General features: G+C 39.3%; 1 protein-coding gene across 6 annotated transcripts; it reads right to left on the reverse strand.

Moving 5' to 3' along the window:
• Positions 1–274: 274 nt before the first annotated feature.
• On the reverse strand, positions 275–86,436 carry SH3D19 (SH3 domain containing 19). 6 transcript variants are annotated; one of them, XM_074589648.1, is made up of 21 exons: positions 67,227–67,437; positions 67,101–67,140; positions 45,767–45,807; positions 39,314–39,354; positions 38,358–38,400; positions 36,980–37,127; positions 36,541–36,742; positions 34,948–35,937; positions 23,273–23,380; positions 19,755–19,867; positions 17,480–17,538; positions 14,865–15,129; positions 13,478–13,546; positions 12,115–12,187; positions 11,670–11,800; positions 9,241–9,299; positions 7,354–7,541; positions 7,020–7,072; positions 6,325–6,511; positions 5,310–5,407; positions 275–3,942 (listed from the first exon to the last, which is right to left on the reverse strand). In XM_074589648.1, the coding sequence occupies exons 4-21, from the start codon at positions 39,327–39,329 to the stop codon at positions 3,826–3,828; spliced, it is 2,919 nt and encodes a 972-aa protein (XP_074445749.1). In that variant the 5' UTR covers positions 39,330–39,354; positions 45,767–45,807; positions 67,101–67,140; positions 67,227–67,437; the 3' UTR covers positions 275–3,825. The 6 variants fall into 6 exon arrangements, with proteins under 6 accessions (XP_074445749.1, XP_074445750.1, XP_074445746.1 ...); XM_074589649.1 differs by lacking the exons at positions 67,101–67,140; positions 67,227–67,437 and adding exons at positions 53,598–53,951; positions 54,335–54,515; XM_074589645.1 differs by lacking the exons at positions 39,314–39,354; positions 67,227–67,437 and adding an exon at positions 86,299–86,436 and having other exon boundaries at positions 34,948–35,934.
• Positions 86,437–110,207: the final 23,771 nt, after the last annotated feature.

The raw sequence follows: 110,207 nt of genomic DNA on the forward strand, positions 1-110,207 counted from the left end.
GCAGGTGGTTAAGTGTGAAATGTACCCAAGTCTGAAGGCTTGAATAAACTGTGTTTATTCATCAGGATGATGAATAGCCATCAGGATTCTCTGAGGTGTTTGGACTACTTGTAAAGGGATGTGATACTATTGTATTATTGGGGTGGGGTGTTTGGTTTATGGGTTGGTTGGTTTTTTTTCCTGTTGGGTTAAATACGTAAGCCGAATAAGATCCAAAACTGTCATGTCAAGTGGAAAGCTCGGCTCTCCACAGCATAAGACCATAAAAATGCCATTGTGACTTAATTATAAAAATTTTATTGGTTAAATACATTCTTAATTTACAGAGGTACCATAACAAACTTACTGGACTTAACAGATTTATTTAGGACACCATTAATTGTACACAGAACAAAGACGTCCTCCTGAAGATATTTCCAGAGGGTAGGTCAAACAAAATATTTTGATAAATGAGGCTTTTATTATCATACTAATGTATGGGGATATAGCTGAATTTCAAGGTTACAGCTGAAATTTGCTACTATATTGCAGTTAGGATTTGTACTCCACCTCATTCTTGGTTGGTTTTTTTTTTTTTGCAGATTATGTACTGTACACCGTAGGAATTTTATGTTATAATCTGTATGCAGTTTCATGGTGATACTAGGCATCAAGGCTTAAGAAAGTCCCTTCCCGTAAAAGCCAAGCATCTAACTTGCTTCAGTTTTAATAAATCCGCTGTAGTAATGCAAGCAGCCTTTAGGTGGCACTCCTTGCCCTGAATGTAAGGCTTTGCTGCTCTTCCTGCCCTACTTAATAGGGAGGAGATGATTAAAATAAAGCAGAGTGGTTTTCTCTATTGACAGGCACTGACGTTAAACATTCAGTGGAAGTTACAAAAACAACTGGCCCATACACAATTATAAAAACGGGGAAGAAGAAATTGAAAAAAAAATAATAGAAAAAATTCAGTTCTACTTTTGAGACTTGTATCAAAATCTTAGAAAACTGCCAGACAAACAGTAAGTAAACATCATACACTGAAGCCTCATCCACCATGACAGTGCTGCGGTGTGTCTTTGCAGGAGCTGGGTTTCTGTTTGTTGTTGTGGGCTTTGCTGGGTTCTGCTGTGCTCCCCCTGCTGTGCGCACTGGAGGGTCAGGAATTGTGCTGGCACCGGTCATGGTGGAAGAAGCCTGTTTTGATAGGGTGAGCCACTGAAAGTTTATGGTTGAAGTGTCTTGAGTGGGGACTTTGCAGGCATCAGGAGAGCTATCTATATATTTGTTCCCTTGGATTTCTCTAGAGGGAGATGGCTGTTTTATTGGGATAAACAACAAGAACCTTTGGCATCTCCTGGTAGGAAAGCTTGGAGAGTGGGAAGGGTTGGCCTCAGAGGTGGACTTAGGTTATAACCTATGTTTGATTCCACAGGAGTTCCAGAAAGGCTTGTTGGGGATGGTAAAACTGAATGATAGCTGTATAAATTCTCATGTTTCCATCTTTCTAGAACAGCATATAATTTATAATTGTTTTTATGAAGTTAATCCCCTTCATGAAAGTAGAAATCTAGTTCTTGGTTCATTAAAACTTAGTGTGGTCTTCATCCCCCAGTGGCCTGAATGGTGTTGGTGCAGTTTAAATATACAACACTTCACATTCGTGAAGCTTCTAGAGAAGAAAAACGGAGGGCTGACGCCTGTGTCTATATTTGAAGTACTGTGGCATAACAGTGACTACAGAACGAAACAGTGCTGAGGACTTCATGTGTCTGCTGCATGTTCCTTGGACTCGCTTCAGGTGAGCTCCAGTCTGCTACCGAGGCTGGATGCGGCGGACTCCTTCAGTTCAGTTTTGGCTGTAACCTTGTGTCTGCCTGCTGTGATGGTAACCAAAAAGCAGGGCACGGGGAGGGGAGGGCCACCCTCACCAGCTTGCTTAGATGCCAATTTAGATGCACCCCGATCTTTTTGGATATATATTAGATATATTAATATAAGCTTAGATATTAGGAAGAAATTCTTTACTATGAGGGTGGTGAGGCACTGGAACAGGTTGCCCAGAGAAGCTGTGCATGCCCCATCCCTGGAAGTGTTCAAGGCCAGGCTGGATGGGGCTTTGAGCAGCCTGGTCTAGTGGGAGATATCCCTGCCCATGGCAGGGGGCTTGGAACTAGGTGATCTTTAAGGTCCCTTCCAACCCAAACCATTCTATGAATCTATGATCTGTTGCTCTAATACTTGGACCATGTATTGATAAAGTTGTAGGCAGGCACATGACTTATGTCAAAACTATCTCTAAGTCAATCATGACAATTTTAGTTTCCAGTCTCCATCCACCACTCAACTGTTGTCCCTTTTGCAACCTGAACTTCCAAACCCACAAAGAAAAATCTTGTAAGGGTATCTTGATACCTAGTGACCGGCGCCTCTGAAGTAATGACTCATGCTAACAGCTTACTGGTTCCTTTTTGTTACATAGTACAAAAGTAATGGAATACTGTCAGCAATGAAAGAGCCAACTGCAGCATAATTTTTTCTATTCCAGTCTGATGAAGTTAGCAGTTAATCAAGATGCATTTAGCTATTTTGTCAGAAGCCAAGCATTGCAAAAAGGTATTTACTACCAGAGTTTCTTATAATGTGAAGCCACCTCAATCATGTCTGTCTTTAGTTTGTCACTCAAGTGACACTGCTGCTTTTTATTAAATGCCTTTGTTAGAGCTTCTTGAAGTAACCTCTTGCCAGGCGTGTTTTCCTTAAGGCCTCGACAGACCATTTATAATGATGCTCAGTATAGTTGGTATGTGGTAACAAACTGAAAACTAATCCCGTGTCTGCTGAAAGCTAAAACCAAGGCTGTATAATATCCTTCATGTTAAGGACAGGAATGGTGTTACTGAAGTATGTTCCAGTGCTTGAGTGACAAACGAAATGCAGACTGAGTGAAGACTGGCTTTCCACTTACATGAAGGGGGTGGAGGGGCAAATAGTTGGAATAGTGCAGCCACTGCATGGAGGGCATCTGAGAAAGCTCAGTAAATGCTGTCTGTCATAGCTAACTTCAGCTGGGAAAGAAGGGTACGATGGTGCTCAAAAAACAGTAGAAACATCTAAACCTGCATCTGTAAAGGGTGTTGGGGGAAGGGAGGAAGGTCTAAGAAGGTTCATACCGGTTTGAATGTTATTTGTTAAGAGGCAAAATACTTTTGTGACCTTCCTGTATGATCAGCTTGGGCTAAGAACAGAAGAAGACTATACAAGGGTTTGCTTCTGAGTTTTCCCTCTTATCAGTACTAGATTTGATATTTTTCTACTATGAAATATCAGTTATCTTCCTTATCCTCTAAGTCAAAAGAACAAGTGAATTCTACTGGTAATGTGGAAGTTAAGCACTAATGAAACCTGATTATCAAACTTGATCTACCTACTGAGTGCTGCAATTATATCTTAAAAACAATTTTTTAAATTTGGATTTAAAAAAGTTTTTAAAGAAGCCCAAAGAAGCTTACTTTATGCAGACTTTGTACATGATAGATGTAATACCAGATAGTAAACATACTAGAATGCTATTTAAGTTAAAATGGTGTTGCACCACAGTATTTCCCTCATCAGAAGCAGCTAAAAATCCTGCTTGTATTTGCTCTCAGAGCATTCATGAAGCATGACTACATACGCTGTCACAAAAGACTAAAATGTTCTTATTTGACTTCAAGACACTAGTATGACTGTCTAGAAAAAGTAGTGCAAAACATTGATAGTCAAAACACATTGATGTCTTTGCTGTGTCTTTAGGATAGAAAACATTCTCTCCCACATGCAGGGAGTACAAAGAGAGGCAACACTTCATGGTGTTTTTAAAATCTGAACAAAGTTCTTGGGAAATATCCCAGACTTTCCTTGCATCTCTCCACTCATCCAGTCCTCGTCTACAGATTCCAGCTCTGTTATTGTATCACCTGCCTGTAAGAGAAGGAGTAACGTGAGCCAGTACACCGTACCATGCAATGTTAATGCATACATAGCTGATGTTCCTCAGAAGCAATTGTTATCAATCAAATAGAAGAGAAGGAGGATGTGGCCAGTCTCTTCTGGTGGTTACATTTCCTTGAGGTTGTTAGCCAAAACCACCTGAAGCTTCTCTTAAGGTAAATACTTGTCTATGCTGAACAATCACTGCTGTCCAGAAGGAAAAAACCAGCACTGCTGGATAGCTTTCTGTGTTACTTAAGCTCTCCAGGTAGGTAGGTACGCTAGAGAGCTGGCTCACAAGCCCCCTGCCTTTACTTGTTATTTGTGTGTATTTCTCTGCTCCATTATGAGGGTTTCTTTTCTTAAAATGCTTCAAAGCTTCCCCCCCGCCCCCTGCAATTTACTCCCAATGTTTTCCAGCACTTAGAAACTTTCCTCTTTCCTTTAGAAACTTTTCCTTCCAAAAAAGGAAGGCAATCGTCTAAGTAGCTCCATGTGTCTGTTCAAAATAAACTGCAGCTCCTGTGTTTGATCCTTGTTCCTGTTCTCATTGTTCTATGCCACACCCTTCATATCAAGTACTGTCCGGGTCCTGGCCTCTCTTCCCCTTTTCTGATTTAAGGAATCATCTATCCTTTCAGCATTGCAATGCAAGCTGCTAATGCTGAAACTAACTATTTTGCTGGTTTTAGAAGAGAAAACAGTGGGTTCCAGCTGATAAACACAATTTTGGGCCTGCTGTGAAAGTCCGCTGTTTCTCGGAAACTTGCTTTTGAGGACACAGTTACTTAAATCATGACTTTTGAGTCTACAAGGGCATGCTGTTTCTTGTTTGTGCTTCTTAATATTATCTGGACAGCCAGCAAGTATTTAATTTCTCTCCCTTGCTCCCATGGCAACTATGTATTGTGCTGCCACTCTTAGATTTTGCTGCACTAGGTGTCCCTCAGAGGCATTGCTGCTGTAGCGCTGGCACTCTTACTATTATCCTCCTTCTCATTGCTGTCTTTCTAGTTAAAAAAGAGGCTCCCTTGACCATATCAACTGATCAAGAACTGAACATACTGCAAAATAAGGTTTGTTTGCCTGTTATATTTACTGGATCAGAGAAGCTGGAGGAATTCTGCAAGTCCTCACCTCTCTTCAGTGTCTTCAGTGAAGATTTCACCATTATGAAACAGAAGTGGTAAGGGCAAACATTTTTGTAGAGAGACCATTTATCAAATGTGTTAATATCTATGCCTGCATGCTTTGCTCTTTCTTTTACCAAGCCTATTTTCACAGTGGATAAATCCTATTTTTAGCATTCTTTAGGAGCATAAGACCTTTTAGAAAATTGGGCAAAAAGTGGTACTCACTTTGAAGGAAAGCTCATCTTCATTTTCTCCATGAAAATCATAAAGAGCTTTGGCTTTTCCTTTCTTCCCTCCTACAGACTGTGACAGCTCTGCCCTGGCTGCAGAACATCGACAAGGCAGGTTATTTGGATTGTAATGAAATAAATCTGTTTCTGGAGAAGCTTCCTGTCATTCCTGTGTTTTCTCCCCACTGGTATGCTACAGGGTGTCCAGGTTGTTATTACTACTGCTACTTAGGAATAAAAACCTCTACTGCCACCAGTTCATTTTACAGTACTACCACGTTCTCATGGTTCTGCTTCTAAGAGGGCTAAAGTTAAAGTTCACTTACTTGAACTTTCCAGTGGTGATATCTAATAAAAGCTGTCTTTTCCTCTTTGTACTTGAAGATGAAGTGGCACTCGGTGCATGCTATTTGCCAGTTAGGTGGAGTTTATTTCCTGTCAACTTTCACCCATGGTTTTACTTGCAAAAACTATGGGGAAAAAAATGTGATTTTCTGTGTCCTCTGTGAAGGTTTTGACTGTGTTGATTTGGGGACCAAACAGAAGCTTGAGAAGAGCAAGCAGTGCTAATTCCTTGCTTCAGAAAGGGGATTACAATAGTTCTGTGCCAAGACACAGCAGTTATTTACAGCTCTAGTGGCTCTTTGGCTGTGTCGCAGTGTTTCTCTTCAGCTGAGGGAGAACCTGGTTTACACACACACACACATACACCCACACCCCTTTTGTACCCCTAAATTCCTACTAAAGGCAGCTCAATGGGCCTCTTTTGCCTGTGCCCAAACCACACTTTAAACATCCCAGAATCCGTATCACCTTGCAGACTACTTTCTGGCTAGAGCATATTGCCATAATTAGAGAGGGTGGTTCAACATCTAGTTTAGCTTTAGGATATTAAGGACTGTGGTGGTGCATAGCTTCTTAATGCGATGGAATAGTTGGGTTCTCCCAGAACTGTCATGACTGTCACAACCCAAGGAATAATGAATTGCCATCTAGTAGGAGCACTGTACCTGAGCAGGTCTGCACAAAAACTGCTGGGAAAATCCCTTCCTTTTCATTCAGTCTTCCTCTATACCACTCTGAATCTACTTGTTCCAGTATTTGGATGTAGTCTCCCTTTTTAAAGGATAAATCATCTTTGGTTTCTGCTGTAAAATCGTGAAGCGCTTCACACCACTCTGCTGAGTGTCTGTTGTTCTATTCAAGTGAACAGAAGAAATGCATTAATTTTAGATGTGTTAATGGAGCCCATAAGCTGATGGATACCGGTGAAAGCAGCTGTACAGAACACTGGTGTCCTGACTTTCTCTCATACAATAGTGTCACTGCAGATGTAGGCTAGAATGGCATTCCAGCAATTACCACAGGCTCAGACGCATTCCTTTTTATCATTGGTGGCAGGGGACAGGATTAATAAATTCAAAATTAGACCACTGCAGCAATACTTAAAATAGAGCTAATAAGAATTTGCTTAAGCACAAAGGATAAAAACTCATTTATGTTAACTTGCCAGAAGCTGTGAATTCAATCAGTTTAGGCCAACTGTCAGAATTCAAGATGTGCCCATGCAGCACTGTGTGCTGTGGGAGTTGTGTTACATTCAGGTTTCAAGTTGTGCAGCTAATCTGGCATTATAATAGAAAGTCTACGTAAATCTACGAAACTGCTATGTAAATTCCAGCCCTCACCTATAAATTTTTATTACCTGAGGAAGGGAAGAAGAAACCTCCACCTTGTTCTTCAGTGCTGCTCCTGTACCTACATAAGTAAAGGACAACTTAGAAGACCAGTGATGACTATTCAAAATATTAATAATGATAGAGATTTTAGTGATCAAAGTGATTATTAAAATCAAAGTGATTATTAACAATAACTTCTTAAGAAGTCCTACTGTTCCTTTTGATTTTTCTTATCTGTCTTCTCTCCCTTTCTACCTTCTTCCTGCATTCATTGCCCTTTTGCACTTTTCTCCTATAAGCCACCTATCTGCATGTAGTACAAAATCATGTTCTGGAAGATTTTTGCAAAGATATTCATACCTGTTCCAGGCAGATCTTCAATTATTTCCACAAAGTTCAAGGGGAAAATTCCAGATGCACCTCTGAGCTCTCCTTTGGCCCACTCTTCGTTTACATATTCTTTAAGGACAATAGTTTCACCTTCTGAAAAACTGAGCTCATCTTTCTGATCTCCAATATATTCAAATCGTGCTACACATCTTGGGCCTCTGCACAAACAGAAGAGAAATTTACTTTGCTTATTTATTATTATTGTCCACTTAATAATAAGGCAGCGTTGTGCAAAATATGGATTGATATTTTTACTGAAAATGGTGAAAGAATGCACTCAAGCTAAAACAGGTGGAAAAGTGGGGTCTGGCTCTGGGTCTCATCTCTGCTTTCTGAGGAGGATGAGTATGGTGTCTGGAAGAACTGGATGCAACTTCTGCATCGCAATTCCTGGCTGTTACAGTATTTTGCCTGAGACTGTTTCTCTTCCAAACAACAACAAAATATCACTATTTCTGGGCTACCTGTCCCATTTAACATTTTTGCCCGTATCCAACTAACTGTCCTGATATGCTTTTGTTAAGAGTTTGATGGTTTTTTGAGCTAGCATCCAATTTAGATACAGTCAAACATGAGTGGGGCGTGGGTGTTGTGTATTTGTCTCAAATCCCAAATACATGGAGGTTTCATGGGGGGAAGCTAGTTTTTATCTGCTTTGACAAACTTTATTCTGTAAAATCTATGCCAGGCACGAGGAAATAAATTATCTATCAAAGAAACAAACATCAATGCATCTGATAAATTTTACATAATTTGGTATAATACTGAAAAAAACCCCACTTTTTTCCTCACTTAAATACATTTAATAATTTGATGAACTATTACAATAAATTTAATAAATTAAGAAAACTTGTGATTTATCAGAAATACTATGTTAGAATAATGTGGTAATAGGCTTTAATTTTTTCTAAACCATCACAGCGTACAACCAATGTAAGCAGCTTGGTTCCGACCCCTGTCCTCCACTCATATCTTTGCAGATATTTGCAGAAAAGAACTCGCTTTGCAGAACAGAGCTAGCACTTTCTGTTTCTTTCCTAGTGGCAGAAGCAGCTTTTAAAAATAACGTTTCAGTCAAGACAAGTCAAGCTCTATCTGAAGAACAAACTCAATGATTCCATTGATACTAGTTCCTGCCTCTGCCTGAATTTGTTTTAATTGCTGCAATTAATGATTGTGAAATACAATAAATTATCATTGAGTAAAAATGGCATGAAAAGTTGTTCCTTGCCCACAAGTCTTCGTACAAGTTGTTTGCAAATCAGAAATGAAAGCATTTGAAGTACATTTGATAATTTGATCTGGGGAGCTTTAGATGCAGCTGTGTAGTTTTACACTTTAAGGTTAGATAGATTTCTCTACTTAAAGTACAGCTATATTCCGTCCAATTTTATCTTGTTCTTTTAAATGAGTAGGAGCCCTACCAGGTTACACCTTATGAGGATACTGAAAGAAAGTAACAAGGCCAGGAGCAAAGAGAGTGGAAGTACAACCTTGCTGAAGTTAAACAGATCGGTTCACAGTTTCTGTGACCAATTTTCGTGAAAAATTGTGGGAGATGTTCTTCTAATACAGCTCGTAAGAGGAAGGAAAGTGAGTGAAGGGGAATATATCTATATAAACATATATTATAAAACATTTTGAAGCCAAGAAGTGAGTTATTAGGCTTTTTTACCTGAATGAGTCTTGTTAAAACATCATAAACTTTCAGTTTTGACATCTTTATTTTTAAAATATATTTTGGTGAAGAAACTGTTAACCATACTAACCTCAGCACAAATAACACCTGCTTCAAAGTTATCTTTCTTTCTCCTAGTAAATCAAGATGAAAAAGAAAATAAGATTTATCTGACTCACTTAATACATTGTGATGAACAGGGTATTTTTTTCCTGTTGCCTTCTTCTGGAACATCAATCTAATAAGACAACAAAATAAATTAAATCAATTAAATCTTCCACTTCAAACTCATGGCAACATAACTACAATAAATTTGGAACTGGTTAAAATAATCTATTTTTCAGCTAAACATCAACTCCAGTTATGACCTCCATGTGATGCTCTATAGACACCAGCACAGCATGATATATGACGATATTAATGTAGATTTCGGTTTTGTATGCCCAATTTCTCATTTTCCTATCTCATGCAAACAAGGAGCATTATTTAATGTTTTGTTCTATGAAGCTGGTTTACTGTTTCTACTTCTGGCATGACGGATTGACAGAATATGGGACTGGATGCTACTACATGGTGTTGCATTTAGCTCCCAACTTTCAATTAGTAATTGCTTTCTATTATTTACTAGCACAATATATCACAATAGACAAAATTATTGTTTACACATATCCTTTCAGGGCTTTGGTAGCCAGCTGTCCTCCAAACAAAAACACATCTCACAAATCTCACTGGAATTGGAGAAATATAATTTAGAAAATCAATACAGTTATATTAAACAGACAGCATTGAAGTCCTTTATCCTAAGAGGATTTTGATGGTATTTTTGGTGTGCCATGAAGGATGATCTGTGAGATGTATAAGACTACAAGCCGAGAGACCCCGGCGAGGAGCTTTGGGTTACAGCTCACTATCGCATGAGCCAGTTCCCATAAAAATCAACAAGAATGTTTCATTAACTTATGTGAAGGACTGGAGGAAATCATGCTGCCTTTTAGGACAAATAATCTTTGCAGTGCTCTTTCTAGAGGAGCTGGTATCTGTGGTGTTCTGAAGGTTCTATGGGAAGTAATAATTTAGTATTGTTAGGTGTCCAGACATCAAGCTACTACCCAGCTCAATATTGTAAAACAAACTATAGCATATTGTATAGAGACCTTGTATCAAGATCAAATCTGACACGAATAAACAGGAGAAATCACTCAGTAAGTTAGCCTCATCTACTGCGCTCTTTTTCTTTCTTTTTTTTAATTTTTCTGAAACAAAAGATTTTGCATTCACAAGGGTATCCACCTTTTCCAACTAAAATAGAAATCTAAAACACATCTTCCCTAGCTCTTATAAGTTGTATCTGTCTGTATCAATGCCGAATTTGACCCCAAATACTCATTCCATGGCTTTAACATAAAATCTTTTCTCTATTAGCCATCGGTAGAACTTTTAAATTACATTTTTGGTCTGCGTAGAGGCAGCTAATCAATTCAGTTAACAAATCTTTTTCATGAAAGCAAATCAAGTATTGTTCCATTACTACTGCCCCTGAGTTTTTATTCTTCAGCACTTCTCGAATCTTAAAATTCTTCTCCAGTAATGCTATTACAAACCAAAGACACCCTGTGTAACACACACTGATGGTTACCAAATAACTTGGTATTGTCCCTGTAGCAGCAGTGCTCATCTCTGCCAGCTGTCCCAGCTCGACACAGACTGACTGTCTTTAATGCCCAGTCACACACCTTCACTGCATCCTGGTGTCAGTTTAGCATTCCTCTGTGTCCGTATGGCTGGTGTGGATTGCCCAACGGCCATTCCTACTGCCACAGAATGGACTTCAATCTCAGACTCAGGCTTGCCATAGATTTGACCCAGCTTTTGATGCAGTGAACCACGCTGTATCTCCTTTAAAGATGAGGCACTCAATTAATTGCTATTGGGCTGCAAAACAGCACCTGTCTCTTGCCTGCCGTTTAGTGTTAAGTGTCACATTCAGTAACAGGATTGCTTTAAGCTGCTCATTTGCAACAACACAGTCTCCTTGCACTGTGCCAGCACAACCATTTGTGCAGCCACTTAGCAAGCCACTTGGGCAAATTGATCCAGATGGAAAAAAAATATTCTGGGAAGAAAAAAAAAAAAATGTTTTGTTGGGCCCAACTGCTGCTCTGACCAAAGTCACTACATGGCTATAAAAGTGGAGATTCCAGCACAGTTCAAGGGACAAGAACGTGAGAGAAGCTGGGGGGTGGGAGGGAGGCACAAAAAGCAATCATCTTACTCATTGTTGATTCTTACATGCAGCTGTGAAAAACAATCTGCTCTGTAGACCCTAAGAAACTACCCAGGTTAACAAAGAGAATCTGGTAAGGGCCATGATTTTCTCACTTGGCTTCAAATTAACAGCAAAATAATCCCCGTAACACAGATGGGTTGTGCCAAATCAAGCATCTTTCTAATACCATACAAACAAGTTGATACATCTTCTGTGTTACCAAAGGGAAAAGAGATTATCTAAATACATAATGGAGTTAAACATACAGCAGCTATAGTAAAATAGAACCAGAAAACCAATGCAATAGGACCTTATGTAGCAACGTATACAAAGCCTACATACAACTACTTTAACAAAGCTGGCAGGAAATATCCCTGTGCGATTCCCACATTTTCCTCTGTACCACTCGGTATCGATTTTCTCCAGAAGACAAACGGTGTCTCCAGAATGAAGGTCCAAGTCATCAGCATGCTCTGTAAGACAGCATCATTTCGGTTAACGGTAGTTGTCACACTCACTGATTTTCTTTAAGTAAAACCTTCTTAATGTAAATACCACAGACAAAAGCAAAATCAGTTTTCAAAAAGTCTTAATTATACTTGATAAACCAGTGACCTTTAACTAAAAAACTGGCCCAACTATAGCTAAACCCGTGGATTTGAACAATTCTACATGCAGACCTTCCAGGCTGAGGTTCCTCATCATTTTTGAGCTCTAATTCCTAAGAAAATTCCCATTTGAAAATTTTGGAATAAAATATGCTTCCAGAATGTTCACATTTACTTACCTGCAGGAAAATCATGCAGGACTACAGCATGAGGTGCACTTGTGTCAGAAACTTTTGGAGGGCGATTTGAATCCTGACAACAACAAATAAATCCAAGTAGGTTATAAATCACGGAAGATACTAAGAGAGATTCTCTGTTACATACTCTGAAAGTCATTTTCCGACTTTGGTCACCATGTTGTTCTTGGTATCATTGAATCACCTTTGGAGGCAACAGTTGGTGTTGGTCACACGGTTATGGGTCTGAATTCTGTATGCCTTTCGCCAGGGTAAACCACAATGCATTTCACCAAAAATCTATACTTTTGAGCCAGTAAAAGGAAGGGAAGGCATGTAACTTTTCCCAGTATAGACAAAGCCTCAGCTATCTCTGTGGGTCAGAAATATGGAGCATTGATAGCAACCCTTATTGCAAGAGTTGTGGCCAAATTTTGCACTGTTGCTTGGTACTGCAAGCCGCCAGTTACTCTTCCTTGCTCGGAGAAAACACCCCATCCCAACTCTCCCCAGCACACTCAGCAAGAGCAGCACATCTGCTGACTGCCGAGAATTTTAGAGGGGTGAGCAAGCCACTAGGCCTTTGCTTACAGGAAAATAACACCGAGGAGAAATGACAATTTTGTTGTGGGATCTTTATAAAGGGAAATTATTTTCAAAATGCTAAGCTTTCCTCTCTATCCCACCCACTAGGAATCTTTAGACTGTACTGATGACAAGCACTCTCCGTGAATTACATTCAAAGTAATTCATTGCATACAAAAAGCCCAACATGGGAAAAGATAAGGCCAGAATAATACGAATTACAACAGATAACATAGATTGCATAAAAATCTATTTCAGCCATGTAGGTTTCTGATAATAATCAAAAAGGCTGCTCATAGCTATAATTTATACCAGCTATTTAATATTAATATGATCATGCCCTAAAACCAGGTTAGGTCTGTAGAAGCCGAGAGAGGAAAATACTTTGAAGCCCGCACGTCAAAGCCAATTCGCTGATCTATCATGTACAGCACTTCATAAAACTACTCACTTATCTTTTGCCCACGTTTTAGATACTCAGCCAGGGGAGTGATTATCTTCCTACAAGATAGGGGAATGTTACCAGTTTCCTCTCCCTTCTGGCACTCAAAGTAATTACTGGTGCTGTGCTCCATAAGCAGAATGTCCCTGTGCTATAAGGCGAACCACCATTATTGGGTTTTGTTTTGGTGGTTGCTTTGTTTTTATTGAAGAAACAGAAGGATTTAATAAACCACTGTTACATTTCTCAGTGTAGCCTTTAAAGTCTAACGCACTTGATACTTTAATGCAACAGGAATCTTGCTCATTAAATATTTATCAGCAGAAAAAAATGCCTTACCTTACAGGACAGTTCTCCAGGGTTCCTGGGAAGACAATCTTCCTTGACAACTCCATGAGGCACAGGTAGCTTGAACAGAAATAGGAATGGAAGAGTTTGGTTCACTTCTAAGCACCTGAATTCCCACTGCAAGTGAAAATGGTCGACGATGGAACTATTCAAACCACCTACTACAGGGAGCTAATTTAGGAGTCCAGTGGAATAGGACAAGCTCCTTTGTAAGGCATTCAGAACAGGACTGCTGGTGATATGAACCAGCCCTTCAAGAAACCCAGGTGTTGTTATCTGCTTTAAAAGCGTCTTCACCACCTAAGTGGTATCATACCATATGGTATATGATGTTCAGCAACACACTGACACAGAAATGTGTTCATTTGTCATGGAGGGCACTGGGAAAACAACCTCACAGGAAAAATTCATGGACAGTAACACTTGAGGGCAGAGAGTTACTAGTGATCTACTCAAAAACAAACTCATTTACAAAACATGTCACAGGTTTCTTACGTAAACAGGTGTGACTACACCAGACAGGAAGCAACATGCTTCCCTTATCTCAAAGCTGTTCCTACTATCAACTTAGATACATCTTCGTCTCTCTCTCTTGCTCCTCTGCTCCACCAAGGATCTAAATGCAATAGTGAAGATCAAAGAGAAGGCAATGCAAAGTTTCCACATCATGCTGAATGTTGATGTTGTGCATGTTATGGTTGCATGGGTGTGGGAGAACAACAGCACTGGTTCAAGCAGGCACCAGCTCTGATCACTGACCAGTTTCAAGTATCTGGAGAAAGACTCTCTCCTTTTTATCTGCAATCTTGATCCATTTATATTGAATATTCCCTAACAACACATGCAATACCAAAAAGAAACATTTTTATAATTAAAAGTGATGGAATCATTAAGACAAAAATGTAAGCTAAGTGATGTTACATTCCTCACAGCTTGATTAAGCAAGGTAAAGTACTTTTTAATTTCTAATGCCCCCCAATTTTTTAAGCATTTTGACATATACAGGAAAAAACAATATACAAATGCAATTATTTAGCATCATTTTATGTGCTGTAATAGAATTCAGAACTGGTGACTGTAAAACGAACCTCCAAAACCAAAATGCTATGCATTAAAGATAGATAGATAGATATAAATTACATATATACACAAAAATACACACACACATCTATACTTTGCATGTATATATTTCTTTCTCCAGTATTACCTTACAGTACTTATCACTACTTATCTATTAATATTTTCTAAGGAAGATTATGCTGATAGATGCACTTTGAAAGCCACATCATAGTAACTACCTTACTACCTTTTTCACTACTATTTTAATCAGCACTGTTTTATAAACAAACAGTCTCAGATATTCTATCTCAACTCTTACCATGTATTTATTGTAGAGCGGATGACCTGGTTTAGGTCTAGGAGGTAATGCTGGATCTGGATTTTTAAAGACTTGACTTTTTGCTCTCTTAGGTCCCAATCTGAACTTGCTGGGTTTTTTATCAAGAGCGATGTTAGAAGTAGATAGTGAAAGAGCATCCTTCTGGGAGGAGGTCTTGGCTGCAGAGAGTTTTGGTGGAGGTGGCCTTCCAGGAACACCTTTAGGTGGGGGAGGTCGAGCAGGTACAATTTTTCCATCCACAGGCCTAAAAATTGGGCAAACCATCAGAGAAATATGCATATTAATAAGTCCGTTGCCTTGTCCTCCACCACAGCCCTAGCTATAGATTATGCAATAAGGAAACGTGACTCATGATGACCTGGGCTGTAAAGCGTGTGGCATCTGAAGCTCCCTGGGAATAAATGAACTCTTCAGATGCTGGGACTGGATGACCAAGTCCTTAGACAGATCCTTCAACTACATATTTCCAAGTCTGCTCACCACTTTCACTTATGAACAGCCTGCCAGCTTTCTTGGGGGCCCACTACATTAGCAGGATTTCTTTGAGCAATCCACCTTTAGAAATAGCTTTGTTAGAAGCTGCCTCAGGACAGAGTTCTTCCAGTGGAGAGCTTTAGTGAAAGCCCTGAGAAGCTCTGCTGATCTAGCTGGTCTTCAGGAATTAGCCTAGCTCATTCTCTGGGATGCCACTTACCCAAAGTGACTTTTGGGCCTCTGCTGAAACTCATGACATATGACACCACTTTGCACAATGGCATCAATAGCAGAATTTGCCATTTTTATGCAATGGATGTCTACCGCAGAAAGAAAACAGTGGTGAAAATACTCAAGTTTTCTGACAATGCTGAAGGTACTGCACTCTCATTAGCATACCAGTAGTTTAGGAACCAAAATCAGAGATTAGTAAGTGACAGTGGTAATCAAAAAAAAAAATTAAAAAATCTAAAAAATCCCCTTTACTAAGCATTGATAAAATAAAAGCTGCCTATACAGTACACACAAGCCATGATTTTCAGAGTCAAAGAGTGTGGCCAAATCAATAATTTGCTACTTAAAAATCACCTCTGTTATAAACAAGCATTAGGTACATAAAACTTTGGCTTCCTGTTATTAAGAACCCTGGCGCTACCACTATTCCAAAAATACAATATTGTTTGATTGTTATTGGGAAATCTTCAGACAGTTACTGCAAGTTTCTGCTATAATTGTCTCTCTTTTTTTCATATAGTGTAATTTAGCATAATTATTTGCTTGCATGAATTCCTCAAAGGTCTTTAAAAATTATCGACCACAACAAATGTGCATTAGTGGATCTTATCCTTCTGATATATTTCATGAGTGTCATCTACCACTTGAGAAGATATTAGTGCTCTACTAATGTTCCTGAGAAGAGCTCTCTATTACTATTTGAGTATAGATTATTTTTTAAATTTAAAAAAAAAAAATAATTCTACCTCCGTTCAACTTCCACCTCTCCCTTTTCTTGGCCTCATCCTAAACTAAGCATTTTTAATATTGACAAAAGGGGAAAGACTGCATTAAATCTGGAAACAAACCAACCCATATGTTTGTAACGCAACTCAACTAAACAAGAAAGCTCTAACAAGCAAATCAGGGAATTATTACTGCTTACTTAAAAAAAAAATAAAAATAAAAATCCATTTGAGCAGAAGAATGAAAGGACAAAATGTTAACTGCAGTTCCAGAGATCCTTGGGAGAATCAGGAATGCTGTTATGCTAAACAGAATGGGGAAAAGTAACAAGCCCATAGGGGGCAATAATGAGGTGTTTCCTTGTGGGTAAAACCACATTCTTTCCTGTTAACAAATACTTATTATTATTATTGGTAGACTAAGTTTAATAACTGAAAGATTCTCCTGTCCTGACACAACAGAGAAAACTCTTGTGTTTAAACCCACAGATTTAGAGTGCAGATACTGAGACGGCCACAGTGGGCTATCTAGCCAATGCCATATCTCCCTCCAGTTTGTCTCTGGTATTTAGTGGACCTGAATTTAAGGCTGGTACAGCTACTTTTGCCTCTGCAGACCTTCTTTCTTCTTGGTTCAAAAGAATAAAAAAACAAGGTTATCACTGATTCTGCACCTTCACAGGCTTTTTAGGTCTGAAGTGAACCATATAAACTAGCCAGTGTTTCTGGGAAGGTGCTGGCCCAGCATCTGCCCTTTTCAGGGTGGCAGCATCTGCCACCTCCATTCCTTCACCACTCAAACCCAGCCACAAGTGCAAGTACTGTTGATCAAAAGGTCAGCAACATGCAAGAGGGGATGTTCTACGTTCAGCTGTGGGTGGAAAGGTTAAAGATGCAGAAAGGAATGACTGTCATCAGCCACTGTACATTAGCTGAAGAGTCAAACAGCTGTCCTCCTATAATCTCCCTGCTCATACCAATAACATACAAACAAGTTATTAATCAGCTAGCAACTTGGTCCTACCTATTTATTAGTGAGCATGCTACCTACCCAAGCCTACTGAGTTAGGACTAGAGTTGGTAATGTCTACATTGAGACTAACTAGGAAAACTAATTCAGAAACACCATTTCCAAGTGAGTCACTGAAGAATCACACTTACCTTGCGGGTAGTACAGGTTGTAGCTCAGGCACTCCACCCTGTTCTGAAAGATCCAACTCCTACAAAGAGTCAAAAGAAAAAAAGCCGTTTATTTCAGCCCAAGAAACAAAAATGATCTTGTTTAAATGATGCATTTCTTAAATTATATCCTACAGACAGGAAAAACAAGAGTTTCTGGAGGTCTGGGAATAAAGTAATAACTATTAGGGTGTGTTCTAGCATTTTAAAGTCTTGTTGGACATAGAGGGAGAGGTAAATAACCTGTTTGACTACCTGAATCACAGCTTAAATTGTGCACTAAGCATGACCCAGCCCTCGTTTCCTACTACATGGGAGTCAGGGCTTAAGAGCAAAACTCAGGTGGAACCATACAAATGTACACTTTCACTGCCTGTGGGATTCCAACTGTCGCAGTTACATTATCAGTTTTGATTGAACTTTGACAGACGAAAGACTTTGAACAGGCTTCAAGCATAAAACATGACACTGATGCAACTCGCGCAGGATAGCGTCTCTTGCAAATAACATTACCTCTCATTAAAAAAGGTATCTAAGTATGTTTCCTAGAGATCTAACAGATAAACCCCGATGAATCTTGCTCTGGCAGATTAAGGTGTCACTCCTCCCAGTTGCCCATCCTGACCCTGCCAAAGATTACTACCCTGTAGCAGAGTCAGCAGAGCGGAACATGTGCCATGTCTGAAGGGGATGGAGAACAGTAATGGATTAACAAATTACCATCCTTTCTGCCTCCTGCTGTTCGTTGTCATGCCATTGCCAGAGAGTACAGCCAACTCCGCTGAACAAGCACAGCTGCTTGTGGAACAGCATGGTAAATCAGAGTCACAAATCCGGGTTCAAAAGTACCCCCTTTTGAACCAGTAATGTTAAATAGGTCTGAACAGTCTTGTTTGCTTAGAGATACAAGTGCTTGAAACTGGTAAACAATTTATGTGATTTTCCCCACCAAGAAAATGCCTAAGGTTTATTTTGTGACAAAATTTTGACCCCTGATTAAGTCCCCAAATGAATGTTCCTGATTAAATGATCCTGATTAGAAAGAAAACAACCTGCCACTTTCAGATGGGGATGTTATCCTCATACCAAAAATGTTCCTCTTCTGTGTGAAAAGGAAGAAATCTGTGCCAACTGCTGCTTATGGTCAACATTTTTTTACCGTTGCTGGTTAATCACTTCCACTGACAAGCAATGCTAGTTTTAGAAGCACAGAAGTTCATATATTTCCAAAGATAGCATTTAAATGTTTCAGTACATTTGATGCAGTCTTTTTCTTAAAAAAAATCCTCTGAAGCTTACACATGCCTGTCACAAGAATCTGGATGACATTGTAAAAGTTTTGGCGTTGTATTGTATAAAATTTTATTTAACCTCTTGTATCGGAATTTATTTTTTCAGCATTACCCAGAAAAGATGGGACCTCTACAAACAGCCTCTTCAATCATGACATTTAAAAACCCCTTTATCCTATCAGCAGAGGTAGCCACAAAGACATTTGCTGCCAGCTGTCCATCCAGTCAGGGCTTTTGATTTGATCTTTTTGCCTGTGGTTTCTGCAAGATTCTCTGCCCTTCTTGCCATCACAGCACTCAGTATTTGGAAATTCTACTGTCATTTGCTAGTTTATTTTAATTCCCTTTTGTAAATCTTTGTCAAAGGGCAAATAGGATACACAGCTACAATATCTTCCCCTACTATGTGCTCAGTAGTGAGGAGTAGAACCTTACTTTCCAAAATAGATGGTTCTACTCAGACTCTGAGAAGACCAGTACAAAAAAAACTAGAAGGAAAGAGCTGAAGAAAGCAAGCTTCATTCATCTACAGAAAAGCTTCCTCTGCATGGTAATTAGCACAGACATGAAGAGGTACTGTGTGTATGAAGGTAAACAAATACATTTCTAAGGGACTTCAACAATATTTCACTATGTAAATCTCCTTGGACTTTGAACCACTTTGCAGTGCTTTTGAAACTAAATTGTAGAATATCCCAGTTCCAGCTGCTAAATACAAAAAATTGAAGATAGATGTGATCAAAGTTTAGTAAAAATCAACAAAGTGCTTTTCAGAACTGACAGCAGTCTAAATTACCTAATTAAATTAGAGGACGCAATTAAAAGAAAAAAGCCTTATATTTTTGAGAAGTCCTTTTCATGCTTTGGTTCTTCAAATGATTTACTTTACAAATGTTTGAGAGTCACAAGAGATCTGTTAACAAAAGCAGACAAAGTTTTAATACAAGAAAAAAGTTCTAACTTACCACTTTTTTTACTAGGTCAGCACTGTTGGGTTTTCCCACTGTGGTATCAGAGGTGATCCCAATAGGCTTTTCAGCAGGAAGTGGTGGAGGGCTATGTGGGATTTCATTTAAAGCTGTGAAAAAACAAAAATTCCCAAATTAAAGTCTAATTAATAGCTTCTTTACAGGGACCAGCAATAGCTAAGGGAATCCACCTTAGTTTGGGGCAATTTTTTGTGAACAGAACTTCCTTCCTCAAAGCCAGAGCAGCCAATGGGCAGGACCACTTAAAGACTAATGAAGAGAAGAGACATGAAGGGAACAGGAACAACATGAAGGGACCATTGCAACTCTGAGGTTGACTTCAGGAATACTTCCCATCCTGCATAACGGATCTTCACTCGACTCTCAGGACACCAGCAAGTTATTCTAGGGTTTCAGGGTTTCAGCTGCAATACTTGTTGATATAATATTAGATGAGTAGAAGAGTTTCTGCCCCTGGGAATGTTAGACTCATTACTGGATACCCTGAAACACCATCACCATCTCTCAGCCACATTTCTAAACTGGCTCACTTTTTTCAGCTGTCAGCTCCTGGAATATCCTTCAGGCTGGAAAACAGCTGAGAGTTATTTCAAGTAACCCTGAAAGATCAGGAGACTTGGATGGAAGAATCTCCAGAAAGGTAAAGGCAAGAAAAGAAACCATTGCCTGCTACAAAATTCAGGGTGACAGAAAGACAACAGAAATGGAAGCTCCCTGGTAGTCCTCAAGCAGTTAAGCAAATTTAGGACATGGAAGAGGAAACAGTACAGATCTTATTAGGGAAGAGCGATGATTTCCTCAGTCTCAATAAAGAACGCAAAACCCTGCTAATTATATGATATTTGCTTTCAACGTCTCTGCCCTTGAAACCTGGGAAGCACTTGGCCAGGTTTTGCCAGCATATTTACCAATCATTTTGTCTTTATACATTGTAACCCTGCCATCTGTTTTACAATGTATTTGTATACCAAGAAAATTCATTTCATACAAAGAACTTCAGACACTTGAGCTCTTCTGACTTCCAGACAGTCTTGGAGTTATGTAAAAACATGTATAGACAGCCTGGACCTTTATAGACTGATGACAAAAAAAAGGAGAGATTCTATCTAAATGAAAACTTTCAGTTGCTCATTTCATGGAAAGTACTCTCAGCAAAGAAACAAGACATAGAAAGGAGAAGTGTTGTTTGTTTTTAACACCTCAGTTGCATTACTATGATCTCAAACACTGGTGTGATGATTAAAAATGGATCGGTTCAAGGATAAATCCCTTATTCTTTGGAGCAGGCCACAGGTACTGTGTCGGCAGTGACCAAGCATGCGGAAAAAAAAGTTAGTGAAGTTCATCACTCTTCTAAGCTAGTATGATGGATGAAAAGTAAAAACAATACATGACACTAATTGCAAGAGAAATCTTCTCTTATCATACCTTACTGATTTATAAAAAGCACAAGAGATTTATTTATTCACACCACTTCAAATCTTGATATATACACAGATGGCCCAATTTCCTTGCCTTTACTCTTTATAAGACCAAAATTAAAGGAAATAAGGGAAGAAAAAAAAACAACAATCCAAGAACTAGAAGGCAGGTGTTATTTTCAGCGATTTCTAAGTGTAATAACTGAAGTGGAAGCTTAACGCTTCCTTTCTAATCACATCTCCACAAAAATGCTAATACTAAACGAGTGCTTTATTGGAGTTCAAATTCTTAAGCATTCAGCTCTGTCCTCTTTTTGGTAGTGCTGGGTGGGGTGTTTTTTGTTTTATTGAGGTTTTTCTTTTTGGTTTGTGCTGGTTCCTTACAGAATTAATCTCTCTCCCTACCCACAATGTTGAAAGACCCCTTCTTCTGAGATTAAGTGGCCCTCTTACAAGGTAAATCCTACTCTATCCATGTTATACCTTGGCCCAGTTGTACTTTTCTCATTTTTTAACTTTTAACAGCTTACATTTCCACAGCAGCTCCTATCTGACAAAAGGCTGCTCTGCTTTCTTGGAACCTGCTTCTTTTCCTCCACATCCCATTAATCTTCCAGCCACAGCCTCCCGTAAAGCAGTCCTTCACACCCCTCTGACAACTGTAGCCAAGTACAGCATGACCCGCAGTCTCCTGTGGGAAGTTCAGTTACCACTAGAGAGCAGCAAGGGACCAGTTATCTCCAAGTTCAAAAGAGAATCCAGGTCGGGAAAAAAAAAAAAAAAGAAAAAGAAAAAAAAAACATTGTCAGGTCTTTCTTTCTTTTTTTTTTTGTTTAAATGGAAATTACAGTTTCCTTTGTGGAGAAGAATTATGTATTGGGTTCTTTATAGTAGTTCGTAAACGTATTCTTCCAACTGAAAAAAACCTTTTATTTATGATCAGGTATTAACAGAAAGACTTTTTCTCATATCTTCAGTCTTCTCTGCATTTTTAATCATTTCCACTGCATTTCTCACATATGCAGAGGAAAAGAAAACCTGATATTTTTGCACTGGAGGACGAAGAAGGGAACTCGGGAAATAATAAGAGAAAAGTCATCTGGACATCTAGTTGCTACAAGCTGGCTCTACACCTACTCAGGTAGAAAACATGATTTTGAAATATGAGTTTTAAGAACTATCTTATGACATTTCTCCCAAAGCTCTGAGGATAAAACATAAGGCTAAACACAAGCAAGTATGTACTCCAGCATACAAAGATCAACACAAAGACCTTACGGCTCTCTGATAAATTTCCACTCTGAGATACTGTCAGTGTCATTTGTAAAGCTGTAAAGGAGGTGGAAGGGATTAGGGATATGGTAACTGTCAGAAAACTACAGTCAAAACCTTGACACAAAATTGCACACATCAGGTTTTTGCATCCAAGTTCCTGCGTGCCTTTTTTATTCCCTCAACTGCTACCAAAATACTATTGCTTAAATGGCCACAGATTTCAAATTCAACAAGGGTCAAGGGAAATTTTTGATGTAAGCTGTGAAAACTATGCTTACATCCCAACTAAGCTGTGTTTGAAGCAAAGTTTAATACACTAATGTTGTTCCTTTGACAAGCAGAGGCCCTGCTCCCAGAATGCTCGGAAGTAGCATTAAAATATCCTCAGCTGATATCAGAAGTCAATTTGACCAAAGGTACAGCTCAGTGATATGGTTTAGCTGACCAAAGAAGCTTGCTTCTGCTGCAAGGCTCTCCTCCAGGTCTTCTCTGCCAGCACTAAATTCCCCCGACACACACACACAGTTTCACTTCTGATACGCTCCATAAGGTTTGAGGGACATCAAACTTAGCACAAGGGAGGGAGCCAGACAAGGTAGCTGGGAGGCATGGAGAGGGGAACATGACTCCCAGTTATTTCTCCCTCCCACCACAGCCCTTAGGTTGGCTACTCTGTCTTGTCTAACTGTAGCACGGGATTCCTTTGGCAGCTAATACAGTCAGTAAACAGCAACTCAATTAGTAAATAATAAGTCACGGTTAAAATTATTTCTCAGACAATTTGGGAGAAGGACTTACGTTTCCCGGGTTTAGCTGGGATTCGGATCACAGTGGGTTTCCGGGCTAAAGCTGGCTGAGCTGCCTGTTCCTTTGCAGGTTCACTTTTAGTGATGAATTGAAATGGATCTAAAAGGAAGAAAAAAAATCCCAACATACTTAATATTTATTTGCTGAACACAAATCTCACTGGGTATTGCTTTTATTATTGTGGACATTTATACATCACACCCAAGAAAGTCCTAAATATACATATACATATATCAGGGATGATGCAAATAGCATAACTCAGCTCTTTGTAGATAATATGTCTTTTTTGTACATGTGCATTCATAGTTGACTTAACATAAACATGTTCCAGATGCCTTCTGGGATTATATAAACCACTGAACAACATATATATCTTACCAAGCAACGACATTGCTTGGTAATAGCAACCTGAAATCAGGATGGCTTTAGGGAAACGTTTTCAACGCAGTTGCTCTAATATGCAGACATAGTTGTGAACACATTTGCTAAAAAGTTTTAATCAATAAAATCTTGCCAAAGCTAAACAATCAGCACTGCAGCAGATAAAACGCCTACAGAAAGAAAACAAAACAAAGCATTTAAATATTAATGATAACAAAATGTCTTTGCTGTAGAACAACCAATTCCCTGAAATATTCTGCATCATTTCATTGATTATAAACATGGTGTCATGGGGGAGACCGATTCAGACCAAGGACTGGGGGTCGTGCCTGACTTCTGCCTTTGCCTGTACCACTCATTCCTCTACGAGCCTGTCCAATCATTCCATCGGTAAGACAGCAGCAATGTTTTCTATGCTTCATAAACTTAAGCACTGGTCTCTTATTAATAGGCATGGGAACATATGCGCATGTAGAAGGCAGCTGTAAAAACACTTGTACATAAATAAAATTCAAATCAATGGGTTCTTTCTCACGTACACCTTCATGTCAAAGAGCAATACTTCATTTATACCTCTTCTCTGTTGTTAACAACTGCCACCTTTTTCTCTGACGTTACCAAAACCTTGCAGTAAAATGGCAACACTTAACGGTATCGTAAATGTGTAAAGTAGGAAATGGAGAAGCACTCCGGACAATAAATTCTCCATGACACATATTCATAGCCCCAAAAACTGAGTTTGATCTCCTCTGGGGGCCTTTTTAGATGTGTAGCTCAATGAGATGTTATTTATGGAGTGTCAGAGTCTCAGAGAGGAAGCATTCTGGTCATCTCCTCAAATTCTCCAAGACTTTTTATAAAAACATACCCTTTCCCAAAACTACAGCCACACTTTCTGACAAAGTTGGGAGCCCTGTATTTGATAAAATTCTATATTCAAGACTTATAAAAAACAATTTAAAAATTATGTAATATGAACTCACGATTTCTTATAGATAATTTTGGACAGTATAACACAATGCAGTTTATCAACGTGCTAGAAATCTGTGTCTGGGAATATACGTAAGATTTAAGAAAATCCAGAAATATGGTATTTATTTATGAACAACCTCATTTAAAACCTTTTAGCATTTTAATTAAAAAAGCCTTGGCATTTTTAGAGAGGGGAGGAAGACCAAGTACCTCAAGCTCTGTATTTATTTTTTTTCTTAATCAAAAATTTTCTCAGAGAGAGCAAGAAAACACTGTGTAATATTGAGCTGCTGAGTTGCAGTGTAACAGACTGCCCTCCTGCATGCCACAGCTCTCCCAGCCTCTGCTGCCTCTTCTCCTTGCTGGGTGCTTCTCCCCACGGGGGCAGCCCCCTCTGCCCTTGTCCCCAGCTCCCGCTGACAGTGTGTGGCTGCAGCAACAGCAGGGACAACTTGACACAGAGCCCGTGCACGCTCACCCCTGCTCAGATGTCCACCTCCCACTAGCCCCTTGCTTAAGGCTCTCTTCATAGGCATATCCATCACACACAGGTATGCCATGGGGGTTTGTGCCATGGTCTCTCTCAAAGTCAAGACACCTGCCTACAGGCTCCCCAGAAATCTGCCTGGGTACCTTCACGTCACATTTTAATCATGAATCAAAGTACATCAATTCCTTCCATCAGGCTGCTTGTACAACAGCTTTGAGCATATACCTCAGGTAGAAAGGATCATGACAGGTCAACAATTTATCTACAGCTAAAGGTACACGGGCTATAGTTAAAAATAAGCTCTGCTACCACATAGACAGAAGATGGCTCTATCACATTGTGCCCAAAGACACAACGGTTTAGAACATAAGGGTAAAACTAACATCATGTTTAAGTTATGGATTAGCACTAGTCAATAAAAGGTTTAGGTCTCTTCAGTGAAAGCAGTATCAGAGCAGGGATTTTTTTTTTTTTTTTTTTTTAGAGGACTTGAAAACACAGACCACAAGAGGGATGCAAGCATTCTGGCAGTACAGTCGTTACAAGAAACAAAAATCCCACTGTTAGAGCACGCCTGCAGTTATAATTTTCTTTTATTCCATTATTCCTACGTCTGCTAGCTATGCTGCTAACATTTGAATTGCATTTAAAAAAATATTTATCTAATCTTAACTCATATGCTGGCGTTCAGAGTGACTTTAGTGCAGCTGAAAAAAGAAAACCGAAAGCAGGTATCTTTCTCCTCTCTTTCACTTATCTGGCAACTCTATGCCAGATTTGAGGAGTAACTCTGGTGAGGCAGCAGGGCAGCGGGGCCTCAAAGCTGCACTGGCCCATTGGGAAGCTGAAGGCAGAAGGCAAGCAGAGGAAAGGTGGGCAGGGCTAAGTCACAGGCTCCTTGATACAGCAGGACCACAGGGAACACGCCAGCACAGGGAGCACCTCTCAAGGTAAGGTTCTGCAGAGGTTAAGGAAGTTCTGCATGAACAATGAGGAAACAATTTTCCAAAGCCTCCATCTTATAAAAATACAGACATTGTGAGAACAAGTGGAAATGCTCTAAACGGCCAAAATAATCACAGATCTGTGAATTTATGGGAGATTTAAAATTGTACAAAAATTACTGTTTGTCACCTCTTGATCATTACTATGCACAGAAATGGTTTTCTAAACCATTCAACAATTGGCAGAGGTCTCTAAATCAATAAATCTGAGAAGTAATTTTTAAGCCTGAGAAAAGTAATTTCTAAGGCTGAGAAAACCATTCGATGAACCTTAGTTTTCCACTCATTATCTTATGTTCAATTATACTGTTGTCACCTCATAATTAGTTTAAAACTCATTACCTTGTTTGTGTTATTCCATTCCCCAGTGTTGGGTTTGCAGCAGAAATTGCCTGAGTAAATGACTGTGCTTGCTTTGTGCAATGGGATTGACAACATATCAAATTTTTATGTTGTTTAACAACAATTGGGCATCATTTGAGCATAATTCATGGAGATGTGAAAACAGAATTGTTAATATACTCATTTAAGGCTTCTCAGCTCATGGAAATTAATCTGCAAGGCACTTTTCATAACACATATGAACAGACTTCTATCGATTTATATTTTTTTTATTAAACTTTTACAATGATGCTTAAAGCCTGTGTCTTCCTTAGTCTCACTTTTCTACAGCTTCTGTTTCAAAGGTTTATGTGATAACATATATTACTCTGCTTGTTGACAGGAAAGACAAATTAAAGCTGTGCATTCAAATACACTGTATATCATCTCTTTCTTTTACCGTTTTAGGAGAGACAGCTTTTTTCCTCCACTCCCACTTACCATCTTGTTTAAAATAAAAAAATTAGGAGGTTACAGAACAAACAGTAGGTTTTGCCCACATGAGCAGGACAGACAGGTATCTTTCTGAAATATTTATTGGAAGTTCTTAAGTAAGTGGTAGTAAGATGGTAACAGATATCTCAGGAGCAATAAGGGGAAATCTCAAAACAAATTAGGTGTGGAAAGCTAAAAGCACAGAACAGTAGTATCTGCTGTGAAGATGCTCAGTCCTGCAAGAAGTACTCTCAGTACACACCGGAACGATGTAGTACAAAAGGTGTTGACGCTGACATGACAACACTTGCCACTACAAAATTATGCAACTGTGTCTACTTTCAATGTTTAATTAAAAAAACTAAGTCAGCTGTTAAAGGTAAGCCTCACACATTCTCTTCACAAAGAACAGCATTGTTATCAGGGTCTTCCAGGAACAGAGAATAGAGCCAAACCTCATCAACAAATGGTTTTATTAAAACCTAGCCCCATGAAACCACTCTGGTGCTTGTGGAAGAATACTTAACCCACACTTGAGGGAAGATTTTCAACAACAGGCCCCTTCTAGTAATATAGCTGGAGTTTCAATGGAAACCTGACAGATAACATACCAAAGAGGAATGGGGCCCATGCTCAAGAAACACTGTGAAACGCTACAACTAAAAGCCTGATGTTCACTCCGATGTTCTAAATCTCAACCTATTTACAACTATAAATAGACATATTAGATAGGTATCCTAAATTACACCACTGGTGATTTTCCCAATTTCAGTTTTCCCCAGTAATTTTCACAACCAAAATGAATAGTTCACTGTTCTTAGAAAAGGTATTTCTGACCTAGAGAGAATAATACGAACGGCACCACCTTTCTCAAAATATGCCATTTGCAGCTCCCTCTGCATGTAAAATTGCCACGATCATATCTTTTAATATACTGGGAAACTAATTAATTCATTAATTAACTGGATGCAGGCTCTTTCAGGATGTAATCTGTGCATACCCTGAAAGTAAACTCAGGTAAAACTCAGGCTTCTCAGCATTCTCCAACACTAGGAGAGTAGACCAGGTCACCCAAATAAAAGGAATACAGTACTCAGGAATAGACTTGGTATGGCTTCAGACCTAAAATTAGAGCAGAGACGAGCAAATCTGCTATCATAATGTTCTAGGATTTCTTTTTCCCCAGTTTACACAGAAGTTTTTTATGACTAGCCCAGTAATTTTGGTAGAGGCTATGAATGGAGTGTGTGGTCTTGCTTCATTCAAAGATTTATAGTTCATCAGGCCAAGGAGATTTGCTTTACCTGATATGGCACATTTAGTTGAACAGGTACTTGAGCGGAGCGGTAAAAATCTCTTATATGTAAGAACTTTTACATATAAGTAGCTTTTCCAATGTGGTTGCCAAAGCATTAGTTTTATTTCTGCACCAGCTTATGCTGTTTTATCAAAAGCACACAACACTGGAGCAAGCACACGGTAATTTCAGAAAGTTTTACCTTGAGGGTTATCTTTCCTCGCAGAAACATTATGTCCAGATGCCAAAATAGAAATTTCAAACTTCTCACCCATTAACAAGATTTTTTGAAGAGTTGTGCAAAGACTTCAGGACAGGAAGAATTTATCCAACAACATTTATTGCTACTGAGAACAGAGAAAAATGTAGTGAACTACTTGCATAGGTTTCAGGCATTGCTCCCTGTTCACTGCTGACATCTGACGGATCACCACAAAAAGCAAGGCGACTCAAGGCCAGTGATCACTATTTTTGAGGAATGAGTCCAATCCAAAGAATGAATGATGTGTACAGGATACATGTGGAGTTTGCAGACGGAGCCCAGACATCAGTACGGCAAAAGTGCACAAAGTCAAAGAATTATGTAGAGTTTGATATTCTCTGAAAGTACAGGGGGAAAAAAATTCCTGAGAGATGCAACAGAAGATCCAACCTAAAGGTACTTGTTGAAAATGCAAGATTTCCTTAACTGATCAATGAAATACCTCATCCACAGTGTTAGAAAGTTAGAGAGCAGATAAAATAAAATCTACTATCAGAATGGCAAAATTTCTTGGGCTATTGTAACACTTAATGGCAATACAAGCATTTATGGGGTGGAAAACTACAGCGCTACATCGTACCCAGAGACAGATATAAATAGACCTTTTCTGAGCTTTCAGCACGTCTCTCTCAAACTGCAGGAATACGGACACTTAGTATCTGTGTGTATGTAAATGCAAAACCGTTTGGTTCATTGCTAGCTTGTCCATACTAGTAAAGGCAATAGTAATTACACCACTTTTGGCACAAAAGGACTGCTTACACCAGCATGGACTATTATGTGAGAGTTTGGAAGCTATTCCTACATCATTAATCTATTTTACCAGTTAAAGTAAGACTAAGATAGTTCAGATTGAAAGAGCCTTCAGGAGGTCTCTAATCCAACCTCCTGCCTGGAACAGGTCAGCCATGAGGCCATGTTGTTAGAAATTGATTGCATAACTTGGTCTCACTTCAAAATTGGATGCAGGATGGTATTTGGGCATACAGTGGGTGACCAAAAAAACAAAACCCCAAAATTACCCTGGAGATGAAGAAACTCAGCCTTGTCCATTCTTGCCAGGCGAATGAAGGCTTGTTCATAGGCAAGAGATTCAAGTGCGCCAAAACAGGCAAGCTGGAAATCTCCAAACCAGAGGACTGGTGATGGAAAGCAGCAGGGGCATAGAAAAATCTTTTTAATGAAAATGTAAAGGACAAGGGAATTTATAGTGTTGTTTAAAATACCTATCTACCCTCCTGCAAGAATCTCACGTGCTTTCAGCAAAGGAAAAAAAATACTGTTTTATTTATAAACATTTCTTTTAAATAAGCACTTTGTTGTTCTTTGACAATCTTTCTGATCAAAGGATATCTGCATTATAAGCATTATTGTAAAATAAACAGATTTAATCATCACAAAAGACAGTTACTATTAAGAACATTATTACTTGTCTGTTACCACTTAACAGACATCTGTAACAGCATCTATAGACATGGCACTCAAAAGAAAATTCATTCAACATTTGACAGCCTAAAGGGCTCCTCATCTACTATGTAGCCGTGATTTTAAAACCTTGTTTGTTTCCTGAAACTAGATATAAGGCCCTCTCCTGTGACAACAGTGAAGTTACTTCCAAGCTCCTTGAAGACTCCAATTTATGTTTACTAAGCAAACATCTGTAGCACCTGGAGAGTTAATGGATCCTTGTTTCCACTTCTGCTGGAGATTGCCAACCTTGCAGCAAAGCCAACAGGACACTGCACAGCGCCATACCTCCACTGCTCCACCCCACAGTAGCATGTCTTCAGGTAAATCCCTTTTTGTTAGGGCTTTTAGCCAAATAGCAAATTTAAATGGATGTGACAGCTCACTCTGCTCTGGGGATGATACTTTCAGCAGTGAGTAAAAAAAAAAAAAAGGAGACAGGTAACTTTAAAATAAACACAACAAGAGTCACTGGAAGTAACACAGCAGAACCCTAAGAAAAGCTGCATTCTTTTGAAGATGTATCTGGACCAATCTACCAGTTAGAGATATTTTAGTTCTTTTTTTTCTCTTCCTTCCTAAGGAAGCAATTAAAAACAAGCAGCTGCGCAATATCCCCACAGCAGACAAATTTGGAGTTACAAAAGCAGCAGTTTTTCTGAATTGACTACAATGTCACACAAATTCCACCATTCATGCAACAAGAAGGAACAATACATATAAATGGATAGCAGCTCTGGTTTGGTTGGTTTGTTTTTTGGTTTTTTTGCCAAACAGGCAGAAATGAACTTTTATATGGCGATGAAGCCGATAGATAGATAGATAGATAGATAGATAGATAGATAGATAGATAGATAGATAGATAAAACAATTAAGAAATGCAGTAATCATATTACTGTTAGAATTGAAATACATTGATATGATGAAGATATCAAAAGACAGAGCTGTCTCCTGCTGGTAAGGTAAGGATCTCTCTGAACTACTTTTCAAAGCATTTATTTACTTTGAGTTCTGGTGTATCAGGGATAGAACAATCAGTCAATTATACGCTGTTTTAGAGAGAGAGAGAGAGAGAGAGGGAGGAATAACTCACCACACACAAAAAGGGAATGAAAACATTCTAGCAAGATCAATTCCAGGGTTTAATTTAAATGTGTGCTTTAAATGAACTGTTACCTTCTTCTCTTTGTCCAAAACATTCTGAGAACATTTAGCAAGCAGGCACATTACATGCTTTAATGTAGCAATTAATACAAGTTATGGGTAAAATCTTCTGAAGCCATGGAGTTTACACCCAGTTCATCTTGCACTAGGATTTCATTTCCAAGACTTTGTAAAAGTAGAGTAGTGAGAAGAGGGCCCACCTGACAGATTATTGAAACTTCTAACCTTCAGGAACTGCACAAATCCCTGTTATCAGCTATAAGAGAAATGCAAAAATACCCCAGATGATCCAAAATATCACAACTGTCATCAAAGCATTAGCACCTCAAGATCTACAGTTCCAAACAGATGCCATCACATTCTAAATGACTGACTTGAACAGGAGTAATTTCATTAGGATACAAATGGCTTTGAACATTATCTCCAGCCTTTGAGTCCAAAATTACGGCACTTAAAACTGGGATCAGTTTTGGCTGCTGATAAAAGGAGCAGTTCTACAGATTTGTCATTCCTGAAGTCTCCTTCCTGGCACTTCCACTGGGCCAGCATCAGAGACATGAGTTGGACGCAAGGTTCTGCCACAGTTCACCTCTGAATCTCAGCGCTGCTGAGCTTCCAAAGCTCTCACAGAGTTCACCTGCCAAAGCGCATGCTGAAAGCTCTGAAAGGGATCTTAGTACCCAGAGTCCCTGTTTGCACCAGAATGATTCCCCCTCTCCATATAGGTCAGACAAAGGTAAAATCATTAATGTTTGGATAAGGGCAAGTTCAGTCTACTAACATCTGTGCTGGGGGAGATGCTGTCTAACACTGATGAAACACATGGGATTGCCTGAGGTAAACTTGGAAGAAAATCATCCAGCTAGCTTTAGCAGTTAAACACTGACAGTTAAACTGTTGAAACTATAAACTGGTTTGTTGCCACCACTGTTGATCTTAGCGCATAAATAATATGCAAATATCTTTCACTACTGTGGAGATGGTAGCCTTCTGTTAGAGGAAGCTGATGTCTTACGTTAGTCAACTAAATTGCTGTGGAGACTGAATTTGTTTTGCCTGCCTCACCTTTTCACTCAACTGATCACTTCAGCTTCTGCGCCCTCCCCACCATCAGCTGAACACTTCACCTTCTTACTTTTATATCAGGTGTTAGCAGCAGCAGCGATCGATCCATCCAGTTCTATCTACATTAGTCTAAGTACCAGGCACGTTTGTGCTGTATCAGAAAAAAATTAAGTTTTGTGAATGCTGTAATCTGTGATGTAACATTGCTCTTTGACAAACAAGCTGTTGGTGCTTAGTTTCAAACACCCCTGCATAAAAGCCTTCTTCCTTTTCTAGGGTTGCCATAACAACAAGCAGAGCGCTGTCATTTTGCTAAGTAATGACAATGACAAATATGTAAGAAATGCAAAGGTTTGGGGAACTGGGAGCAAGATTAGACCTTCTCTTGCTGCCTTTACAAAACATTTTACTATAGATTCATCTTACAAATCCTAAGTTGTTCCTACGGGAACATGATAAATAGTTAGTGCTCCGTGTTGCCTCATTTTTCAGAAAGCCAGTGTTGTTCTTGCGGATGCTTTGTCAAGACGTAGCATGGCATTATTAATCAAGAGTATAGGATATGATCTTGAGATCATAAATGCCTGCAAAAATGTGGAATGAATCCCAATTTCACAGTGTAATAAAGCGATAATGCTGTCAGACCTTTTTCTCTTTAGTAGTTAAGAAGGGTTGCAGCAAAGATGCCATTTTATTCAATGAATAAAATCATGGACAGGTGACTCAGAAGTCAGGAAACTATTATCTGAACAATACTTCTGTTAACCATGAGAATGGAAAGTGTTTTCTTCTTAATTAAATCAAGAATAACACCTAGGACACCAACCAGAAAGATGAAGACTGACATTCTTACCACTTCATCATGAAAGCTGTTTTTTCAGGTGAGTTTTGTTTGGGATCGCTCAACCTCTGATTTAACAGAATTAATGTTATTTATTTTTTTCTGGTTGGGTGAAAGGCAGTCTTTTAGCATACATAGCCAAAACATAATTTTCCTTTTTATGCACTTTCAAACTGTAAGTATATTTACTGTGGGGGTGGTGAGGCACTGGAACAGGTTGCCCAGAGAAGCTGTGGATGCCCCATCCCTGGAGGTGTCCAAGGCCGGGCTGGATGGGGCTTTGAGCAGCCTGGTCTAGCGGGAGGTGTCCCTGCCCACGGCAGGGGCGGCTGGAACTAGATGATCTTTAAGGTCCCTTCCAACTCAAACCATTCTATGATTCTACTCTCTTTTCTTGCTTAGTACTTAGAAAAGTTACATCTTCCCTTTGTCTGTTGCATCTATTAATCAAAATAAAATGACTGAAACAAGTTTTCCCCTAAATGCATGGAAAACAAGAGCCATCCCTCACACTTCTAAATTTTTTTCTAAAGCCATCACATGCACAGTGGTTGTTTCATGACTCCAGTCTCCACGACTCTGTTCCCAGCCAGACACTGTCAGTCATACACTTCCTTGACATAAGCACAAAATGCCTCTCCGGTCATCCTGTACTCCTCCCTCCTCTCAGGCTCAGTACAGCTTTTGCAGTGTTCTTGGAATCTGTCAGTCCAAGAAAATATGGACTTTTATCCATATTGAGTTAATTACCTCTCCTGCAGGATCTTCTGTTTCTTTATTTCACTGCTTTCATAAGCTCCCAAGATCTGTATGTTCATACATACTAATCTTAACAGTTTAGGGCTTTAAGGGACTTTCTACATCTGCCTTGGGGTTTTTATGCCAATACAGAGGAGAAACAATAACAAATTGGAACTTCATCTAATGATATAATCCACAAACTGAGAAAAATCACATTTGTTAACAAGCACTAATATCGATTTACTGTGACAACTACACAGTACCTATGCTGCTTTTTTAAGAAAGCTAAGGTGTTTAATGATAAATGACGTTAAAAAAAAAAATTAAAAGTCATAGTTAGTCCCTTCTATGACACATCATCTGTTTAAAAGCAGAACTCTCCCTGGATTGCAATGGGGCTGGTAAGCTAAATCAGGACATACTTGAATACTAAGAGGGAAAAACCTATTGCTATAAAATTTAATGACAGACCAACACCCACCTGCGTCTAAAAATACCTAAACCTGCATTAAAAAAAAAAAAGATTGACCTCGAGTGCCTAATGGAATCAAACAAGGTTTATGAAAGTGATGTAGCTGTCGTAATTAATCTGTCCACATGAAATAATTATTTTCACTTATGAGAAAAAATTGAAGTTGCATAACAAGCATATAGATGCATGACAAGGCAAGACACAAAGATAAGGAAAGAGAAAGTAAGCAGGCACTGGCGAGATGGACAGAGTAGCCCAGTATGTCTGATCACAAGTTTCCCTAATCTCAAACAACATTGCTGCTTCTGTAGATGACTAGATTTCCACTACAGAACTTCAGGCACCCAAATAAATTAGTCAGATTAGATGACGAAACATAAGATGTCCCACGTTCCCTAGAGAGAATGGTGATACATTCTGGAGATGACATTTAGCGTATAACATCAAGTCCTTTATCATTATTTCAGTAATCACGTAATAAATTCAGCAGGCAAGTTCTAAGACTTATATAGCCTTGAAACCTCCCAAGTCTCAAAATCCAAGTAATTTCTTGATGATGATCTTGACATAACAGAAAACCAAGAATTTCATATACACACAAACCCTGTCAAGACAAGCAGACGTAATTCACACAGGATCATACACCTGCAAAGAGTAACCACAGTGACAGCTTAAAAAAAAAATTCCTTCTTACCTGCTGCTGCTTCAGAACTGATGCTATCTTTAACTACACAAGCTGGACTTAGGGGCAAAACATCATCATCAAAACTGATGAGATCTCCTTCCACATCTAGTTTATTTTGCAAAGCAGGTGCTGAGGAGTTGGCTGCAGGTGACAATTCCCCCAGAGACTTGAAAGCTTTTTCTTGGGCAGATACAGGAGGCCGTGGGGGAGCAGCAATTGGTTTTAGTGAGGCCAAAGAAAGGGCAGGATTTTCTGCATAACGTGACTTTTTAGGAACAAGAGGCCTTGGAGCAGGAACAGGAAATTTCTTTTGTTCATCGTTGTTCTCTGATCCACTCCTTGCATCAAGAAAATCACTACTACTACTTTTAACAAGGCCAGGTTTTGGCTTCTTTGGCAGTTCAGGTTTGGTTACAACACTGCTCCCAACTACTTCAGGTTGAGGCTGCAATTCCTTGGAAGGTGTTGATTTGCTTTCTGTCCATGCATCCCATTCTCCTGAAATTCTGCTTACCCCTGGCTTTGGAGCAACTACTGGTTTCTTTGCAGTAACAGGTCTTGGGACGAATGAACGAGGGGCAATTTCTGGCTTTTTTGATAATCCTGAGGTATCATTAGTTCCTTGGGATTCAAAAACTTTGATCCTTGAAACAATACTATTTTGGCTCTTTTCTGTACTCATGCTGTCCATCATCAAGTGATTGTCTAGTAAGCTATCATCTAAGAGAGGCGACTGCTGAATTGGAGGTTGCTGCCTTTTTGTGGTAGACTGGTTCACTTCTTCTCCATTGTCTATCTTACTTTCAGTATTATTGACCACAGGTCTGAGATTGCTTCTTGATCTTGGCTTTGGCACAGGACATATCACAGCATTAGGATTTTCTTGGCACCTCTGACCTTCAGAAATTTCAAAGACTATTAAGGGATTCTCATTTTCTGAAGGAGACTTATTCAGGAGAGATGCAGAAGGCCTAGGAGGTTTAAGAGGACTCTGTCCTGCTAACAGAAAAGAAAAGGTTTCAGTTATCTGTTCCAGAACGCTTTAGTTATGTTATTTTTTTGTCAGCCATCAGGATAGTGGTTTTTATTCATAACTTACTGCTGCTTGTGAAACTGCAGTTGTCTTTTTAGAAAGATGAATGAAAAAATATATGAACTCTAGGAAGAAGCTGAAGATTGCCAGAATATGTGGTATCTACACATTGTGAGTTCAAAACTACTTGTTAGCTTGCAGCACAAGGGGCATGCAAGCAACATCTAGACCAAAGAATAGGACACTAACTGCCCCAGCTTGGTTTGCACGCTTTTCATTCTGAACATGGAACACTGCTGCTATTCTGATTGGACATCTGAGCTCCTCTGGCCCCAAAGCAATTGCTATTATGGAGGAATCAAGCAAAACTTTCAAGACTTAATTATAGTCTGACCATGAATGCAGTGATAGTTCTTCAGAACAGAGGAATTTTACAGAAATTTACAGAAGTAATCACTCACATAAATTTAACTGTTATTCATATTAGACACAGCACAGACCAATAATAAAGACCATCTTCAGGAGACAGAGTAAAGTTTTCATCAATGAGAAATCCAAAGCGTCCTCACCTGGATAGCCTGCAGATTCCCAGTGTGTAGGCACACTAGTTTTTACATTACTTCCTGGCAAACGGCCAATTAGTTCCTCTGGAAAGTCAGTTTGTGTTGCAGAAGTAGTGGTATGTCTAGGAGCAGCAGCATTATTGTTATTTGTTGTATTCACTTGCACTTGATTGATTTCTTTTATCACCTGCTCATACGATGGTGGAAGCTGGAAAACAGAGAGGAAAATATTAATGTACATCCAGATATGATCCTTTCAAAAAAAAAAAAAGAAACATACAAATTTAAAAATACTAAATTAACATATGCAGAGGAAAAGAACACTGCCATAGTCTTTTATTCAATGTGATGAAAGTCTAAGCAAGCAAAAAACTCTGTTCCTCTCTAACTTAATGTGCTTTTTACCTTTGTAAATCAAACACACCTCACGTAAATTCACGCTCACCTCAGCTGGAATATGCTCATTTCTCCTCCACTGAGCATGAGATGAAGCAGAAGGGAATCCTAATCCCTGAGGAGTGACAGGGCTTGCACCTGGAAACCAAGAGGATGGCCGGAGGGGTTCAGCAGCAACTATTGTAATTTCAGGACGCCTGGAAATGAAGGCAAAGGGGAATAATTATCTAAAACTTTTTAAAACAGTTCTTTTAAACTATAAAAGACCAAGGTTTTCTCTGCATGGGAAATCAAAATAGTTCAGGTCTTTTTGATTTAACCAACAATGTTTTTCCATGATTTCAAAGTAACTTACTTGACCCTTCTAACAAGCACTTAGGCTTTCACTCAAAGCACCTAATTAAACGCCTAAGCCAAAAAGTAGGTTTATTGGCTCCAGTGAAATAATTTACATGCTTAAAGGACTTAAACACAAGTGTAACTCTATTAAATGGAAGAAGTTTTAGTCTTTCGGGATAATGAGAACTAATCATGTGTTTGCCCTTAGCCTGACACAATCTGAAAACAGTAGGATAGTTAAAACTGCTTCTGGCTGGCTAAATAAAAGCTTGCCTATCCTCAGACCTCTAGGGAAACCTCCCACTGTGCTAAAGTGGGGCAGAGCAAGCCTCACGAGGCCTTTGGGACAGGGCCTATTTGCTTACAGCATCTAGTACAATAGGGACTTCCGTAACAGTTAAGGACCCATAGGTCTACCCCTGTTTTATCACTGTAACAACTGCTTTAGAGCATAAACTGCAGCAATGGCACACGTCCCCAGACCATGGCCCCCAGCATACCCCTGACCAATCTAGAGTCTCACACAAAATGCACCTTGAGAAGTGAGTAGATGAAGCATCTGCTACAGAAGCCTCTGTCTGCTGACAGAAAAAACCTGCAGAAGCGTAACTTCAAAAACTATTGGAAAAATAATCTAAAAAAGAGGGCTACAGTTCCTTCACACCTGAAATAATGGCAGACTCAGTTCACCAGCTATCCAGGTTGGTGACCTCCTTTCTCAATACCCTTTGAGAAACTGGAAGGAGGCCTGAAAAGTGTGCTTATTTTCATTGTGAAGTGATCCTGTAAATAGATGTCAGCAAAGTAAAACAGTTCTGCAGAGGTTTGATGGTTGGCTGCCTTCTTTTTTTGAGGATACATACAAAAGTTGATGAGAAAACTCCTCAAACTCTTAACCTATCCTGTGCTTAAGAATCACAGTACTTGTATTTTATTCCAAAGTTTAATTTATTTTTAAACACACTAAGCATACAGAGAAGGAAAAAACCCCAAAACCTAGAGGAGAAAGCCATAAAAAGTAATACTGTGACACAAGCTAACAAGTTTTACAGTAACACCTAATTGCAATATAAATAACGGCACCATACCTTCTATCCCTCTGCTGTTCGCTATGGCTAGAGGTCCGAGAAGCTATTTAAAGAAAAGAAACAAAAGTTTTGAAGAGGTTAAAATATACTGTCACTGCAATAAAACGAGGACAATAGCAGAGCCCTTACCAATCCACTATCAATGAAATGGAGAACGTACAGCATCTGATCATAAATTCCAGATTTTAAGAGCAGCCAAGTTAAAAAAAAATTATTTGTATTAAATATGAGAAGTTTTTAAAAGGTTTAGAGTGCAGTTTCATAATCAGTTTAAGTCACCCTATGTCCAAGTTACCACCAAGAGAGATGGTCCTTCTTCCTCGACAGACATTCCTGCATTCTGCATTGTGGTCACCCTAGAGTTGAAACTTCATTTTCTTTTTCTTTAGTTAAAGCAATGCATGAATAAAATAAAAAGAAGAGTTAAACATATCTGGCTTTGCTTTTGATGGCTCATTTCTGAGATGTGTTCTTTAATCTTCTTTTTAATGTCTCTTTGTGTTTGTTTTAGAGAAGGGAAAAGTACTAAGGCACAAAATCTAAGAAGCTATTTTACCCTCCTTTATGTAAAAAGAAAGAATTATATGTTACAATGTTACCAGCTAGAAATTTTCTAAGGTTTAATCACTCATAGATTAAACACCAGCAACATTTTTTTTTCAAATCATGTGTTTTAAGTCACATAAAATAAGTAAATCCTGACATCTTCATTTTTCTATTTTTGTCATATTTATATACAAATAATTTTTTCAATGGCCACATTATATTTTCACTATGACTTCTTTAGAGAGAAAAGAAAAATCATCTGAGGGACAATTTTTTGAATTTTTTGCATTGCAAGTGCGATTTAGGAAGTGGTAGAGTTTCATTGTGCAAAAGCTGACAATTATGCTCTTCCTGTGTCATCACAAAGCACACTTGATTCAAGAGCCCAAATAGTGTTGTGTCAGACGTACCTCTTTGACAGGGCATTTTTGATGTGCACTATTCATGAGTGCTAGAGGAAAAAAAGAAGGGGTTACAGAAGAGGAAGAGGAGATGAAGGAGAACAAACCAAGGCTTCAGAGTGCCAGAAACCATGATCAAATGGGTTAGTCACGCAAGGATAGCGCACGTGCCAGTGTTGTAAGAAAACAACCGTAATGTCTTTTCACAATATAGCGCCTTAAAAAACTAAAATAAAAGCAGATTTTATGTCTAGTCTCATGCTGATTTTAACAATGGCTGTTTAGAAGTTTCCTCTGCAGTAAATTAACCATGAAGAATATAACTGAATATGGAAACATCCACTGAATTGCTCAACAATGAGCTACTGTAGGAACGAGGAGAGGGAAGTCAAATCTCTTTGAATGCTTTATGTAGTTTAAAAGCATGGTTTATTTGGGTCTGCACTTTTTCCCCTTCTAAAAATAATGGGTTATGCTGAGGAATTGATACAAAGAACCTGGGATCCCATAATTTATACTCCCACCTACCAAAGAGGTATGGGCAGGCAGGTTGATCCCAGTAAGAGGCACACCTCTAAGTTTCAGGCATGATTGCACATCTCCTAACCCAGTTCTGTAAAAATTGTTTCACAAAAATAAGTAAATAAAAAAATCCCCTACACCTGATCTAGTTGAAGATGTCCCTGCTTACTTCAGGGGGGTTGGACTAGATGACCTTTAAAGGTCCCTTCCAACCCAACACATTCTATGATTCTATGACTTTCTTCTTCAGAGATCTTAACGCTGCGTTGATTTAATACATACATTAAAGATAAAAAGACAAACTGACCTAAAGCAACCAATTCCAAGATTAGTTTTGCATAAAAGAAAGTTTTCATTTGGTAAATGTGTCCAACAAAACTGCTTGGGGTATAGCCAAATTACAATGATAAGGGTATTAGAAATAAAAGCTAATTAATGAGGGATGTAGAACTGAATTATAAATCTGCCAATTTCTTTCATTCTTTCTTCATTTCTAGATAAATTCTACATGCTGCTTTCTCCTGTGAGGCTCTAAATGTACTTGTATTTATGAAAGTTCTTAAAACAAATAAGAAAAACCTAAACAAAGTCTGAAAGAACTTTTTTCTTTCTCAACATAAGCAAGTTAGGTGAGGCATATATATAATCCAGCGAATTCCAAATTTCAAGTAAACAAGTAAACTCACTTGAAAATAATGCATTTAAAATATTTATGTAAAAATAACTAGTAGACACAAATATCTCTCTTCAAAAGGGTTAATGTCTAAGCTATCATATATGTTTTCAGACTGTGCTCAGTCTGTTTGAAAAAAAAAAAAAATAATCTCCCAGGCATTTACAGAATCAAGTTACTTCCACGTACATAAACATTTAATATAAACATTTATTTTTTAAGAACCTTGACAAAGTTCTTCCCTCCCTCAATCAACTGTTCCCCTCTTTTTGTTGTCACATTTTTGTTAAAACCACACTTTTACAACATCTTTAGTTTTGGAAGCTCTTAAAACCACAGTAGGAACACAGGTGAAAGCTACCACATCTTCTGTTCTCACATATTCCTTGGAGTTCCACAAATGCTAGGAAAAAGAAAATATAAACTTTCTAAATAATCCTTGCCTCCAGACCTGCACAGCTTTTATTCCTTTACCATTTCAAAGAAATGAATTTAAATTAAAAACTCTATGAGAGAAGACATGAAATTTTAAAACACAGCACACACCTGATTTAAAAACAAAAGAAAAAAACCCGCAGCCATTTTTCTGGCCTTGTGGTCTTTTGATCCTGTAAGCCTATTCTTCATTCCCTTTGTGGATTGCCTTGAAAAAGCATGCTATTAATTTTTCCCCACAGATTTCAAATTATGGCAGCGTTAAGGTTTTAAAAAAACCTTTCTTCCATCAGGGGAGTCAATAGAAATGTATTTCAGTGCTGGTTTACATACTGACAGCTGAAGACAAGACAGTCGTCGTCTCAACTTCCACACTAAGAAATGCTCAAGGTGAGAATTGTTGACATTTCCAGGACCATATGGTTATTTAAGTGGTATTTAAGTAAAAGGTAAGCAAAGCGGTTAAAGAAGGGGTGGGAGCAGAAAAAGCCAGTGCATAAAATCCACACCTTTTCCTCCTATAACTTTATCGGTCTCAGGGGACAGTCAAAATGTCAAATCAACTCATAACATTGTTACTATTTATTTCCATTAGCGTCAGTGAGGCATCTAAAGGTGTTTAACCTAGTATAGTAGAATTTAAGCAAGTAAAGGATTAATGGTAATACTGTAAATGGAGGACAGATCAGTGACTTATAGATTCATTTTTTGTACATATTTCTTACAAGCACTATTTAGGGGGCCTTATCCAATTATTTTTGAATGTGCAGTGGTAAAGGGTACTCAATTTGTGCTGTATACTTACATTTAGAATGTTTTTCCTCTGCCGTTTCTTCTCTGGGTCCTACTTTTCAAGTGCACTTAATATGCCATTTGTATTTGACACGTACAGATTATGGGGCAGGGGCCACTCAAAGTTATGAGTTCAAGATGCCTATGTAAGTACAACCACCATTATAGCACAAACCCATAAACTGCAATGCTACAGACAAGCTGGTGGCAACGGAATTCTGACGTGCACTTTTGAGCCTGGAAGAGAGTCGGGCTAGAATTTACAGTCTTTCAGGCAATCTTTTAAGGCAATATAGAGGCAACTATGAAGTTCATTCAGGGATCTGCTCAGATACCATCCTGCTGTGAGCACTGAGCACTTACACAATATAGACACTGCGTAATAATATTTGTGTTTCCATTAGCAAATATGTATGAAATACGGAACAGTTTTGTCATTGCAGAGTGTTTTAAAAGCAAGTTTCATTTTGCATTAAAGATTGGTACCATAGCCTCAAATAGCCCAAGCCTTGTAGGAAATCAAACTCCAAATTTTTCTGATGATTTTTATCTATTGTCCCTTCCAGCAGCTGTGAGTTAACACAATCCTGCCAATTAACTATTTCAGTTAATTCATGTTAACTATTATTAATAGGTTTTAAAGTACTAATATTACTTTTTACAACAAGGACACGTGCTAATATTTAAAAATGCAGCTTCTTTCAGTGCTTTTCCAACATGGGGCTGGATGTTTCTTCCATCACTCCTACAAAATATGTAGACTATTAGACTGAGGAGTTATTCTTCTTACTGTATAGCTGCCTAGGAATAATTCATTACATTATCTCAAGGACAGCCTCAAGAGTGGGGAAACACTCCCTCCCTTACCTATAAAATAATATACCAGAAGAGATGACAGAATGGTCCCATGCAAGAGGCCACGCTTGCCGTCTTTGCAATACCAAAGGTGTCACATGGCTGCAGAAGCTTTTCCTCAGGGAACACTGAAATGATCAGGTAATCCTCAAGCCAAAACCAGAAAAAAAAAAAAAAAATCTGATTTCACCCAAGATTTGATTAGACTATTTCAAGGTTCAAACTGATCGGGAATCTTCATGCATCTCTGAAGTAAGAGAGTTGAAGCTTTCCTCCTGAACTATTTCTTGGCAGAAGGGGGAAGTCTTGCTCCTTTTCTTCTCATTCTGTTTCCAGGCACCTCAGGGAAATATTAGGTTGTTTGACATTATAGCTAGGCTGATTTAATGCTTGAATGTAGCTAAAAGAGATGGTGATGACCGATTCCTCTTCCAAACACGGACTTTTGTCCCCTCTTGAACGAACATTAGCACTCATATGACTCCACAGTAAGTGAGTTCAGAATGTTAAGTAAAGAAATAAGCACATTCTGTACAGGTTTTGTCCATTTTATCTCCCTGAACCTGCTCACCTTGGGCTCAGACCACCAGCAGCATAGGGGGAAGGAACATGCAACCCCCAATAGCAGTCTCTATTTCCTGCCTTTGCTTCCCAGCTTCAGTTCTTTACACAACTTCAGGGAGAGAACTGATCAAAAATAACCTAGGAGGGTGACAGGATTCCTCTTCCTACCCACAGCAAGGTCAAATACCCTCTTCACAGCTGACCAAACTGCCTGGTGCCAGAGAGGCTGGCATTGCTGCTGAAAAATAACTGTGTAACTACACCCTTAGAGCAGGCCTGCAGTTTCACTCAAATTTGACAATAATGATTTATGAAGGCACTTCACTCCTTCCCACACCTTTTCTCGGGCTGTATGTTCCTGCCTCTGCACCGTTCCCTGCATTATGCCAGCCCAAATGTTTATGCAGATGGGGAGAGAATGAGGTCACAGAATTGATCTGGTTGTGAAAAAGTGGGAGCCAAAAGAACCTAGGAAGCCCCCAAGCAAAACAAAACAAAAATGAAAAACAAACAAAGCCCACGGCAAAAATTGCAAAACCGCCAAATGGGAAGCCACAGTCTCACTCAGAGTGCATACAAGCTGTTACATATCCCTTCATTCAGCCATATATTTGCTTAGGACAGAATGAGAATGGAACTTTTCCATTTTCCAAGCCACGGGAAAAGCCGGGAAAGCCCAGAACCTGGAATGCAGGTTCTTCCAATGTTTTAGGGCAGCAGACTTCTGTATCCCTGCTCCTTAACGACACCCTACTCTGGAAGAGTGGAGAAGCGAGCGAAAACACTATGCCCCTTTGCCTCACTACTGCAGCACTTGGCTTGACTTCTTTTACTTTCTTTGGCATTATTGTGCATGTTGCTGTCTCTGGCGCCAATGGAAATAGTTTCACTGATTTCAGTGGGAGTTGGATTTAGTGGTGTGTCCTGGCCTGAGACCATCATTAAAAATCCAGGGGTAACTTTTGAAGAGTTGAGATTAAAAAATTACTCCCAGGCATATCCCACGTTCATACACTTGCTTTCTTCGGGCACGTTGGGGTCACTTTTCTGAATTCTATGGAGCTGTCAAACAATTGAAACAAAATGACATCGTCTTTCTATCCAGAGTTGTAGTCAGGGTGGCTGAAAGGAAAATAAACCCTCTTTTTTGGTCACAAGACCGAGAGATCACTGATACAAAGTCATATAAAGCATTGTCCTCAGGTTGGAAAGCTGAAACCCTGCACATACCTATTATGTTTCTTGAAAGTTAGAGATAAACAGCCCACAGAAGCTGTGATTAAGAATTAAAGACAGATTTCTAACTCTGTTAGGTAAATACACTTTCCAGAGAATACCATACTTTTTCCAGATTAATGGCAATGGGAGTTAGGAATTATTCAGGGTCCATTTTCACTTTAGGTCCACCCACAGGTATGGTTACTGGCATACAATGAACTATTGTTTCACATACAATGCCTTGATATGTGCATAGAGATTTTTTTAATAGGTTATCATCTGAATAATTTACATGGTACTTATACTTCATCATAGTTGTTTACATATTAATATTATTAAGAATGATGTTATAACATATGAGCCAGGACTTCTTGACTCCTGGTTATTTTTTACTTGATTGTGCCTCAAAACAAAGTATCATTTGCTAATATATTTTCAAAAACATACATATAAATTGCTTGATGATCTTTTAGACAGTTTCTCAGTTAGATGAGGTACTGGGGCTTAGGCAGTCTGAGTCAACTTCTGACTCCACCACAAAAGGCCCTCTGTGGCCTGGTGCTCTCTGTTTTCCAGTTTCCTATCTATGGTAGCAGCAGCACAGATAAAGTGTTGTATTTTAACTATAGCGTCATGCAGACTTGCTCTGAATAAAGCTTTCATGATCCCCTTTGACCACCTCCAACCTAATCCATACTAATGAGCCCCTGACTAATAGGCCCATGAGAAACAAATCAGTAGTACATACACCAATTTATTTTTCCCCATAGCAGAATCGTAAGGGCTGTTTCATTAATATGAAATAGAAATCATGAACATAAAGGAAATAAAAATGAAAAGTGGAAGAAAAAAACAGCAAAAAATACTTTGGAAGCTGCAGCTAAAAAAATTCTCTGCCTGGAAATATCATGAGCAGGGAAAGGGAAAGAAGAGCTAAACAATTAAATCAGGGAAGAAGAGTTTGGACTTTCATTCAAGATTTATAAACAATTTTTTGTTTTCCACAATGAGCCTGGTGCATGAGTCTAATCCTGTCCCCAGTATAGCCAATGAGCAGTTGCTGCAGATTTCTACTAAAATAGAACCATCTTCTGTTTTGTCAAGTGAACTAAAAATTGAGCATATATAACCCAAGTTCTTCAAAGATGGATCACATCTGTGCACAAATGCATTAGTGCATCAATAAGAAAATGTTAGTAACTGGCAAGAAGGGACAGCTTGTCAGCAAAGCAAAAAGATGGTCTAACGTGAAGCAACAAACAAAGAGTGAGAAAGAAATTACAGCCCCCCAAAAGCCTGATAACTACTTTGTTGTCACATAGAAACATAACCAGTTAATAAAACCAAAGATTTAGCAACCTTACAATACTATGATTCTCAAAAAATAGGAAAAGTAGACTTACATCTCTTGATTGCTGCTCTTATGGACGACAATGGTCCTTGGCTTAATGAAGAAAAAAAAAAAAAAGCACAATGTGGTTAATGTCTCAAAAAGAAAACAACAAAATAACATCATGCAGAAATTCCCCATATATTGTAAAGGGTTTGCCAAGTGCATTTTTCCCCTAGGTTGTTATCTTACAGAAACTTGTCCAAAAGTCCTGGAGCATACAACCATACCCAACCCCTTCTAACGAAAACCAGGTTAAAGCTTAGCTGCAAGATTCTGCAAAGATAGAAAGCCAATTTTTAAAACCATTTTTTCTCTCAATTCTGTGTTGAAGTTCACATTCTGTCTCATTTGACGGGAAAACTTGGAGAAGAGCCCATGTGGGTGTGCGTATTCTCAGATTATAAGCTTTTAATGACCTAACATTCTTGTAAATAAATAAAAACTCACACAGATGAGTAAAAACCTGCAACACCTTTGCTAAATATTTTCAACCATTATTTAACAACTTATCTTCCTTCTCAGTTGACATTGCATTTTTCAGTAATAACTTGGTGGGTGGGGTTAGACAGGAAGACAACGTGACCAAAAATTCGCTGATACGCAAGGACAGAAAAATGTTTCCTTTTGTCAACTCATCTGTTTTCTTGGTAAGACTAAGGTTTCTGATGCCTCTCTTCTGAAGGTCTTATTTAACAGATACGACAGTCCTTACTATTTGTGTGGGTAAAAATCAAAACTAACTTGGGATTATTGTTTTCAGAAAGTGTTGCTAATGGAAAAATATGTTTTTAATAACCTGCCACTTGTGCAAAGCTGCAGAGGAGATTAAAAAAAAACCCACAATACACAACTACTTCAGAAAAGGACATTTTTTGCTCTTTCTTCTTTCTTTTTAAAAAAAAAAACCACAACAGGTAAACAGTACTTGTGGTAAGAAGTCTCTGTTAGTGCTGAATAGTCTTTTTGAAGGTTGAAAACAAATAGACTATATTTGATTTAAATTAATATAATATCTTAATTACAACAGAAAGGCACACTAATCAAGTTTTTTCTGGAAAACTTCCACCACAGTCTTCACCAGCAGTATAACAGCAGGAATGTTAGTACAGGGCAGGCATCAGCATCTTAACACCGCTCTCACTCTGCCCATAGCAGGCGTGCGACACACCAACTCTGTCAGGGCTCAGTTTAGCTCCACGTGCCCTTCCACTGCAATTGCTGATGGCCGCAGTTACTCCAGTGGGATGAAGAACAGGGGGATTTGGAGGAGAGAAGAAAGAAACAGTCAAAAAGGACGTGGATGAAAAATGTCCTCCCTCTACAGTCATTCTGAAAACTAATTAAGACTAGAAATCAATGTGGCTCTGACTGAACTTTTTTCTGAAATAGTTTGGCTAGTCTAGGATAAACAATGCCTATTTTGTCTGCTTTCAGAAACAGTTCAAATGTGTCTTGGCCCCTATCCACACAGCTAGCAAAGCTGCGTTAGAAAACATTTCTATCAGTCATATTTCACTATGCATTCTCAGCAGAAAAAGATTCTGATTTTCCTTCAAAATGCCCCATCATAATACAGCCTTATCTTTAAGAAACCTTTTTAGTTGTATGTTCCTCACATGTGTACCCCAGACTCCTTTTTCTCTTCCTTATAACTCAAGTCTCTTTCTTTTGGATGCTCGTTTTCTAAACTTTATTTTTCTGCTTTCATTGCTGTGAATAACTACTATCTTTAAAGTTTTATTTTAATCATATTTAGTATCAGACAGGAAGGAGACTGAAGTCTGGTAACAGGAATCTGAAATCTTTTGGCGTAGCAAAAACTTTCTATACTCAGAATTCAAGATTTACTTAAGTTTTATAGCAGGAAATTAGGAAATCTACAAAGTATGCATATTCAAGTGTCAGTAAGAACCAAATGGAACAAGTTAAGTTCTTTCTTTTGCTGGCAAGAGTGCTTCGACCCATTGCAATTTGCCTCAGAACCTGATGAGCACTTTCAGATATGAGTAGGTATTTTTGGCTAGAAATCATAGGAGGAGTCATGTAGGCAAAAGTTCAAGTTTTCCATGCAACATGAGGACCAAAAAGGTACAGAAAACAATTTTAAAATCAAAATGCGAAGAACAAAGAAGCAAAACCTTTCACACAACCAGCCTAGCATATATCAAGACCAAGGCAGTTCAAGTATGCAACTACCTGTGTAATTTAGAACCCAGGACAACACGGTTATGTTAGAAAAACTTACGAGCTTACAGGCAAAACAAGCTGTTAGCAGATAGTTTTTCTTTTCCACTTTCCATTAACAGGTCACCCATCAACAAACTTTTGGCAAAGCGCTATGTTTCCTACCCCCAGGAGAGTTTGATTCACATTTAGCTTACATTTATTCAAAAACATGGAAATGGGAGTGGATGTAGAATTCCCCCCCCCCCCCCCGAAGTCCTGTAAAGAACTGCAAATTTCATAACTTTGTTACACACTAAACCCCAGTAATTTAAATAAGATGCTGGTTTTGGGGCAGATTGATTTTGTTATGCTGAGCTAAACCCTCCCCGTTCCACAGGCAACAACTTCTGGTCTCTTGTCCTGTCTTGCAAAGACAGAGTGATAAAGGTTGCTAATATGCTCCTCTGCTCCGCAGTTAATGACACATTTTCTCTCAAGCCATCCAAATAATTAACAATCAAATTGAATTTAATTCTCCTATTTGATGATGTAGGAGCTGCCGCAATTACTTCGCAATGTGGAGTCCCTGCTCTTTCCACCTCCTCCTCCTGTCCATAAGGCACAGCAATGAACCAGAGCACACACAAAATCCCCACAAACACGTGTCAAGGAAAAATGGAGAGGGAAAAAGTTTAATCTGTGGGATCTCTGATCCTGGTCCCAGTGCGACTCCCACGACAGTTACATCAGAACACCTGAGGGGTCAGCATGACAATAACCAGCCCCACCTCCTGTGTTGCCCTGTAATGTATATAAGCAAAGTCCAAACTCATTGCTGGAAGAAAACAGAGCAAACAGCAGGAAGACAGACCTTTCAGCGCATTAAAGACTCTGAGAAACATTAGCTCCAACACCACCCCAGCCATACCTAATATGGAATAAGTAAAGATGCAAACTATTCATCCATCCCATATACGATTTACCGTGCAGGAGTGGACAACCAGAACAACTCCTCTGACATCTGCAGATTTGTCCTAGACCCCTGTGCACTGTTAATTTAAAGCACAAACTTTGTTTCATTTCCAGCTAAGGCAGCAGCTTCATTGAGCTTCACCTGCCAGCCCTTCAAAAAGGGGAACTAACCCACCTCAGTGGGGCCCCCTGCACATGCAAACAAACCCACTCGAATAGGTTCAGATGGGACCCGTAAGCTGCTGTACCTGCTATGCTGAAAGCAGCTGGGTACTTTAAGTCGGCTGTAATATGAAAAGGGTCCCAATGGGTCACCGTTTCTGAAAGATAAAGAACCTGCAGTGGTGTGTTTGAAGATGTTTAAACACTTACTCACTCCTCTTGGCAGGCTTTATTCTGGGTTTCAAGGACAGGTTTTCTAAATATAAACACTTGAGGAAAACACTTCAAAAGCTTATTTGAGGTCTGTGTATTGGGGAAATAAAATTGCCACAAGCTAGACTGGGCAAAGAGCTGTAAACTGTTTAGTGGAATAAGTGCACTTACTGTGCATAAACCACAGTCTCTCCCTCACTGGAGGCTCTGCTCCGACACTTTTACTTGCACTGAGCAGTGTTTCTCTTCAAACACAACTTCAGTGTAGCTATGGTATTTCTCAAAGGCCCACTCCTGCGGGGTGACTCCTGACCCAACGCAGTGACCGTTGCGAGTCTCACTCACCTGAACAGTCCCCACACTACAGAGGAAGGGAGGTGCTGTTCAAGCGGAATAAAGCTCAAATCACACGGGCACCTCTGAGTGAACAGGCAGGGATTTGTCTGTGCCCGGAGCAGGACAGCATTTAAGTCACACGTTAGTCAAGCAAAGACGCCAAGAGGTCCTGACTACCTTTTCACCCACACATCTTTTATCTGATTCAGGAGCAGCAGTGGCTCCAGCCCAGTTGAGGGCAACTCATAGACTGCTCCCACCAGCCGGCTGATGGTGAGCCAGCTGTGCTGCTCAGTACAAACAGGCAGAGGAGTGCTGGGCTTTACCTGCCTCTGGAGGGCACAGGCAGCACTGGCTTGTGACTGCTCCCTCCTGCCTGTGAGCATACCCATTTAGGGGGTCTCCTCTGGCTATCTACAGTCTTCTGCCCTACGGGTTGTGATACTGCTTGGGATACAAAGACATCCCAAGCTACCGTCCTGTCTCAGCATCTCTCCTTCATCCACTTCCACCAGTCTCCTATTGGCTTGCATGGGATTCTCAGCAGGCCCTGAGCAATCCTCCATAACGCCTGCTCCCTTTATCAGAACCAGGACTTTGTCCCTTTATCAGACCAGTTTCTTTGTCTGAACTGATACAGCAATGAATATTCTACAGGAAAACTGATTGCACTTCTTTCATACATCACTCCAGACATACACAAAAGTCAGGGGGGCGGGGGAAGGAAAGAGTGAAAAAGAATGATCACTTGTAAAAAACAAATATACTGAAGCATCTGCTGCAAAGTCTCAAAATTTATCCTTCACATCATGTTATACAAAGCTTTTCTTAAAGTATCAGTCTTTAAGTTCACACACCTTTGTAAAAGCTTTTTAATATATTTTTAATTGTGATGGTTCTCACTCTGTCTTACATGTATACACACACACACAGTAAAAAAAGTTAAGATGTTGCTATTTTTAATGTCTTATGACTGCTTGGAATGTGAGCCAAGAATTTTTAAATAGCTGATGTTGAAATTACTGTAAGGCAAAACACTAGTTTAATAAAAGGCATCATATATTCCTCTCAGTTACTTTAGAATCACGCCGTCTTTGTAAAAGCCAGTGTACTACAGTGTAACATTTTAAAAACTTATTAGAAGACATTATTCCAAACACAGAATGTTTAAAATGCCACCTAAATGATTTCACTGCAGACTGAATTACAGAAAGATGTTAGCAATTTTATAGTTAAATTAAGGGTGGTGCAAAAGATCAGATTTACCACCTTACCCACCCTTACAGCGGGCCAAAGACAGACCTGTTATTTTGACCAAAAAGCTCCCAAAGCTAGGACAGAAGAGTCACAGCTATCTCATATTCATGATGTGGATGCAATAGACAGAACTGTATTAATTCTGTGGATTAAGTGAATCTACACTGAAAATGGATCCACAGTGTTCAGTCTCTTCAACGCCTCCACTGCAGAGGACTCCCAGTCTTCCAGCTGATACGTGTGAATTAGATTACGTGGCACGCAGGCTCCAGGTGCAGTCTCCCCCTTAGCGTGAGAGAAGCCGAGACTGCGCAGCCTGTAGTCCCAGCTTCCCCAGGCTCACTGTTCCCACCAAGAGTTGTGTCGGTGCTGACATTGTCACAAGTCTGCTGGATCAGCCACGTGATTTTGCTAACAACAAACAATCCCATCCCAAACATCCCGATTAGTTTTCAGCCAGCCAGGCTGCTTGCTCCAGCTGGCTGCAGAGCCCCACAAGCACAAGGGTGATGCTGGAGAAGCGGTGGGAACGGACAGCCGGGGAGGCCAGCAGCTGTCCCTGGGGGAAGCAGCTCAGGCTCTGCTCTCAAAAACAAACCTTAAATCCATGACTCTGCAGCTAATCTGACAGCAAATTACCAAATGCTGGCTATGCCTCAGGTCAGCTGTTCTTCTCACCCTTCGTTATCAGTTGGTCCACTCTTTTCTTATTCCCCCACCCCCCAATCATCTGGTCATCCAGATTGGCTCACTGGGACATCAGACAAGCACCAGAAAAAAGCAGCTGGCAGCAGCCTGGCACCACAGTGATCTCTCTGTAAAATGAAGACACTTTCTCATGTTCTCTGCGAAATCATGGGGTATTGTCATGGCTCCGCAAGTACAGAAGGCTAATAAAGATCCAGCCACCTAGAAATCACATGCTCAATAGTACAGATCTGGTCATCTAGGAAATCAGGCTCACCCCGGTACAATTTTACTTCTCTCCTGGGTCCAGCCCCAAAAGCAAGTAATCCTGAACCAGTAATTAAATCCAGTGACAATTCAGTCCTCATCACTATGCTGAGAATGTCTACTTCTCCATCACTTAATGAATGCCACAACTGTGACTTCCCACTGTCTGGACAAGTGAGGATGTAGTTAAGAAGCAGCTAAAATCCAGCTGCTCAGCTAATTAAAACAGCTCACATTGATCTGCATAGGGAAATTCTTTCAGGAATTGCTCTCTAGCTGTTTCTTCAACCACTTATTACATATTCATGTGCTTGTCACTGTCATACTTGGGGATCATATTTTACCTACCAAACCTTCAATTTTAAGGCAGAACACAGGCAGGAAGTCAAAGCAGATCATGGCAGCAGATGATAACATTTCACACTCCAATTCTCACAGCAAACTAGAAGTCCTGAGGTTGCAACAGCTTCCACACTTAATAATGTCCAGCTTAGACCTTGAAGCTGAGACACCTCCCAGATTTTTTGTGAATCAGTCACTCAGCTCGTGTACACCCTGAATTAACTCTTTCCTGATACCCTGCATTAACTCCTTCCTGATCTAGAGCTACAGACATGCTAGCTAGAGTTCCCCTCTCCTTTTCTTTCAGGTAACAACCTGAGCTGAACTGCACCTTGCCCCCAAAGATGACTGTACGAACACACCCATTCCAGAAAGGCAAATCCTCAGCGCGTGATTCAAGTTATTTTCTGTCTTCATTCTATATTGACTGATTTCAGCTCACAATAAAATGTACATTACAAGAACAGAGGGCTCTACTTATTGAAGTTTGGCCCTCCTGGAACAGCTAAGATTCTCCTCTATGCCATCTATCAACATATTTTTACTCACTGTTGCGATAAGCCTGCTAGTATGTTTTGAATAAGATTAATAAATAGTATTTATGCTTTAATAACAATTTAACTTTGGTAGTAAATATTTCTAGCAGTAGCAAGCACCTATAATTTTACTAATAGCATAATTGCAATGTAGCACTGTAAATGTAAATGCAGGTATCAGTGAATTGTCATAGTGATAGTGACAGCATATTTGGGCCCAGCCAGCAATATATTCAGACACAAAAGTAAGGGTTAAAAAAATGAAGGGAAGAACCAGCTCTTTCAGATAAAACAACTCAGTTGTAAACCGCAGCTTCTTCTGATGGAAATTCTTTACCATTAAAGTCTAAGTAGTTTCTGCATTTGCAAATGGCAAAAGATGAGAGTGCCCTACTTCTACCGTCAAACAATACAAAACAAAGCTTGTTCCTGAAGAATGGTTCTTTGGTTCAATTATTTGCAGTAGCATTTCAGTCAGTAAATCAAAGCCCTCTCTAGCAACTGACAGGACATATATCTCTGCTTCATACATCTCTGTACATCAAACACAATCTGGTGGCTGAATGAGGTCCAGAACCTTTATAATTGACATCACAGATGAATAAAACCTGGTTTAATCATGAAGGATGAGCAGGACAAAGGCATAAAGAAAACCTGTTGATCTTGATCAACAGAATTCAAGATATCTTTACAAGGCTTTAACTATTATTAAGTATGGATATTAGATTTTCTTCAAATAGTCTGTGTACTTCATAGAACATATAAGTATAGTGTTAAGGCTATCTTTAAAGTTTTGTAAAGGGGGAAAGTGGTATGTGAATGAAGCATTAATGATTACTAACAAAACAGATAATGCTTTGCTTTACAACAGTGAGTATCTTCAATGCCTACTAAACAGGTTACCTCCAGATCAACAAGGAGAAAAGAAAAGAATAGCTCGAGCGGGAGGAAATCACTCAAAGTAGTCCAAAGATGGGTGTATTTCAGGTGGTCTTTTGAAAACGTAGAGGCTAAGAAGCTTAGGAATAGAAACACAACAGGGCATGGCTCCAGAGAGGACGAGCAGGAACAAATGGGTGTTGACTGCAAGGGCGAGAACTCAGCAGGACCCAGCGGATGCATGAGCTGGAGGTGAGGAATCTGGAGGAAAATGCTCAGGTTCTTGCAAGCATACAGACTTCAAAGACTTCAGAGCAGTAATGAAACCCAGGGAACAAGGTATAGGTGCTTCTTATTTTGCCTAGACCTGCTTGTTTCCTGTGTAAAAAAAAAAAAAAATCTGTGTAAAATATAGGCCCATTTGCTTCACCTATTGCACATCCTTTGAGGAAGACGCTAGTACATGTATGAGTAAGGAGTTCCTGGGGAATCTTTGGGCATCTTAAGGCACCTGGTAGATGGATAATTGAGTCTCACTTCAAAGGGACAGTACCAAATGGCTTCTACACTCAGCAGTTAAGATAGTATCTGGATCCCACCTAGTCAGAGATTAACAGCATACAATTCCAGCTCTGTAATATAAAAGCCAGCCATTTGAGAAGAACATAAAATGCAAAGTTCAACTGCAGCCACAGAAGTGAGATTACAAGAAGTGTTCGAAGCTGGTGTCACCCCAGTGCCAAAAAAAATCAGCTGAGCACCTTTGAGAATTTCAAAGTATGACGATGACCAATGCTGATGATGGCCAACGCTGAGCTCTTTGACAAGTCCCATTCAGTAGGATTTCCATGCTCCTTTAGGCTAATTCAACTTCTTTGTAGGCCATCTGAGTCAAATAAGCATCGTGAAATGTGTTGGAGTTTAAGCTTTAGCTGAGTGAGGAAAAAAAAAAAGGAATTTTCTCATCGTTTTAATTATAGACGTATGTTGAGAGCAAAAACAATTGTTGTGAAGGGACAGTCTATAAAACAGATGTATTAATATATATGCATCAAATATAGTGAAGTCTTAACTCAGCTCTTAAAAACAAAAACCCTTCTACACTGTAAATGTGAACCAGCAGCCAAAACCAATGTGTGTAAGAATATGACAAGGTCTTCCATATAAAGAGACATATGGGCTTCAAAGGGGCCATTTGTATTTATAAATAAAAGAAGATAAATCGTTTAGCAAGCAGCAGAAGGACTCACGCTCAACCCTCCCATGTTAAAGCCTCACAAAAGTAAAACTATCTTCATGTGTGATCACATCTTGTTCCAATGGACTGTTGACTCACCCAGTTACACCCTACAGTATGTGAGGTCCATGAACTTGTAACAGTGGCCCTTACAGAAAGCACAGTGCACAGAAATTGTAAAATTATATCTCATAACCACACCCTTCACTAGACCCGTCTTTCCAGAAAGTGCCCTGCATGCAGCTCAGTCAGAGAAACGGCATCTTTGCCTATACACTCTTCCCTTGCCCTTCCTCCAAAAACACTGAAACACTTCCTTTTCTTCTCTACCACAGATATTGATGGAGCTTTTGGTTACAAAATACAGAAAATGATTCCTCGGAAACTTGCACTACATAACAACAAACCATACATTCATACATCTGTAGGTCTACAATGTTTACCTCCATGTTTAAATATGACCTTAAAGTGCAGTCTTTTTTATTCATTCACAAAGATCCAGCAACTCTGAGACTAAGGTCAACAATTCCCAAAAGATACGCATCAAAGATTATTTTTCAAGTCTTGGAATTTTGCTTCTACAAGAATGTAGGTAGGGTACAGCGTATAGGTAAAGGTAATCTCTTTGTTAGCCCAAGTTGTGGAAAAACGACCAAGTTTTTAGATAGTCAAAATCTTTTCCAAGGGTGAAACAGAAGCATCAACCATCAGAGCTGAACAGATTTTTAAAATCACAACTAAACTTCCAAAACTTGCATCTACCCCAAACACACTGCAAAACCCTGATAGGCGGCCACAGCACTGAATTCACTGTAAGAGCACTCAAACTACCTACCTCAACAACCAAGAGAAGGTCTTTAGCTACTGGGGACACTTCTTTGACTCATCTTTGAGCAAGTCACCATTCAAACATACTACAAGACAGGAAGAACTTCCTCCACCCTCAGTCATACACCCTGGCAGTCTTACGACATCATGGACCTCAAATTATATGGCAAATCAGTAAATAGCGTAGCCCCTAATGGATGGTTATAGCTTGGAAGAAATAATCCCTATCATCACCTTTCCTCACCCAACTAAATTTAGCTTCAGAAAAAACACCTTGTAGAACAGATTGAACCAGACCTTTCCAGAGCAACAGTCCTAAGAAATACCTTGCCAAAACATTTCACAGCCACAGAAATCAATGCCCCTCCCTAGCCTGTAAGAATCCGCAAAACACATGGCTCTTTCATATGCTATGCGCTTCAATCAATGCACCATATGCCATCAGGTAAACTAGGCCAAGGAAATTAAGAGCCACAAAGTATCAGGTTCAGCTCACTGAGGCAACTGAACGAACAGAAAACCCAGGGACCAGAGGGGTTAACCCTTCTCTCGTAATAATCACTTCATCGTTGACCCTTGATTCCAAATCTTAACTAAGACAGGCCTAGAGAATAATATTTCTCTTAAAAAATAAAATCTCCAGTGCAGCTTAAAGGCTCCCAGTTCAGATAACATAACAGGTAATTTCTCTAACCTCCAGTCTCAGCGATGCCCTTAACTCCAAAGGCAGTAAGTTGTTCCTGTCCTTCTTCTCATGTCAGCCAACAACCTTAACCCCCTCTGCCCTTGCTAACATGCCTCTGAGCCTCCAAAACTAATAGTGACCTTTTCCTTAAGACTCCCTAATTGATTAACACAATCTATTTAACTCCAGAACAACAGCATTTTAACTTTATCAAGAAGCTTTGCCAGCTATAAGGAATGACAGCCCCGTCTCTTACACTACAGGACATAGAAAGCATTATTAAAACTAGCAGACACCAAGTTTGAAAGAGTCAAAGTAACATTTCAGCATGCAACATGTTAAACTGTGGCACTGCTTCCCACAAAACACTGTGGGTGCTAAAATGAATTACAAAAAATGAATTAAAAAAAAAAAACTACAGAAAATCCATTGAGGGCTATTAAATACAAAGCATCACCTCTCTCAGAGACCCAGTGCCACACAAATCTGGATGCTGACAGAATGCATGGATACTTTCCAATGCCACTTGTTTCTTTCCTTATCTTCTTCCTTAGGCTTCAACTTCACACATCAGCAAAGACAGAATAAGAATACTGGAATAGGTGGACTTCTGGACTGCTCCACAAAGGCCATTTTTATACCCTCAGTTGTCTTTCAGGATGGAGGGAGGTCCCCTGACTGACAGCTTCACCATTTTTTCCAGTTACTTCAGTTGCTCTAGTAAGATAAATCTTAAGATAAAAGGACAAATCTTGGATTGCTTGCTTTTTAAAGACATGTGAAAATCCTGATTTTTTTAATGTGGAAATAATCTTGTCAATTTCTAGTTTACGCCCTCCAAGAATGTTAATGATTTTGTTTTCAATTGCCATTCAAGTACATCCGCATTACACTAAGCAAAATACCTGTTTAGCACCTGCAGCAAGGCAGTTACTGCACTAAGAAGTGCATTTTGTCAATTCAAATACTAACAGACATAATTTAAAAAAACTACAAAAGACAGTATGGGAACAGTAATTAAAGGAAATACAGAGAACTGTGTCATCATTTCATATCTGTCCTAGATGGAAAAAAAAGAAATGCTGTCATTAACTGAAAGCATTGGTAGTCTGTTCATTGTAAAATGTTCGTTTAAAAGAACACATTTCGTTATCAACAGCCTCAGAAGGAAGAAGATGGATTGGGCAGTAATGCAAATAATTTTCTGTCCTATACACCAGTAAGGTGTAGTGAGAGAGCCTCTCCTGCAGGTGTCATTACTGTACTTGGCCCATGATACTGTACTCTTTCTTCCTAGCTGCCCAACCTTCACCTGTCAGGACCTCTACATGATTTTAGCTATTCATGGACATAGTATTTTAGAAGGAGCAGTGGAAACAAGGTAACAAAACCCCATGATGGTCTTAAAAGCAGTTGCCCAAAAGAAACTGTGCTCTTGGGAGAGAAGGGAAACTTCCTGAACTGGAGCAATTATAAAATGATACCAGTATTGTTTGAACTAATACTATATTAATACTAGATGCTGGTGTGTGAGGGGATAGGGAAGCAGAAGTCCAGACTACATGGAATAGAAGAATTACAATAGTAAAACTAAAGCTATTTCTTTCCACTAAGCATTTATTCCAAGCAAAAATATTGCTTAATATAACACGAGATCACTGATGTACTTCTTTTGCTTGAACTAGATATTATGTTGTAGATCAAAAGACAGAATTAACAAAGTAATCATTGTTTGTGATTAGAACGCTATGATTAAATTTGGACCTTCTCCGTAATTAGAAGTCAACCTTTGTCTCAAGCCTCAGGAGATGGGAATGTCCACTACACCCAGAACAGATGACAAACCTCTCGTTAACAACTCTCCCAAGATTAAGATGTGGCTATGCATTCTTATAAAGACTATACTTACATGAATACGTTCCACATTTAGGGTTGTGTGGTCTAATTTCAGTCCTCTGTAGCAAGGGACCTGCCCGTGACCTGCCTTGACTTTAGCCTTCAAGGGTACAGGCAACTTGACTTTTTGTACCATTGAATCTTTATTCTCTTCCTGAAGCTGAAGTAGTTGGAAACAGATGCAAAAGCAGCTCATCCTTGTCTACACTAAGGGCTAGTGCCAGCTCAGTTGAGCCCGTGGTTTGTCACAGATGGCCAAAGCTGGGACAAATCCCATACGTAAACACAGCCTAAATTCAAATGGTGATACCTGCACTGAGTAAAATATCGCTTTTGAAAGCAGAAACGCAATGTCTCACAAACGATAGGATCAGAGTATAAAGTACAGCTGTGCAAACTGCACAGCAAGCATTAGAAATACAGGAAGAAGGAAGAAACTATCAATGTGACAGGCCTCACTACGAATATTTTTCTCCCATGATGTAATGAGGATGCAACTGAAACATGGTTTGAAAGACTACTTGATCAATCATTTCTCTGATCAACCTACCAAAACAGATACTATTTAAGGTAACCTATTACCTATACTAGACTGATCTGCACACACCAAAGAATAACTTGCAATGAAATGACAAAGTAGGTGAGCAGTACAGAAAAAGAGAACCAAAAAAAAAAAGGAAGAAGTAACAATCTCTGCTCTCTTGTGCACATCAGAGTTAAGAGGCCATGGAAACGAACACAATATAACTGCGAACCCTCCCACTCAAATTCCAGAGGTGAAGGAAAACATAGGTACTGACCTGAGCCTAGACAGAAACCTACACAAATCCTTAGGGAAATAAACCAAAGCTCAAGTATCAGCTCCAGAACTCTTAAAATATCAACATGCAATTCTTTCAGAGAGAACCAAACTACTACTACTTCTGAGCTGGAAGGTTACAACCTGCTGAGTCTGCCTCCTCAGCCCTGACACATATCCCATAGGCTTCCCCTAGCAGCTGCTGCTTCTCTTTCGCTGTTTTCTTTGAGGCTATTACAAATACCTTTGGAAAGAATTCTCTTCCAGCCCTCTTTCCCATCCACCAGATGAATTTCATGTGCTATTTGTCATTAAAATGTCTTGGGGAAAAAAAAAGGATAATCATAAAGAAGCAGAATTATAACCATGCCTGATTAATTTGGCCTATCACATGTTACTTATAACAGAGAATTCCAGTTCTCCCCACAGCTTCCATCCACCTCAGAGCAGGGTTAAAAGCCAAAGCCATATGGGTGTTTTAAAGAGAATTATTGCCATTTTATAGGGAAAAAGTGAAATCTTCTCAAAATGCCCTTTAAAAAGAAAGACTCGTGATTAAATAAACTGCAATGTGTAATTGTGTGCTTCCTGAAATCACCTTTTCTAGAACTAAGGTCTATCATGGTTGTTTATGCCCCAGACAATTCTCCTAATGCACATGGAGAGCGGCCTTATGTCTGGATGCTCCTCAGTACCTTCTACTGGAGTCTCCTCCACGAAGTGATGGGACAGTGAACTTGCTCATGTATACAAGATGCCCAAAGGAGCACTGAAATTCTTTCAGTAAAGAAGGAGGGTTAACCCTTTTCTCTTTATTCCTTCAACAAGCATCTCATTCTCAGCATTATTTTCCATTATGAATTAGCATAAGCACTGGAGAGCAGCCCAGACAACGGAAGGAGTTGTTCAGGGCACCGAAGCAAACAGTCCTTCAAAATTCCCTTCGCAGAAACCAGGAACAGAGAGCTCTTTTATTAAAACAAATCCCTCTTCTCTGTTTAGAAATAAGGAATCTGGGAGGCTGGCTAGGATGTGCCCTTCACAATAACTCTTTACCACTATCTGTGAGATGAATAGCCAAAAATCCCCAATGCAACAGTGATGAATTGGTGGTGTTAAAACAAACACCAGCAACAACAGGCTCTAGATACCCACATGATTCCTACTTGCCAACAACTAGGCTGAATCCATCTGCCATTTATTCCTCTGGTCTACCTGCAATCTTTTTTTTCCTCATTTACAGACAAGTATAAACCGAGCACAGAAAATTAACACTGCAAAGAATAAATTAAACTTAATGATTGATTGTGGCAAAGAAGCTGTCAAAGAAATATGCTGCACAAAATTGCTCCAGCTTATTCTGCTCCCAGGAGAACATCTCTGACATGCACAGCACGTGCTGCTGACCAGAAACACATGATAAACAAAAGAAAGACACATGGGCAGATTCCAGTCTCAAATTTCACCAGTTTAAATCCACACTAAACCAGTGGGATTGCACCACGCTCGAAGTGACTGAGACCAAAATTTAGCTCTCAGAACAAAAAAAAAAAAATGGAGCCACATGATCCTACATTTTAGATACCAACAACAGAAGTCATGATACCAAGCCCCTGTTTCCAGCTCTGCCATTGATTTATTGTGCAAATTCCAAGAAATCACTCTGCCCTCCTCTGCTGAACCTGCTTCATCTCTAAAGTGGAGACACAGCTATTTTTTACCCCAGGAGATCAGCCTTCTGATCCAACTAACCACATGAGCACTGGTAACAGCCCAAAGGAGGGAAAGAGATCCTTCCTTCTGGAACAGCACAGGCTAAGCTCAGCTCAGGGCAATTGTGAAACTGTACCCCAAGGGTTTGGGAAGGAGGCTTTTTATTACATCAACTTCTGACCAGCTGGGAGCCTACAAAAGCAGGACCTTCCTCTTTTCACGACTTAAAAGCATGCTTAGCCTAAGAGTAACCTCCTACTCCTTAGCCTTAAAAATCGTAAAAGCTAAATATAAAGAATAAGAATTGAACAGTAAAACAAGTCTCATCCCCCAACATTTGCCCTTTCTTCTACACACAACCCTTCCCTTTCAGATGGAGCGTGAGCAAGGTTCAAAGTCCCAAACTTCAGATCTGTACTACAGCCTGTAACACTGGCTGGATGGGTAAAAGTCTGAAATTTTCCTCTGTGTGGAACAGCTGCATTGACAAGGTAATGCAGACATTGCCAGCAGACAATACAAGGCTTTTGAATGACAGCAATGAAAAACCATATTTCAGGATGCTTGTGGGAATGAAGCTGATCCCTCTGGATATAAAGTAGTCCAGTGTTTGAACTAAAGAACTAGATTGAGAGTGGTTCTTTTGACACTGTCTCCCACAGCATTACCATTTGGAAATCAAGTTAGTACGAGACAGACAAGCAGCCTATAAGTTCCCCCTGTACTCGGCACTGGTGAGGCCCCACCTCGAGTACTGCGTTCAGTTTTGGGCCCCTCGCTACAAGAAGGACATTGAGGTGTTGGAGCGTGTCCAGAGAAGGGCTACAAAGCTGGTGAGGGGCCTGGAGGACAAACCATATGAAGAACGACTGAGGGAGCTGGGGTTGTTTAGCCTGGAGAAGAGGAGGCTGAGGGGAGACCTTATCACCCTCTACAACTACCTGAAAGGAGGTTGTAGAGAGATGGGGGCTGACCTCTTCTCCCTGGTGACAAGTGATAGGATGAGGGGAAACGGGTTCAAGTTACGTCAGGGGAGGTTTAGATTGGATATTAGGAGACATTTTTTCACTGAAAGGGTTATTAAACATTGGAATAGGCTGCCCAGGGAGGTGGTGGATTCACCATCCCTGGAGGTGTTTAAAAAAAGGGTAGATGGGGCACTGAGGGACATGGTTTAGAAGTGGCTCTTGTCAGGGTAGGCTAAAGGTTGGACTCGATGATCTTAAAGGTCCCTTCCAACCTCAACAATTCTATGATTCTATGATTCTAAGTGGGCAGAAAATAACTGGGCCCAGTCTCTCTCTCCTGGGAGTTTTTCAAGACTTGGCTAGAAAAAGACATCATTGGCCTGATTTAGTGTTAGCAGCTTCCCACTATGAGCAAGATGTTGAACTACATAACCTCCAAAGGCCCCTTCCCACCATTTCCACCATTCTGTGATTTCTCAGTACAGAAGCAGCAGTAGCATCAGAAGTCTCTCCACATTGTCCATTTGACTAAGGCACAACAGAGAAGCAGAGGTCTTAAACAGGGTTACAAGAGCACCTCTCACTCTTTCCAATGCCCAATTCCAATACAGTACCCTGGATTTTAAATTTACCTAAAATACACAAAATCTGTTAAGTGGCCTACAAAATTAGCAGTGAAATTACTCCTGCAGACAAAACAACTCAAGTTGTTACATGCACAAATGTCAGCAGCAGTTTCTGAGAGGCTTCAAACTAGAACCCCTGGCTTCAGGCACTGGGAGCTACCAGGATTTCTGCAGCAGAAGGAAGGCTCTCATATTCCCCTTCAGAGGTGCAAATCTGGAACTATTAAATGAGTGACTGTAGACTGACCGTAATGGTTACAACACAGAAAATCCTGTTACTGTCTGTTTTCTCAAGACCTCAAAAGCATATTGATTCATAAAGGCACATTGGTAAAGTGAGGACAGTGGAACTGTTCCACTACGTTCTCAGGCCTGTGCCTTAAGACTCCCTTCATGCTCTGTTAAAGGCTTAAGATCTTAATTAAAAGGTGTCTTTCAGGCTTCGCAGATGATCTGGGAAAACACATTCTTAAGATACAGTCAAACCAATATTGTAATATTTATTAAACACCATTTCACGAGATTATCATTATATAGCAGAAGAAACAGAAATGCAGAGAAGCTTTCACTAATGGAATTCTGCTACATAAAAAAAACTAAAACCAAAGTAAGATACAAAATACCATTCACAAAAATGATAGCTTGATTTACCAGATGCTCACTAAAGGGATCTGTAGCCCCTTTGATCAGCCACTCAAGTGCTTCTTTATAAAGGAACAAAAGACGGGTTGTGTCTATTTGTATTGTTGACTTGATGTATTTTAAATAAAAAAGCCCAATTTAGTTCAATCAAATGAAGGCAACCAGCCGTAAAAGAACTTTTACAATCAGCAGGCAGACTATATGCCACTAAAACCTAGAATCTACTTCTAGAAATGAAATAATTATTTTCTTCCCCCTCCCCATTTTAAGGGCAAGCTTTCTCAGTAGACTCCTAGATGTTAAAAACCAAGTGATCGATACACTACTAAATCTCTCAGTAAATTGTTGCAGTGTTTAGCTACCTTCATCCTCTCATCTCCAAGGTCAAGGCAAGTACAATGAATTAGATCACATTACAGGACTGTGTTTAAGGATTTTTTCATCCATAATTCTTACCCCAAAGGAAAAAAAAAAAAAAGCATAATGAAATTAATCCAATTCCTTCTACGAGCTTTACTCATTTTCAGGGATTAACTGCAAGTATGTGGATGCCTGAAATCTTCTATTCTATTACTATAATTTTCAGTTTGAAAACATTAAGAGACATAAGGCTAAAGGGTCTGCTTCTTTTGACCTTACTGACCTGTGTTACAGCAGTGCACAACCTGAAGCTATCAGAGCCAACAGTGCACGACTGACAGCAAAATCAAAAAATAATGATAATTACAGATCACTGTTGCCAGTCTAGATATATTTTTAATACTGTATGAAATATAATAATTGAAGGATGGTTAATATTAGGTCATGAAATTAAATGTCTCTTGATAAAAATTTAACATAGCAATAAGTATTATTTGGATTCAGGGAACATCTGTTTTGGTCTTACTAATGTGCTAATATTTAACAAAAAAAAATCAGTGCAGAGTGGTACATGAAAACTATATCCACAGGCCCTGTTCTGCTACTCCTCACTTATCTAAACTCTCCTGCGTGGCAGATGGTTGTTAATTGCCAGAAGAGGCAAAAGATAGTGTATTAATGCACATTTTGTAAGCATTATCTAGTATCTGTTTCCCTCTTTTTAAAGCATTACCTATGGTATTTAATTCATCCACCCCCAAAATTTCTTCCCAGTGTCATGCTAGATCCCAGTATTACCACTTAGAATACTCCACCTTCCTGTAGTATCTCTCCCATACTAAACATTTGATAGGCTAATAACAAAACCGGAATATTTGTCAGAGTTCCTGATAACGCTATAAATACATTTCACCCTGCATTATTTAAATGGAATCATCCTATAATAAAATGAACTATATTAAAGACCATTTATGTACTCTTATATCTAAAACAGTTTTTTATGTCCTTTTCATTGCAAATGAATTATGTCTGAGCTCTGTTTTAAAACCGTTCCTGCTTCATTGTATATGAGCTCTTCATCCCTAATACTGTGAAAACTCAAGCACAAGCTGATCTAGAAATACACAGAAACATGTAAGAACATGGTGTTGGGAAGTACAAGATTTAGACCTCTGCAATCAGAAGAAATATTGTCATGTGATCTTTTTATTAAGCTGATCATGTTCCAGACTAAAACTTAACATTACAGAGCCCGAGGAAGAGTTGTTGGTGGTGGTTGTGCTTTTTTTTGTCTCTTCTTATCCTGGTGTTCCACATTTGTGATTGAACTGGACAGACCTGTGGGTAACATCTACACCCACTATTCCATCTTAGAATAGCTACCTTTCTCAAGGCTCATTGCATATGTCTTCATCTGGCCAGCTAGTATCTCCATGTCCACCTCCATTATTTTAAAGTAATTCTAGTGACGAAATTCTTGTTACTAGACCTCGACTCCTAGTACAAAGACGTGCAGGGTCATTTTTGTTCCTGAGAGAGATGCCATGTTGTGCTTTAAGAGATGCATCCCACAACGTGCAGCTTAAGGAAAGAGTAGACAAGATGCCTTTGAGCCACTGTATTTTCTCTTTCCCTTGTCATGAGCTGCCCCCGGAGAGGAAAGTGTCATGGGTGTAGTAGCTCATCATAAAATGGCATAAGCCATAAAACTGTCCCCAGTGGAACTCAAACAGCTCTGAAATACTGCCTATGTTAGAAGAGAAGTGTTCTTTGCACTTTAATTAAGTCTTGCATATTTCACTATTTAGTTTTCCCTCAGTTATTACAGCAAGGGCCTCTGGTCTTTATGAGGCTGCAGCTCTTTTCCCAGACATGATATGGCCAGACTGGGGATAAGAATCTCACCCAGCAATTTGTCACCACAGGATTATGTTTCCAGCTATAATGAGAGATGAACCACAGAGTGGTGCACTATCAATTAGCAGAGTACATCATCTAAGTAAGGCAGGCCGCTCCTGTTCTGGCCTAGAAGCAGCAGCAAGACATGCACAAAACAACACTACCCTTTAGACAATGACTTTTCTTCCTCATAGCTCACCCTGGAAAGCAGAACTATCATGACATGATGGCCAGTGAGACTGAGATGGGGGCAGAAGATACACAGATATGGTTAGAAAGCATGTGCACTACTGACAGGAATGAAAGACTATTGGAAACATGAAAGACTATTGGAAGCTGCATTTTTCTCAACATTATGAGCAAGGTACATTATACTGTTATTTTCTATGTGCTTTCCATGTGAAAACTGGGAATCTGTAACCTAGACAACTTAGGGCAGTGTTTTATTGTCAGAGCTGGTCCGCAGTTGAAATTCCAATTCCATGGAAAAAATCTGAAGTTTTTGGTTCCAAATTAGAACTTCTAAAATACACTCCAAAGCAACAAGGTACTGGTGGGAAGGACAAGCCAGAAAAAAGGGGAACAGACTGAAACTGTTTCAACCTTAAACTAAACATTTTGATAAAATTAGTTTTCCTTTTGATAATGATTTGGATTTATTTGACATTATTGTAATATGACATGATATAATACAAGTTCAAACATGTAGACTGTAACTGCATCATTTTAAGAAAAAAATTTAAGTATTTTAATTATAAAAAGAAATACAGTCATTGATGTTCTAAGTAGATATATGTAATCAAAGACAAAGGCAATACTCCTCTGCAATTTAAACACACTGCTGGAAACAGCTACAGTGCTGTTGCGGATATTGGAGGGAAGGGGAAAAGCACCCTCTCTCCCATCACATCACACAGTAGATACAACACATCAACTGTGCTATAAGAAGAGGCTACAGTTCCCTCTGTTCTTCTAGCTATAAAGGCTACCCCACTGTACTGTAAAAGCGTAGTGAAAAAAAATCAGACTGTAAAAATCAAATGAAAAGGTCATGTCATGTCAGAAGGCTGGACACCAGGGGCATCCTTTGGAAAGGCTTTTCACAAAGGAGTGGGAGAGCCAGTGTTAGCTGTTCTGCTCTATCGCTTTACTTCATTAAAATCACATTATCCACCACAGGATATGGATGGGATCCTATTCCTGGGTGGAGAACTGAGTTTGGAAATAAGGCAAAAGAGAAAGAGATTTTTTAAAAACAAGAGCATAAGAAGGAGAACTACAGAATATTGAGAAGCTTAAGCGTAAATGTGGCCTTGCAAATCAATAGGTTAGGAAGTTCACGGCAATTGCTGATGGCAATTTTAAATAAACATAAAATGTTTGTGTGTGTGTGTTTTGTTTAATAATCATTTGTTTGCTTCTCTTAATTTTGAAACCTTAGGTATGATGGGATCAGAGTTAATGGAATAAAGTGTTGCTATTCTTGACTGAACCAAGAATTATTTTTCCTGCTACAAAAGCAAACAGTCCAAAGAATACAGAAACAAGTGTCAGGAGGGCTTCTTGTGTTAAATCATAGTTTTACCAAACAACCTTGTGCATGATACTTAAACAAGCCTTTCAGATTTTAAGTGCACACAATTACAGTGTAGTAAGCCCTGTTAATTCCTTTGAAAATTTTGCCCATAAGGAATATAAAATAATTACCTTTATCACAAAGTTATTTTGGTATTTCATTACTGTTACCAAAACAGAGAAGTAGAAGAATGGCATTTTAATTTTTCTGGCTAATTTCCTAGTTCATCCCATAAAAGGAAAAAATTAAAGAAAAAAGTAAAAGAAGGGAAGAATAAATACAGAAATATGGTTCTTACCCTGAAGAGCGGCAGTCTGGTTTATTTCTTTCAGAGCGATCTGTGAGAAAGGAAGCATAATATCAGCACAAAAGTTGGATGTTCTTTAGCAATACTAGTGCAGAAGTCTTAAAAGAACTGTGACACCTTATGACGAGCAAAACCAAAAGCTGATTCTGTTACAAAACTGTTTTTCTGCACTGGACTACTCTGCCTGAGACCAAGCAAAACTACTGGAACTTTAACGTTTGTTAAAATTCCTCTACTCAAAATACAGTGTATTTAATGTTTCGTATTAATGCTTTGGAAGCTTCCCCTCCCTTTAGCTAAAATGAATAGGACTTTAGTTTAGGGTAAAAATAAGGGAGAGGGAAGAGGAAAAAAGAGAAACCACAGATTACTCAGCGCAAAAAAATCATTCCATGAATCATGGCTGGCAGGGTTCCCTGACAGGATGGGAGAAAAATCAGCAGTTGGTTGCAGCAACATCTGCAAATGCACTGAATCCAGCGCAGCCCCATCATTAACTCTTCGCCTTCTGGGTCTTCTAGATACTGAATCTTTCTTTGTTTTCAGAAAGGGTTTTGTTTATCCAGTAAGTATTTCAAGTAGCTTATTTGCACTAATGAGATTGACTCACAAACAAAAATCTACACAGTACAATCATATCAACTCAGATGAACTTTTTTTGCTGAACAATTTATTAGTTGGTAAAGCCATCTCTAGATACATTTCTAAAATATCTTTGAAAGGTCCAGTATGCAAAGAAAGTATAAAATACTCCTCCTAAGAGTTAGGATTATCACACAAGCATTACAAAATAACCACTGTGTTGTTATTAGAATTCACATATTATCGGTTATATTGTAAATCCAAAATATCCCTGTATGACTTTTGAACTACCTGAAAGAAGCAACTGAGATTTGTGTTCTTCTAAAATACATATATTCTAAAATTAGAGGGGGTTTTAATAATTTATTACAGGAAGATCCACTATGCAATTAGAAGGATATTCTTACAGCTAAATATAATCTCCACTGACCATGGTAATTTTCCTTCTGATTGCATCTGTGTGTATTTTAAAAAGAAAGCTATTTTTCCTGTGTTAGTAAACACTTGTCTATACAGAAGAATAAGAGTCTTCCTAAAAAATATTTTCAAACTCACAGGTTGTATTTTTAACCATAAAGCTCTGCATTTGAAATAAAATTTTTCTCTTAATACCACACATTTGTTTTTGTAGTTTTATCTCATATACAGATGAAATATTTTCCTCTCCAAGTTTTATGTGCTCATTTGGTTATGTTTTCATTAAAAAGGTAAAAAATTATTGCATGTCAACAGTGCTCAAAGAAGTATCTAATGCTTTTTCCATTCACAGGTGCTCCAATTAAGCTGTCATAGCCACACAGTGTATAATTTATTGTGTTTCTGACTCACAGCGATCTCCATTTCATCATACCATGTGCTACTCTGTTAGCAAGAAACAGCATGGTACAGCTCAAACCAGAGCTGCAGCAACAGTTGTTCAAATACAGCCAGAAAGGCTCCTTCCATCCTTATCATGTAACCTCCTTACCTGTGAGCACTGAAAAAAATAAGGCAGGACTTCCTACTGAAATCTGCTTGCCATCTGTTGCTTATTATCAGCGTTCCTTGTTATGTACCCAGCCATAATCTAACAGTATTCAGGCAAAACCTTCCCACTTCTAAAAAGATTGTGCGAATAACCCAGTGAGAAGGAAGAAAAGGAGTCAGAGCACATGTAAACATAGCGCCTGGGAGCTCTCCTCCCTCAGCCCACGTCCAGTCGGCAGATCCACCACAGCCCAGCCACCCCACTACAACCTGCTCATTCAGGAAATCAGTGCAATTCCCTTTTGTTTTATTGAAATGTTGAAATAGGAAATATTACCTTTGTTTTTACACATTTTGTTTACTGCTAATCTTAGTGAAAGCACATCATCCACACGTACACCAGTGTACGCGCAGAACAAAGGGAAATTAAATCCCACATGCATGCAGTTAGCCTTTTAAAGCAGACATAAAGCCTGCGCCTGTTTAAGGTTACTGTGAGCTTTATCTTTTAAATTTGATTTAGTATCAAGTGTAACAAGACTCAAAGAGTTGACTTTTTCAATTTAGTGTTTAAATTTTGCCATTCCAGATGCTGTTTTGGCCTGAGGTACAAGCACCAATTCAAGTAATGTCACACACCACACACTTCTAGAATAAGAAAGGTCAGAAGAAACAGGCCAATCTTTTTTTTCCCCCCCTTCAATATATTGTACATATATATATATATGTCTGTGTGTATCTTTTAAACACACACACATGCAGATCCCATTCCTGCATTCTACAGGCAAATCCTCAGCTTGAAAAGTTGCACAAAAGTTGCACAAAAGTATGCACAAAAGTGCATACCGACAGCTGATTCTCTTTTACTCTCTACATGTTACCTCAACAACTGAGGGATCTCTTTGTAATCTTTTCTAACAGAAATAAGCAAGATGACCATATAGATGCAAAGATCTGAAAATCAAATCCCGCACTACAGATTTGCCTCTATATCAAAGGCATAAATTGCTATAAAACATTATGGGACATGCTGTCTTTCTAGCACAATACTGCATATCCTTCAATTCTAAATTCTGGAAGCCAAAACCGCATGTCAGATTAGAGCAAAACATTTGCTGGACTAGCATGCACAATAAACAAACAAGGCAGTAAACACCCTGGCATGGAAAATTTTACAGAAAAAAATTCCACTTCCAGTGACAGATACTACCTTCCAGATAAGACACCAGTACTATTCTCCCTATCCTAGCATTGCTAAAGTAATACAATTTCTTACTGTGTATGTAGCTATAGTCAAATAGGCTAGGAATTCCTAAGCAGCTAGTACTCAACAAGTTAGAGAACTGGATTGTTTGATTCTAAGTTTATTTTGGTTAATGAACGTTCTCGAAAATCAGCATCATCCCCCTCACCTGACAGAGGGGAACAGTGTGTAGTTCAGGCTTTGTGCTAGCGTGGCAGATCTGTTCCTTATTTACTGACAACTACCCTAAAGCTGGTACAGTGCTATCAACTCTTTAATTTCAGTACTGCAGGCTTTGCCAGCTAGTTCAGATAGATAGCACAGACTTACACCACAGAGATGGTTCTTCTACAGACAGAAGAACTCGTCCTCCAATCCACAATTTGCATAGCCAGAGACTTGCAGTCTCTCAATCCGTAAGAACTGACCTTCCTCCAACCTCCCATAGTGCAGACTTAAAGAGATTTTCTCCACTTCATACTAGCATCCACTCTTTACAAAACCTTTGCTGCCCTTATACAAATACAGCCAGTGCAGGAGAAATATATTATCCTTGTTCAGCAGCAGGATACAGTGCAAGAAGTCAAGGTGGAGCAGATAAGGTGGGAAAAGTCAGAGGCTCCTGGCTGAGGTTGGGAAGACTGGTGCCAAGTTCTAAGCACTGTAGAAGAATGAAGGAAAACATCAGAACACAAAGATGTGCTAGTCATACCACAACGATTTGACAAATCTAGTGTTTATTTACAAAATTGTGCTGTGTATATTTAATCAATAGCATGGACACATCATGCCTTTTTTCAGCATTGAAAGATTGAGCGTCAGACAGAAAATGCCATGTTCCAGTTGCTTTTAGAAAGGTCCGGGTTTTTCTAACTGGTGATTCTCTCACCCTTCAAGCATGGGAAAATTATCTTCTTTGTTTGTTTGCTTTTAATATGATAGAACAGTTTTTCTTCTCAAGGAAAACATAAACATAACCATCAGGAGAAAAATAACTGAGTCAATGTTATTTCAGTTGCTCCACAAACTCAGAATAGCTTAATATTTTGCCAAAATGACCACCAAAGCAGAAAACAATAGCTTTTAAGGCATTCCCTCTTGTCTCTGGAAGACAAGCAAAGAAAAGGAAAAAGGCAACTCACACCAGAGCCATTGTTTTTCTCTGTTTATTTTGCAAGCTTCTTCAAAGTATCTTGTTGCTAAGAGTGACTTCAACTGAAAAGTGTGCTCTCACTAGAAAAAAATTTAAGTATAAACATGAAATGCTGTTGAAAAATGAGTGGAAACTTAACACACATTCTGCCGCTTCAAACTTGCAAAACTACTGGGGAACATCCAATGCAACTACCTGCCAAGATAGGTAACTTCCTACTCTTAACTCCATCCCAAAGCTTGATCTATTTTAAAAGGTGAATTGCCTGAAGAGAACAAATGAGGGGATATAACATTTACATTTCTGGGAAATACTTAATTATGGGTCTTGAATTGAGCAGCCACCAGAGGGGGCAGGACATCATAACACTCTCCAGGAAGACACGTAGTTACAGCAACCAGCTGTCTCCATCTGTGTTGGTCTTAGCCCCTGATGGCACAGCCGTGGTTTCATAATGAAAAGTAGCATGAGATGCTTATAAAAAACACTTCTGTAACAATGGCAAACCTCTAGATAAACCAAGCAATGGGAACAGTGGGCTCTCAAGCACTGCTGGCAACACCAAAATACAAAATATACAGGGAAGTCATATTGTCAGAATAGGCAATTGTTGAGAAAGTCTGTACCACCTGCCCTAATTTGAATGCATTAATCCCAATGAGCACCCTAAACAAGCAGAAGCTTCCAGGCCTTAACAAACCTAGATGCTAAGACCAATGAAGCAACTTTACAAGGCATCATGTAGAAATGCGATGGCTACTACCATTATTTTAGTAACATTTATCTTGACTACCGAGCTGATCATAGCTAAATGGTGCAACAGTGCCCATTAGCCAACCGCATTAGACCAAGTGGCCCAAATTTCCATTTAAAATTGCCAATGTAGACGAGGCCCTCACTCAAACTAAACCGCACATTTTCTGGGAAAAAGATCTGCATTTGTGCAGGATGTTCAGTACTAGTTGCTTTATTTGCACTGAGATAAGCAATAGCTGCCATTGATAATTGCAATCTTTTGGTCTTCCATTCTGTTAAGGCATACTGGAGCTTACAGCAGCTCTCCCTTCTTTTTAGCTTTTCTCTCAGGTAGGGAGTCAGAAGAACACAAATTAATTCCACTGTATGGAATCTACCATAAATTTCCCTCAATTTTATTAGGAACTGCTCTACAACAAAACCCATAAAACTGAACATTTATTTATGTATTGTAGTATCGTAACAGCAGAGTCCCTTATCAGTTGTTTAAAAGGCAGAAGGCTCAGGGAGAGATTAATGAGAGGCTTGGAAGAAACTTTTTTAATTTAGTTTATGTACAACTTTCCCTTTACTCCAAAAGGCCACAAAACCAGGACACAGTCAGAGTTTGTAATTGTAAAGGCAGACAGCTTTTATATTTACTTTAAATTCTACAGTAAGCTGCTGAATTCCAGAGTAGTACATTGTGGGGAAAAAAAGATACATTATAACACCCTCAAATGAAATTACACTAGTCTGTCACTTTTAATACTAAACAGTAACCAAGTCTTGTAAACACAAAGCATTCACGCAGTTTTTTATACTTGGAGAAATGCTTTTTTCCCCACTCTTAAGCATGACTGATGCATAGCTGGGGGACGGGTGGGGGGTGGATCCCTGCACATATCAAGGAACATATTGAACCTCTGTGGTTGAGTATTTAACCTTGAAACCTAATGACCACCGTAAAGCCTGTAATTATCCGAAGACCATATTCTTTAACTTGCTAAAGAGACTAACAATAAACTACTGTCACCTTTAAAGCCTTTTGTGCACTTGTACGATATAAAAGTGAAAAAATAAATCACTGGGCAACAGAAGCCACATTTGCCAGTGCCACATTTGCTGCTGATTTGTTTTTGTGACTGAATTTCTACCCCCTCGTTCTTGCAGGAGTAAAACAGGAGCAAGAACGAGGGGGTAGGAATTCAGAGTCACAAAAACAAATCAGCAGCAAAGCTAGCAAAAGTGTGCGGGCATAAGTGTGAACATATGCGCCCGTATGAGTGGGGCTGATGCAGAAACAAGAGAGGAAACAGACTGTGTAAGCTCTCACCGCTTCTCAAAAAGGTACACGTTATAAGAACCTAGACCACACTCAGCCCCGGGAACCGGTCTTGTTCTCAGGCTGTGAATGATAAACAAAGTATATAAGCAATCAAATATACGCAGCATATGCATATGTTACCAGACTTGTACCTTCCACCACACCACCTTCTTTAAGAAGGAAATTCAGAACACATTTGTTTCTAAAGCTCTTTTTTTTTTTCCAAGAAATGAGCAACTCCTGAAAGTACAAATCCCCACATCTTCATACAAGATACCCCAGCTAATCAGTGCGACATCATTTTTAGATTATGAACTTCAGGTACAAGCAGACATAGATATCTGCACATCACCACAAAACACAGTGGGAGGTATTAAAGATGTGCCCTACTACTTTTTTTTTATATATACTTTCATGAGGAAAATACCAACTGACTCAACTTTTTTATAGACAAAAGATCTGCCTTCTTTTCTAGGCATTTCAGAAATGTTAGCTCTACATTTTTGAAAAATGCTTCTCTGATGTTGCTAGCATTGCCCGTAAAAGGAAATTATCTTTCAAGAGCATCCTTCTATCTCTTTCTTCCCAAATCAGAGGTTGAGCATGCCTGTAGAGGCTCTGCATATTCCTCAACTAGACAACAGAGCTCAGAATCTTACAGTATGGTACGCATGCCTGTCACAGGGTGCTGATACACAACATGCAATAGATGCAATACAGTTAGACATGTGTAATAAACTTCTGGTTCCTTCATTGTATTAACAGAGCATCTTATAAACATCCATACACCATATTTAAGATCCAAACGTATTCAATTATTTTTCTCCTCAGGGGTTTGCCCTGCTTGTGGACCAGCACATTCAGCACCAAAAGAGCCTCCAGCTTTGAACACCTGTGTGTAGGTACACTTACCTGTCACAACATGCCCCTTACCACACTAATTTAGGGCACACTCCATGCCCGGAGACCTAAAATATGCAGAGAAATAGTGTTTTGAGTGACTGAGCCAAACACAATAAAAGTCTTTCTGAAAATAATATAAAAATAACCATTTTCTTTAAGTGTTCTACAGGGCATTTTGCTCGTTTGTTTTTTATTTTTCCCCGTTAAATGACAGTTTCCTAAACTTGTGCATTCCTGGCCACAAGCAGAATAATTTGTGGCTATGACTGCAGGGGATATCACTTGCAACACTTAAGCAATTTCCTTTGACCTACACAGTACAAAACCATGTGTTGTAGAAACAGCCTTTGTTGTACACATTTCAGATAATCATTTACAATTTTTGAGAAATCACATGCTACCTTTTTACTTTCAAAAGATGGAATGTTCATCTACTATGCTATATAGTAAGAATATTTATTGTTGGATGTAAAACACTTAGCAAATTTCACCCTTCCCACTCTCCCTGCCAACCCAACAATCCTGTTCCATTGGGCAATTAAAAGTTTTCTGAATTTGCTTACACAAAACAACATGTTTTGATTTTTGAGATAGCAAACCTCAGCAACAAATGTCTCCAATGTAATCTTACGCATTATGCACTTGGAAATTAAGTTTTATTTAATGTGCATGAGACATGGATTCACAATAAAATGCTGAATATCAATATCAGTAGAAGATATTCCCACTTCTGTATCACAGGAAACTAATTCAGCTTTAAAACAAACAAACAAGAACAATCCTTTCTTGATTATTTCATCCTGTGAAGCCACTGACAGCAATAGAAATAACACCTTCCAAATTAGGAATTAGACATTATGGTGAGTGCAAGCAAGTGCACGGGTCTGCACTTTGGGAGGAATTTGGAAACTAGGGGGATGAAATGACACAGAGAGAAAGAAAATTATTTATTGAAATAAAAGATTGTAACACACATCCACAAAAGAACAACCTCTATCAAAACAGAAGAAATGTACCAGGCAAATAACAATATTTATTTCTCTTAAGATACCACTGAAATAGTCAATAGCTTGTTCTTGGAATATTTTATGGTCCCTTGTCACTATTTATGAAGAAAGAAGCCTCAAATTGTTTACCCAGTCCACATAAAGACACCTAACGAGAACATTCTTAAACCTCAATGATTTTGTTGTGAGTGCTGATTTTCTATAGAAATGCATTTGAAATTAGCCTATTAACAAAATATTTTCCTCCAGTGACACTGGTAATTCTGCCCAACAGCCACACAGAAACACAAAATTCTGCGAAAATGAACATAACGATTGCTTCTCACATGCATTGGATTTTTCTTAAGTACCACAAAATGGATTATTCCCAAAAAGGTCTCTTGCACTTTATCGTAAAACAAAGATTACGAGATCTAGAAGCATCATAAAAGGGATTAATTTAATGGTGTAAAAATTTGATTTTTTTAATAATGTTGGTATATACCAATACATTGTTGCAACCTGAGACAATCCTCATCCATTAGCATTGAGCACATGCTTAAAAGTTGTGCAACCCTAAACTCATATTCCATAGAACAGGAAGACCAGCACTTGTCTGTTCTTGAAACATGTCATATTTTAATGCATATTATTTGTTAACATAGACATCAGCATCCAGAAATCATTTTATAAGATGTGAGTTACCTGGCATTCTAAAGACATTTTACTGCGGCAAGATGAGTTTATCCACATTCACTGCAAGGTTAAGTGTTAAACCTATGCCTAATCCCTTAAAGTACCTCTGACTCCTTCATTACTGGTGTAATATGTGTGCATGTAAGGTCCTTGGGGACCATCCTGATGAGAAGTCACTGTGTACAGCTGGATTCCTTGCACTGTGATTTCATCTCATGCAGAAGGTGCGTCTGTGCAGCAAACCGTATCACTCTCTAGCCACATCTTTTGCATCAGGCCAGTCCATGGGAAAATGAAGATGTGCAGACTCATCTGACCAACGCTTAAATTAGGGTCTTACTACAACTTGACATAGGAAGTTGAAAAAGGAGCCCGGTTCAAACAGTGGGAGAGCATCATAAGTCCTGGCTAATCGGGAAGAGTGCCAAAGAACAGAGAACAACTGAGGAAGCCCACAGGTCCTCAGCAACCGTGACAAGGACAGAAAGATGCAGTCACTGGACACCAGTGCCGTTACTTTCTTTACATAGGTCCGCTTGCCTAACCAGTGGGGAACATACATATATTCCCCCAAGCTCCAGAAGAGAAGAAAATAACATCATTTTATAAAAAGGGAAGACAGGAGGAAAAAAAGAGGGAGAGACAACAAGGAAACAGTAAGTCACAAAATAGAAATACCACCTGCTCTGATGAAAATACACAGGCAACCCTTCCAGAGCACAGGGCTTTTATACCACTTCATAAGAACTTCAAGCATGCTCAGCAAAAAAGAGTATGGTTCACAACACACAGCTTGGTGTACTATTTTTTAATTAGAAATCGAAAACATGGTTGAATTCAACACAACTTAAAAAATGTATACAAATCATAATAAAAATACTGTGTCTCTGTGCACAAAATTAAAGCTGTCAGTCACAATTCGAAGAAATGTGTTATAAGCAACGACTCATCTTAGATGCATACACCTTTCATTCTTCACATGTGGCCCCTGTACTTTAGGCAAGAGCTGACTGCACCTATCTTTGGGCTTCTGAAAAATGACAGTATTTCACAGAGCTTTCTCATCTGTTTTTCCAAATGTTTAGCAATTGTACTTCTCCTTGCAGCTTCTCAAAAAATACACAATAGAAAAAGCAGCTATTATAAAAGTAATTTTTTAGCTGCTTCCAGCCTTGACACCAGGTTAGTGCATCTTGTTGTCAGTCTTCTAAGTGCAAATTCCACTCTTTCTGTTGCTACTCACAGTAACACAGAGCAGTTTCCCCACTGCCCAATGAGAGGCTTCAGAAACCATACGGCAGCTTTAAATGAACAAGTGAAAGGATGGCAGAGCCATAAGCATATAGAAATCCTCAAAACAAAGGATCCTGTGTTTACTGCAGATAAACCCACAGTTCCCAGGCACTCTGGTAATGCTGGCAGAGACTGTTCCAATTCTTTGGTACCTTGGAGAAATACCTCTCCTCCCACACGTTCCCAGACCTCTCCTCTTCCCACTCCTGTGCACATACCAAAAAGACCTACAGATCCTGTCAGAGGCATCCAGCCTCTGTAAATACACTAATAAGTACCTGTACATTGCTATGGTGCCAAGAGTGAAATACCACAATGACACACCTCAATTAAATAGTTCTTGATAATGGATCCACCAACATCAAGCTAGTGCCCAGCAATTAGAGGAGTGAAGCGTGCCTAACGTCACAGCAGCAGCTACCATACATGTCCCAGAGATGATATTGGTGACCTACAGTAAGCTTTGCACACCAGCACGGAAAAACAGATTTTTGTCATCATGAAGTTATGCCCATGAGCACTGGATACATGAGGTCTGCAGCATTATCCCATCTCATCATTTAGTGATACCTGTCCCACACTGGTAGTGACACTCTTCCAAGCAACGTCTTGACCTGCTTAAACAACTGACATGGTAGACTACAGCAGATGTCCCATCCTCAGGAACTCCATTCTCAGGTAAACTTCATCATTCCCGTCTGGCGATCACTGGGTGTTTCGTCAGACATACTTGCAAAGGTTGACAAGCTTATGACAAGTCACAATGCTTACAGCATTTGCTATCAGATAACTTGTGGCACCTGACAATGCCGTTTTCAAAGTACTAGGTAGAAGAAGACAGATTTTTTCCAAAACTTTTACTCCGGTCCCAAGTCCCCCATTTCTGTTAGTTTCTGCACCCTAGATTTACAGTGCAGACAGTTGCAAAATGAATACAGCAAACTGATGGAGCAATTTATTATGAGAAAGTTATCAAAACGCTGAGCTTGTTTCCAGGCGTTTATGTCCCATCGCTCCAACAGGATGAGCCAACAGTATTTTAATAATGAATAACATCACAGCACACGGTTCACTCAAAAATCCTTGTAAATGATTTAGCACAGATGTGTACAACCTGAATCAATTTTCATGTGCAGATCTGTGATATTGAGTGCTCAGGTTTTAATGCAAGACGGAATGCATGATGAATACAAATTTATCACTTTAAGAAAACTATTAATTTTAGCTTATCTCTTGTAAATAGAAGCAAAATGCTATAGCTGAAGAAAAAAACCAAATGGTTTCCTTTATGCATACAATATTCTGTCTAGAAGGAGAATGGATCAGAAACCCCTCTGCAGGAAACACAGTGCTTGAAAATTTACCTAAGTTTTTAAGAGTGTAAATCGCCATGCTCAAAACCTTATTGAAAAAGCAAAATATAGATAAGACATTTATCATCACAATTCAAGAACTAGTGAATACCTGGTAAAAATACCAACAAGCATGTAAATGGTAGTAATTGATTTCATATAATGAATAATTGTGTTCCTTACTACCGTGTAAGATTTGAAGATCAAAAGAGTAAGTGGATTCAAAAAAGGAATTGAGTTAGTGAATGATAAATCCATTGGCAAGAATTTAGCAGGGCAGCATCCAAGAAGTTGCTAAGACATTGACTGCAGAGGGGAAGGAATCTCTCTTGAAAGTAAAAATCGAATCCTAGGAGATGTTTCTTGCATACTTTCCTGAAGACATTTGTAGGCAATTGTAAGAAACAGCTTACCTGAGAAGATGAACCTTTTGTCTGATCCAGTATGACATTCCTAAGGACACGAAAATTCTGAAATTCTTTTCCATATATTTTATCAGTTTGCACACTGGGGCACATATGAGCGACTATAATGGCTCTGAAAGACTAAGGCAGTTATAGGAGTGACAATGTCAATCATTTGAAATCTTCTGCATGTTGTGATCCAATCACATTTTCTCCAAAAGCCTGAGCAAGCTGACTGAGGTAGTGACCCACACACAAAATAAACACAACCACCTCTTAGAAAGCTTAGGGTGAAAAAAAGGCAGTAGGAAAGAAAATTAACAGTAAGATCTGTTGCATTCAGCTTCTACTACGGTGTGATCTTTTCCAGAATTGCTTTCATCCAGCCCTTCAAGCTGGACCCAAATACAGCTACATACAGCCATAGAAAGCAGGTATAGATTTGTTTTGTAACATATGCAAGGCTTCATAAACCAATTAAGTTCATCTTTGAAGCACCTTATTTAGAATTACATTAAATCTTGTAAGAAGATCCTAAATACTCAAGTCAGAATGTCACATTGATGTTTTTAGAATAACACATGCAATCCATACAAATCTCTGCTGATTTACAACTCCAGCTGAAGCAGTTAGCGTAACACAGCACTACATCAGATGGTCAATTTAAAAATATCAATATCCATAAAATCCTATGTCTTTCAAAATTCACACAATGTTGAGGGGGAGAAAGGAAGTCTTCCTGCTATGTGCCATCAAACACTAAATCTAAGCTTTCCTGCAAAACTTATTTTTGTCCTTCACTGAAGGGAAGGATGCTTGCCAAGCATAAGCCACAGATAAACAGATGATATATTGTCTTCCCAAGTCTGCCACTGGAATGCTTCAGTAACTTCGGTGCATGCTGTTCTTCAAGAGGAGAGTAAAAATCCTGGCCAGCAATGAAGCCAGTGCTTCCGCTCCATTTTTGTACACTTTGAGAACCTGAATAAGCAAGGCAGGACTGCGCAATGAGAGGGTTGAAGGGGCCAGACTTCTTTAGTCCGGCAAAGAGAAGGCAAAGGAGCTATGTAACAGCAGCACACTGCTACTTGAAGGGTAGCAGCAAAGATCCCAAATGTAAACTCTTCCTGGTGTTGGTGGACAATACAACTGTGGCTTGGGAAGTTCAGGTTGAATGTGAGGAAAAATTCTTTCACTAGGAGGTAGCGTACCTCTTGATCAGATTACACACAGAGGCTCGATATCCCTCTCTTTTGGGAGACTTTTCAAGACACAGCTAGACAAAGCCTTGGCTGGATGAATCCAGCCTTGGCAACAGTCCTGCTTCAAGTAGGAGGCTGGACTAGGTGACCCGAGAGCTCCCTTCCAGCCAACACTTCCATGGCCACAAACACAAAATCATCAAAGCAAAGAAACTAAACCATGCTAAATGCAAAGTGCTGTATTTAACTACAGATAATAAGCATCAACAGAAGAACTTAATGTCAAATGACTTTAAGTGCTATCAAAAGAAAATTTGTTTTCATACTGACCATATTGTATGAGATACTTATTGAAACAACACATGCAGAACTACATCAACTTTTAACAGAGAGCGTCAACACTGCTTCTCTGTTGTTTACAGATTTTAAATCAAGGCTTTATTGTCAAAAGTAAATACTGACAAATTTATTTACAAATATTAAAGTTTTTTCCATCTGTAAACAACAACCACTATGGTAAAAGCTTCCTGCAATGAGGTTATGACTCATTCTGCCCTTTGGTGTCTGTCCCCATCCTTTATGCAACAACCCTGATTTATCATTTGTTACCTCCACAGGAAATGATTGCTTGCAACACAGTTAACAGCATGGTCTTTGGGCAATCGTAACTCAATGGGTTGTTCTCTGGCTATAAACTCAATGCTCCTTACGCATGATACATTTTCGTGCCTTGCTTTGACTATAACCTAAGTGAAGAAGGTCCATTTCATCATGCAATAATAATACTACTACTTATTATTATTTGTCCTTCTACAGTTTCCTTGGCTAGGGAATCACCCTGTTGACCGTAAGTAGTTATTCAGTTATTTTCTTTAGAGCAGCCTTCATTTTCAGAAGGGTTATTTCTTCAGAAGACACAACATTCTGTGGTGCAGTCTACACTCTTGGCCAAGTAACTGCAAGTAGTTTTTCTTCTTGCCACTGACAGTACACTTGAATTTCAAGATATGTTGGTGAATTTCCACATATAGGCTACCTTATTTAACTTCCACAAAAGCTTTAATTAGTATCTTATATTTACCTGAAGCAAGCTACATTCAAAAACTATGAAATTTAATGCAAATGTGTGCAGTAACTTCAACCGGCTATGGAAAAGGCCTGATAAGGTAATCTTTTTAAGACATACATGATACAACATATTAGCACCAATTAAAGATTATTATAGAAGAATTACATTATTTGTGCTCTTTGAATTTTAAGTGTTTTGCTGTGGTGGTGCCTAAAGCAATTATTAAAACTGAAGCCCTTGAGCCTGCATTGGGACTACAAAAACGTAACAGACTGAATCCCAGGAGAGAGGGAAGAGATGCACAGCTGGCAATCAACTTGAACTTCATTCTTGAAGTTGTGAGCCAACTGATTAAATAAATAAATAAAACAAATATTCGCTCTCACCCATTCCAACTCTCCTCTCAGCCCTCTTTTTAAGGCTTCTTCTGTACATGTGGACAGACCAGCAGATCATAGGTAGCCCTTATGCATTTATTCGAGACAGTGGATGTGCTCTATCAGGATTTTTTTTTCTTCTCTGAATAAGAAATGATAAAGGGTTACTCTTGCTACGGACAAGGAGAAAAATTTCCAGATTAGCACTGAAGGACACAGGCACACAGGCAAAGAAGTTTCCAGATAAACAATGCTGACTTCTGTTCTGCAAGACGCAGATCTTCCTGCTTCTTCTAAGATGTAAGAAGCAGCAGTAAAATGTAAGATTTAGTTAAGATTTTAAGAACACAGCAACTAACTCTTAGAGCCACCTTTTTCCTAATCATGCTTTCTTTCTGCTCCAGGGTCACTGGCACCCCCTTGGGAAGTACTAAGGGCAAGCTGTTCATGTTATGATCCAGTGAACCCTAAAGGACATCATCACTTAATCATTCTCAGACTTAAGAATTTCATTAAGAATTTCAGAACATCTTATTCTTTACTTCTTAAGGCCAAACACATATTTTGCATTAACCTAGGAACAACGACTGAGCATTCTTGTATCAAATTCCTCATTTATCCACGATGCCTGCAAATTAGTGTTCACCGAATTTCATCAGACACACAACACAAACGTACCCCCATAACCTCTCAGCACGTTGAGCAGTGAAATATTCAACATCAATTTGTCATATTGGACACAGCTCATTGTTCTCAGCTTCCAAAACAAGTCAGCGCCAGTTTGATGTGGGAGTTGTGGGAGTGTAAAGAATTGATCCAACTCTGAACTAGATCTTGTTTTGGCAAGAAACACCCCAAAGCACTCAGTCAATCAACCAACCAAAAATAGATTATTTCACACATAATCTAAAATTTCCCACTAGTGCTGAAAAAGTTTCAGAAAACATCTGAAATACTACGGAGAAACAGAAAGGTGAGGGAGGGGACAGAGGGGGATGGACACAAACAAAAAGAAGGCAGAGATATTTCAGTCAGCATAGCAAAACTCGCGTGCAAAATTTACAGCCACTGTGTGGGAACAAACCACAGACAAGCATTTGTGATAAGTAAAACAGAGCAACATTAAATTAAGTCAAAGCCTTTCCTTGTATTATTGACCATCTGTACTTTTAACCACACATTAAAGTACAAATCACAATAGCTCTTCATTATGAACTCAAATAAATTTCATTATTGACTTCTATATTTGGCAATTTTATTTCATTTTTAAGTAAGGAAACATCTGCCACATCCATAATGGGCCATTATTTCTCAAGGAACACTGACCAGAATTCAAAGTGAAATAATATAGACACTGAATATGTTAAACATTTCTTATGCACTTCAGATAACATCAGAATACAGAGATTATCCCTCAGCCCTAATGTGGTGGTAAGGACACATAATTAACCAATGCAATTCATAACTAAAATTTACTATATTCACTATAAACTTCCCTGCAAGTCCACTTATTTTAGTCAATAGTCACAGAATAAAAAGCTAGTCAAAACAGGAAAGCACATCAGATTAAGGTCCAAAGTTAGACTGGACAGAACCTGTAAATCTATGGGAAAATAGGATTTTAGTTTGGTTTCTGTTGTTGTTCTTTGGGTTTTTTTCCCCCACTTCATGAAAAACAAACTAAGTAAAAATACTAACATTCTAAACTAAAAAATCCAGTAAAAAACCAGCATTCTCTATTACTTCCCAGAGCAATAATGTATGCGACAGAAATACAAAACAAGGGGGGTAGAAATCAATCACGGTTTTTTACTTATTTATATTGCAGTAAAATAACCTAAAGGTTTCCAGCAAGACTGGCTTCCTTCTGCACAGCAGGTGACCAAGTGACTCAGTTTAACAAACCTATGCATCTACTTTTATTCTTGTCAATTTTTAAAGAATGTTTCCTAGTTCTCCTCCCTATCACTTAAAAAAATACACATATAAAAAAAGTAAACAATCAGCATTTTCTCAAAGGAATAATCATTTCATTAGAAGAGTCTCAACTGCTCTACTTAATATCTTCTTGCAGGTTTTCTGGAACATGCTAATTAAAAAGCTTTCTTGAATTCAGAGAAAACAATTCCACCATCATGATATGCAGTGGGGTAAAAACAGGCAGTCAGACAAGTCATCTGAGCTATCTATGACTAGTCCGTGGACAAGGATGGTTCTGCTCGTCTCATCTGCTCATGTTTCCAAGTTTTCATTCTCTGCTTTAATATCAGCTCTGACACTTGTCTAGTTCTTAAGCAAGCCTCTTCATCTCATTAAACCAGCAAAAAAGCCCCCAACCCAATCCAGCAAAAAACCCCAATGAAACCAACAAGCCCCAACCAACCAAATACAAACCACTACACGAGTAGGTCTCTAATACTCTCAGGTTGCAGTTTCACAGCAACCTAAGCCAAAATAACTCCTGGCTGGCATAGTCTCTTACCTCCCTCCGGCTGCATGTTCCTACTCTTTCCCTTGTGCCAGCTTCAACATTCACCAGAACCTGTACAGAACGATTCCAGCAAGCTGAATCAGCAGGCTCTCCACTGAAGAGAGCAAGAAAAATAGCTCTCTGCTCGGGCAACGCACCAGAACAGGTTGGTGCAGGTTCTAGTGACCAAAGAGCTCCAAGAGAGGCCTCAGCAGCCACCAGGTAGATCAGCCCAAGCTGCCACCAAACCACAACTTCAGTGACTTCACTCACCAACAGGTCGGACAAGCAGCAGAGCTGACACATGAGGGAGAGCAGAAGTGCACATCCACGGAAGAGATCACACCTCTAGCAGCAGGAAGCTGTTAGGTATATTTAGCTGGCTTCATCCTACAGTATCTGGCATAGCACAACTGTGACTAGCTTCAAGGGAAAACACTACTTCGTTCCACAGTCTCCTGTGTTCTGGTCCTCCAATAAAACAGTGCTAATTACAAGCCTGAGTGTTTAGCAAGTCAGAAGTGTTTCTGAACTTTCACCTTTCAACTGCCACTTTGCATACACGCGTTATACGTGCAGGGCAAAGGTGAGCAACTGCCCTTATGCACTTTCATACATAAGCTGAACATACCAGAAATTTAAGTTGTTCGCATTCACAATTAGTTTAGCAGACTGAAGTGCTTAAATTGACAGTCTGCTAAGATGCAACTACAACATTTCTTAAACCCTGCAAAAATACCCAACAGGCTTATTTAACACCTATTTACATTACCATTTTGGCAGTGTAACTGCATATTACATGCAAAAAACCGCCCACTTATTTTCAATAGGTTTGTATATAAAGGTATAAGAGAATTGTCAAGTAAGGGAAGAACAGCAAACTCATCCACCTCGGGTGATATTCTTCAGGGATGCCTTAAGAATGCTCCACTGGGAGTCTTCGTGCTGTTTTCCACTGTAGAGTCTTGCATACAGATGGAAAGAAGGCGAGACAACTAAAGCAGAATGCTATTCATTCACACATACTTTACACTAGTAAGGTAAATAGTGCCAGGCCCATTTCAAAGGGGGGTTGTCAGGACAAAATAACAATAAAAATAAAAAAGGATGCAGGCTCTTTATTACTGATTGGTAGCATTGTGCCAAAGGCAAACTCTGGGAACAAGCTTTGTTCCACAAGAAGGCACCAAAGATTTTATATTTTTATATATATTTATATATATATATATATATATGAGCTGTAGAACCAGTTATATGTTTTCTACTAATAAAAATCTCCAGAAGAAACACCTTTAAAAACCAGACATCACAACTAGCAGTGTGAATATTTAGCTATTAAGGAAACCATACAGGAACCAGCATTTTTATTTTTTTTTTGCACCCTACCCTAGACAAGGCGAAACCCTGCATGCATGCCAAGCCACAATGGTTTCAATAGGTTCCTGCTAATCCTGCACCTGCCCAGATATGCAGTGACATAACTAGGGTCACTGGAAGCCACAGGGCCTACTTGTTGCAAGTTTTCCCTCAAATTGCTGTTTTTGCCATCTACAAGGAGACACTCAATTTCTTGTTGCTCAGATGGATGCAAAACCACATGAATTGTAGAAAATACTATACCGTTAAGGATGTATCATAATTATTAAAAATCAGAATATTTGGAATTCAACTTTATGCAGTGTGGCTGAGATTTTCCCTGGAAACAGACCTTGGGAAAATGATTCATTCTGGAGGGGATTTTATATAGACAGAAAAAGAAATGCTGCATTCACACCTCAGTGATTACAGAAAGGTGATAAACGCAGTGCCCCTCAGTTAACAATGATGTCTGAATTAAATAATTTCAGTTGCTACCAGGATCCACTGGACTTCACCTTTTCGAATAAAAGCTTGTTGCGACCTCCAAATCTCTCTGTAAAGATATATCAATCCGCATGCTCCCAAGCCCCTGTCTCCATGCCTCCTCTTATACACTGATTCTTGCCTCCTTTTTGCCAAGGCCTGCTGTCCATACCTCCATGGAAATGATTACACATGGACAACCTCGATATCTAGATGTTCCTCCACTTAGGTGCTTTCAAGAAAACTCGGTATTTTATTTCCTGATATGGCACTTTAAGTGTCTGTCTGTCTCCGGTGGACAGTGCGTGCCCATGCTAGCCTAGCTCGGAGAAGGAGCCGGCCGTGGGGCTAAGCCCCGGGGAGGAGAGCCCGCGGGGGGACCACGCTTGCGGCTCACGCCGGCCTGTGGCTCGGATGATGCACCGGCGCTGACCTGCCCCGACCTCGGGTGAAGCCGGCCGGGAGGGCACACAGCGGGACGGCACCGCCAACACCGCCCGGCCCCTGATAAGGCATTCAGACCGGTAGACCGGGCCAAGGCTAGCCCAAAGCAAGCGACGCCGCGGCCCGCCGCGTCCCCGCCCCTCACCTGCCGCCGAGCTCAGGGCGACCCTCCGGTGCCTCCTCCCGAGCTCCCGCAGCTCCTCCTCGTCCTCCTCCAGCCTCCAGGCTTCGGCCATCGGCGGCGGGGGGGCGGCCGAACGCATTCAAGAAATGGGGGCTGCCATGTCCGCCTGCGGCCGCCCAATCCCCGGGATCCCCGGGCCTGCCCGCACCTGCGCCCTCTCCGCCCCGCGTCCCCCGGCGAGCTCTCAGCCCGGGCGGCTCCGCGCTGCTGCCGGCGGGGCGAGCGGGGGCGAGGCGGGAGCCGGCGAGCGGGAGGAGAGGCGGCGGCGGCGGCCTTTCCTGCCCATCCGCGGCTCTCCCGCGTCAGCAGGAAACCCGGCGGCCGCCTGGCACCGGCACAAAAGGGGGCGGAGGAGGCGGCGGCGGCGGGGGGAGGTACCTGGCGGTCGCCGCCGGGCAGCGCTGCGCCGCGGCGGGCACCTCGCCGTGGCCCGGGGGTCACCGGCGGTACCGAGCGAGGGGCGTGTGAACCCCCGGTGCTAAGGGGGAAAAAGGGCTTGCGGCGAGGGGGTGCGAGGTCTTCCTCGCCTCAGGACGAGAGTAAGGAGGTGCAAAGGGCAGTTACTGCGAGCGGGAAGGAAAGCCGGTCGCCCTCGGAGCATCGGGGTGGCCCATAGGCTTAGGGCTGAGGCAGGCAGGCAGGCGTTCCAAGGGCGGCCGGCTGTAATTGGCGGCCAGGAGGATGTATTTCTTGGCGTGAGGTTCGTTTGGGTGGTTTAAACCGCTTGAGGAGAAGTGATCTTACGGCCAGACTTGAAACTGGTGAGGTGCACGCTTCCAATGCAGAAGCAATACGAAATATCTGGCCAGGTTTCAGGTTGGACACTTAGAAGTCAGGTGTAGTTTTAGCTTTAGTTATTTTTTTTTTTCTGCCCATATCTAAAATGGAAATTACATTGTTTCTTTGCGTCATATGGTTACTGTAAAACCAAGCCATAAACGTTTTTACAGATGACTCTGTATCAGGCAACACTTTAAGAAAGCATATACGGAAGTTAAATTCAGCTTCAGAGCAGGTGGATAAGGGACAGTAAATAAATAAAGTACGTGACCACAAATTAGACCAGAAGATGCAACAAAACATTGAGTAATCCTAATATTGAGCAATATCTGCGCTGACTCACTAAGCACCATCTACTCCCTACACTGAATAAAGCAGATTGTGCAGGCTGAAAAAATGTATGTGATCACAAAATCAAGAAATATATCATAATGCGTGAATACAATTGATTGACTACTCATTTTTTAGTGTTTCAGTGCTCAACTTTACAATCATTGTTCCTTAACTGAGTTCTTTTCACTGGAACGTTTAGCGCTCAAGGGGTGTAATAGTTATACTTTAGAAGGACATAAGGCTTTATACTATAAGCGGATATAAGGCCAGGCATAAAACTGGGTGTACAGCAGACAAACCAAACCCTCCACTACAGGTATGTGTTCTCAAAAGCCTCGTGCTCTGGATGACCTGTGCATGGCTGGATTGCATGGTAAGTCAAAAGATCTCACCTCACAAATTTCAAGGCAAGACCAGTGTGCCTTGTACAGGATGACCAATTGGTTATGAAGTTCCTCAGTGGTACGCTGCCGCCACAGGTGTGCTACAGGGCTGTGCCACCAAGCCTCACCTGTAAGGAAAAACACACAAAAGGAAGCTCCAATGCAGAAAGTATGAGGAAGAACAGCAGAAGAGAGGAAAGTCGCTGGTATATGCATATGTGAGAGACGTGCACAAAAGAGAATCTCCCATGTGAAAAAAAAACAGTACATGTTTTTTGTATTCTGGTTCTTTGCTGTGAAGCCAAAATGCAGCACCTACATTCAGCTGCTAAACTCTACTAACCACAACGAGTGACAAGGACCATCCATTTTCCACTTCCTGAATACCTCCTTTTTAATACTGTGTGTTTCGCTACTGCTGGGAGGGGAAGGAAAGGAAGCTTGCTATCATGTAAAATTACCAAGGAAGGAAAACCCAGAAATGTACCATAGAACATACTACAAATTCAAAGAGCCCAGAAAATTGAATTAAACCTTCTTTTGTTGCTGTTGATGAAATTAACGCAGAGGCTTCCAAGCATATAAAACTGAAAAATACATTTGCAGAGATCTTAGGCCTAAGAAAAACATTCTGAAAAGAGCAGTCCCAGCTATGACTAAGAAAACATTCCCTAAAATCTCAAATATAGAGTATGGAAAGATCATGTGTATTTAATGTTGACGATCATGAAGAGTTGCTTAGAGTTCACAGGGAAAGTCCTACTTAAAAATGAAAGCTCAATACCTAAATTATATAAAGTGATGAAATCTCTGAAGCAACCACTTGGCCATATACCAAGCTCTGCCAGTGGGAAATGCACTTGGGACAGGGACTGGGTTTTCAAGCTAGAGGAGCTGTTCAAGAAATGCCTGGACAGATTTCACCAGAAAGAGAGAGATCAAACTATGACCCAGTTCATATGTGGATACAAGATTCAGGTAGCAATAACTAACATACTATCGGAAACAGTTTCTGATCAATACTACTAGAAACAAGTAAAAATTCCCAGCATTTAAACAAAATTAAAATGCAAGGCAGCATTGTACAAAATACTTGAATCATATTTCTTAAACATTTACTGCAAAAAACATTCAATAATGCACATTGCCTCCAAAAGAAGGTTGCTTACCAGCAGCAAGAGTTCTTCAGGGTATGTTGTCTGCAGGTGTACTCATGCTGCCAGTGTACCAATGCCACAAGCATTCAAGCTTAGAGGTGGTTTTTTTAGGTTTTAAATGCCTGTAGAACAGATGTTTGTAGGGTAATATACAGGAATGTTTAAGACGGTATGTTCACATACTCTTCACTTCTCTCAGCTGCAAAATCTGCCAATGCGCAAGGACTTTAAGGGAGTAGAGACGGAGGGCGGATGTCTAGAGGTCCATTTCTTACAAGTAATTATTTTCTAGCGAGTGCTTGCCAGTTGCGCTCATCCATACTCTGTGAGCTGTGCCTCACCTCTAGTTTACATTGGTATTTTCAAGTGATCAACAGCTTAGTTCTGTCAAACGGCAGCATCACATCGCTGGCTTGACACCTGATAAAGATGTGTAATCAATGGAGGTACCTAGGAAGGAGATAGGCTTTAACAAGTCTGCAGGAGATAGATGGGCTCTGATGAGCGCTCCTGAGCAGCAAAGGCAGACCCACCTTAGCAGTCATGGAACAGATCCTGACACAGCCCTTTATCTGGGTAAGAAGTTTCTAGGGGGAGGAGAGAGCTGTGCCTTTGGGTCTTTAGACAAGCAACAAAACCAGCTGTTGAAATAATCAAAAGAGCCACAGTTGCTGGCTGGTCTAATAATAGCTTAGGCCAGACAGAGTAATTTGCGATAATTTGTCTCAGATTGGAACAGAGACAAAAAAAGACTTCTGCTGGGTTGTCGGGCCCAGGGGAAGAAGGAAACAAAGAGGAGGGTGGGATGAATTAGACCCAACACTTTCAAGTGCAGCAGGAATTAAAGCCATGTGGGAAATTCTCTCCAGAAAATGAAGGAACGAGGTTCCTCTTTTAATTTTCAGCAAATAAACTGATGGAAATTATCAAAAAGAAATAAAAGGGGAAGAAAAAGTACATGTGTAGAAGCAAGTTGCAAAAGTTTTATTAAAAAAAAGGAATAAAAAAGAAGCAGAGCACTTGCCGTAGTCTCAGGTAGCTGAGAGGAACCCATCAGCATGTGGCATATGCTGCTCTAAAGCCCTTCATGAAATACAATGTATTTGTCTTACAAGGAGGGTGAAGGAAAAATAAACGCATTCTTGTACTTCAGTGAGAATCTCTGCTGTGTACATGTGCATAGGAATAAAAAGACTTTTGTGTATTTTCATAGCTACACTTCTCCAAGAAAACAAACCTTACTGTCTCAAAAAGTCTTGCAATTTGGTTGTTAAAAACTGGAAATTTCTCACTGAAATTCTACTTTATCATATGCATCTTTGCTGTAATGTACATACGTGGGATTTCACAATGGTAGAGTAAAAGAAAAAAACAACTGGGTAAGTCTGTCTTTGTACTCTCTGCTGAATGCTTACAATGAGTTGCCTTGGCAGTTATTATTTTTTAAGTATTTTGTTCTGATTTGCATCCCTGGAATTGCCACTTTGTTGGGCCCTGCAAAAAGACACTGTTTTTCAACAAAAAATATCAGCTCTATAGAACTGCTTAATTGAAGTCGCCCGTGTAGCCTCAGTGTCTATTCAGGTTCTGCAAAGCAGCTGAAGCCTGCAATGAATGTATCAGTGTTTGGCCGAGATACAGGAGCCTCAGACCACAAAAGAATGCAGACAAAGGATTTTTAAAAAATGCAAAGGATGAAAAAGAGTGTTTTCAAAAGGGAAAATGTAGCCTTTGGACATGACAACATTATTTTTGTTCTGAGTAAAAATAACAAGGGTCTCGTTCAATAGGCAAATGACGTTGGCAATATAGCCAGTATAGGAAGCTGACATTGCCGAGGGCCAAGATCTGATAATTTGATCTCCATTTGTGTTCAGCTGGTCCAATGGGTTTTAGTGTAGTTGGAGAATGACATATCAGGAGCCTGCAGGCTTCCTGAAATGTCCCCAGCTAAGTGTGGGTTCCCCTTGCATTGTTACAACTGCTTGTGGCTCCCAGCATATCAGCACAATGACAGTCTAAAGGTACATGATTTTATGATGTGTGAAGATGATTAAAATAGAAGATTATTGATTTCTTTGAATAAGGACCTTTCTTATTGAGACACTGGGAAATTATCTTAACGCAAAACTAGGGATTTTGAGACTGCTCTCAAAAAAAAAAGGATCTCTGCATGAAAGCAACAAATCCACTAATTTCATAAGAGCAAAAATTGGCAGTCAAGTGGGGAAAACCTATTCAGAGGGAGATTCTTACAGTTGTTAGTTTTTAAATTAGTTTTACAAATAATTTTGCTACTTTTTCTGGACTAAAAGCACTGTTTCTTCTCCTGTCCTGTTAACAAACATCTCTTAACAGAGATACCTTTATGAGTATTATCGTTCACAGGGTAATAAATATATCTGTTTCTACTCCCTTCATGATTAAAGAGAATAAGGAAAAGAAGTAGAAAAAACTATGAGGAGATATGGAAGGGAGGAAATATGGAAATATATGGAAATATGGTTCAGAGGCAAACGCTTCTTAGAAAGAGAGGCTCTCAAAGCTAAATTGATTTGTAGTTTGAATCTGAAGTATTAATGTTTACTCTAATAACCACAGAGTTACCAGTGGACGGTGCTGATGTTGTGCTGAGCAAGCTGGCAACAGCATCATATAAGAAATATTATCACATTGGACTCACGTGTGTCTGATACCTAAGAATATTCAAAGTTAGCCCCAGGATCATAGAATGGTTTGGGTTGGAAGGGACCTTAAAGATCATCTAGTTCCAACCCCCCTGCCATGAGAGTTGAGCGTCCAGCTTTTCTGCTGCATTTTGCACTTCAGTGCAAAGAGCTGACAAAGGAAAAACATACAGAAGACAGCAACGGAGTCCTAAGGAATTTTCAAAAGGTGAAGCAGTTTCATAAATTTGTCATAAAATTGCAGTAAATTTGGAAATTTCTCACAGTACTGATATTGGTTATAGATATGAGTAGCTCTGATTTTGTCTTCTGTTCTTCTGCCATGCAACGCATGGAAACTGCCTTTCCCTGGAAATATACATGCCATACAGGTGGATAATCTTCACGGTTCAATAAAAAAATTTGTGGTGTCCTGGGTTTTTGTTGGGGTTTTTTTTTGTTTGTTTTGGCTTGGGTTTTTTTCCCCCCCACAGTACCACCTGTGAGCAGTCAGGCATTCTGTCATGTTTTTCTTGTGATGAACTTTGATACAGTTCACACTTACTGGAAGTGTTCACAGAGGTACATTAATATTCAGCAATAGGATAATTCTGCAATTAAATAATTGTATGATAATTACTAATTTGTGAGTTCAGTGGTGAAAAGCTTCTTTTCTAATGTGGAAGATTTTCAAAAATTCAAAATCAACTATTATAAGTAGAATATTACAAGTTTCCAACTTAAAAAACTTGTTTTGATCTGTTGCAGACATTATCTTTCAGTCACACATTCAACGACACACAGCTTCTTAAAAGAATGTGTTTTTTATAAAATCTGAAGAATGGAAAACCAGTTTGATAGCTTTGATTGAGTACTTGGCTAGGACCCTTGACAAATTTTGGATGACACCTGCTTATTTTAAGGCAGCCGGCCAAACGTGATGCAAGATATAGCAGTGTTTCTCAGACGTTTATTTTTCAATTTATCTGATAAGAAGGAAGGACCTGCATACCTCAGTAGCAATTAAGGGAAAAATAAAAATCATGCTACATGATAATATCAGCCCTGTCTTTTTCAATTTTATACCACAACCCTTACTCTAATCACCAAATGTCAATAGAGGAATAGATGATGACAGGCATCCTCGACATTAGGGCCTCCATACTGCCTTTAAAGAGGCTTAAGGATTGACATCAAGCAGGGGGTTTATGTATTTCACACTCATGCTTGCCAGAATCTATTTTGCTAGGGTTTTTGGGTCCTGAACTCCAGTTATACATACTTATTTAAACAACTGTGGTTTCTGAGCTGACTCCCGAGTAATCAAGGAGATACCTATACTATTTAGACAGATAATTGAGCTGCAAAACTATTCTTTTTTCTGACTCCCAGAAATAGTTTCATGTTACTCATACATTGCTACTACAAAGCAATCTGGTGGTTTTAGAGTCAATGACCTTTTGCTAAACTCTTTAGTGTTGAGTTTTGTTAGCAGTATAGTCCAACAATGGAGGCCTTACCCTTTTTTTTCACCTCCTTATTACTTTGCATGTACATATGCACATTCACTGGGTTCAGAACTTTTTTCTGTATTCACCAAGTATAATCACAGGATTGCATCATTCAAAAGAAAAAGATTAAAAAAATACAAAGCTGAAGTTTATAATGTGATGGCATAACAGTAGCCAAATTTCCTTTGTTTTAGTTACATAAGTAAAAACCAAAAATATCTGCCAAATGTCTGGATCTCCCAGTGAGGTCTGGACTGATGAAGGTTAGCGGCATTTTTGCAAGATACCGTTCGCAAAATCCTGAGCTGGATGGACAGTTTCTCACAGAAAACTCGCACCTTGCATCAGAGCTTTGCATTAGCCAGTTTCTGAGTGAGATCTGTACGCAACAGTTCCCAGCTGAGAACAAGCAACTTGGATTTTCCCTAAGGCATGATTTTCAAACCTTTTTAGACTTCACTCACATCTTTTCTGTAGCATTTTATGTCACCATAGTCCCTCCTGCTCTTCCCCAATGCGTATATATTGTAACTCCTCTAGCCTTCCCCAAACCTCTGCCTTCCTCAGACTGCAGCTACTCATACTGTTTATTCTTCACAATGTTTATTCCTTTACCCAGAAAGAAATTGCACTATTTCCTCACAGAGAAACAGCCCATTCAGTCCAAATCTTACAGCTGCTTTTTGCAATTTCATTAGCTCAAAGAAAATGCCACATTCTTCAAGGGGCTGCTGAGCAGAAAGCTTTAGGGGTGTGGAAAGCATGAAAGGCAGAGAAAAGCCTGGGCAGAGTTTCCCGGTGTTTTACATCGGGGGAGGAGGTATGGACTATTCCTCCTCTCTCCGAAAAGGGCCTTGCCCAACAAAACGTAGGGTTTTGTTGTTTTCAAGGACAGGAAGTGGCATCCAGGAATTAGCAGGGCAAAAAGAATTCCAGACACGCTCACCTGTGCTTTCTACACTCTTTCTGGTTGTTCCCATTGACTAACTAAATTGTCTTTATGGACAAAATCTCCTAAATGCTTATCTCAGGTTAACTTTATCAGTTGGTGATCGGCTTCACGGAAATAAATCTTTTATATCTACTGTGAACTCCCTTCCTCCTGATGCTGTCTAAATGCCAGAAGTTGTTTAAAGGATCTCTACAGTGTTCAATTCCCGATCAGTAAGAGTTCAATGGTCTGGAAAATAAGGAAGAGAGTGTCAGAATCAGTTTCTGGGATGCTTTCACAAAAGCCGTGTGTACAGCACTGTGCTGGAGCCAGGAACAACCTATCAGTCCTGAAGCAGCTCTCTCAGAGACAACTTTATTCCACAAAACCTTCAGGGCTGTAACACAGTCTTTATATTTTGAAAATCTATGGATGTGATCATGTCCTGAATTTATATCTGGACTACAATTTCAGACTTCCTTCAAGTTGAGGAAGGATGTTGTAATTAAAACACAGTTTTTGATCTAGAATTCACCTATGAAATCTATAGTACACCCTCCTTTTTCCCAGATTGGAGGGGTGCATATAAAGGAGGTAGGTTTGAGTTACTCTCTTCTCTGTGTTTCATCTCTGCAGCAACATATGGAACTTTCTACTGTTGATAGCTCTGGTGTACACAATTATTATTGGCAAAGCAATGATTTAAGTCTGAGAAAGGAATACAAAAATTTGCAAAAGGAAAATGTAAAATATGCAGATAAAACCTTGGTCCCATCTCACAATTACAGGAAATACAGCCTTCCAAGGGGATTAATATGGGTTTATCATCCAGTCCCAGGGCAAGACATTAGAAACGTTCATAGCAAAAGGAAACATATACTGAGAATTTCTAGAGTAAATTGTCTCTTGTTTTACTCTGGTGCTTACACTGGCGGAATGTTGATATACTGCTGCAGCACTAGGGCTCATCCTTCTTTGGATTAGCACTAAAGAAAATGCATTAGTTTGACAGTTGTAGTAAATGAGCCTTGAGCTTTTTCTTCTGTATTCATGGCTGGTTAGGTGTGCATGTCACGTTCCAGCCTCATTAGTGAATGGTGGCAACTTAAGTCTGGTTATTAATTCTCCAGCTTGCAAGTTGTTAGCAACTGAAGCCCAATAATATTGACATAATGTTGGCTGAACCAGAGATCTCTAAGTCTAGCAGGACTTTTATTTTTATTTCTTGATGAAAAATATCTTGTTGAAAAAAAAAATAACTGCTTAGCGCTAGAGAGGTTCACATGTGCTACCTGGTGTGTTAACAATGGGAAAAGTGACATGCTTGAATGTTTCCATTCTGATTCTGGTTTTGGTATTTGTTCAAGACTTCTAAGAACTTACAGGGCTGATTTTTCTCTGGAGACTTTAAAAACAGATTTAGTGAATGAAAATACTTAAAGTACACTTCCTGTTCTCCCTAGGAAGTGAATTTTTGCCTGAGTGCAATGGTTCTTGCTAACTTAAAATACCAAAATATCTTGTATTTGCAAGATGTAATCTCCATCTTATTTATGCTGAAACACTTAGACATTCTTAGTCTTCTACTAGCAGAAGTATCGTATTCATTCTGCATCATTACCACGTCAAAACTTTCACAGGACAACTATAAATTTTCATGATTTCCTAATGTATAACAAAAATTATATTCAAAGGGGGCATGAGAGATGGAAAATCATGACTCTCAAGATATTTCTAATGTGCTCATGATCACAGTACCCCGGCATGTTGAAATTAACTGAAGCCTAATTGAATTAATACACTTTTTCATGCTTCTAATTACAATAACACAACTTTTATTAGTGTCACACATTTGCGTGTGTTTGTGTATACATCATCACTCCTGTTTCTGTCAGTAACGAAGTCACAATTCATAGAAATAAGCTAAGATTGACTTTTGTCCTTAGTAATACAATTAAAGCCCAGAACTAGATAAAGTAAAACATTATGTTGCATGACAGGACAGCATCTGTTGCCTCCTGTAATTACTACTAAAATGTAAAGGGAATTTTGTGTGCCGTTTTCCAGTCTCTTCATTACTACTAAAATGTAAAGGGAATTTTGTGTGCCGTTTTCCAGTCTCTTCATTATCCATTGTTCATTCATTACCTTCATTATCTTCATTTTTTTTTAATCCTAAAATTTCACCTCCCCCTTTCAAAACTCCTGTAAAATTAGCATTGTGGCTTACCTTTCAATTTAAAATTAAATTCTTGGAAAATCCAGTGAAATGAATCTCAGGCTATTCATGGTTACACATGTTGCTTTTCTTGCTGTGACTGTACTTTGAACTGTTGAGCTGAAGGAATATTGAAATATCAGCATGCTTCTTGCCTATAAATAAAGAACAGGCACGTAGAGTGAGTGGTGTCAAGAGGGGAATGACAAATCATGTCCACATATAACCCTATATTTCTTGTATATATCCCCCATACAGCTCTATCCAATATTGACATGTAATTTTTGCAGTGTAATCCAAATCATGTTCAACGTATGGACAATTTTTATTACTGTTCATCCTTGTCAGGATCACTTGAACAGCACGGGTAACTGAACTTTCCAAGAGGCAATCTTTTTCTGTGCAAAGTGATATCAGAATACAAACAGTGAGCCAAGAAGAAATAGGAAAACCAGAAGTTCACGGCACTCCTGAGAAAGAAAACCAAACAGATTCTACTGAACCAAGTGAAAACATTAAAAAAATATGCCCATTGGACTTAATTTTTTATTTGTCTAATGTCTTGTTTCCAGAGTTCTGTCACATGAATCTTTTTATCTTGAAAATATTCTTTAAAAGGCCTCCCAGTTCTCATACTACCTCTGTCTTCAGTCAGCCTGACTAATACACGCATGCTACTTGAAAGCTTATTTCAAGCAGGAAATTCTGAGGCTACCAGAATTATCACTTCTATTAAAGGTTAGTGAGGAATTAGGAGAAATGGTACAATCGGGAGAAATGGTAGAATCAGAAACTGTCTAGAGGGACTATCTTGTAAGACTTTTAATCGGTGAAGGACTGTGCCGTGATCACTAATGAAGACAAGTGGTTCTAAGAAACAGGGAGGTGGAAGCGAGGCAGCCAGGACGCAAGGGGTACCACTAGAAAAGAGAGGATCAGAATAAACTTGCTAGTTTATTTCTGGCTTCTAAACACCCCAAACACCCCACAATCGTTAATACCCTAATCCAGGAAATAAAAAGAATGAAAAGACACACTGAGATGTTTGTTATTTCACAGAAATTCTAGCATTACGTTTGATATCACAGTTCTTATGTTTGTACCATTGACTACACATTTGATTAATTCCTCATTTTTCTCCCAGTTGCATTACTCTTTTGTTGGCTACAATAAAAAGTTGTGTTTATATATTTATTCTTCGTATAAGAAATATTCTAGCACATTTATGATGAGCCCATATGGTCCACACTGTTCCAGACTGATCGCAAGGATGTTTTGCGTAGGTTTCACCACAGCCTCCAGTGCTGTGTCTTCTGCATTTCTCCTGTTATTTTTGGTAGCAAGTTCAGTGATGCAACAGTGACAACAGGGCTGTATCAGTGATGACAGAGCTGTATCAGCACAGCACCTCCTGGCAAGGGAACCTCATAGAAATTACTTAGGACATCTCAATAAAGGTGAAGTAGTTCTCGTGCACTTTAAATGACTTCAAACGTGCTCTACCCACTTTATGCCCGCTAAGACAGTTGGAGTGTTCTGCAATTGGTGGAGTTGTTGCTGGTGGCAGTAGAAAGGTATAAAGATTATAAAGGTTGTTTATTCAAAGGCCTCTTGAAAAACACGTCAAATGGGAGCTGTCAGAGCCAGAACTTCAGCACCAGTCAAAAGTCAGATCCGATCGCCAAGCAACCCAGAATCAGAGGAGTACAAAGACAGTTTAAAGCTAGTCTTGCTTATCCTCCCCTAAGGCTGTGAATTCAGTCCTCCTGCTTCTAGACATGTGGTGTAAAAATTTTCCTGTATTCCTGTTGTGCTGTTTACTTAATTTGGCATGCTCCCTTCTACATCAGGATTGGATTTCCTCATTTAAAAAAACCAGCAGAAATACGAGTGCTTTCCCCATGTTGTAAGCAGGTGCAGGCACAGAAGCTTGGCACAAGTATTTTTGTATGCCTATTTTACTCAATAGATGTCAGTAGATGAGGACACATACTCCAAAGAATTACAGTCAACACAATGGGGTCTTTCTGCCAGCTTCAGCTGGTTTTGGATCAGGTATATAAGTCCTCACATTATCCACAAAACACATACAGTGTTGAAGCAATCCAATGAAAGAACTATGAATTTTCCAAACCTGCAGATTGATTTGATGAGATCACATTTATGAGGCAGGAATGCCATTCCAATTTCAGTCCTTTGCCTCTCTTGAACAAACAGCAGCACTGCCAATTTCGGCCAGCTGTGGGAAATTCTGAGATGTGAATATTTATCCATTAGGATGTGAAGACAAAATATTAAAGAATGAAATTTCAAAGCTGTATTTTGAAGAGAAAGAAAAGAACACCCACATAATTTCACGGCAATTTGTTAAATACAAGACCGAAGGGAAATCAAGCCAGCTTCCCAGAGCTGGTACTGGGAAAGTGGCTAGCTTTTTGAGCCTTAGATTTAATATACTGCTCACAGAATTTATCACATTCAATTCTTTTATGACAGACAATATAACTTCATGTTTGTGTGTGATTGAGAGCTACACCAAAATGTGCTCCTGAAGTGTTGCATTGTATTGAGCAATTTTTCTCTTTACACTTCAATAAATTTACTACTGTGTGTATAGTGGCCACAAAATATCTTTTACAAATAACAGTATTGGAGATTCACCACTGCCTGTTTTACAAATAACAGTATTGGAGATTCACCACTGCCTGAAGGTTGTACTAAATTCCATGCATATTCAGGATAAGACTTTTGCAGTCAAGCCAACAGGAAAAGAAACAGTAGCTTAATAGACATAACTTGACAAGAAGTACAAACAGTACAGATAATTAAACAGAGCAGGAAAATCAAGACAGAAGATTATTTCAGTGCAAAACTTTATCTGAGGTAAGAGAGGGCAGAGCACTGGGTAGCTGAAGGGGATACTAACTTTGGTATCTCTTAAGTTCTTGTTCTTAATTGGATCTGACCATGACCTCTGCCGTTTTGCAAGGGTGGTAGCAGGTGTCCTGCTCCTTCTAATCTGCTTGTCCCTACTAAAACAGAGTATTAGCAATGAAGAAGTGCTGTGAGGAACTATGTCTAGTGAAATAAAGAGATAAAGTGAGCTAGAGTACCTGGGTTAAGGAATTTATTAGCGTGATTATACTGACACACAGAGCTTCGAACTCAGATCGGGCCCTTTTGTGTTGGGTACTGTATAGATGCACTGTTCCTACACTGAAGAGCTTACTGTCAAAACAAATATGTAAAAAAACAACAGAAAACAAAAAAACAAAGGAATGACATCCAAAAGAAAGACAAGAGGAAGGAAATACCATGCACGTAGAGACTGAAATTCAGAAAAGTGAGATGGCATTTCACCAGGGATGGCAGAAGCAGGTAGTTAACTCTGCCTCTCTAGGGCTCTAATGCTGCAAGTTCAATGGTGCTACCCAAGGTCTTTAGTGGCAAGGGACAGGAAAACTGGGAAAACTACATTTTGGTCCTCCAGGCACTTTTTGTTTTGGCACAGCAGGATTCTGGATATAACTAAATCACCTGGGCATAGATAGGGGGTAAGATAAATACACAGAATCTGACTAACTAATTTCTAGCAAACAGAACAAGAGGAAAGGATGATAAGGTAAAACCAGTTATTTGTATTTCCGTGTCTTGACACCAAGGTTGATTTGGTTTTATAGGCCTTTTCCCTTTGTGAATAATTTAGATGCACAAGGAAGAAAAGGTCCCTTTCTCAGGATTAGACTCACTCCGTAGTATTAAGATGTTTTTACATTTCTACAAAATAGAGGGCATGTTATTTTGTTTTAAAAAAACATACCAGTTTTGGACACCTACTGTCTCAGAAGCAGAGCCAGACCAGACAGGTGAAAAGTATACAGGCCTGTTATATGATGCCATTGTAAAAACAAAGAAACAGTGGCACTTTGAGAGTAGCCATGGATCATATTTGGAATTCAGAAGCAAAAATAATCTTCTCTACAGCCCTGTTGCAGACCTATTGCAACCATATCTGGAATACAGTGCACTGGCATTTCCAATCATTTAGGAAGAAAGCAGGAGAAAAATAATGGTAAATGGCAATGAAGTTATGCAAAAGTTTCAGGGGAAAAAAATACAACACTTTGTACAAGACGGCCATTTTTAGTATCTCCATGTGAAGGAAATAATTCAGTTTATTACAGCAGCTTAAAACTGTATTGACTGTTACAGGATCTGGTTTGGTTTGCAGTTCAATTCAACATCTTAAATCAACAGTCAAATTAATTCTTGCAAACTACAGCTAACCTATCTTTTGCTAGCTTTATGCCTCTGCGTACATAGTTTGCTTGTGTGTATACCTGACACAGCACCACCCAACAGAAAATTTGTTGATGTTTTCTCACTGTTTACTGCTCTAAATCTCACTTTCCAGCCTTGCTGGTAGACTCGAGTGTTTCTGCTGCACGTGTTAGGTGTCAAAGACTGCTGCAGTGCAGCACTTGCAGGGTTTGTACACAGCACTGATCTGTACTCTAGGGACATTGGTGCTTCTGCTACAACAAATAAGCTAGAGACAAGGATGTTGCATTGCCTCCTTGTCTGTCTGCATCATGCTTCAGGCAGCTTTGCTTTCTTTTGCATTCCAGCCTCTAGCTATTTGGTCAGCATCCCGGTTCTTTAAAAATACTTTTATTATATTTCTATATTATCACTTGCAACCTCAGCATATGGTTTTAAGCCACTTACGTTCCTCTTGCTGGCACTGACTGCTGTATAAATACTTTAGAACATGAGGTAATTTTTTTATCTCCTTTTATGCTAGTTTAGTTCCCATACTCAAGGTCTTTCTTGTACAACTTCTTTCTGAGCTCCTGCTTTATATTGTTTTATAATCTCCCCTTCTTTCTCAATCTCCTGTTCATAGTAAATTTTACTTGAAATATTCCTAAATGGGGGGATATAACTGCGGCATTCAGAGCCTCCTAATATATATTACAGTTTGGTTTATTAGGGCATAGGCACTGTTACCTTCTTGGCAGAACTAATTATCACTTTTAACAGCAGGTTATAAGCCAAAGGTGCCTTATAGCTGAATATCCTGGAAAATACTATTCTAAAAAGTTTTGTCCCTTGTTATAATATTAATCTACACTAACACAAAATATTGAAATGCTGTAGAGATTCTCTGGAACAATGTTACTAACATAGCCAAAGGTCAGCACCTGTTTCAGTTTAAATCAATAATGACTGTAAAATGGATTTTTATTTTAGCAAGAGCAAGCTGTTTAATTTTTAACAATCTTCTTTACCCTCTGCCCTCCAGCAAACCCAGGAGTACATACAGGACAATATTCAAAGAGAAACACATATTAAAATTTTTTAGCTTGTTTTCAAGCTACTGGGCGTCTCTGGCCAATAAGACCTCTTTTATTCACCTGAATGAATGAATGAATGAATGAATGAATGAATGAATTAATGAATTTCCTTTGCTTTGGACTTTTAATTTTTTAAATTGCTTTCAAACAGTGGGTATTGCTTATATAGAAAATACTATCATTTTGAAGCCATTACAATATTTTATGTAGTAATGATGGTTACCGACAGGATATCAACCAGGGATTGCGTTCTTTAGAGTTAACATCTACAAGAAATTAGATCTCCATCAACCTTGGGGTTTTCCTCTTAGCTTAGGTGTTCTAAAAATGAAGGCAAGAATGAATCTCAAGCTTGTTCTGATTCCACTTTGTGAATGGAAACATGCAAAATTGCCCAAGGATGAGGAATAATACTGTACATATATACAGTGCCATTCCCACCCTATTCAACATGAGTTTTGGCTGTGAAAGGTCTTGACGCTGTAGAACTTGATCAGAAGTGCTTACAGGCAGACAAATCTACAGCTTGCTCACAGTACTCCAGAAGGCAGAACTGCTATGTTTCAGTCCTCCCCATTTTCAGAAGCAGATGTGAAAATAGTGACTTATATAATAACTTACTAGGCAGGGTATTCTAACCTTGTGTAAGTGAAAAAATTCTTAATTAAAGTTTTGATGCCCCTTTAATCCATTTGTAAACCCCTTGTACGGCTACATATAAGCCCCTACATTTAAAACACACTTGGATTCACTTCCATGACTTACTGCACAGATTCAAAAGCATCAAACCTGCATATTTATGAAGGACACCAGGCATGTATCAGTCTAAGCATCTACTTGATTTCCTAGCCAGGGTACTTTGAAAGCATATCCTTTTGCTTTCTGGCATAAAAAGCTGAATATTCTCTCATTTGAAAATCCAATTGAAAATGCCATTATTGTAGACAGCCAGGGCAAACATAGTGATAAATTACATGTTAAGGTACTACAGTATGCACAGCATTAATGATCAAAACCATAGTCTGTAATGCATTTAAGATACCAGGCTGGCAGCTACCTACAGGTGAAGTGGTAGTCTTTTCCTTTGTCCTCTCTAAGGTAATCATACTCCCGCTGCGGAACATGAAGCCCAGACGTTCTATCACGTATTCCCAGAAAATCCTCCAATACAGTTTACTTCAGTACAACTGAACCTGTAGTTTATGCATACGGCCATAGAGCGGCAGCCTAGTAACAAAAAAAAAGGATGTACCTGATGCTCCAAAAAGTGGGTATTTCCTAACAGTTTAACATTGCAACAGCGTTTCTAAACACTAGAGAAAAAATGAATGAGGCATGACTATTCCCTGGAGGAAAAAAAAAATTAAATAAAATCTGGCACTGATAAAAGCTGAGTACTAAGGGGAGGGAGAGAAAAAAGGTTAAAAATTAGACGGCAAAGGGGGTCAAATTACATGCCCGCATAAGCAAAGCTGATCAAAGAGTAAGAAACGAAGGACTTGATTTATGTCTTAAAAATCAAATGCTTTTTCTTCCCTTTGATACAGGCAGTTAGTACTTCCATCATCTATGGAAGCTAGTGGACAAGATTACATTAATGCAAGCTAATTTTTAGTTAAGTGGTTTCACAGATTTTTCATTGATAAAAATACACCTGAAAAAGCCTCTGAATTTTCAACCAGTGTTGTAAATCTAAACTGTCAAATAATAGTATATCATTGTTCTGTTGTTTGACATAGAGTTTATGTGTAAAATAAGAACAGTTAGATCTCTCTGCAGAGCTTTATTTTTGTGTGGAATTAAGTGGGTTTAGCAGTTTCAGGCATACTTGAAACAGTATATAAAATATAAAATGAAAATCAGGATTAACTCCATTAATGCTGGTGGAGTTTTAACAGCATGAAATTAGTATGAAAAAAGCATTAGCCACAGCAACTTTTAAAGTTAGTTCCCAGTGCTACTAAATTATATAGCTCATTATCCTTAAAACCAGAATTATTTTATATGAACCATTTATAGTTTTACTTCAAATAGCTGCAATTATCCAATTTAGTTATTACACAATAAATATCTTCATGCTGCAATTCCTGATTCCTGTGTCTGTGATGTCCACATATTACTGATGTTCTTTGCAGACCAAATGTAATACAAAATTGAGAAAAGTGGAGACATAAATGCCAACCAATTAGTAATCAAATATAGGCTGCACTATACTTTCATGTGAACAACTTTCACTGAAGAAAACCTGAAAATTACCTATCAGACTGAGATACAATTTGAAAACTGAAAAGCACCCTCACACACAGTTGGAGAAGCCTTTGCTGGCATATTCATGTTCCTTCAAATTACCACATATCCCTTTTACCCACACATATCCATCTGACTTACTTGGCTGGCATTCAGTGCTTAAAGTAGAGAGAACTGGTAAATATAATTCTTCCCAGAGCTTTAACAATTACTCTAAATAGTCCATATTCTGTTGCTTTCTCTTCCATACCTGCTGCTTGCAATAAACTGATGTTTCTAAAGGATGAAAAGGGAAGTGGGAACCTCCAACCTACTCAGCTTCCTCCTGGATATCAAAACAAAGTCAGTATCTTCTTTCCTTCAACTTCTACCTCACTACCACTTAGCCTGTTAATACTTTCTTATTTTTAATATGAAAAGAGGTGGAAGTCAAGTACTCTATAATGAATCACAGTGATGGGTCTGTCCAGCCGCATATCCCATCTTCTGCAGTAGCTAATAGTACATACTTACAGGAAGAAGATGAAAATAGCTTAATTAACCTCTCTCTCAGCAATAAGCAGTTCAGAAACTTTCTGAGCCAAAGAAAGTGCCAGGAGTACTTTTTTCGGTGTGAATTATAATCAGCGGGACTTGTCTTCCATTTTATATACTCCCCTTTGAACCCATTTTAACTGTTGCCTTACAACTACCGTGTTGAAATGATCAGTGACCTAGCAAGGCATTCTGACACCCTTCTAGGCTTCAGTTGCTATCCCTCACACTACCACTACCTCTGTTTTACTTGCTGCTTTAAACCTGCAACTTCACTTCATTGACAGCCCTCTAGTGCTTATGTTAGGCGAATAATGACACCACAAACTCTACTGGCTAAAATTAAGGGAATAAGCATTATGTTCCCTGACAACTGCATTTCCTAGGAAGCCGGACATTGCAACTGGCTGTATTGCTGGGCCCAGGAAGCTATCTAGGATCAGTGGTACAAAATCCAACTAGCCGTCACTTACTAGCAGCGCCTTCAGGCAGGGATGGATACTAGGGCAAATACTGTTTCATACTTTTAATGAAGACCTGGATGATGGGATGGATTGCACACACAGCAAGTTTGTGAGTGATGCCAAACTGGGGTGCATGGCTGCTGTTCAGAAGAACCTCTGCATCCTGGATAAACAGGTTGACGGTAACCTCATAAAGTTTAATACTGGCACATGGAAATTCCTGTGTCAGGGATGGAGTAACTTCACGCAACAGGGCAGGCTGGAGGCCAGCTAGATAGAAAGCAGCTCTGCAGAAAAGGACCTAGATGTCCTGTTGGACAAGTTGAATGTGAGTCAGCAGCATGCTCTTGTATTTTATTGAAGATGCAGAGTGATAGGGCAAGAGGCAATGGGAGCAAGTTAGAACACAGAAAATTCCCACTAGGTATCACAAACAACTTTGTTACCATAAGGACAGACAAGTATTGGAGGAAGGGCCCAGAGAGATTTTGGAATCTCCATCCTTGGAAATATTTGAAACTGGACTGGAAAAGGCCCTGGGCAACCTGATTTATTTGGCCCTGCTCTGAGCGGTCTCCAGAGAGGCCTTCCAACCTGAGCGATTCTGTGTTTCTGTGGGTCTCTGATTACTGCAATTAGATCCAAAGAGGTGTCTGCACAAGAACGAGAAGGAGGTGGCAAACTAGTTCTCTTCCCAGAAGCAAGCAATTTTTGTCCAAGGAAACCCTCTTTTGAGTTTTAGGCTCCAGCTAGGAACTGATTAACTATCATAAATTATTTTCTTAAGTACTTAGGACTCAGTACAGAAATAGTTTCACAGAAATCTGATTTTGCCAATTGAAACAACCACGCACTATACAACTATAGCACTTCAGCAGCACAATCATCTTCAGAAGAAGTCTATAAACTTCAATTTTGTTTTTCTTCCAATTTTAATATTTATTTATTAGCATGTATTTCTGGCTATGGTTGCAACCCTGATAAGCAATTCCATTTGAGTTTCTGGATTCCAGCAAAGGAAGTAAAACATTCTGGTTCGTTCTGCCACTTTTTTCCTACAGCTGTATACAACTTTCCCAGATGATTTTAATGGAATTGGCAAGTAACATGTGTCTGGCTGATTAAGAATTTATTTTGCAGCTTTTAAAAAATTGTAACGGAGCATTCATTAACTAATCAAGTAGGAATACCAGCATAGGAATACCTATTTTGTGACTGCTCTCTCAGATGTATGGAGAGATTCACGGAGTTTAAATCTGGAGGCATTATTAGATAACCTTGTCTTACTTTCTGTGCACCACAGCTATCCAATACATTTATTGCTTAGTTTATTAAAACAAGACAGGAAGGTGTCTTGACTACAGCATGTAAGGGCATATGTGTATTATCTAGTCCCACTCACACACACATGCACACAAGGAATCACGTGTATACTCATAAATATATAGACATACACATTTATACTATTCATATACATATATAGAGTAAGGTATCCTGGAGCCAAGAATAATGAACTAAAAGAAAAAACCTAAGGCTTAGGTTCTCAACTACACCACAGATTTTCTTTTTAATAAGATACAGGCTGATACCATATTAGCTCTTTGAATATAATGGGATTCCTACTTATATGAATAATGCAGAATAGATGCTAGAAGACTTCAGACTTTAATACTAGTTAGCATCATCATTTAGCAGGTGAGATATTTCCCACAGGTCACACAAGTCTACATATTTATTCCTAGTGATTCCACTAATCTCTGCTCTGGAAAGCTGAGCTCCTCTACTAGAGCTTCTCCTCCCATCCGATGCAGATAACTCCAGCAATAAGCCTCTAGTGACTGGAACAGATGTTGCTGTTTATTTAATTTATTTATTTTACTAATGCACAGCTGCCAGGGCCGACAAATGAAAAACATTTAATTCCATCAGGATTGCAATTTCCAGTGCCTGCATGTTAAAAGACAAAGTCCCTAAAAATGCTATTTTTTTAAACAAGGGTGTCAAGCTTGAACTTGAACAAATAATTTCTTATGATAAAGAATCTCAAGACACTAGTATGTGGAAGCTTACATTCTCATACAAGTTCTTAGGTGTGCAAACCATAATTGATTTCTCAGAGATAAGTGTGTACAACTCATGCTGTACAGTTAGGACATATTTCTTGAACTGTAACAATCCAAGTTCAAAATTAATAACATTTCATTATATAATCCAATCTATTTAGAATACTAACTATGTATTGTTTTATTTTCCTTTGTATAGGTAGATGGCAACCATATGTAAGTTTCCCTTAATGCAAATAAAATACTACAGAATCTCATTGTGGGGAGAGAAATATAATGAAAAATAGGAAAATCAAAACAACTCAAGAGAAATACCCTAAAAAAAGGCAGCTGAAAGACAAAATCCCTTGAATTATAATTCTGACTATTTCTGGTTCTCTATTTTGCCTTCCTCAAGACAGTTAATGGCCAGATTTCCAACAGCGGTGGCACTGCGTAACTTTCAGATGCTAGAGTGAAATTCATACCTGTGTTACAGGTCCTTCACAGTGTGCATAGGGAGAACTAAGCCCCTTATGAAAGCCATCCAAGAAGTCTCCACTGAGCAGAGAGCTGCTTAGAGCTAGCTAAAGGGCTATGCAATACAGAGGAGTGTAACTGCAATCCTGTCCTTTTTGGAGATGCGCTGTATGAATTAGGACTACAATTGAAGATTTTTGTTTAGTTAGGACCCAGAGCCTAGAAACTGCTATTAGAAAGAACTGAAGGGAGCTTTCTTCAGAACGCATCTGCTGAGGAGCTGCTGTTGGCCCTAGAAATAGTACATTAATAGATCATTTGCCTACAAAATAAAAGAGCAGGGCTTAATTTTAACTCAGCCAAAGAAATTCAAACTCCCCTTTCCTTCCTTGCATCGATGTTTCTTACCCATCAACTTATACAAAGTAGGAAACTAGGGAGTCCTTTGAAGCTGGAATACTGTGCTGCAAAGAGCACAAGCCTGGGAAGAGCAAGCAAGAGGAGCACGATTGTACCAGCCAGCAGCCAGGAACTAGCTCTCAAAGGGAGAGAAAGAGACTTGGAGCCTGGTCTTTGATCCTAATGCTGTCTATGCCTTTTATCCAATGATTTTTAAATGGAAAGGGTTATAAGCAGTTCTCAGCTGCCAGATGCTTTTGAAAAAATGGACTTTATTTCAAAGAATTTAGGCACCCACTAATGCTGATATTTGACCCCAAATCTCCAACAGCCATTGACCTCTAATTCAGTAAATTGCTGAGGATTTCAGTAAAACTTCCTATTGAATACCTTGCAGAACAAGGAGGAACCTTAAAATGTGGGGCTTTGTGTCTGTGATTTTGCTGGAAGTCATGCTGGAGGTTTTGTCTTGGCTGTTCTCAGTCTCTTTCTGAGAGTGTCTCTCCAACTGCCCAGTCTGAGAGTTTGAAACAATTAATCTCATGCAAAGATAGGTCCCCAGCTTTTCTCTTGCACTGAGTATTTATTTGGCATAAATAAAATCATAATTGGCAAAAAATGAATTTTTTTTCAAAAGATTAAGTAAAAACTTCTCTCAATTGACTACTTTAGACCTACGACTCTTAACAGTTAGCCATAAATTCTGAAGAGAAGTTAAGCTACAATGTAAACCATTAAAAACAACTGAGTTTCCAGGAAATAAAACCCTTTTTCTGTACATTGTGTGCAAGAAATGCAAAGCTCTCCTCCTTTGCAAGTCTTATATCTGTCCCTTATTTTCTCTGTAGAAAGTAACACCTACTACAAAGTATCTGACAATGGTGAAGAATCACTTTATTGCAGACCTAAGAAGGAACAAAAAAGCACACGCAGAGGAACAAAACACTACTAAGAATTACTCTCTGATTCACTATAGATTTTTTGCCCAGCAGCTGAATGGTTCATCTCCAGTCTAGTATTGGTCCATTCATAGAGGAAATTAGTATTCATATACTCACACAAGAATGCTACCTAATAACATTTCATTGTATTTTAAGCAGCATAAGAGAGACATGCAGATTTATACTATATTTCGTTGCCCATTTTGTCTTTGCATCTTCCCAGATATGCGGATGGACAGTAGTACTATTCAGAGACCAGTGGTCTTGTACAGTATGACATTTTCTTTTCCCCTCCCTCAGTAACAATTTCCAGCAGGTGCAAATTCATGTTAGTTCAGGGGAAAAAAACCTAAATTGTAGCATGTCTGATTTCACATCTGGAAAATAGGCTTTGTGTAACACAGACTGCAGGATCTTCCCATACTGCAAGTAACCTATTTCCCATTGTCAGTAGCTTGGTGATTACAGTCTACCAAAAAGGTGGTCTGTCAAGAGGACAAAGCAGAAGGTTTTATGAAAGCAGACAGAACTGTGACTTTGGGAGGGCAATATAATGGTGAAAACTAAGGGTGATGCTATAAAAACAGGGAGAATACTGTGTAGGTATTAATAAGCAAGGGCTTCTCTAAAGAATTTACATAGATGGCATTGTAATTAGCTGGGAGGAAGCCTTGTATCTGAGCCAGTGTTCAACAGTGCTATTGCGCTCTATTAAAATTTCCCTACTGATGAACTGTCAACGTTCTGGGTTTTTTTTAAAAATATGACATAATTAAATTATTAAATCCAGATTGTCAGAGGTGACTTTTGAGGGGGTAGAAAAACATAGATGTTTTTCCACTATTGACTATGATGTGACATGTGTGCAAGTTATAGGTTATGGCAGAGTAGCTTTGGCTCTGTTTGCTTAAATACCATGTTCACTATAATCACAGTCTGTATAACCAGAAAAGCAGAATAATGCTGATAACCTAATTTTCATTAAGAAATGTGTTATGTAGTTCTTGGCCAAAGCTCCCACTGGACTTTGGAGTATAACTTGTAATTAGAAAAGGAAGATGAGCCTTTAAAGAGTCTACTGCTACTCGTCCTCTAGGGATGTATTTTTGTTAAATATCCTTCAGCTATATTCTTAAGGTAAGCTATTTGCTAGGGTCCAGCCATAAATCTTTGCTGGCAGGGATGGTTTAGCAAATCCAAAATAAATCTATGAGAGACAGAAAAAATTTCTATCCTGAAACTATCCTGCAACAGTAGCAGCCTACAGAGAAGGAAGGAGATTTTGTCCTCTTTCTGTGGGAAGGGAGGGGTTTTTTAAATCTTTTTTAAAAAAAGTTATCAGTTATCCTCCTCCTTCCCAAGCATGCAGCTTGAAGGATTTACAGCACAAGTCCAGGGTTCAGCTCTATGTTTTCAAAGCATAAAGA

This window comes from Larus michahellis, chromosome 5 (assembly GCF_964199755.1).
Source record: "Larus michahellis chromosome 5, bLarMic1.1, whole genome shotgun sequence".
Lineage (NCBI taxonomy): Eukaryota > Metazoa > Chordata > Aves > Charadriiformes > Laridae > Larus > Larus michahellis.

Bases quoted from the DNA above. Each gene is read 5' to 3' on its own strand.
- SH3D19 (XM_074589644.1), bottom strand. From the start codon at position 86,416: ATGCGTTCGGCCGCCCCCCCGCCGCCGATGGCCGAAGCCTGGAGGCTG. The intron at 9,300-11,669 runs GTATGTAGGCTT...TTGTCTTATTAG, and splicing joins CCAGCTTTGTTAAAGTAGTT to ATTGATGTTCCAGAAGAAGG. The intron at 3,943-5,309 runs GTGAGTACCACT...CTTCTCTTACAG, and splicing joins AAGATGAGCTTTCCTTCAAA to GCAGGTGATACAATAACAGA.